The sequence below is a fragment of the Phaethon aethereus genome (assembly GCF_964289735.1).
Source record: "Phaethon aethereus genome assembly, chromosome: 9".
Classification (NCBI taxonomy): domain Eukaryota; kingdom Metazoa; phylum Chordata; class Aves; order Phaethontiformes; family Phaethontidae; genus Phaethon; species Phaethon aethereus.
The window spans coordinates 29,319,177-29,463,355 of record NC_138585.1 but is presented as its reverse complement, the minus strand read 5'-3'; the positions used below and the strand labels follow the sequence as shown (position 1 = coordinate 29,463,355).

The 144,179-nt window shown below is 41.0% G+C and overlaps 7 protein-coding genes across 7 annotated transcripts; 3 read left to right on the top strand and 4 right to left on the bottom strand.

Annotated features, from left to right (window-relative positions):
* Positions 1-16,680: 16,680 nt before the first annotated feature.
* GYG1 (glycogenin 1) lies at positions 16,681-31,309 on the top strand (the record flags this gene model as incomplete). The annotated part of the gene is given in 12 exon segments (XM_082003423.1): positions 16,681-16,701; positions 16,705-16,732; positions 16,735-16,814; positions 16,818-16,887; positions 20,264-20,399; positions 22,293-22,467; positions 22,837-22,999; positions 26,767-26,893; positions 30,045-30,264; positions 30,924-30,974; positions 31,057-31,149; positions 31,152-31,309. Coding segments are annotated over 12 exon segments (1,209 nt in total). The 3' UTR covers positions 31,197-31,309.
* Positions 31,310-36,122: 4,813 nt separating this feature from the next.
* On the bottom strand, positions 36,123-61,159 carry HLTF (helicase like transcription factor; the record flags this gene model as incomplete). The annotated part of the gene is made up of 25 exons (XM_082003760.1): positions 36,123-36,275; positions 36,950-37,030; positions 39,859-40,039; positions 40,334-40,446; positions 41,812-41,940; positions 44,816-44,994; positions 46,264-46,388; positions 46,851-47,030; positions 47,331-47,466; positions 48,242-48,380; positions 49,189-49,332; positions 50,593-50,690; positions 50,908-50,997; positions 51,857-51,936; positions 52,570-52,657; positions 54,406-54,454; positions 55,471-55,566; positions 55,687-55,878; positions 56,089-56,163; positions 56,888-56,985; positions 57,952-58,085; positions 58,533-58,699; positions 59,289-59,499; positions 59,621-59,643; positions 60,683-61,159. 25 exons carry the CDS (start codon positions 61,157-61,159, stop codon positions 36,123-36,125), a joined length of 3,438 nt encoding a protein of 1,145 aa, XP_081859886.1.
* Positions 61,160-68,923: 7,764 nt separating this feature from the next.
* Positions 68,924-71,931, top strand: LOC309407723 (tubulin alpha-3 chain; the record flags this gene model as incomplete). Its single annotated transcript, XM_082003341.1, has 4 exons — positions 68,924-69,146; positions 69,668-69,816; positions 70,711-71,391; positions 71,626-71,931. Exons 1-4 carry the CDS (start codon positions 69,026-69,028, stop codon positions 71,929-71,931), a joined length of 1,257 nt encoding a protein of 418 aa, XP_081859467.1. The 5' UTR covers positions 68,924-69,025.
* A 1,412-nt stretch (positions 71,932-73,343) lies between these two features.
* On the top strand, positions 73,344-94,395 carry HPS3 (HPS3 biogenesis of lysosomal organelles complex 2 subunit 1; the record flags this gene model as incomplete). The annotated part of the gene is made up of 17 exons (XM_082003925.1): positions 73,344-73,566; positions 74,458-74,952; positions 75,658-75,844; positions 78,598-78,683; positions 79,868-80,060; positions 80,349-80,430; positions 83,175-83,329; positions 84,621-84,729; positions 84,940-85,121; positions 85,498-85,675; positions 86,924-87,154; positions 88,893-89,078; positions 90,287-90,475; positions 91,016-91,123; positions 91,496-91,702; positions 93,008-93,098; positions 94,268-94,395. The coding sequence occupies 17 exons, from the start codon at positions 73,344-73,346 to the stop codon at positions 94,393-94,395; spliced, it is 3,030 nt and encodes a 1,009-aa protein (XP_081860051.1).
* A 2,282-nt stretch (positions 94,396-96,677) lies between these two features.
* On the bottom strand, positions 96,678-116,089 carry CP (ceruloplasmin; the record flags this gene model as incomplete). The annotated part of the gene is made up of 19 exons (XM_082003759.1): positions 115,932-116,089; positions 112,796-113,040; positions 111,355-111,567; positions 110,645-110,818; positions 109,802-110,056; positions 108,415-108,580; positions 107,289-107,428; positions 106,561-106,701; positions 106,224-106,435; positions 105,519-105,669; positions 103,442-103,654; positions 102,882-103,089; positions 101,529-101,668; positions 100,911-101,039; positions 100,227-100,333; positions 99,240-99,456; positions 98,469-98,608; positions 97,817-97,979; positions 96,678-96,748 (listed from the first exon to the last, which is right to left on the bottom strand). The coding sequence occupies exons 1-19, from the start codon at positions 116,084-116,086 to the stop codon at positions 96,678-96,680; spliced, it is 3,240 nt and encodes a 1,079-aa protein (XP_081859885.1). The 5' UTR covers positions 116,087-116,089.
* A 332-nt stretch (positions 116,090-116,421) lies between these two features.
* TM4SF18 (transmembrane 4 L six family member 18) lies at positions 116,422-128,265 on the bottom strand (the record flags this gene model as incomplete). Its single annotated transcript, XM_082003758.1, has 5 exons — positions 116,422-116,946; positions 123,285-123,465; positions 125,587-125,729; positions 126,397-126,486; positions 128,089-128,265. 5 exons carry the CDS (start codon positions 128,263-128,265, stop codon positions 116,422-116,424), a joined length of 1,116 nt encoding a protein of 371 aa, XP_081859884.1.
* Positions 128,266-128,560: 295 nt separating this feature from the next.
* LOC309408047 (transmembrane 4 L6 family member 1-like) lies at positions 128,561-137,185 on the bottom strand (the record flags this gene model as incomplete). Its single annotated transcript, XM_082003756.1, has 5 exons — positions 136,925-137,185; positions 135,225-135,314; positions 134,987-135,135; positions 133,399-133,579; positions 128,561-128,617 (listed from the first exon to the last, which is right to left on the bottom strand). Exons 1-5 carry the CDS (start codon positions 137,099-137,101, stop codon positions 128,561-128,563), a joined length of 654 nt encoding a protein of 217 aa, XP_081859882.1. The 5' UTR covers positions 137,102-137,185.
* Positions 137,186-144,179: the final 6,994 nt, after the last annotated feature.

Here is a 144,179-nt window from a genome sequence, read left to right as displayed (position 1 = left end):
TATCCAGAGCCAGTGACACCTGTAACCACCAACCAGCCTCTCCTTAAGGGAAGGGGTACCTGCTGAGAGAACGAGTGTTTGTGACAACTGGTAACACCATTCCTGCAGTCACTAATGTCACCCCTAAAGCATTTTTCTCTGTCCACTAAATCCCACTCAAAAGACTGACCAGAAGATGCCTCACAGAATTGCCAGAACAAGGGTAAAACACTGCAGCTGGGCAAATACTTTTTATTATGTAAGGCAAACTGCTTTTTTTAGCCTATTACTCACATGATGAACATTTGTAGTCCAAGGTACCTAACCACTTGGCACATCAAGCAAATTCCCATTGCTGGGCCTGCACATCACTCACCAAATGCCCAAACTTGAGTCTCCTGAACACAACTTCCAGTTCCCTCCACCCAGCAGTACCCAGACTGCCACACAGTCCGTCTCATCCCCAACCAGGGCACAACCACTTTCCATCCACTTAGCCTTCCTCATCTACGATACAGCCCCAGGAACTGTCTGTGCCCACACTGAGGGTCAGAGTTTGTCCTTTGTGTCTGGCCACAGATCCCGCAGAGCTCCAATCTGTGATGCTCCTTCAACCACCAGATGATGCTTCAGCACCTGCAGAAGACCACAACAGTTGTTACCATGGGCCAAGCAACTGCACAGCCCTTCCAGAACTATCCCAAATCCAAGACCCGTAATTGCTCCCACAATTACAACTGACCCGCTGTGCTGCTTCAGCCATGTCCTCTGGCTCTGCTTCATCACCAAGATGACACAGCAGTCCTCAGAGATGGTCAGGCTTACTCAGGCACTCAGTTAACTCCAGCCTATGGCAGATGGTACTCCTCGGGGCAACTGCAGCACAGACACTGCAATGTTGGAAGTGTCTGTCTTAGTTGCCATGAAAATGTACACAGGTCAAACACAAAGGAGAAATAAGAAGTCCCTGCTGACCTAACCACCCTCTCATTCACCACAGGCAGAAGAAAGCAAGCAAAGATTTCAGACTCCAAAGTGTCTACCCACTGCTGTGCCCGACAGTGCTACACATTCAGTGAGTTGTCACCAGGAAGACTCCTCTCATCTACCCGGAGAGCTAGGGAGCTAGCCAGTGCTGTGCCACTTCTCCAGACCTCCATCTTCCACATACAACCTATGCTTCTTCACCTAGTACAGTCCTAGCCCTTCTCCCACAGAAAACACAGGCATACAACACTGAAAGCAGCCAACTTTTTAGGTCATGTTCAGACTGCTCAGAAAGCAGCATTCAGCAAAGATAGGGAAAAAAACCCATGGCCTTTAAAAACTTTAAACACTGGAGAGACCCAGCTAGCATGAAACAGTCTCCAACCAAGAAAGTGACAGAAGCAGGGTTTTGCTTGACTCACACTGGTTAAGAGACACAAGTGGCCCACGTCAAGCATACCTTGCTAGAAAGTCCTAGTCACAGAACGATGTGCCAGAAAGCCAAGCCAGGTCCAGGTTTCTGCTGCACACAGGCAGAAGAGGAGCAGAAAGAGGCTGCAAGACACCGGTTTGCATAAAGACGGATTCATCAGGAAACAGGGCTTGATGCCAGTGTCATGTGCCATGACTCAAGCCACACTGGGAGACAACCCTGCCTGGGCACTGGAAACAATGCTGTAATGGCAGACTGCACTGACATGGAGTACAGACAATGATGGCAGCTCCAGGCCGCCCTACCACAGGCACCTGTGCTAACAGGCAATCAGGCTGCACATCAGAGTGGGGCTTCTTCCCAGAGGGGTGCTGAGTGTATATGGGTGCTGCATATGGCTGGCTTGTTGCTTTTGTGTGCCTGGGGAGACAGCAGAAGCAATGTGTAACCCACTGGCACACACAGGACTAGGGAGTCCCATGGCTTTGGGGCAACTGTATGGGGCAAGCAGGGCTCAGGAAGGCTCAATGGAAATTTTCATTAGTTGGGTAGGCACCCACAGTCTGTGCCTAGGGGTGGGGAGGCCTCAAGGTGCCTGGGGATGTCTTTCTTTCAGCCTGTCTTCCTGCTTCCCCCAATTCTCAGGTTACTAACTTGAGCATGCACCTATGTACCTAATGGGTAGGACTGCCACAGCAGGACCACCCTGCCCCCCCTGCAGCGAGCGGCTGCTTCACCGTCCTGCTCCAGGGTCTGCCTGCCTCCCCACAGCTCCCGTCTGTCAGCATCCACAGGACAGGGGACATGCATCAGCTGCTGTGGGGGACAAACAGGGCCCCTGAAAGGAAGGGAAAGTTTTCCCCACACTCCCAGCAGGCTCTGCCTCACGCACCCAGGGCCAAGTGTGGCTGGGCCAAGACCCTCGATGCGCTGCCTCCAGGAAGCAATAGCCCCAGCAGGCAGGAAGCGTCCCCAAGCCCATGGCCACTGAAGGGTCTCACTCACCTCAGTCTTGTTGCCGGGCTCTCAGCACCATGAAGTCCCAACCCTCGAGGTCTGCAAACCACTGTCTGCTGGTTGCAGGCACCACACATGCACTGGCTGTTAACATTGCGGACGGGTGGAGGCAAGGTAGAGGCAGCAAGAAGTGCTCACAGCACGGTACTGCACCACTCTTGTTCTTTGTCCCCCGCCCGCGGCGCTCACGGTGCAGTACCCAACGTGTCCCGCTCTATCGTGTCGCCCCTCCCGGTGCTTTCAGTGCGGCTGGCTCACACATGCACGCTACAGCCCACCATGCATACCGCTGCACCGCGGTAGTGCATCAGCAAGCAGAGGGTGTTGCTGAGCAGCTCCGAGACTGCCTGCCAGTCCCCACAACAACGGCGAGCACCAAGAAGCCAAAACAGTCTGCTGCCTCGCGGAATGGCAGGAAGGAGCGGCGAACATAGCTGGTGCTCCTGCTACTTACTTGCGGAACGTGGCGGGTACTGCGCATGCGGCGAACATGCGTGTGCCCCCATGCCGCATTACTGGGCTGTGCTCGAGGGAGGGCAGCGGTGACTACGATGGGAGCTGTAGTACCGGCTTGTGGTCGCTGTGGTGGAGACGGTGGCACTGCGCATGCGTGAGAAGCAGGCTGCAGTACTCTGCTGGGATCAGCCGAAGACAAGCGCGAGCGGGCTGCCGGCAATGCGCATGCGTGTCCTGTCCCCCCCGCAGTACTCGATATTGATCAACTGGTGGCAACAGCGAGCAGGACGGCGGCGCTGGGCGTGCGTGCCGCCAGCCGCAGCACCGGGGGGTGCCGAGCGAACGGCCGGTGGGGGTGCGGCGGCAGCGCTGCGCATGGGGGAGGTGCAAAGCTGGCAGGACGGCGCAAAAAATATCAACAGGGGCTGGAGAGGGTGATAAGAGAGACAATGAGCAGGACAGAGCGACCGGGACAGCCAAAGAAGGGCAGCGAGCAAGCTGGACAGACGGCTGGAGTTGGTGGGAAGGATGGTCAGGCAAGAGGGATAGAACAGAGGGACAGGGAGCTGGACAGAGGGAGGGAGAAAGAACTTCTGCAGCTGCAGAAAACCTCTCCTAGTCCAGCCAAGTGGGCCATATGCACGAATGTCTATTGCTGAAGGCTAGCAGGCACTGTACAGCATATATCAACTCCACTGCCTCGGTATCCATTGTGACAGTAATTTGTGATCTGCTGCTTACTGACATAGTAGAAGGCATCATCCTATAAAAGCATAAAGGAATGCAAAAACTGAAAGCCCTGCAGAAAAGCACAAGAAACTAAATTTAATATGCAAACATAAACACTAATCTAATACACACAAACAAGGTAAAGGAGAACACTCGAGCCACAAACACTGCCCCTCCATCCCCATAATGAAGACTATGACAACATTTGGTTTTGCTGCATGAAAGCAATCAGACCAAGTAGTCACGGCAGGTTGACCCTTCAGGAACTTCCTGTGTCCACATTTTTGGCATAACCACGCCATGCCCCTCTTTCAATTCTGTGCCACTCCGAGGCACCACAGAGGCACTGGCCGCAATCAAGGAGGAGAGCGTGTTCCCAGGCACCATGAGGTAAACCGAGACCTCAGTCGTCTTTTTTTCTGTGTCATACGAGATTCCTCGAGAATTCAGGCAGCCTCCTCTGTCTTCTACCTGCTAGTCTGAATATAGCACATGCAACTTAAACAACGGCGTTAACCATGAAGAGAAGGCTGAGGAATACGTTACTTTAAGTTATACTTTTTCCCCAAATCTGTATAGCAGGCAGAGAAGTCAAGACTGAAAATACACAACAGCATGTGGTTTTAGCACAGTTCCTCTTCTGTGCAGTACTTTGCAAATCTAACATCCGTAATTAGTATCAGATATTTTAACCAAATCTTGCACAATAGACAATGTACAATGGTCAGTATTAAAGAAAAGCAAGAACAACTGAATGCTCTTCAAGGCAAAATAAAAAAAAAAAGGACAAAAACTTCGCACAGCAACATAGAAAGAAGGACTCCAAAGATAATTCATCTTCATTAACAGTGCTTTCCCCATCCATTCTTAAATATAGTTGAACTGAAATCTTTGCTCGTGAAATACGAAGTATTTATGAGGAGAGACTGACTGTACAGGCCCAGTATCAAAATCATAAATGGGCTTCAATACGAATGGAGCTTTGACAACACATATCATCTGAACCCAGCCAATTAAATCTGTCAACATTATACACCAAATCCAAGACAGGTGGATTACAGTGGAAGAGAAGAGTCAAATACTAAATCTCTTAAAGCAAATGTTTCAGTTCCTACAAGGAGAAATGGCTGAGGAATTTCTGGAGTGGTTAAATGTGTTGTCCAGATTTGGATCTCTTCCTCCACACTGATGGACAGGAATTCCCCTTCCCTATGGGGTACATTCTATATTGCATATGTAAATACAACGTGGCTTGAAAGCACTTCTTTCCTGAAGTCTTAGTGTTCCGCAGGCAGCACTGTTTTTTATACAGGATGGAGTCTCCACCAAAATGAAAAAGGAAAGATTCAGTCCTCAGTAAAAGCACAATTTCAAAAGTGATCATGTCTGTGCATGTCAGTTTTCAGACCCATAGCCTGGCTGGGAAAACGAACATTTATAAAAATTTAAGCTGAATTTTCGGATTTTTAAGAATTTATTTACAGCCAGATAAGATGCATACTTATTTCTTGCTATTTCAGCCATTAGTAAAAAGAAGGATAATGTAATCTAAGTATTGAGGGTTTTATCATCATACTGAATGCAAGTACAATATAAGACAATGAAGCATATGGTGCATATAGACCCACTAAGGATTGTTCCAGCTAATTCCATTCCTTTATTGGAAAGTGAACAGAGTAGTAGCTCTGTTAAGGAAAGATGGGACAGAAAAGATCCAACTGAAGCAAAGTGGGATGCAAAGTATCCTGCAGCATTAGTAGCTGTATGCCCCAGTGAAACTGCTGACTGTATCTCACTTTTACATATCACAATCCACCGGTTTCCTAGGGAGGTCTTGCTATAAAGAAGTTTGGCTAGTGCCCCACTTATTTTTCACAAGTCTTTCCGGGCAATGGTTTCAAGAGATACTGCCAAATGTCCCTACCTAACAAAGCACTCCAGCCTGTCTTCAGACTTCTCTCCCATACAATTCTTTAGCTTCCCGATTCTCTTAGCCTCAGCACTGAAGCCTTTTTAAAATTCATCTTAATGTCCCAGCCGGAGTCCCTGATTTTGTCTCTCCCATTTTTACTACATCATTGTCATCTCATCTCCAAGAACCCCCAAAAGAAACACTATTTTTATTCTCACAGGTCTCTTCTTTTTCCAATTCTGAAAACTCCTTAGAGCTTAAATTCTTTCCAGCCTTTCTTCTCTCTCAATTTCACTTATTTTCATTTATGCTATCCCCTCTCCATCCTCTCTTCAGTTTCCATAAATCTTCTCCTTTTCCCAGGCCTACCTCATGTTTTCCTTTTTCTCAACCATTTCCCTTTCCTTTACAGCTTTTTCTGCACTCCTGCTCACTACATAGATGCAGAGAAATTGGTTTTTTACTGCACGGCAAGCCCAGTAACCAAGTGAGTCCCAGGCCCATTCAGTTCAGCTGAGCTCCACCATTGTTTGGCCTGGCTACTCTCTCCTATTCCATAATAAAATAAGTCAGGGAGCTAGGCCACAGCCTACAGAAACCACTATCTGCTGTATGTTCTCTGTCTTTGCTGAAAAGGAACTCTGAGAAATCTAAATAGACACTTTCAGCTGTCACTGTGAGGGCAAAAGGTAGAGCAAGATTTATGTCTCTCTATAATTACAACTGGGGCAAACTTGAAACCAAGAACAAAAATATTCTTGTTGCAATGTCCTAACATCCTAGGTCATTCAAAGACTGCAACGTAGCAACATAACAGATGCTGAGAAGGCACAAAACATTCAAACACTTCTGTTTTGATGTTATAAAGGACACATTCATTATTAAGTGTTTGTCGCTGAATGCATTTGTAGCAAACTCGGCCATGTGAAGCATATTGTCAAAGAACTAGAAGTCCTGCAGTGGAGTGCCAACAGAAAGTTGGGAACAGTAGATAGAGGAAAAACAACAATGGAAATGTGCATGACATGCCCTTTAAGATTCACCCCAGGAGGACAGAAGGTATCCTTTTACTGGTTTGACCTGATACTAAGGGTCTGGCAACAAAGAAGGGCTGGGAACAACCACAGTGGTGGCCCTCACATGAGCATGTGTGTTTGCTTGTCCAGGTCCATTCTGGACTTTACTTGAGAACTGAACTAGGGTCACCTAGTGGTACCAGATGATCTATACAAATACTGAGAGCCTGCCTGGTTGGATGGGATAACAGTATGTTGTTTTACAGGAGGTTTACTCCGATAAATGGTGTGACTGAATGAACAGGACTTAGCTTTGGAAAAGCTGGGTTGGTCAGTAATCTTGTTGTTGCAAAGGAGAGAAAGCAAAGCTGTAGAAGTTGCACTAATTACTCCTGCTATATCCCAGCACATTTCAGAAGACTGCATGCTGGAAGGCAACAAATACAAGTTTCTGCCCCACTAAGCTCATCAAAGTACAGTCTTAAGTATCAATTAATATGCCTAAGGAGACAAGAAAAGGGTGAAAAATGCACTTAAACCAGAAACTGCTATCAAGATCTGTCACAAATGTTACATGACTCTGGAAACGCTTTTGCCGTCACAATGTTCAGAGTAAGACATACCTATACCAGGGATTTTGAAGATCAGCATTTCTGGACTGCTTCCTTATATGGTAACCAGTACAATTGCAAGGCTTGAAGAAAAAGGTAAAATATAATAGTTCTTAAATGACTAAAACTTCCGTCACTGCTGTTTTCAGTCTGGTAGGTCCAGTATGCGTTAAAGCTTTTCTTCATTCATTTTCTCATCCCTCAAAAAGTAATCATTATATTTGCAGATAGAGGTATTATGCTGCATTAAACCCGTCGCTATAGCTATAAAAAAACAGACAAGCTTTTGAACACTCAGAGTCCTTCATCAGGTCCAAAACAGATGTGGCAGACCTAAATAAAATGAGCTGAGATAAATACAACTAGAAAGCAATTGCTCAGACTTTAGCTAGGTGCCTATCAGTTAGATTGTCTCTGAAAGATGAGACAGCTGACAGCTTTGAAGTAAAAGACAAGTTATTAAGGGGATAAGAGAGGAGACAGTGTTAGGGAAGAGAACCAGGCAGTTTGTTGCCCTACAGAACAGAGAGGTTAATGAGGAGCTATGTTATGATATGCCATAAAACCAGCAAGGCTATTGAGTCCATGATTTTATTTGAGACTAAAGAAGGGTTCATGTGTCCAAAAGCTTGTCTACTTTCTTCTACTAAACCAGCTGATCTAGTAAAAGACCTCTACCTACAAATTCTGCTTCTTATGTCCTGCTCTATTGTCCATGGTCATGTTTGACTATCACAGATGTCATATTTAAGTAAGTGGAATTCCACAGCTCACTCCTTGTTACACTGCAACCAGCACTAAGACTCTCTTCATACCAACCGTGATTAGCTCTGAAGGTGTATTTGAACACAGAGGTCTTTGAAAGATGTGATGAGCAGTTACAAGACAAGTATTACACAGATTTCCCTGTCAGAGTTGCTTAATATGAGCAGCTTTCAAAAAGCTAGATTAAAAATTTAAAGAAGCCTACTGCAGTCTATAACTTCTTGTCCTTCTATCTCTGTTTATCATCTTTATAGTTTAATGACTACATTCTCCAGCATGACTCTGCAGTGCATAAGAGCTCTCCTAGCAATTATCTGACGTCTCCCAACCCTTTCTCCTATCACAGGTGCTCCAATTTGCTGCTGTCTCACTTCTTGATCTTTTTCCACTTATCTGGACCAATGCACAGCTTCAAGCTGTCTTAACTCTCCAAGTTGAGTTAAGAAGCAATAAAAAACTGAACAGAAAAAGAGTGTATAAATAGTAATCATTAGGAAAATGCAGTACACTCTCCTTCATTTCTATTACTCCAGAACAAAACTCTGTCCTCTGTAATAAAAGCAATCACAAAAGGGTCTCATTAAAGATTTCCATATAATATTTGAAGCCTACCAGTGGCTCTAAATATACCTAAAATGCTAGAAGGAAAAAGCACATTAATTTAAGTGAAGCTATGGACATTAAATGTGCCAGGGCTGAAGGAGTCGCTGGAACCAAAATATTTTCTACTACACTTTTCATAATTGTTACTGGCTTCATAAAGAGAAATTTTCTCTTTGCTCTACCTTTTCCTAAACGAAATGCATTTCCTCAACATATGTTCACATAAGTGATACTGTGCTTTATCCAAATGGGCCTCCTGATCATAAGCCATATCAATGTTAAGTGCTTAATAACTACAGGCTAAATCCTATGATGTCTCAGCTGGACCATTATACCCATTAAATGTTTAAATGAAACAATTTTCAACTTAGGTACAAGTGGGGTGGTTTGGGTTTTTTTTAAAGCAAGAATCACATCACAAATAATTCTGTACTATAGCTTTTATAAAAGCTATAAAATATATATTTAGATGAAAAGTAATGGCTGGGAATTCCTACCTACAAAACTTTCATGCCTCTTGTAGCAGAGAACACAGCAATAAAATCCAGTAACTTCAGAGCAGTCATCCCTATGTGATGTAGATGCCCTGTGGTCTAAAATATTCAGAACATCCCTTGTAAATAATCATTATTAGAAGAACATATAGGACCCCTCAAATAACAAAAAACATGCCTTAAACCTTTCCAAAAACACTAAAACCATCACTTTAAGCAGGGCTTCTCCAGAATATACTGGGGAGCACAGAATGGGAAGGATCTGTAGCCTATACATAGCACTGACAAAATGCTAAAGTTAACCGGTGCAGTTCACTTCATAAGATGTTATAGTCAGAAGCATTGCAGGGCTTCTAAATGTTGTACATATTTATGGAAAATAAAAATATGGCCACAAAAATAGTACTGAAAAACTCTAAAGTTCAAAACCCACTCAAACCCACCTGCTTCAGACCTTAAGTGCCAGCCACAATAACTGTATCAGTGTAAACTGCTATAACTGACCTTCATAGGCAATAGGCTGCATCAAAATATAAACAGCCACTAGCAAAAGCATCAGAAAGAAGCAAATGGAGCTTAGGCCTTCTTATTATGTCAATCGTGGCTTTTAAAGCAACCAGCCAAGTGTCTGTCTGTCCCCAGTCAGTACTAGCTATAATTAAATTTGTCTTCCTATGAGCAACTAATGTAAAGAATGCAGGGCATGGGTAACGTGATTGCTGTTGCCCAGCCCAGTGAACAGAACTGCTGCATCTGCATTGTGAACAATCTGGAAGCTGTGGGGAAACATTGATGAAAATCCTGATAAAAGACAATGAAAAAATAACCAGACTGTACAGTGAGAAAAGCATGAGATGTTGTTTCAATGTTTGCACAGGATAAATAATGCTATGGTCTGTGTGAACTATGCAGCTAGAAAATCATCATTGAGCCATGCCTGATAATACGGGGACCAATTCATAAAAGAAAGCATTGTCAAACTAATTATGCCCAGCTTCCTAATATAGCCCCAAAACATTTTTAAGAAATCCACTTCATATGGCATATACTGCAAGGTTGCTAGATTTGACAGCTATTGTAACTGTGATGGAGAGTAAACTTAAGGATCAACCTTTTAACATGGGGATATTTACTTAGAATGATACACCTGAGATATGCAAACGTAGCCAGCACAGCCAACCTGGATGCTGTAAATATGACACAGCAAGAACTTGCTTTCTGCAGACTTTCAACAGAAAAACAATCACCTATCACTTAAGTGGAATTTACAGCACTACAGCACATAATCAGTGTGAATGAGGAATTTGTAAGGCTGACTCAGTTAGCACTTCTTTAACTCTTCACCAGATACATTTCTGTTTATGCCTAGCCTAAGTCTTTTTCAGCACTGTGACAAGACCTCCGTCCTTCAGCATGTATGACACCGATTTTAGCAGAGAGATGGGGTTTAACACCCACAGACATTGCGCTGCAATGGTTTTGAGAACAAGGCCTTCTGATCAACATCTTGTAACCTTGACTACTTACCTTTTTCTTGCACAAACATCTTGAACATCCTAAGATAAAACTCCACCTAAATACCTTGCTAATCAGCCCTCGAGCACACTGGCACATGTAAGTCAAGAACCCAGGAATGTGTACCTCTAGGCTCACATCATTCTGCTCTGATGAGTACAAGACCTTGTCAACGAGGTTCGGTGTGGAAGCCATTACATCACAGATATTGGTGTACTGGGCAGTCCTGAGGAAGTCATGTAAGAAAGACCAGCGTTGCCTGAACGGATGGTGTCATGCTGAAACAATTCCTGTGAGGTTAATTAAAATGACCTCCCAAGCAACGCTGCTGTGGCTTTATGCTAGCATAAACTGCAAACTTCACATTTAGCCCTAGAATCTTCTCCAGTAAAAATGGATGTGGTAATAGTTAACTGCTCAGAGATGTGGGATTAACGCTTACATAGGTTTTGACAACTATAATTGCTGAGCATTATTGTTAGTGTAGCACTTCTCTAGTAACATTGTAGTCCTAGACAAGGACTCTGGCTTTGGCTAGTTGGGAGAAAAGGAGGCTGGAGGGCAACCTCATTGCTCTCTATGGCTTCCTGAGGAGGGGACGTGGAGTTGGAGGTGCTGATCTCTTCTCCCTGGGATCCAGGGACAGGACACGTCGGAATGGTTCAAAGCTGCATCCATCAGGGGAGGTTTAGACTGGACATTAGGAATCATTTCTTTACCAAGAGGGTGGTCAAACACTAGAACAGGCTTCCTGGAAGGGTGGTCAATGCCCCACACCCAGTGTCAGTCCCTTCCAACTGAAATTATTCTATTCTATTCTATTCTATTCTATTCTATTCTATTCTATTCTATTCTATTCTATTCTATTCTATTCTATTCTATTCTATTCTATTCTATTCCATTCCATTCCATTCCATTCCATTCCATTCTAATATTGATGCTTTTATATTTCCTTTAGCTATGAAAGGGGTTGAAGCAGCTGAACTTAATGATAGTAAGGTTTTCCAAAAGGGAGTAATTGAATTCACTTAATATTAATCAGAAATGTCATTCCCAGTATATAATCCTGAATTTTTTTTGTTCTCACATGAGGCTAAAGTTAATTATATGGCCTAACCCAGAGGAAGTACTAGCTTGAAATTCAGCACAACTCTAGCATGGAACTAGAACATTGTTGTAAGTCTGAGTAACTTGGTGGAAGTATTACCGCTGCTTCTTCCCAAATCCCTGCTAGAATCTCTACATCTCGAGAACTTTGCATCTCCAGGAATTTTATCATCTGCTACTTTGTTTGTTTCAAGTATTAAGAGTTTTAGCACCTCCTGTAGTAAGGAATAAAATGCATGTTAAGATGAGGTACTAAAAGTCTTCAGCACATCTGTGCAAGTATGAAACTGTAAGATTGGTTGTTACCTACTGAGGCAGTAGCACCTACAGGTGGGATACATGACTGGGACTCCCCTGTACAAATACAGAGCAAGAGACGAACTTACTGTTTTTAGTCAAGTGGTAAAGAGAGAAAAAAAGGTCTTGTGGCCCCTCCATCCCAGAAGAATCACTAGCAAAGCGGAGCAGACAGGGATGGAGTGGATGGCAGGTTAGGAGAAAAACACATGTACACTTGCCTTCTTTAGCCTATTTGCCACAGGAGAAGAGGCTTGTGAAATCATTTGTACATGGTTCTGTGCTCTCCAATAACACTTAAATCTTTTCAGTAAGTTTGAGAAAGTGAAGAGAGGTCTCAGCATTACTACTTTTTAACAGTTTTGTAAAAACTGATGAGAGGTAACTATTTCTCCAATGAGAAAAAAGGCTCAGCATCAGTTTACTTCTTAATAGATGCCACGTTATTCATGCAACCAGAAGAAAAGCTTCTATTGTAGCTTGCATTATAGACCACTGAGAATCAAGTCAGAAGATTATATAAATCAAAAGAAATTGAGACCTGCTTGCTTCAGTGTTTGATTTATCATGGTAGCTAGAAGAAATCATAAGAATTCCTTAATCCGCTAAACATGTGCTTGCTGCCATATGTTAAGTAACACACACCAAGCAAATGGAAGATTTACAAGATAGAGCCTAGCTTTTCAGAAGACTATTGCATTTATCTAACAGGTGGAGTTTTTGAAGGAAATGAGGACAAAACTATAACTGGCTCTGGGACAGGCAAAGAGAATGCCCATTAGGAAAGGAGAATGTGAAAGGTTGAAATAAGTTGGAGAGACAGCATAATATTTTGATTATTCTAATAGAAACACCAAAGCCTTTCCAGTCCTATTGGAGTAAGTTACATTATATTGAAATCCTAGCGCTAGCAAAAATTTGTGCCAAATTTTAAAATTCTATGCAGACTATTCTAAGTTCTCAAATAATAAATGTCCAGTCTAGCTTCATAGCAAGGTTAAGATGAGAAAGGCTTCAAAAAGCAGAGAAGATCACCCAGAACAGGTTTTGTCACTGGGGAAATTTATGACAGGGCAAGACAGAGATGGCAAGACAAACATGGAACAAAATCTCTCAGTACAGTCTTGAATCAGGCTATATTCTTTTTATATATCCAACTATACACTTCACACCATGGAATTCTCTTTCCTAACCAGACAGATTACCATTTCAGTTGCAGTGTTATAAAAACTGAATTCCAGTACTTTAAAGTTGGACTGAATGCATGGAGTCAACTGTTCTTTTTTTCTCCAGATTTTGCAGAGGCAGAAATAACATTTTATTCTGAAACTTTCTCGACAATGTTTTACTAATTTAATGGTCGGACTCACTTATGTGCATTTGCAAAATTATTATATAGCTTAAGTGTAAATGGCTAATTAAGTGCTTTAGAAATTTGCACTTAACACAGTCCAGTTACAGGGGTAGCAGTTTCTGTTACTGCTATGTAAATCCTAACTATATTTCAAAGCTACTTCTTAGTATTTGGTATTCAAAGGACATTTGAAATATCTTTTTGCTTAAGTTATAGATAAGCTCCTACTAAAATAACTGTATCAGTCATTAAAAGTAGTAAGTTCTATAATGTGCAATGGTAATTTGACTTCTGTGACATGCATTGTGATGTAATTTTTTAATTGCATGACCGCAGGCTCATTTTCCATAGGACTTGCACCTTGTTCAGTGTGCCAGTATTCACCTAATGCCATTCTTTCTGAATGCTGTCTGTCTATTTATCCAGCAAAATCTATCCTTCTTCCTCCTCACCAGATTTTTATCAAGATCTATCGTGTGCTGACAAGTAACACAGTTTCCCTGGCTAGTTCGCATCCTCATATACCTTCCACCTACTCTTAAAATTATCCTCTTCCATCAAAATTGAGGCCAAGCTTTCTTTTTTGTTCAGCTTGTCCTAGGCTTAGATGCTTTGCCATCATAGCCCTCATCTCCTGAGAGCCTGTCCCAAGCATTCCTCTCTTTTTTTTCTGTCTTTTTTCCTTCTATCCTTATGTCGCATGATCTTTTCTTGCATTTGATCTGGAAGTCGATGGGACGCCTCATTATCTCTCAGGTTCTTCCTGTGACTTTTCCCCTCCAGCTTGTAGGGAAAGGAGTGTAACCAGTCAGTACAGGAGCACGGATGTATGTGCAATCCAGTCACACAAGGGAACCATAGAATTTACAGCCTGTTCAACCACCACCATCTGAAAAATCTCAAACAAGCATGTGCAAACAGGTGTGTGCATAGGGGTGGGTGAAGCATTTCCCTGTCACACTTTCAAGCTTAACACCGACAAACCTAGGTTTTTTGTTTTGAATGTTTGTTTGTTTTTAACAGGGAAACCAGAAGGAATGATGCTCTTTTGCTCCACCCTAAAATAATACAAAGGAGCTGGGGGCGGGGGGGGGGGGGCGGGGAGAGCGAGGGGGAGGAGGGCAATCACCAACAGTGGCTGTTCTATTGTTTCCTCTCAAAAACTTGGCAAAGCAACAAGCTAGACACAGCTGAAATGTGCTGGCTAAAAATTTCTCAAAACTTTCATCTGAGACAGACACAAACCATGCCCAACACCGTCACGGAGAAAGTTTGTCAAAGCCATGGATACCTGAAAAAGGGCTGCATACCGGAAAATATTAGTAATCACTACTCACATCCAGCATTGCCTATAATTAGGATTCATGCATTTTTATGCACATGATGTTTTATAAATTACCAGTATGCTCTAAAAGCTTTTGTTGCTGTTGTTGGTCAAGGAGCACTTCCCTGATTTTGGTACTTTTTAAAGTAAGCAGTTTGATTTTAAAACAGGTCTACAAAAACTGTCCTGGCTCAAACATAATTTCCCATACTGGGGAAATTTGGAGGTGGAATGTTCTCTCTTCATCAGTTTGCATTTGAGGGTTTGTTTAGTTTTTAAATCCTTTAATGACAAAACCTATTTGCCATTTCAGGTTAGAAAGGAATCCCCTTCCTAACAGACTTCCTCAGTTTATTCTGGTGAAAAAGCAGGTATAGGTCATTGTCTTGAAGAAGATAATGGATTGCAGAAAAGGAGCTAGGGGTCCTGGTAAACACCAAGCTGAACATGAGCCAGCAATGTGCCCTTGCTGAAAAGAAGGTGAATGGTATCCTGGGCTGTGTTAGGCCAGGTATGGCCAGCAGGTCAAGGGAGGTGATCCTTCCCTTCTACTCAGCACTGGTGAGGCCACACCTGGAGGACTGTGTCCAGTGCTGGGCTCCCCAGTACAAGGGAGACATGGACATGCTGGAGAGAGTCCAACAAAGGGCCACAAGGATGATGAAGGGACAAGGAAGCATCTCTCCTACGAGGAAAGGCTGAGAGCGCTGGGACTGTTCAGCCTGCAGATGAGAAGGCTCAGGGGTCCTCATCAATGTATATAAATACCTGCAAGGAGGGTACACAGAGGAAGGAGCCAGGCTCTCTTCAGTGGTGTCCAGCAACAGTACCAGAGGTGATGGGCACAAACTGACACACAGGAGGACCCCTCTGAACATCAGGAAACACTTTTTCACTGTGAGGGTGACTGAGCACCGGCACAGGGCACCCAGGGAGGTGGTGGAGTCTCCATCCTTGGAGGTATCAGAGGCTGCCTGGACACGGTCCTGAGCAACTGGCTGTGGGTGACTCTGCTTGAACAGCGGTGTTGGACCAGACGACCTCCAGAGGTCCCTGCCAACCTCAACCAGTCTGTGATTCTGTGATTCTTTGGACTACCTCATCTCTTCAGTTAGGGTTTCTTGCATACCTATACCCTTCACTATTTGTCATCATCTTTAATTGTTCAGTTTGGGCTAGTAGGTATAGAGTCATGTGAATAATAAAGGCCCTGTACTACAGTCTTGATATTCATAATGCTTGCAAGGATGATAAAGAAGAGCAGAAGAAACTTATTAGGACCCTTCCTGTATTCCTGAAAAGGTACAACTTGAATTTCTTCAAGGGCTGAAATCGAGACAGAAGAGAAGTATCTAAGTATGGGCATATCTCCTCATCTCACCTGCTTACACACACTCCCCAGAGGTGCCAAGCATTGCCAAAAGTACCAGTTATGCTATCTTACCAGAGGCCTGATGGTGTAAGCCTTCAAATAAAAGTACTTGCCTCACACCTTTTCTAGGACCCCTCCTGCCACCCTGCAGCCCCCTGCAGTGACACCACCAAACCACCTGCAATGCTGCGTGTGCCAAGAGCTGCATGTCAAAGCCCAACTGTGATCCCAGCTGTGCACGCAGCTGCCTGCATCCGGCCCAAGGCGTTCCTCATGGGACCACCAGCCTCAGCTGCCATTTTGCAGCAGCATCAAGGGTGGCTAACCAGCAGCCACGCTACCCTAATACAGCTGCAGGACTTGTGGTGTCTGGCCTGTGCGTATACCATAAAGGTGCTCCCTGCAGCTGCAGGTGGCTGTGGGCCAGGCGTGGTTTTACTCGTTCTTCCTGCAGGGCTTCACAACCACAGGAGCCCTGTGGCTCCTGTGCCACCTGCGCTGCCAGCCCGACCCACAGCATCCTGGACAAGAGCTCCAACCCTCCATCCGCACAGCGGAGTATTTTCAAGCTCCGCTTGGCCTAGGAAGCACCGGGAGCTAAGAGGCCCTCGCGGCGCTGTTCCACATCCCGTCCCCGCGCTCTGGCCAGGCGGCCGTCACCGCCGAGCCCCGCGCCCCCTGCGCGGGCCCACCCGTGGCCGAAGAAGGGATGACGTGCCACCGCCGCGGCTGACCATGGCGGAGACCCCGCCCCGCAGCGACGCGGGATTCCTTAGGGCGGGGCCTCCGCCTCCGGCCAAAGACGTGTCGCGTGTGGCCCCGCCCCTATATAAGGGGAGGCCTTAGCACGCACCCCCCCCCGGAGCGCGGCCGCCGCCTCTGCTTCAGCAGTTCTGCGGAGCTGGCACCATGGCAGGTCAGTGAGCGCGGCCACACCTCCCCGCGGGCGCCCAACGCACGCGCCGCGATTCGCGAGGGCTGCTGCCGGCGCGGGCCGCACTCGCGGAGCCGCCACGCGCTCCCCGGTCGCGTTCTGGCCGCGGCGCGGGAGCAGGGCGGGCCGCGGAGGCACCTATTTTTAGGCGGCGGTCCCTGCCAGCCGCGAGCTCCCGGGGCGGGCTGCCGCCGCGAGGACGCGGCGAGCCGGTGCCGCAGCCGGTGGGGGCTGGGGCTGCCCGCGGCGGGGTTGGAGGCGTCCGGCCGGGCACCTCCGTGCAGTTCAAGAGGATGCTGACGGTTCAGCCTTGCTCCGCGCCGCCTGCCTCGGTACCCGGCCCAGGGCTCTGTCCCTGACGGGAGGGATGTGGCCAGCGTAGCGGAGAGCAGGAGGGGCCGGAGAGGCCACTATAGGGTCGCGGCAGCTCACAGGAGAAAGCCCAGCCCTCCCCTGAAACGTTAAAGAGAGTGTGTAACTTGTCCGCATTTTGATACTTTGTAATGAGCGGTTCCTTACCACCTCTCCAAGAATGCCTGGCTTTTTTTTTTCCGGATTTTTTTTTCCCCCGATTTTTGTCTTACCTGAAGCTGTCAGTGGAGTCGGTTTCACTTTCAGATCGGGAAAGTTGCAGGAAGTCTGGTGCTCTGCCTACCGATGCATGTCGTGGTTAGATACTCCTGTCTCTTTAGGGATCCTGTACTCAAAAAAAAAAAAAAAAAAAATCAGCTATACTGGTACCTAACTCAAAGAACAGGGGAATAGGCAAACGCCTGTGAACTCTGGCTATGCCTGTGAAAATGCTTCTGGGGAAGGTTTTGAAATGCCTGGGCCAAGCACTCTAGTCCCCTCCTGCACGCTGTAGGATGAAGGGCTGCTCCTAGCTCAGACCTGCAGGATGCTCTCGGGTGTGTAAGGGCTAATGCAAAGATTCTTGCTTACAGATACTGTAGCCTATGAACTAGGCAGCCCAAGGCGTCTCTGAAATAGCTAGGTTTTGCCTGGATAAATCAATTATGAAACTGTGCAACTGTCTCCCATTCTCTGCATTTTTGCAGCCACGCTGTTACTAATAGCTCGGTATGTTTCAGTCGCAATGGTGACTGCTGTGTGAACATACGCCCCTACAGAGGAAGTGCTTACAGAGAATGGGCAAGGGGGAGGGCGTGGGGAGACCCACACAACTGAAACACTTCTGCGCTAGGTAAAATGGACTAGTCTCTTGCAGATGTAACTTCCATATTAAACAGTAACTGGTCTTGCCCAAATTGTAGTACGGACCCATAGATAACCTGTCTGAATGTACTTGTGAACATACTTTAGAGAAGGTATGAAATAGAACATGGCTTATTCAAAACTTTGGCAAGCTGTACTGACTTGGTTGCTCTACAAGTCGCCAGCATCTTCCCCCTGTCAAGCAGTCATAAAGTTTCCTACTGCAACTGGGATGCAGTAGGAGGCTTCTTAGCCTTTACGCCATCACTAAATTGATTTTATGTCTCTTAAGACCTTTGTGTGTGAATACTCAGTTTCAGTAAGATGAGAAGACGTGGTAGAAGTACACCTGCTAACAGTTCAATGAGAAAGACTAGTTTTTCAGTGGCAAGGTCACTTTAATAGTCTTATACTGCTGTAAAAAAACCAACAACCCAACATTCAGATGAATGTTGGACCCAATCCCATTTTGTCTACACTGGATATTTAGTGACCTGTCTGTCGCATAGAGTGGCAGACTTCTATTTATTGAGTAGTTAAAGTGTACATGCAAATTAGGTAATGAAAAATGTTGCCCTATTAGGAGGATGTTCACACCACTTAAAATGCTACATGCTTGCCATTTGTAAAGCTTCAAAGGAACACAAAATTATTCTGTAGACTTGCTGAATTTTATGAGCTATTATGAATTGGTAGCTAAACTGAATTGGAAAAAAAAAAAAAAAAACTTTATTCCTGGCATTGTAGAAGCTTTTTTGAACTTTGTAATTGACCACTATAATCTAAATCCCTTGGGACTAGTTGGTTTTGCTGCTAAGCAAAATAGAAGGTTTTGTAGCTGGTCTGTAGAGCTTGCAAACCAGGTTTGCAGAGCTTATAGACAATTATGGTACATGACTTTCTGTTGTCAATGTTAAGATGGTATTAAGTTAAAAAGATACTGATGATGACTGTCTCATGGTCTGAGGAGTTGTGCCAAACAACAATCTCTCTGAAAGTAGAGCAGTCAGTATTTTAATCTGCTGGACTTGATAGTAAGCCCAGAACCCTCACTCTCAATCCTGATCTAACCTAGTTAACAACTTCTGTGCAGAAAAGAAATAACAGCTGCTAAAATAAATTTGAGTATGCAAATCTACTCTTGAAATTCTTAGAAAGAAACTATGTCATTGATGGTGTCAAAAATGGTTTGTTAGAAAAGAGCACGCTTCCTTATAAAGCGCTGTAGCTTAGAAAAGAGTACTACATGATGATAGTTAACAATGAACAGAATAACTTTAGAAGTTACTTGTTTGCTTTTCTAAGTCCCACTCTGGCAGTTTAAAACAACATGACAACTGAAAGAATGCAAATTTTGTATTATATGGCCTCAATAAGCAGTATAAGGCAAAGTGATCCATCCTGATCTATTTTTAAGATACAGCTGGAGCAGAAGATTATACTTTATAGTAGCAATCCAACCTTACCTCTTTTTGTTCGAAGAGCAAAAACTGTTGCTGCAAGTCTGAAATTGCTTATCATATTACTGGTTACTTCCCATTTAAATCTTGCATTCTTGTGATAGAGCTGCAACCATGGGTTGCAGAACAACTCATCTGCAAAATCCTGAGCTAGCAAAACTTAATACTGTTGTCCACAATCTAATTCAATGCTTGGTTTCATTTGAAAATGAAATGTAAGTTTTACACCGCCCTAAGTTCAGGGTTGAGAGCTGAACCTAGACTAACTCTACAAAACTCTACTGATACTAACTTCAGACCAAATGCAAGCTCACTAACTTAAAATTAGTATATTAATGGCCAAAATAAGGCTCTCTAGACCTTTTGGACTGTCTCTAACATTTGGCATGGCTTATTTAACCTGTGGGCAAACTGGAATTGGTTTTCTCTTGCAACAGTCTTCGTTTTGTGGGGGTTTTTTTGTGGTGTTTTTTAATGCATTTTTGCCACGTGTAAATTTACTGATAGCCTATGCAAGTATAATCTGCTTCATTCAGCCATGTAGGTAGGCCCAATACATAGAGTTAAACGGCACATCTTAGAGGTCTCACAGCATGACTACCTAACAATACTAGGTTTCGAGTATATCTGTCTCAGAATAAAGTAGTGGATCATGCTAACTTGACCAAGTTCATTTCTTCCAGACCAGTCTTTTGTGACTCTAGCCACAAATGACTCCTATGTGAAAGGAGCACTGGTACTTGGTTCATCCTTGCAACAGTACAGAACAACAAGGAAGCTGACTGCACTCATAACTCCTCAGGTCTCAGATCTCATGAGGTAAGGTCACTTACATACTTCAAACTGCCACAGTTCCTGCTGATGTGAAGGTTGAAAAATGGAAGTTAAATTCCTTAATAATAACCTTCCAAAACTCTGGAAGCTTAACAGCTAAGCTTAGCAGAATTCAACTTAGACTATCTGGAATTCTGTAAGTTCTTCAAACATGAAGCTGGCTTTTTTTCTTCCATATGATGAGTTAACAACTACTGTGTAGTTAGAACATTAAACTGTGACTTGACACTGATATTTGAACTGGATCTTTGCTCTTTCATAGTCCTCCTTAGAACTGTCCAACCATACAATATTGCCTGTGCATTCATTAGTGCTGTGTGTATGTATGTGGAGGTGGGAGTAAGGGCTTGGAATTTGTCTTGCAGAAGCATTCCGGATTGAGATAATGTAACACAAGCTCTCTTGAAATCTAGCAGACACTTCAAATCAAATTTTATCATGAGAGAAGAAAACGAGCAGAACTAAAGTAGCACCAAGTACGTCAAATCAGCAGATCAACAGAGGCATCTAATGAGGTCACCACAGTACAACAAGTTAACTGCTTCCTACAGCCTCTCTAGAATAGTCTCAGTATGGAGCGGACTGAGTGCTCTTTCTATATGTAAGAGGAGAATAAAAAAACCCAATTAACTTAATAGCTACATGAGCTACAGATGATAGCTCAAGACTCTCTACATGGGGAAGTTCTTCTGAAAAGATCTCTCAATTTATAGAGACAGTAGAGAAGTAATAGTGGGCTCAATAGGCTCAATAATAGGCTCAATAGTAAATGGAGTGACTCTCCCTGGAGTCTCTTGGCAGCTAAATGGCTGTGTCAATATAAAGATGTTAGATATAGGAACATGCATTCTAGCCTATTAGGTGAGTGTGCTTTTTTAAGATGAATCATGAACGTGCTTATGCGCTAGTGCAAGCCAACTCCTACTATGCCCTTAGGCCAGCTATACCTGCCTGTGTAGTGGTGTAACTGGAACTTGCATTTCTCACTCTGTATCCACTGACAAGGTATGCCTTAAGTTCAGAAGCAACTGCCCATACCCAACTGTCAGTATAAAGACAGCCTTGCAAGGCAGAGTCCTAAAATTCATTTACAAGCTGTGGCTTAAACTGTACTGATAATTGCTGAGCATTCAAGATACACTGTAGAACAGCAAGACTTTAAAGATGCTTCATATTTTAAGCAGCATGAACTCCTCGACCTCTCTTGAACTAATGGTAATGCTTTACTGATGGTGAAGCAAAGGTTGGATATCTGCCACAAAATTTCACTATACTGTCTGAAGGTGTCACCCCTAGGTGAACATGGTGCCGGGTCAAAACACTGTTGTACCCACAGCCATGATTAAGTGAGTCTTTAGAACTTTGTGGGATAAAGAAAGTTTTAGCAACTGGGTCTACACATGTCCCTAACAGTCACAAATCCAGAACAGTGTTGTTATTAGTATTGCATAACTTCTGTTTCAGCTGTTTAGGATTCAGCTACTGTCCTGCTCAAGCTACTCTAACAGCTTCCCATTTCTTAATTGCCTGCTCAAAGTACACTGTTAACTTGCCGAAAATCAGAGTCTGGCTGAAAAAAAGCTGTGTGGAAAATTTGTAATACCTAGCCACGACGTACTGGACTTGGTAGCAACACCAACTAAAGCCCTGTTTGTGGAAGAAGAAAAACCTCCAAACTTACAATGTCCATTACAAACTAGAAACCTTGAGGGAGACAGGTGTTCTTGTGCATTCCAACACATACAGTCAACTCTTACTGATGGTGTAAGAAATACTGCCAAGTTCCCTGTTATTCCACTTCTCTTTATGGAATCTGTTGTGTGGTCTGGTGCTGGAATAACAATAGAACTAAATCTTGGCAATTGGCTCTTTCCCCAGAAAAGTGCTGGAAAAAGTCTTTGATGAAGTCATATTGGTAAATGTCTTGGATAGTGGGGATTCAGCACACTTGGCATTAATGAAAAGACCTGAGCTGGGTGTCACACTAACAAAGCTTCACTGCTGGGAACTGACGCAGTTTTCAAAATGTGTTTTCATGGACGCAGACACAATGGTAAGTGGTGATGTCTCATGGTACCTCTTAATGACCTGGCTTGGGGGGGGTTGAATTTTTTCTTCTGTGGGTTGTTTCTGGTTTTGTTGGGTTGGGGGGGATAGGTTTTCTTTTTTTTAAGAGGAGGGATAGTAGAGGTGGTCTTGCTATTTGGACTAGTAACTCTAAAAATGTATGAGCCTTTTTAATCTAAATTAATTGTAACGTAGTCTGTGGGTGCTGTCTCTATAAAATATTTTTCCATAAGATAAGAGCATCGATATGAGAACTTCCATGTCTTAAGGTAGATGTCAAAATCCATTAAAACATAATACCCCAATTCCTAATGTAAAAACCAGAAAACAATTTTTTTACCCCCTTTACAACTAGGTTTTGTCAAATATCGATGAGCTTTTTGAGAGAGAAGAGCTGTCTGCAGCACCAGATCCAGGCTGGCCTGACTGTTTTAATTCTGGAGTTTTTGTTTACCGACCTTCCATTGAAACATACAATCAGCTGTTACAGTTTGCCACAGAGAAAGGCAGCTTTGATGGTATGTATTAATTTGTATTTCAATATAAGTTAGATCAAAATGGTAATAGCAGTTTGGATAGATCAGTAACTACATACGTGTCATGGAAACTCTGTATGATAGAATTCTGAACTCAATGTAACTACACAAAAATTAGATCCTTCTCACAGTAGAGGCTATCATTACAGTATGTAGTAAAAATACTTTTTTCAGACTTCATGAAATAAAAAGAGTTTGGCCTCCAAACTAGCAGCTGTAAGCATTAGCAATGTAGAATCCTGTAACAAGAAATCATAAGATGTACCAAGCACAGTGCACACACTAGCAAATGAAACTGCAGTACTATGCTTCATGCATTCCTAACACTCAAGGCTTGAATGTTCTATGCTAACTCAAGTGGAAAAAAATAGTACTGATCAACTCGAGTGCAGCTTCAGAGAAACAAGTATTTGAAGATGCAACTATCTCTTCATATGCTGTGTGATAGCTTCCTGTCATTATAGGGTGGTCACTCTCTCTTTCCCAATATCAAGTGCATGTAGCCTTGGCTGCTTCCCACTATAGATCACTTGGTATCGGCCACTGTGCCATATTTAAGCTTGAGAAGCCAAGTTCTGCTGTCCTGTAAGTCTCCTAAATCTATTACCATTGCAGTAGATGCACACGTTGCTTGAAGACTGCTACAGTTAAAGGCTTCTGAATATCACTGGCTCATGTCATTAAATTTCATTATGTAACTACTGGGGTACAAAACAAAGTCTAACTGAAAAAGCTACAGAAAACTACATAAATAAGGCTGTAAAATGGAACTCTTAATAGAAGGTAATTAGCCAGCCTGCTGACTTACCTTTCAGTACCTTGTAAAAAGTAAAACTTCTAGATGTCACTCCCTGTCTGCAGAATAATCCCTGTTAGCTGTGTGGAGTCCTATGTGTGGCCTCCTAACGAACATTAGTTGCAGCTGGATGCTACAGCTGGTCTGTCTGTACCTTGCTACTGACAAGGTAGCAGTTGGTAGCTCTGGGAGTGCTCTCAAATGTTGAGTGTAAATTGATCACTGCCATAGCAAAAGCTGTAGCATGGTACTGAATTGTTGCATTTAAAAAAAAAACAAACAAACAAAAGCCAAACCAGCCAACACCTTTGTGCAAACTGACTGAGTAGTGCCAGGAACACCCAAGACCTGGTGGTTGTCTCCTCTGAGCTTTGTGTTTGACTGATAGCAGACCCCATCTTCAAAGTCTAAGGCCCCTGTCCTTTGAAAGAATAGAACTGCTTCCACAAGATACTTTCTGACTTGAAAGCTAAAGCCACACAATGGTGAAATTTCCTTTATGTCCTAAACATCAAGCAATTGTTTAACAGCAAAAATGGTGGGTTAATGGTTTAGGTACCAAATTTCTAGAACTGTAATTTGTACTTCAGCTTTAAAATTTATTCAGTTTTTATTAAATGGTAGCACTGATCTGAGTAATGAGACCACAGAGTCTTATGCTATCTGCATAAGCTGCTGCTGAACTCGTGAACTTGGTGGGGAGAAAGGGAGTTTAAACTTAAATTGATCCAGACAGTAATGAAAGTTCCTAGGAAACCTTTTATAAGAGAAACACCTGTGAAGGGTCACTGCCCTTAACAGGACACAGGGATACAATCTCAGCAAGCTACCAAGCTATGCATAAATGAACTCTAGCTCTCAGCATTCCATCTGCAGTTGTTGTAACTAGGGAATGCAAGACTTCCCAGAGTATTTCATGTTTATAACAGCAGACACATGCCTCCTATGTAATGCTGTTGTCCAGAAATAGTAGAGTGATGGAGATAAGAGTCTACTTATATAGACAACTACTTTGTCTATTTGAACTTCACCTTTCTAGAAAAAGAGGAATATGTCATGCGATAATTCTAGATATCATCTAGAAGTAGTGGATGGGAAAAAAAAGTTTGGTTTTAGAAGAAATCTGGTAGTACTGATGCCTTAAGAACACTGCTATTGCTTTGATCCTCTGGATCTTTAGCCTGGGATTTAAAATGGTTGCTTTTACATATAAAGATATAATGCAGCAAGACTGTATCTGTAGATACATAGCTAATGTAACCTGCTGGATTCTTTTGCCTTATGTCTAAGGTCCAGTTTATACAACAAGACTACTGTTGGAAGTCTGAGCTACAGCAGCTAAATGCTGCTTTGGCACAAATGCATGCAATCTGAAAAAAAGCTGCATATGTAAAACAATCTGAGTGAGAGAAAGTTCTGTAGAATAAGTTAAATACATTGTTGCTGCCCCTTCAGTGATGAGCTATCTGTTCTAAGGCGGCATATCAGACTTTCTTATCTTTTAGATGATCTTACTGTTAACACGTGCATTCTTAACACAGCATTAAGTTAGAAGTTAAAAGGAAACATATCTGGGTAAAGACCAGGGGATTTGTCTAGTTTGTTTGACTCTCTTCTCTTGTGATGGGCACAACTTCTTCAAAAATGCTTTCTTTCCTTTATGGGTTGAGAGGCAAGTCAGAGGTTTGAAATTGCTGGACTGAGTCTCTAGGCAATTTCTCACTCTGCAATCTGCATGTAAGCCGACAGCTGTAACAGGATACTTGGAATTTATATTTGTCAGTGTACTGTCTGTAGATCCAAGTTTATGCCCAATGTCTAGATACTTCCGTTGCAAAAAGAAAATTCTGCTCAAACATCAGGGAGGATTTAAACATTAGTACTGCCCTAAATCTAATCATAGGCCAATAAAAAACCTTTCCTCAGTCAGCAGAGACTGAGTGCTTTAGAAAATTAAAGATTAAAATAAAACATTGTCTCTTTTCTAAGCTATCAATTTACTGACTTTTTAGCAATGCTACCTGTGAATGCAGTTACAGGTGAAGGGCTGACAGCAAATGAAAGTTGAGAGACTCCTTTCAATCACCTTCGTAAGAGGAACTATTAGCACTTAAAGGCTAAGTATATTCACTGCAATAAAGAATGAATGGATAGAAATAATTCGTTTTTACTTCTCAGTAGCTGCTTATCAACTAGTGTGCTTTGGGCCAGAGGTATTTTTTTTTAGCTACTCTACTACTGACATACCAAACAACTTCAGACCCATTTGACCTCATTACAACCTCTACTTGTAAACTAAGAGGTGACCCCTCCCAACACAGCAGGCTGTAACTTAAGTTGTTATCCACACTTAGGAGTTAGCCAGCAGCTTTTTAGTACAGAACTAGGAATGCCTATTGCCTGTTAAGGTATTTGATGAAGTTTTACTAGAGTTGTCGCCAAGACCCAATGTGCTTTCCTTATCATATCACAGTGTAGGCAGATGCATGTAGGGCTGCAGCTCTAACAGACCACCAATATCCTAACTCTGGCATTGGGATGTTGGTCATGCATCTGTAAGCATAAGTAATAAAACTAATTGTTGGTACTTGATCTTCCAAGCTACACCTTTCCTGAAGCTCAACAGGACTCAACTGTCAAGTCCTTTTTTTTGCTGCCTTATACAGCTTGGAGTTGAGCTGTAAAAGTAACTGAATGGCAGGGTTTGTGAGCAGCTTGCTATCTTTTAGAAGAAGTAAGCCCACATGTACTACCTTTTTCATTCTCTGCATGTTTTTTATTTTCAAAGGCTGCAAGGTTTACAGCGTTATTCACAAACAGAACTCCAGTGCTCTGTGCCAAACATCTACTGGACAAGGCAACTGCATTACCAACTCTTAATTAGTGAAGTGACTGAAAAAGATCCTGAAACAGTTATCTGATGCTTGTAGCCTATTACTGCTTTCTCTTTCAGGTGCAGATCAGGGGTTGTTAAACACCTTCTTCAGCAGCTGGGCAACAACAGACATGAGCAAACATCTACCATTTATTTATAATTTGAGCAGCACTTCTGTATATTCCTACCTTCCAGCATTTAAAGCGTAAGTTCAAAATTATAAGACAACTTTCAGAGCTTACATAAACTAACTTCTTGTAACAGAAAGAACAGGCGCGATGTAAACTTACAGTTTTTCTAAAGCAAGACCATTATTGTCACTAAAAGAAGGTCTAATAGTTTCCTCTAAAAAAAAAAAAAGTTGAATTAATACTAGTTAAACGAATCATCTCATGATAAATGCATAGAGAAAGCTGTATCTGTAGCTTAAACCACTCATTCCTGGTGGTAACACTGAAGTTGATTTAGAGTAAGCACATTTGTCAGGACACTTGCAAAAGGAAGAACCACCACTCCAATATGGGATACTGTCTAGTACAGCTCTAACCAAAGGCAGTAGCTCTTGATTCAGCTTGAGCTGAACTTCAGCATGTCACTAGTGGTATTGTTCCCACCTAGATAACTTGCCCTTTCCTCACTCAAATTACTTAGGGTATTTAACAACCAGTAGTTACAGTTCATCTAATCAACCTATACCATTCAAATAAACATGGTGAACAGAGACTTGTATAAAGCCAGGATTCTCTCCCAACAATCTTTCCAGATACCAGGTAGTTCATTAAGTAATAGCAAGAGGGAGCAAAAACTACAGCCAGCCAGCCACCATATCATTGCATGTTTCCCGTGTAAGGAAAACAACTGTACCCTCCCTAGCTAGCAGTACTAGATTTGGCACGTGAGTGAACTGTAGGGCAGTGGCAGGGTCACTCAAAGTGTAATAAGCACAGGAGGAAACCGAAATGTTACGCAGAAGCTCTTATTCATTAAGAGCTGTAAAAGTTGCGGGGGTGGGGAAGGGAAAGTACCAATTGCATAAAAGCAATCTGATCTCCGAATGACATCAGGTTACCAGTGTCTAAAGCAGCAGCCAGCACAAGCCGGACTGCTGCTGGCTGAAGATCAAGCTATGTCTTGTGATCAGAATTCCACTCGAAATCCTGTCATGCTAAAAGTGGAACACTTATTTAAAGAAATATATGCCAGTCTAAGAGTGACTAAGTAGTTGGGTAGCATTTGATAAGCTCACATCTACTGTGAAGTATGGCTCTTTCCATGGCTGGCTGGTGGTTGGTCACGTGACCTTAAATTTACAAATGACCTTGTTGCCACAAAAGACTAATTTGATCTGGGGACTCCTGACAAAAATTCCACTTGACTGACTGAATCAATTGCCTAACTGAATTCAGCAGACCTTCAAAAGTCGAATGCTGGAAGTGCAGCCCTTTTAAGCAGAATGGCCTGCTCAATAGGTGGAACAATTTCCTTTGGTTAGATCAGCAGCTACACTCCTGATAATCAGCAGTTGGAATAAAGTGAAATGTAAACCTACTGACATCAATAGCTAAGTTTTTCGCAGCTTTGTACAGCGAGACTAGATTTCACAGCAGTCTCGGTAATCCTTTTTCCAAAGGAAAATGCCAATTCATGACAAATGCTCTCTAACTTCAAAACATTGATGAAGGACTTTTCTGGGAGATGGGGAAAGACAGATTAGTTACTGAGGCCAGTGTGGACATAAAGCTTCCTAACAGTTGAGCTTAAATGTCAAAAGAAAGTATTGCAGATCTAGAAAGCAGATACTTAAAACATCATAGAAGCTTGGCATCTGTCAACTGTTGTACAGGTCTTAAGTGGACAGAATACTAAGAATATTCTACCTTATTTGCAAGAAGTGTAACGTAACACTTCTTAGACATTCTCTAGCTTAAATAGCCTTGATTTTTAAACAATGACAAGTTTCCTCATAACGGCAATAGCCTATGATGAAGAAAACTCAGGATGTTAAGTAGTGCTGTGACGGTTACTAAAATTAAGATAGTCCTCTTATGCCCAATCTTGACATATGAGTTTAAAGTTAAAGCCCAGGAACTGACCTCTTGAAGACAGATATTTTTTCTTGCAATTAGTACAAATATTTGACCTTGTTTCATACATGCTTAGGTTTTAATTTTGCAATAAGATCAGTTGTGTTCAAAACATTGAACATCAATATTGAAATACAGTCAAGGATCTCACAATAGTACACACACACACCCCCCCCCCCATACTGCCTTGTCTGAAGTTTTTGAAAAACACTTGCATAGTCTCCATATGTAAAACTCCTTAAAAGTCTGAGTCCTGGTCAAAATGACGAGGGTGTGCTTAACAAAAATGTTACACAAACTAGTTTGGCATTATTACTCATTTTAGTCCTATTTTGTTGAGAAGAAATCCTAACGTGATGCAAACTGAACTAGGAGAGACAGTCGCTAGAGAGACTGCTATTGCTTGTTCACAAAACTGACTCAAGCTGAACTCTAGTTCTGGAACCATAGAACAATGGAATGAATGCTGTCTCTTTTAGTGTTAAGGTCTTTGCTTTAAAAGGCGTGCATCTCATTTACAGTCAATGCAAAAAAAATACTGGTACAATTTCGGACAAAGCGAGTAGTCTGTATTGAAAATGGAGTTAAAAGTACTTCTAAAAAGAAACCCACTACCACCACAAAACCCACCCCTGGCTAAACTAAGGTTATTTAGAAAATAATGGATTGGTTGTCTGGCACGACCCTACTGCACCAAGATCAGAACTCCTCTGAAATGCCTAGGTTATACAGAGCTATTATTTTGCAGGGCCACAATCTTACTGCAGCAGGGCCTTCCAATGATCCTTTTCTATAGGGCTGTAAACTGAAAGGGTAACTCTTAACGCTGACCCTTCTCTACATAATGCTTGTAATGCCTAACTGTCTGGATCACTGACTTTGGAGTAGAATCTTTTTCACTTTTAAAACCAGTTCCGATTGCAACGGCTGCTTGAGACTGCTCTCTCCTGAGCTATGGACATCACACTACCTAAAGACTTGAGTTGGCTGTAAGTACTTAAATAGCCCAGACCATTAGGTTTTGGCTGTATTCTGACTAGTGTAATGTAGAATTCCATTTGCATTTTTTGTTGTATAGCGATGCTTTCAGTCCCAGTAGGCATTGACAGTTTGATCATTTAGTATTTAGCCTCCTAAATATATACATATTTCTGTCTTCTGGACACCTACAGAAACTGCAGGTTAAAAAAACCAATTTATGTCTGCCAGTTAAAACTCTTGTTTTCTAGACACCTGCACAAACTGTGGGTTCTAACTTTTTCTGTCCAACAGGTTTGGTGCAAATACTAAAGTGGTGCATTTCCTGGGAAGCACGAAGCCATGGAACTATACATATGACTCCAGAACAAAAAGCATAAAAGGCAACATGGATGACTCTAAAATAGTTCACCCAGAATTCCTCAACATGTGGTGGGATACCTATGCAGCTAATGTTTTACCATTACTAGAACAGCATGGAATTGTTAAAGACATTAATACAGGTGTAAACATGGTACGTGCTTTAATATTCTTGTAGAAACTATCTAAGTTATGGATGACAGGTTCTTTACCGTTCCACTGATTTCCCTTCCCTCTGTCCAACTGAAAGCATGGGTGTGGTTTAGTTTGTGGGATGCAGGGTTTTTTGGTTTTGTTCTTTTAAGCTTGGCATAAATAATACTTCAGAAGAGAAGCATGCTGTAGCTTGAATGTAGCTGTCTGCTTGCCTAAAACAAACTATGTAAGTAGCTAATGGTGCACCAGAAATTATACTGTCGTAGCTTCTTTAAGAGTTAGGGCCCTTCTCTGTCTATATTAACGTGTTGCAGCTCCTAAGGTTCTCAAGCAGAAGAACCCAGTTCAGCATGCATTATAGACATACAGATCTTGCATGATGAAACAAATCTAGGTAAGCGTAGGATAACTCAAGAATGAGTACTTACGTAGACTGGCAGTGATGAATCCCAATACATACTAAAGCCAAAGCAATGCTTCTAACTCTAGTTCTCATTCACAGAGTTTAGTAGCTTGCATCTGACTGCAGACGTTATAGTCTTAACTTAGTGCACGGGCCTGTTTAAGTTCTCAACCTTTCTGAGACCAAAGTTAACTGATCTCTTAAGATATGCTTTCTCTTGTTAATCTTACATCTTTCTAACGAACTATTTGCAGCTATCGGGCTTGGTCTATACTCTGGCTTTCTCTTGTGGCTTCTGTAGAGAGGTATGAAGAACTTAAACTTTTCTCTTTTTTTTTTTTTTCCTTCCTTGCTAACTTTCGTAACACTGCTTTGTTATTTTGCTAGGAAAGCTGCACAATCCCTGCACATTGGCTATGCTTGCTGCTGCGCATGAGACCATCTACTTTGTTGTCCCATTCTATGGCCTGTTGCTCACTGTAGCTATGCAAAGTATTTCTGTATTTTCACTCTGCCTTTCCTTTTAGGCAGAGGTTACAGAGGCGGTGTCCCACATATCAATATCAGCACCATCACCAGTATTACCAACTGTATCTTCAGAGGAACGCAAGGAACGGTGGGAACAGGGCCAAGCTGACTATATGGGAGTGGATTCTTTTGACAACATCAAGAAGAAACTTGATACCTACCTTCAGTAGAAATGCCTGTCTCAAACAGTGGTGATGCAAGGACTTGTTCCAGAACTAACAGCTAGAAAGGTATAGATGGTGGTCAGTTACACTTGCTAGTAGCTTGTTGAAAAACTTCTTGGCTGAAGGCCTCTGCAGTGCTACAGACGAAGACTGAGCAAAAGCTAGGAAGCAGAATTCCTTGGGCCACCTATAAATGCCCAATTTCCAATTCTCCCTACTAGATAAAACAAGGTATTTTCAGCTTAAATTTTCTCCTGTTGTGATCAATTGGCTCAACATATTCCTTGAAACTGGGTTTGTTACCTCACCTCATTAAGGTGATTAGCATTGATTCCTTTGCTTGCTGTTTTAGATGTAAAATCTAATTCATGGGATTGCTCATACACTAGAGTGGTAGCCATTCTGCTTTACCATAAATATATTAATGACACTGGGATACATACAGATGTAACAGTAATAGCACTGCTTTGCTCTTCCAGTCACAATTGCACTGAAGTTTTGACCAGGTTCTTACGCACAGTGCCTACAGCATGGCAGAATGCATTTTTCAGTTCTGTATACTATGGGACTAGTAAACTGAGTTTTATCTGTTACTTGCAATGTTGCACTTGATACAAAAATAAAAAGTTGTCATGCATTTCTGGCTTCCCTAAACTCTTGAGCAATTAAAAAAGAGGGAGCTCTGAAGCAGTTTAACTAAAATATTCAACAGGTATAACCCTTAAGCTTTGCTAATGCTACTCCAGCTATCATTAGCAAATGTCCAGCTTTAGTTTCTGTCATTATTTACAGAGTTTATAGTCATTTGCCAGGGAGCTGTTTAGTGCCAAGTCCCCTTATTAGCTTGCCCTAAGTATAAGACAGGGCAATGGAGGAAGTACCTGCTGAAGCTGCTCACATAAGCAACATGGAGCTTGGGAAGAGGGAATCTTTCTTTCAGTGACTAAAGAAACATCATCCCTAACATAAGCCCTGCACACTGTGAACTTTTTTTAAACACAAGGGTGATGCTATTTGGCAAAGAAAGACTAAATAGCTGCTCAAGTAACTTTACTTACCCTGATTAGGGAAACTGCTTTTTCCCTGTGTGCAGAGAGTAAAACAAAGTGGTTTTCCCACACTCGGGCTACACATTGTATTCTAAGACACATGGAAAAGCAGTAAAAATAATCACAATAACAAAAGTATGCTGAAGACAGAGATTGGCTGTTATGTGTACTAAGTTTCAGATCCATCCTTTAGCCAAAAGTCTAAACAGAACCAAATTATTTATGGTTCGGTCTGACAGCTATACTCTGTACTAGTCCAGAAACACTAAGAAAACATTGTTTCATTATTTCCTAATAAAGGAAGATTTTGGCAGGAAGCTAGTGAGGGTGCTAAACTTTTACCCTAGAGATAAAAAACAATCCACAAGCTCTCACCATTTGCTGGTAAAGCAGAAGATGTAATCTGGGTATGAGAGTTAGTTTGTTTTAACTTGTTTTCACTACTTAATTGCTCTAAGATTCCTTGGTCACCATTTAGCAGAAATGCTAAAGATGAGGTCTGAACCAAAGTAGCTTGTATCTATTTAAAAGTACATAGCATCTGAACTTCCAGTTGTAACTAGCCCTTTCCTGTGTGGGTTTTTCTTTTGCTGTGTTGGGTTTTTTTTAACAGATAAATTTGAAGTTGTGTGAAAGCAGGAGGGATTACTAGTTACAATCTGTAGCGACAAAAATATACTTTATCCAACAAGTACAAATATTGGAATTCTGCATGCTCACAAAATACTCTATGGAAAATGGTAAAATACTCTTTTGAAGACAGCTAAACAGTCTTAGTTTTGCTCCCCTTGTCTGTATTTGTACTAGAGAATAGGCACGTTACTTTTTAAGTTTAATAATTGGAGAGAACTGAAAGTGTAAAAGCATGAGACTATACCAACCTGAAAATTTGGTTTAGCGTGTAAGTTTTGTTACGTTAATACAAGAAGATAAGGAGAGATGGTGAATTAAGATGAAAACCTGCATGTTTTGGGTTAACAAATATAGTTAGTAAAGAAAAAAAAACTATAAAACCATTCTGTCCTAGCTTCTGTGACTCATACTATGGTCAAGTGTTTACCCACAGCCTCAGGAAAGCAAAAGGTATGATACTATACCAAACTATGCAGCTTATTTTCAATAAAATTACCTTTGTCATTATCTGCCACTATTTCCTTCATAATTACCGCAGGTAGCGTTTGCAGAAAGAGAGAGATCCCTTTTTATCCCTTGTAATGCTATCACTTGATGCAAACAATTTTCTGCTTTAAACTGTAGGTACTCAAAGCAGTAACTGAATTAAAGCACTATATGCAAAACGTCATTATTCAAAAGAATCATAGCCCTGGTTAGATCATGACTCAAGTGTCAGAACTCCATTTGCCTTTAAAAAGCATATAATCTAAGGTGTTCCTTAGATGGTGACAACTCAGAGCAATTCTTAAGCGTTTAGAAGCTTTCTTTTTTTCATTCACATCTTTATTTTATGTAGGGGGTAAAAAAAAAAACAACCAAATTATAGACTACTAACTTGGTCTTTGAAATTAAAAATGTTAAGTTCATAATTCCAAAAGACCATTTCTAGAACATGCCACAGAACATACTGTTAGAACTCCAAGAAAGATAATACCAATAGCCAAAGACTACTTAGATATCATGAAAAGCAAAAAGAAACCCCAAACCACCAGAACACTGGTTTTTAGCCACCCAAGTAACTGAACAGTTCCATCAAATGAGACAGGACTTCTCTGCTCTCAGCTTTGACCCCAAACTGTCCTCTCAGATACATTAATGGCTTTCTTGGGAGAGACCTTAACTAGCCATACAGCATAGTACTAACTCCAGTAAGTTTTAGTTGGCTTGGGAACACTAAACCCATCATCTAGTACAGGAAAATGATACTAGTAATTGTAACTCAGCAACTCTGCAAAACATCAGCATATTTTAACACAAGTAATGATGTAGCTAGACTAGCCATTGAAATGGGTCTCTTTCTCTCATAGAATTTTAACTTGGAAAATGGAAAGAATGACACAAAGCCAAATCTCTCATTCATTAGCAGGAATTATTTCTCCAGCTTATCTTTAAACATCAGAATTTGAACCCCAAAACCCCAAAGAAAGTTTAACTTGCATAAGCTATGCAAAAAAAAGTCAATTGGGTGCAGCTCTGTTTTCTTGTTCTTTTGTCACCTTTCCAGTGACAACCAGTTACTGGGGTTCATGCTGACTTCTGTCATTCCTGTCATCTTAATTCTTTCTCTAACAGACTTAAAATACTTTTCTCCATAGCTAAGATGCTGGGTCCCCAAAAACTGCATCAGCTTGTTAGGTTACATATCTTTAATTCCTTTCTCACTCCTTCCCTTGGCTCACTGTCTCTCATTCAAATCCCAAACCTCTTCCCTTTATTTTTCAATCCTTTTCTATTTCCTGTGTTTGCAATGCATCTTATAATCAGCTGGCTGGTACTCTAAGACATAAGGAAAGGTGAAAGGCATTAGAAGCAAATCGGATTCTGTTTCTCTGCTGCCAAATAGACTTCCTGAATCTAAATCAACCTAAACATAACAATCTCTGCCTCCAATACCAAGTCTGAGTGTTACAAGTGTGCAGCATAGTGTCAGGAAAACACCCAAACAGAAGACCAAAATCAAATGGAGAGAGATAGAAGGAACAGACAAGAATATTCAAGTGAGATTCTTAATGCTATTTATTACTTTGAAGGTAATGAGGAGTTTACCAAATTCTTCCTCTATAAATCAAGACACATGCAGATCAGCATTCCTTTAAGACGTATGCATGGGATTGGAAAAGCACTTAGCAGTGCAAGAAAACTGTCAGAAAGATGGCAACTATTAAGATAATTTGTTTTGTTTAGTTTATTTTGCAAGAGTTAACTGATTCACTGACAAATGAGTGGGTCATATTCTACTTTGCATACAGCATAGTCATACTGTTCAAAGTGTGTACAGAAATTATTAGAAAGCGTGTTATCAATACAAAGCTATGATTTTAGCCTTTTATCCAAATCAGAAAACCTTTACTTTTACAAAAATCAGCAGAATTCTGTTTAAGGGAAGTAAAATATTAAAAGAAATTCATAAAACACTTTAAGTACTTAATTTTTACTAGCTCCTGGGAAGTAATTAACAGAGAAACTCCCTGCTGCACCTGTGTAGTATTCAGAAACAGTAAACAAAAAAATTAAAATTTTGAATTAAATGCCATCTTTGAACATAGTCTGCAAAAGTAAGAATTCCTTATGAAGTGATCACTGACCACCAATTCTGAAACAAATAATCTAGATGATCTGTTTGGTTATCAGGAAACACGGAAATTGAAACATGAAGCTAATTCATTTCTTAAGGCTTTTGTCTGAAGGACAAAGCATACATTATTTACCTTTTGTTACCTTTTCACCTCTAAAAAGATACTAAATTCTTGCAAGTTAGAATGCATGAATAGGCATTTCTGTTTTGAGGGAGTTTTATGTATTCTAAGCGTTGTACATAATAAGCAACATTTCAAAGTTTCACTGGAAAGATTTTAGGAGTGCAAAACCAAGTTCCTGCTTCTCTAAATTAATATTTAGGAGCAAATTAGTTTTTATAATTTATTTGAAGCATTTATGTTTTGACCACAAAGACAGCAAAACTAAAAGTTAGCATGAGACATGTAACTTGAAATGCAATATTAAATATATTATTTACTCAAAATATCACAGTTTCAAGCTATATATCAATTAGAGCCTTAATTTCATTAATTTTGGTTTGTTTTACTTCACTTGCTGAAGGCTTTTTGGTGGCAAAGGCTCCTGATGCAAGTTCCCTCTTCTTGTTCTGAATTTTCAGCATATTTTCTTCCACTGAATCCTTCACAATGAACTGAAACACAAAAAAAAGCCCCACTGAGTTGAAGAGTTGTGGGTTTTTTTAATTAGAAGTTTAGGATGAGAAATCTAGGTACTCTGGGGGACAAAAGTTAAAAAGCTGAGTACCCTAAAGCACAGTTACATTATTACTTTGTAAAGAAAACACAAGAGAGAAGGGTTATAAAGCAGTTGGAGGAAAAGGTTTGTAATTTTCATTTCCCCCCCCCCTTTTTTTTTCTTTTCCTCAACACATAGTGGAAGAGTCTGTCGTCTTTGCTAATTATAACAGAAGAGAACCTCTCTTCAATTTCCCAAGTAATATTTTTGTAACTGGGTATTAGTGACACAGACAAGCTGCTATGACAAAAGCAAAAGCATTCTACATACCTTCAAGGCAATAAATTGTAATAGCCAGGCTAGGCAACAGCAATACTACACCATCTTAGTCACTCCAAATAGCTCAACAGGGACATTTAATTTCTAAAATTATCATTTCATGGGAAATAGGTTACATGTAATAAAATCTTACAATCGAGAACTCACACTTCAAAAATCACACCACTATTTAAGTTAACTAGTGAGACATATGTTGTCACAATTCTTTTAAAAGTACAGTAAAGCTTTTTGGAAAATTATTTATTTATTCATAACCAGAAAACTGTTCAAACAGATCATGTCTCAACTCACCTTAGTAATAACAACATTATGCTTCTGACCCAGCCTGTGACACCTGTCAAAACACTGGTCTTCGGCAGCAGGATTCCAAGCCTATCAGTAACAGCAAAAAACAAGTTAAATAACCTCCCTTCAAAATATATAATAAGATGCACATGGAATCACAAGGAAGCTATTGTACCATCAGCTTTTGAACAAATATTGCTTGCAGATTAATTACTCCCAACCCAATGTCTCACTCCCTATGTATCCCGCTATAAAGAAAGCTTTGAGAACTTCTGGTTATATATTGGTAACAAGCAGGAACTTCAGGTAAATGCTTTAAAATCTAAGTTTGTCAGGAGTCTAGCAGACATCAAAACAATCTTGTTATCATTTTAATTATGAAATAAATACTCCAAATACTAACTGCCTCAGTATTCTTTTCCCAATAGCAAAATCTAAACCAGCTGAACACAGGCAGTTATTTATCAGCAGACTAAGTCCCCTGACTGTTAAGAAAGGCTATGTATACTTCCATTAGTATATGCAATAATCATCAAGTTAGGTAAACAAGAAACTTGCTGAACATAAAATGGTAGTGTGGCTGTTCCTACTTATGCTTAGGATATAACACTAAATATAAGGATTTGTGAAACGCCAAGCCTGTGCTCCGCGTTTTTCCAGAATGTCTTTTCTGTCTAAAGGTATAGTACCACTTGTTCTCACAGAATGGATACTTAAATTACCTAAAATATAATTGTTCTGTCTGTGATAAGCAAGTCTCGTGCAGTGGGCTCCCCTTGCCATATCACCCACATACTGAAAGTCAGCTAGGAACGCTTCTTAACGACTCCTTTCTATAGAAGGAGGGAGGGAAACAGCACGAGGCTAGCACAAAAAATTCATTTTCGATTCTAAGAACCTTTGACGCCTAAACACACTTAAGACATTAAGCTGCAAGATAAAAGCCAAGCAAGTCTTGTTTCTCGAATCTGAGGGAGTGAGCAGAAGTGCAACAAATGATGTATCTGTCACTGCAAGATGAACATTCCTGGCAAGCTGTGTACGACAAACCATTCTAATACTAATCTGACTGTACAAACGAGATGACTTCTTGAGGAAAGACCTAGCCCAAACATACACAAATATGTTCCATTCTATCTTTGCTGTAGTCCAGGAAGACCAAAGACTGTCACTCTTCTTCTCTCATCAGTCCAGCAAAGGAAAACTGAATTGCAATACCTCTGTGCCCTTCTGCAATCTCTCATACAAAGGATACTATATTTTACATGGGAAAATATGAAGAAACTTGATCCTCAGAAAAACATCTGTATACTTGTGATACTCTCACATTAAAGGTTCGTATTTCTTCCTAAAGGTGAGAATTCAGCAGATAGGATTGTATTTAAACAAACAAACAAATTTAGAAAAAAATAAGGCATGGGAAGAAAGTAGTCTATAGTTGGATAAATGTTCTTCCCTTGCACTGTGGTATAAAACCTCTTGGAAAGAATGCAGATCTCTAAGCTACACTTCTACGACAAATCCACAGAATCCGAGTAGAAAAACTGGTTACTCTACTGGCTCCAGAGGTATTTCTGCTTCTTAAATCCTATTATTGCTGCTAATTCACTTCAAGGACTGCTAATGCATGACCGAATCTCATTTGGTACTAAAGGATCACCTGGTCCCATTGCCCCTTCATCAAATACAAGTAGTCAACCACTGTCACGTTGGGTGGTTACCATCAAAGGATGGTTACCAGCAGAATGAGGAGTTATTCAATGGTGTATAAAGGCTGCAATTATACCTCGCAAACCATAGCCAAGCATAACTATATACTGTAGATGACCCAATGTTAACAACGTTTAGCTTATTTTCTTACAACTGCTTGCCACAGGACAGTGTATGCATTGTACCTCATTAATTATCTTCACAGAAAATGAAAATTCTCTTGGACTTACCACAAGTTTTCTTACTCAGAGATTTTTTATTTTTTTTTTAAAAAAAAGGTAGTTGTACTAGATGGTGTTGTAGGTCCCTTCCAACTGAACTATTCAATGCAACACGTGCAGAAACAATACTTGTGAAGATGTATTGCAATTCATGAAAAACCTTTTTCCAAGGCAACTTCTCTATACTCTTACTCATATTTAATTCCTTTTGTTTATGAAGTAAATAGCTTTTGTCTTCATGGTGTTGTTATCACTAACTTGATGTCCAAGCTAGTACTTTTTCTTTACTATCGGAGTTACTAGACGCCCAAGTCCAAAGCTACACTATTATTTTAATTTACTTTAGTTTTGTTTTCAAGTGCACAAACTGCAGAATTTGTCTCCGTTTCCAACTGCCAAAAAACTAGGACATCAGAGCAGAGGAGTAAATAGCGGGGATGGGAAGAAGTGAACAGAAAAACTTCAGTTTTGTACAATGACACAACAAGCCATGAACCAATTCTGTTAAGAATACCATTTTGCTATCAGTAAATGTAATTTACATTTTTATTCCTTACAAATAATCTTGCATTCCTGAGTGCTTTAATGAAAGGAAAAAACTTCCCAAATTTAGATATCACCATATTTCTCAGTAAGTAACCTCAGACTAGTGACTATTTATAAATTCACAAAAATAACAGAAGAGACTAGAACAGAGAAGCACTGCGTTATAACACAGAAAAAAAACCCCACACTGTTCCTGAAATTCCACTTTATGGCTTTTGCAGTTATTAAATAGAACAAACAAAAAACCACATGGAAAAGTATCAGAGAGAAAGAAATAAAGAACAGAAATCAAATGCTACACTGTAAAACCCTATTTGCCCTTTAACAGATACTCATCAGCGTCCATTCTCAGAGGGACTTTCCTTCTACCTCTTAGGAGAACACCAAAGGAGCTTCACCTAGATTAAGCCAGGTCCTTATGAACAACCCATTACTCACAGGATCCATTAAAAACACTCGGGAAGCTGCTGTCAGATTTAATCCAACTCCACCTGCTTTCAGAGACAACAGCATTACAGTTGGGGATCCTGCTTGGCCACTTTGGAAACACTGAATTGCTTCCACTCTTTTCTTCTGTGCCATTGACCCGTCCAAGCGAGTAAAGGCAAACCCCGATTCTCTAAAAAGAAAGTAAAAATGTTCAATTTAACAATCCAGTTTCTGTGACAACATGAAATAAATACATTAAAATCCTGACCTCTACTTTGAAATGTGTATTTAAAATTCTGCATTGAACAGGTGATACATGAAAAGTAACAAGACTTCATAGCTTTATTCCACTAAACAAAGTATTTAAGTAATTTGTTCCTCTTCCAAAGTTCTGAAAATCAAAAGGATACTATATTCTTTGAGAGATCTTTCTAAAACACCGTAAAAGCAGATGTTTATTAAAAATGACAGAAGTTCTACTTACTTCAAGGGATTTTCTATCAGTGACAGGAAAGTTGTGAACTGAGAAACAACCAGACATTTAGCCGTTGGATTATCCCTCCGTAGTTCTATCAAAGCATGCATGAGAGCGTTTATCTGAAATTAAATGAAGACTTACGCAGCTTATTCTGACTTGGTTAGATTCCACTCCTACAGGTGCTCTGATAAAGTTTACTTCAATTGAGAAATCACTGTTCAGCAATACCTTTTAAATGAACTAGTCTTAAACTCTGTAGGAAGGGTTTCTTTTAGTTTCCAAAGGAAACTAAGGGTTTGAGCACTTTAATGGTCACAAACTACTACTTTAATGGTGCTTTGGGGAAGTGGATTCACAAACCCGTTTTCTAGACCGCTTCCCACTGCCAGGAGTCAACAAGTCCCCTACCTCCAGGGCATATGGAAAAAAGGAACAGTGTACTGGAACTCTGAAACCACAAGGTAAGTGCTCTATTGTAGCAATACTCAAGAAGTAAGAAAGGCTTCCCCCAGGAATATTCAGGCAAATAAGCTATGTAAGAGCCTTGGCTAGGTATGACAGGTGACAAGGAGGAACCACCAGCACTCTTGGGACCAACATGAGAACAAAAGGAGCAAGGAACTAGATCTGAGGCAGAACAACAGTGCCAGTTGTCTCACGCAAGGTTTGGCTATGATGAGGTAAAGAACAACTAACTAGAGAAAACAAGTAACTGCACCAGGTAAAAAAGAAAAAAAATATTTAAAAATCCTAATTTATTCTAGAGTACAATATCCTAAATCAGTTCTTAGTTCTCCACAGAAGGACTTTTAGGGAATAAATTTATAAACAGCTTTAGAAAGACCAATAACATAATTGCTTTTCTGAAACATTAAATTTTTAATTTTAATTTGCAATCTCAGAACAAAAAGGTCAAAGTACTAGCAGGAAGATTTAATTTCTCGCATGGAATGCACAATGAAGGTGAGGCAAAAAACGATGTGGCAGACCTTGAGAAACAGGTCTGCACAGTAAAATAAAAATATTTCACTAGCTTATCTGACAAGTGTTATACTGAACATATGATGCCCCATTAGTTTTCCCCTCTAGAGCAGAATATATATCCTTTAGACAAGTTTTAAGAAGGATTTATTGAGATTTTTAGTTTGCAAAAGTAAATTAAGAGCTGAATAGTTTCAGTGGTTATGGAATTATTCTATCTTCAGAAACAAAAGGCAAAGCAACAGCTTTTACTGGATATTTTATTTGATTGAGACACATCTATGTACAGCACAACGACCAGCATCACCTTACAACTGGTGCTCCTTTTGTCTTGTTTCCCTGCTGCAAAATTTGTTTGTGATGAGATTTTATTACGCTGGCTAAACACGCTGTGCAGACTTTTAAATCATAATTTAAAGTGTGTTCACCATACTTACATGGACATTCTAGAGAGCGCTCTACAAAACCATAACCAAAGTCAAGTAAAACACAATGGAATGTACCTTTGAACTGGATATCCATTCCTGTTCAGACTTCTTTCCATTACTAGAATCTATTTCCTCTTCCAGGGGACATTCCACCAAGTGCTCTACTCGAAGCTCCTTCCTACAGAGAGGGCATTTGGCATTTGGCTACGAAAAAACCCAAATAACATTAGAACATACATATTAAAGCAAATTATTTATAATGAGTACTAAAGATCACCTATACAAAGCACCTTTTATGAAATTATTTTGGTGTTCATACAAAAAAACCTCAAGGAGTACATTCATTCTTGTAACACACTGCTTTGTCATTTCTTTGTCATTATTTCGAAATAATTTATTTGTGAGAACATTAAGGTGGTATAAATGCTACATGTTTTAAAAATACTCAGCCTTCCTTAACAGTGGTCTTCTTTCTGAGTATATTTATACTTGAAATAAGCAAGATTTAAAAGCAAACAAATACCTATGGGGAGAAGACTATTTTAAATATCAGAAAAATAAACCATCTTTCAAAGACAAGATCTTTCTTAGTTACAAACAAAGAATGACCTTTTACCCTTTTTCTTCAAAGCCTGCACAGGAATAATAGCAGTCTGATGAAATATGCTTTGTCAGGGCCAGACACATGGTATCTTCTCTTTTTCCCCCCCACAGACATGAGAAATGAGACATAACACCAAAAGGTTTTTTTCCTCTGAGGCAAACTTCAGATAAGGCAAAGTTCAGAATTTATACAATACCATTTCCATAGGACTACTCACAAAATTTAACAAACGACTGTGTGCACTATACAAATACACGACTTTGTGAAGCAAAAATGTAATGAAAAACTTTTGCCTATCAAAGCAACCCTGTAAAATTAGCTAACTCAGTTTATATAACAATATGCACAAAGACTTTTTTTTTTAATAAAAGGCTCACACCTTTCTGCATCCCTTTTCCAATTTAGTACTGTAATTAAAAACAACAGAAAACCCAAAACATAGCTGAACAATGCCAACACAGATACTGAAGACTTGCAGTGAAAGCCTATGAAAGTGACAAAAAGTGTCTCGCAATCAACAACTAGAAGAAAAAAAAAAAGAATGTTTTAATTTGTATCTGGCAAGCTTTTACAAGAATGCAGTTAATACACAAAGACATTACATTGCTGTAGAGATTTTATAGCTTTATTGGGACTTCTGTGTAGGATGTTTACTTACTTGCACAACTCTGAAGCTAGCCTCAATGAAAGACTGAAATGAAGGTGTTAACTCAAGCTGTTAACTACTAAAATGTTTTTCCAATTTCAGTAAATACTTTTGGGTTAGCATTAAAATGATAAAATGGTCACCAAGTCTGTAATACAATGAAAGGCCAAACTTTTCACTCAGCAGATTTGTCAGCAGCTTCACATCCCATTCCTCACTGATAGCTTAATGTTCTCATTTGTATTAATAAGGGAAACCACAGCCATCTCGCCTGGAAGAATCCTGTTTGAACCCAAGCTGTTTTGGGGGAAAGGGTATGTGTTTGTTGGTTTGCTTTGTTTTTAAGGTTAAAGTGCTTTCCCGAGCTATTTACTAGGAGACAGCTGCATTGTAACCATTCAGGCACAGGAACTACCCAACTGAGATGCAGCACTAGGACAAGTGCCTATCATGTGGAAACTGAAATTTAGACAACAGTGCCTTGGCTGGAAGTGGCAAAAACTTCCTTGGGTATTGATTTAAATCAGGAATCATTCTGAATGTAAGAAAGGCTTACTCACTCACTGCTTTATAAACTCACAATAGTTCAACTTCAAAAGAGCAGAGTGTACACCCACCTCTGTTCAGACCTCACTACTATGAAGGCAATCTATGGAACAATGTGGGACTGGAAAAAAGCCCTAGTTCTGCATATTCCAAGGGCCTTTCTCAGTAAAGCATAGTAAATAACTTGGACTGTATGGTCAAGTAATACAGGTTCTATCACATCATAACCCAATTTATTTCTCTGCATGACAAAATACACCTGAAGGTTGAGTAGGAGCACCAACTCTTCTACAGACACATCAAGAACCTCTGCAGTGGAAAAAGGCCTCTGCAAGTGCTCTTTCCTTAGAGAATAATTTTACATCACTAGTTTCCCTCAAAATTCTCAGAAACTCTTGATTGGGATATCTGCATCAGAACCTTGCCTGTCTGGTAATGAAACAAAGTCAATCTACATGCCAGACAGGCAACACTTCCTACCTTTGTCTTGTTGACTAATTATGCACAAGTGGGAACTAATTTGTCCCCTGCTGCCTCCTATAAAGAACACTACCTAGGTCTAGCCTGGCACTTGCAGCTCTACTATGGCTGAGTAGGAGGCAGGACAATTCCAGAGAGGAAGTGCAGCAGCACTAGATACAGATGGTGACATTACCACACTATCAGATTGCCCTAGACAGGAAAAGGCAAACAAGAAGGAAAAGTATAGCTTAGAAGCACGCAAGAAAAATAAACACTGGGCTTTTCAAAAAAGTAATCAAAAACCCCTCATCCACAAGCTTATTCTGGAGAGAGTCCAGAGAAAGGCCGTAAAGATAGCCCTCTAGCAAGGCAGCTATTTCACCATAGAAGGTTATCAGTGTGGAATACGGAGAGCAGACATGATTTTAGTTCAACAGTCAACTTCCAATACACAGCTTTGGTCTCTTAAGCACAATATATACATGCATCACATCACATGCAAGCAGTGGAGAGGCATGCAACCATATGGAGGTATATGATGCTGCACTGGATGCCATCACTTTTACCCTAAGGACAAAGTAAGGTGAGAACCAGGGAAAAGGTCTTTGAAAATACTGATGGACCTTAACACTGTTCACTGACAGCTACTCTCTCCATCCTTCCACTTCAGGCCAAGAGTTTTTATAAGCCAGCTGATAACTAGGGTTTACACTGTTCACCATTTCTGATTTAAAGGAACAGTAGCTAGATGGCCTTCTGGTGATACCAGTTCATTGATTTGAATAGCTATTACAATTAACTGTAAGTATAGAACAACCAACCTGTTCACTTCTGATGACTTCAAAAATACATGGCTTACAAAACACATGTGCACAGCGTGTTATCACAGGAACAGTCAGTGATTCCAAGCAAACTGCACATTCTTCATCTGAACCAGAACTCAGAACCAACTTCATTTTACTCACTAATGTCTCATGCAATTCCTCAGGAGTTTTATTATCTGCAAATATAGAAATATACTTAAAAACAGAGATGTCCATACAGGAAACACTGAGCTGTGATCAACACAGTTCCACTGATGAAAATGCAATTAGGACAGTTTCTACACAATGAGGATATAGCCTACAATGTATGAAAACACAAGCTGCCAAATACTACAGAAAATTCTGACCTACTCCTTCAAAATACATTAAGAGTAATGTGATTTGGAAAAATGGTAGTTAGAATTCAAAGAACCTTGACTGCATGCTCAGTGATAAGTACACGTGACAATGCCTAGTGGGAACAAGCAATTTTCATATGGCAGCTGTTCAAGTAGTAACAATACTGCAGAGATGACACTATTTATAGTTAAGATCACTTTATTTTTTAAGTAAAGAAATTCAAATCATACTTACTAGTTACTAATTAATTTCTAAACATTTTTAAAAAAATTATCCAATCATTTCTCCATCCTGTATTTTTCAGAAAGATAAATGACAACCTTCTAAAAAAAGTTCTGACCACATCTCATTGGCCTTTCAGTTTCCGGAAAAAACATCACACCTATACCAATGGCATATCAAAACAGAACTTTTCAAAATATAAATTTGAGAATTCTGAAGTTTAGGAATATTTCAAACAGACTGTACTTTATTCTGAAAGAAATGCATATAATTTTTAACACTATGCAGCTGTACAGTTCTGGCTTGTCAAAAATAGAATTTCACTCTCCTTTCAGTCATCTGCGTTCACCCTTCCCCACAGCCGTAACAAAGTCAACAGTTTCCTATTCTGCTGAAGAGGCAATGGTTCTGCTGACACGGCTACCAATCTACAAGCCATTCCCCAAAGCTCCCCTACATCTTTTCTCCAGAGGCAAAGGAAAAAATCTGCTGACAAATCACCTCTGTAAATTATTACAACAACAGATACACTGCTTTTTAACAAGCCTTCTGCATTTGGCACTGCAGAGATCCTCTTCAGTGATTTCTGTACGCGCTGTCAAAGCTTATTAACTCCTGCTTCTAGCCTTTGTAACTACTCATACTTCATTGCTTTTGTTCATATTTGAGTATGTGCTTGAGCACCCACTTCTCAAACACATTCAAACATATTATGATACCAAAAAAAAAAAAAAAAGTAACAAAGCTAAAAGTTCAGTAATCCAAGCTGAAAAGAGGAAGGCTGAAGCTAGAAGGCTTGGAAAACACAAAAACGTGTTTCTGTTCTTGAATACAAAGGGCAAGTCCTGTTTTTAGAAACACAAGAAACAAAAGCATTCACTCACCAGCTGAAAAACTAGAAGAAGATGTATTTATACAAAGATGAGGATGACAACAAAGCTGCCTTAATCTGAGCAGGACACCAAGGATGTCAGCATAGTGAGCTAGTACAGTCCCTTCACTGAAAAATCTGAACAAGAGTTTTATCATTAGTGTTAAATGCTACAGCCTGAAGTAACAGATGACATCAAGTGATCAAGTTTAGCTGTTAGAATGATGTTCTGATTTTTCACTTTCCTGTTTGAATATATTTTCTCAAATCCTCTCTGAAACACGGTACAAAATACTACCAGTAGCATGTTCTACTAGAAGCAGTGCTAACACATGGTGACAGAAATTTTAAAGCCATTCTTTACCTATCTGGTATCCCTTTCTGTTTCTCACAAGACAGAACTTCTGCTATATATAGTTCTGCAACAGTCTCTACTTCACCATTCATAACTGAAGAGATGCTGTATTTACTTGCAGTTATTAGTTTACAGCACACGAACTGTCACACTTGGCTGCTATAGCTAACACAATCAAAACTTCCAAAACACAAGTTTGTGATACCAAGCTTCAACCTTCAAGATTAAGAAAGCCTTCTACTTACCTGCTAATAGCAACTTTGCCCTCCTCCTTCACAGACTGATAGATTTGTCTCTCTCCCTTTGTAAGCGTAACATGCTGAATAAGTACTTTACGTTCTGGTAACTCCAAAATGGGTTTTCCTTTAACTTTACTTGTTTTAGTTCTTCTAAGGGTAATACTCCTAATCAGAGACTGTAAACGCCTAAAAATACATAGAGAGATGATATATTACACAGCTGGGGTTGGTTTGTTGGTTGTCAGGGTTTTTTTCATTTTATTGCATAAATACATGTTCTGTACAAAATCCAATCCCAGTAGTACAATATAATTCATTAATCTGAATTATTAAATAATTATTTAATATTTATTAATTTGAACTAAAAAACTGAAGTAAGAACTGATGACACATGCATTTCAACTTTAAATGTGAACACTAATTTGTCACATTGCCCAAGCACTGCCAGTCATAATCATTCACAAACCCTTTGGGAACACTTCCTACCCAAGTCCTCCTGGAGCTCCCATTGTGACTGGACGTTGAATTGTTCTGTGCCACCACTCTAGATCAGTAAAAGGTTTCAGTTTTAAGAAGGAAATAAGAGACCACAAATCCTTTACGGAATTCTGAATAGGAGTGCCTAAACAGAAAACAAACAGAAGATTTTAAAACCTCAAAGAAACGAAAAAATACAGATTTTTAATCAAAGTGAAAGTTTTATGCTTTCTCCAAACCATACGACATGGACAAGGTATCTCATAACTAGGCTGACATGTTATTAAGTATAATACGTATTATTTTTTTAATTAAAATACTACAAAACAATTAAATATATGAGAGTAAGAAAACTGCAGCTCTCAGTGCTAGGAAGAGTTGGATGCTAGTCTTTCCATTTCAGCTTCATGAGCAGTGGTTACTTCATGATCTTCTTTAAATTACTTTTAAGGATCATATGCTTGCATGGTCCCTGGCAATTTTTAGGATGACTATTACATGTCAAAAAGCTACTGAGGTTCAGACAAGTATGTAAGAGTGTGAGCTTCTAACCAGATGTAACATGCCAGTTCATAAATAGGTCTCTTTTTACTTGCACTTCCACCAAACCTGTGTATCAAAAGTTATTTTAAAATTTGTGTCTACAAACTGAACAAAAAACAAACAAAAAACCCCATAAAAACCCAAACAACAAAACGGAAACCACAAAACCAAGCGAACAAAATAAAAAACAACTAAAAGAAGACACATCTAAACCACTGCTCAAAGACAAGTTAAAAAACATTCCAAATGAACATGACACAGACAGACATTAACCACCTCCCAGAAAAAGCCAAAGGGGAAACACCAAGTGGGAAACACAAGATGGCATTACACTAAGATGATTTGCATTGCTTTTCCTCTGGTGTCAAATATTTTACCTGTAAGTACCCATCTTCTGTGCCCCTCCAGATTTAAGGCAGCTTTAGTTTGCTGAGCATTTGGATTTCGTATAGTGTGCCCCTCATCCAACACAATTCTCAGCCACTTGATTTTGTGTAAAGGGCTGTCACCTCTGATCTGAAACACAGTATTTTTTAAATCTTTTACTCAAATTAAAATACTTTTTTACAATTTGGATTAAGCAACCTATTAATATAACAATATCACAATTAATAATGGATAGTATTTATTTGCATCTTGTTTATTTAGCAGCACATAAGAGCAAAACTAAGTACGAGGCATTCCTTCTCAGGTTTAATGATTCCTGGAAAATGTTACCAGTCTTTTCATACTTGAACACGAGGAATGAGCTACAGCAAGAATAAGCTAAGCCTGAAAAGAAGAAAGGCTTCAAAGACAGAGATATGGAAAATGGATTAGAGAGCAAATTAATAGTTTATATTATATTTAAATATGTAATCTTCAGGTTTTTAAAATGGCTGGAATTTCTATGAAAACATCACTTTACAAATACATCTCATGGAATGCGCTACTTGGTTGCAGCCTATGTGCAACAAGAACTATGGAATTATGTTTTTGTATGCTCCATATTCTTTGAATTTGATAGGGGAAGGCAGAAATGAGAGCCTCATGCCACTGAGATTTGGGGAGATTTACATACTTGCCATCCTTTTCCATCCTTAAAAAGTCTCTTCTTAAACTGTCATAATTGCAGTCAAACCATTTTCTCTACAGGAGCAATCAATAAAAAACTCCCTTGGTTACCACAGCAAACCCGTAAGAAAGTATGTAAAGCAAAACTATAGCTATAACCTTTTGATTGCCTACCAGAATAGCACTTGAATATACTGCCATCATTAGCCCAAACACCAGCAGTCTTGAACAGTAAAGCATCTTCAAAGAACATTTTTTCTCATTTACTTACTCCGTAATCAGTAGCTACGATGTTGTATGTTGTCAGTACGATGTCTTGTTCTGAAAGAAACGATGGGTCTTTGCTACGATCAGAACCATAATAAACATAAATATTTACATGAAAATCTTGGTGGATATGTTGTTCAAACTGGTCCTGAAAGAAAAGTTGTCAAAAAGTCACCCAAAAGATACTGTGTTACTATATGATTCTTAGAATAAAATTCTTCTAAGTTGCCTTAACTAAAAACCACTTCCTCAAGCTCTGTGACATTCTACATCCACTTATATAACAAAAGCAATTTGAATTTAAGTTTCTTTTTTCTACCTCTCCATCCAGGTGAGAAGAGGGACCAGAAGTAGTCACCTCAGTCAATAGTAATAGACACAGTATCACATTCTGATAACTCTAGCTCTACTTCTTGCACACTATTAATTCACATCCTGATGGTAAATGCACTTCAAAATCCACTGTTCCTCCTGAACTGTAGCAGAGGAGCTTTTATGTTCTTTTTCACTTTCTACCTTCACCTTCTCTCTGTTTATTCTTTCACTGTTCATTTATAGCTTCTTCCCCTTACTGGGTTAACCACCTAGGTTTTAACATAAAATTAATACTTTGACAATTTTGCTGTCAGTGTTTATATGCCCGACATTTGTTCTGTGAAGCAGTCGGAATACAGTAACCTCAACAGCCAATAAAACTCAACAGTTTGATTTTTGAAGCACCAGACTCACAGGTTTTCATTTTAAATACTTAATTCAGTTTTGAATTGATGAAAAAAGTACTTTTTTTTTTCCACACTAACCGATGTTTCCCAGTTAGATGACTTTAATGTTTTACCTACAGCCTAAGATTAAATTGTTTCCTTTTGTTATTAATGTTCTAACCACAGCTAGCATGAAAACAAAAAAATTTAACTAATGCAGAGACAGAGAAGGGCCCTTCAGCCTGTTCACCCTCGCAGACCTACTCCCACAAACCACCAACAGGATCGTCAAACTACTGAACACCTCCAGTAAATGAAATGTCACACGCATTATCAATAAAGTACAGTAATATTTTTTTCCCAGCAAGCAAAAAGAAGGACCTGTCTCCTCCACCTTCCTCATCTGGTTTAAGGAGTTAAATCACATGAGTTCCAGAAGTGCCGAAGTGAATCTTCCTAGTCAAAAGCAAGGAATGGAAAGCGAGCTCACTCCTTCTGACAGTGTTGAGCTTGCTACTCATGGAACGGCACTCTCATTATACTACTACTCCAGTTTTTAAATTTCTATCAAATAAACCTCCCTCGTGAAAGCAGCTCTGTTTCAAAAAAAAAGGAAAACTATGATCTTTTACTAGCATGAGAGACTACAGGGCATACTATTTATCAACATATATCACATTTACACACTAAAACAGCTTAGCACTTACTATCCAGTTGCTTAGGACAGACAGTGGACATACAATCAGTGTTGCTCTGGGGCTATAACCAGAATATTTCTTCTCAACTGACTGAGTGCTCACAGTACCTGAGAAAACAGAAGTCATATTTAGTGGCTTAACAGTTCACTTTAAAGCAAAGTAGAAGTTCAAAAAACTTATGGTTCGCTGAAGTCCTATCTAAATTTCTTCACCTGAACAGCATCAAAGCAATTTACAAAGACATAAGCTTCATTTACTAAGTCAAATACATATAATACTTCAGCTTCAAAAAACTCAAATATTATCTTTTTATCCCTTCATTACCTTTTCTCTTTCTTTGTCTTTTTAAACAAGTAGATGAAGGTAGAAGAACAGATGCAAAGCCTGTATCTTCTTGGATAACACAGGAAGCTGCTGCAAAAAGCCAGACAGATTTTTCACACCATGCAGAGCACATAAGTGCATTTATTTTTATGACACATTTCATAAAAGGCAAACCTGTTAGCCAAATTACTTCTCCTCTCCAATACAATAATGTAAAATATCTCGAGTTGGAAGGGACCCATAAGGACCACCGAGTCAAACTCCCTGCTCCTTGCAGGACTACCTAAAACTAAACTATACAGCCAACAGCATCGTCCAGATGCTTCTTGAACTCTGACAGGCATGTGTGCAGTAATATAGTATCTTATACATGTACTTCAGGTTATGAATCTTCAGAGGAATGCAGTTTAGCAGTCATTGAAAAAATATAGTTTAGGACAGGTTTCACTCCAAGTAGTTTAAACCTAAACTTAACTGCTTAATCCAGAGTACCTGTAGCCCTTCTTTTTTGGTTTTTTCCCCACGCAAGATACTTAGTTCAACAAATGACATGTTCGTGCCTCTTCATGATCACATTTCAGGTATTTACCACTAAAGATGGACTTATTTTTTTTAATTTGTTTTTTCAACCCTAGTGTCCCGACAACAAGCCTATGTCAAATTCTAAAAATATTAGTAATTCCGTTTTTCACCATCCTTTTTGACCCTGCTAATAGCTAGTTACATCACCACTCGTTCAGCTAAGGAAACAAACTACAACACCTATGACTAAAACATCGCTTTCCCATTCAGCAATTTCTAGAATTTTCTGCTTAAAGTTTTGGTTGAATAAAATAAAAAGCCCAGTAGTTTATTCCAGTTAATTAGAAATCCTTTTCAGTTTGGCTTCAGAAAGACAGACACCAGGTGTCACAGTAACCAATTAAAAAAAAAATTCCTTGCAACTTACTTTCCGCTTGTTGCGGTAGCCATTCTTCAGACTCTCCCAAGTCACGGCTTCCTGAATATCTGGGTTTCTTTGCTTTATCTCTAAGATAGCATCATTAAGAAAGGAAAAACCCCACCCAAACCAAAAAAACCTCCACAACTCTACTACTCCTTCAATTTACATATTAAATCTCAAGAACATAAAGCAAATTAACTTGATATTGCAAACAAGATATCACTGTGATTTGAAATTTTTCTCTTTAGGAGGGTTAGACAAAGGGAAAGCACAGAACACAGAATTGCAGGGTGAATGATGCTCATAAAACTTGGTACAGATTATCACTGAAGTTCACAGCAATTATAAGAAGAGGCTAATGTGGTGGGAAGGTTCAAACACAACTTCATCAGCTCAAAGTTGTCTCTGTCAGAAACATGTCTGCAAAGTATTTCTTAACCACTTAAACCCAACTAAAGAAAGATTACTCCACAGCCAGTTTTTTAGATGCCACACATGCAGTCTCGCAAGCCACGTAGCGTTAGTGCTTTTTTTAATATATTCCAAAGTGCAACACAGATACAGAACACTTAGGATAAACATAAGCACAAATATAGCATACTGAAAGGTGAGGAGAGAGAAGGAACATGTTTTTGGCTACAGTTAATCATAACAAAGTACCACTTCATTCTTACACCACATCTATGTAGCAAACCAACAAAAAGATTATTCCTATCTACCTTTTTGGAAGACAACTTGAGTGTTTCATCGGAGTAGTTTCAAACTTTTTTATGTTAGAAACACCAGGCTCCACCACACTGCTAGAGTCTTCAGAAAGAAGAAATTAGGATTTATGAAAAATATACATAGTCTTCAGCTTGGTCATCAAACCAACTTTAGCGTAACTTGGTTGAGAACAAGTACAAAATTCCTTTAAAACAACCTTAGTTCTGCATGGGACAAGTACTACTGACATTGTGATCACACATGAAAAATAAAAATACTCTTAAAACAGTATTAAATATTTACAAAGTCATAAAATGTGTACTGAGTTTGCAGGTGGTCAAAAACAAATTGTCAAGAAAAGAGGAAAAACCAAATGTAGGCATTGTACTACTAACAGTAAGGGTGAAGTTCTATAAAGAAATTTTAAATATGCTAAATAGTGAAGTTTTTTTATGGGTCAAACCTTACTAATTAATGAGTTATACATTGCCTAAAACTAAATGAGTAACAGCAACATTAAAAGAAAAAATGTGGTAACATCCCAGATGTGCGGGGAGGTTGCAGTGGGCCTGTTTTGTTTTGTTGATTTTTTTGCTGGATAGAAGAAAGTCTTCTATCAGGTAGTGAACAAAACATCACCTCTGCACTCTGTGAATAATAGCATATCAGAAGAAACTGCAAAAGTAAAAACACGTCAGGACAGAGTTGATACCAAACCTGAAAGCAGCAGCACCTACAGAAGGAGTTTTGCTATAACTCAGGTAAGTAAATTCATGCTTGAATTCCAGATTTAAACTTCAGTAAAGATTTTTTTTTAATATTAAAAAAAGTTTAATACAATCCTGAAGATGGCAAAACTTGCAAAGACTCAAGAAATAGGTATCAATTTAATGTACAATAGAATGAGAAATGGTGTTGGGGATATAAATGTTTGAAAGACTTTATCATCACTTTTTCAGATAAAATAGTAGTAGAAACAAGCTCTCCACTCACTGCTGTAAATAGTATCTTGTTAAAATGCCTGATGCTCTGGGAAAAAAATAAATCTCTGTCTTGGATGCTGCTAGGCATTTCAGCTTTGGTAAAGATTCTGATTTTCTAGTGACACTCATATTGACCTCCACGAAAGTTTGCATCTTCTCCCTTCAAGAGTACCGATAAAAATAATTTTCATCAGAGGCAGTGCATACTAATGTGCTCTCTCCTTATCAGTCCATTTCTCTTTTGCTATCAGTTAGGCCCTCCATATTAAAATTCCTTGCATGGGAGGACAGCGAGGGAAAAGTTACTGCAAGAAAACTTCAAGGCCATACATTTCTTCAGTCATCTTCAAGAGCATGAGGAGTTACAAAACATACTAATAGCAAGTATAATTTTTCACATACATCTATAAATTCCCCCAGTACAACCTGAAAACTACAGGTGTTATAAAATCCTTCTGAATACTTGTCATGTGCTCATGACTTAAAAATATTAAAAAAAAAAGGAACTTAATACAGAACCTAATTACAATTTCACTAACGTTCACAGTTTAAACAAACCAGATTCTAACAGAGGCATAAATGCTCCTGTTTTATCTACAAGGAAGAAAAAAGGAAAGCAAAAGAAACCTAGAATCCATTTCCTGGATGTGGTAACTTTCCCGGCAGGGTACAAATTTCTCACAAGGCATTTAATCCTCCCATATGTCAACTGAAACACCTCTAAAGGTATGTTTTGAATACTTCTCTCAGATACTTAGTTTGTCAGGAGTTTGTGCAGACTAGCACTGACCACAGACTAAGAGTGCCCCACGTAATTACTTTAATTATCATGCAAAGATAACTGGACTTTTCATAGTTTGCTGTCACCTTTACACGGTCTGCGTCCAACGTTGTTCATGCTGTCAGTACCAGATTCCTATTGAGGAAAGGAAACTTTTATTCTTCAATGTAGCAAATGGAAAAAATGCCAATAACATTATTACACTAATCTGACCAGTGATTAATTACTGCTCTGAAACATGAAAGACTTGCTCAGTGGCAAGTCAGACAGTCACTTAGAGGTGCTGAAAAAGCTATATTTTTTTTTTTTTCAGTAGCCACATGCAGAATTCAAATGAAACTGTAGAGGCAAGGAGAGAAACTCACTCTACACAGCTTGCCCTAGAAAGAAAACACACTGATAACACTTTCCAGTAAACATTCTGAGGACAAACACAAAGCATTATTTTGTTAAATTTAGACAAGCGTGCCAAAACGAAACAAAATCCCCACCCTTAATACTGTCAGGGTATATTGAATAATAAATCACCTAATCTTAGCATTTAGTTTATTTCATCATCTTGAATATTGTATCATAACAAAAGCAAAAGCACTTAACTACACTACTTAAGATGAGTTTGCACATTGGTATTACTTCACCGACTATAGTTTCATCTCCTCTCTTCATTTCAAGTATTCGACAAAAATATAAACCCGGATTTATTTATTTATTTATGTACTATATAGCAAGACCCTCCGTTTGCTGTTTCGATTGTTTCAGGCACTTCCTCCAAACCACACAGGGACTATGCATGCACACCCCACTTCTATTTGTGGAGTCACTACTTGCCTATAGGAGAAATTTGTAAGAAACTTAAAAATTTATAAAACTTAACATTGAAAATGTTTATGCCTTCACAAAATCTTCCCTGGAATATACTTAAGCATACACTCCTAAGATAACACAGTCTACCGCTCAATTATACACTCTGAAGTAACATAGTCCACCTACCTTCAACTAACCCACCCTATTCTTCCTCTTATTTGATATACTTGAGTAACTTTTTCTACAAAATGCGTACAAAGTTCACCATACAGAAAGTTACTAGGCACAGGTTTTTTTATTAACTGCTATACTAACTCTGTTAAAACAATCTTTTTCTTTCATCTCACCTCATAAAACTTCTCACTTGTGACCTTTTCAACAGGGAGAGGCTTGCCATCTTGAAAATTTGTGAGAATCAATGCAATAGTAGTAAGCGTTTTACCCTGCAAAACAGAAAAGAATGTCCTATTTTCCACAGATTAAAACGAACCAAATGACCAACCAATCAAGAAACACACACACGTTCTGTATAAAAAAAATTCAAGCTTGGTAAGTATTATTACCAGTCCCATATCATCAGCCAGTATTCCTCCAAGAACGTTTTTAGGTCGCTGCTTTTCTGCAAAATTTGTAAGTATATTGTAATAGAAGTTACTTCTCTCTTCCCAGAATGGTGGCAAATCATTACTGTTCTCACGTGAAACCATCCAAGCTAAAGCCTGCTTCTGATGGGGAAGCAAGTCTGTGCCAACAGCCTGCAAATTAGAGAGATACGTTATGCACTATTCACATATTAAATATGACATTCTGTTTTTATACAAAAAAAATTTTCTTCCAAAGTCCTTTGTATCTACGAAATTTTTTTCTGATTCAAGCATCTCCTGTGTCCAGACAAAGCCAAATATGTACCTAGATGTTTAAGTATTTATATTTTTATTGAAAATGGTTTCTAGCTTAAGAAATACCTCCGCTCCTTCCATTTCACAAGTTTTATCATCTTCCTTCAGATCCTCAAACAATTTGTCAAATTCACTTTTAAGCTGCATAAATGAACACAAAAATTGCAATTAAAATTATTACAATTAAAAATAACCTCACTAAATAATCAACGACTCTATTAAATTACAATTACCTGTCATAGAGTAATCAGTATAGACAGGTCTACCACTTTAGACCTGATTTGCTACAATGTGTTCACTAGCTACTACTATATAAAAACTCAGTTCAGTTTTTCCAAGACAAACACATGCCAATACAAGCTAGAGCTTGAGAAGGGATGGCTAAAGATATTCATATCCTTGTACAACACTCACTAAAGTAAGTACTTCACTGTAATTTGAAAGAGCAAACAAAAAGCAACACCAAAACCAAACCACCACCCAACCCTTCATGTATTACCCTGGGACGAATCTGAAGACAAAGTCTGCAAGTCTGATTTTTTCTTTTAAGAACCTAACATACTTGTTATCTGGTAAAGCAGTAGGATAGAGAAAAGAAAACACACCACCACAACAATGTAAAAAAAATTACTGAACAACCAAAACCTCCCAAAATTACATGGAACTCAAGGCTGTCATAGCTAAAACATCTGCTTACAGAATAAAAATGGAAAAGTTCAAAAGATGACTTCAAAGCAAATCTGTGGTTCAGAAAAGAAAAAAAAAAGCAGCAACAGACTTCCACTTCACAAGCACTGTTTTATTAGTGAAAAAGTTAAAGGCCCCCACTGTTAAAATTCCACGTGTTTAAGCACAAAATGCAAACCTGCTCAGTTGTCAACTGCACAGGAGCATGAACTGGAGCGCTATAACTTGGACCAGCTCTCTCAGAAATCCACTTTGATCCAAAACCACATTCTGAACCTACATGCCATTAAAAAGATAGTATTTTGAAACACAACAATATGACAACTTCCCAGCCTCAACCTTCACTGGCTCATGAGTAACAACGCTGATCAGACTGTGGGCTATAAGACAGTATTCTTCACCATTTGTCTTTTAGCCTCAATTTATCCATTACTTTTAATGGGCTACAAAGGCTTTCCACAAAGCTTTGTAAGATTCGGGCAATGAGCTGTGAGTTGGCATTCTTGGAGATGGCAACTGTGTTTCTCAAAAATTGTTGTGTTACATGAAATTTGACTTAGTAACAGTATCATGACTGATAATGCAAAATGCTTTTTTACTCCAACCTGTTTTTCTGTTAACTATGCGCAACAGAACCTGTAAGATAAAAGCTGAAATCTTGCTATATGTAAAACAGATCTACCCCTCACCCAAGTGTTTATTTCTGTACGCATCCTTACTCCAGACTACTGCCGCTTCCACAAAGCTTAGTTCCAGGAGCACAGGTGCTTTTTGTGCGAGGCTGGCGCTGCAAAGCATCAGGTCTGCTAAGCTTATTTGTTCAGAGACATCTCATCTCTATTTCCTCACACCTCACTAGTGGGATACATGTCCTAGCACCCTGCTAAAAAGCAGCACTGTCCCTGAAACCCTCACCCTATGAAAGGGTCTAACCTGTTCCTTATTAAAAAATTTTTGCAAGCCTGGAGAAATGCAGAGAATCATTACGGATTTTTAAGGAACTTATGGAGTCGAGTATATTTTCCACGGTTGCTCAAATGCCTCTCCACAAAAGCATATTTACCATGAAGTTTAAAATTAATAGCTGTGGTCTCTGTATTATTCCCCAACTAAATTAGAAAAAAATGTGGGGATTGACAAGACTATGATGAGGATTAAGCCCTTAAACATTTCTTCCAACCAGTGGCAAGTTCAATCTGAATATTTTAAAACAGGAAAAAATGCCACAACTTCAAGACTTACCTTTCAGAGGAGGAGCCAATTTAAATCCATGCCTCTTTAGCTGATCTAGCACTGTTTCCTTGTTTTCTTCTCTTCCCCAAAAGCTCATTTGTACAGGCATGGTAAAGGCATTTTTTGCTCCATAAGGGACAACCCTGATAAAAAGCAGGAAAAAAACCCCAGTAATCTTTTAATTGTTTAATTTTTTTATAATAAACCTTTTTATAATAAACCTCAGGTACTCCAAAGTGCTTATTGTCATCAAAACATAGAATGTTCCAGACAGGTGTTAGTACTCATACTGCGTAAACTTTTTATACAAACCACCACATGCAGTTAATTTAAGAGTTCCACAACAATCTTTAAGGAATTTGCTCGCAATAGTGTCTCTACATTTCAGCACATATGGGAAAGAATGAACTGTATGCAAGTAGTTCAGCAGAAGATTAAAGAGTCTGAAATATTAAGCCTTAATCATATTACCAAGAGCTGTCATTTCTGTCAAAAGAGAACTTCTAGTTTTCAGAATTTGCTAGTGTAGCAACAAAAATGGCTTCCACTATTTATATTGATGGAACCAAAAGCATAATCTTCACACTTACCCTTCAATTAATGCTAGTTTGTTGTCCATAATGCCTGCCAATGCTGCTGCTAGTTCTTTTTTTATATGGCCTACCTGGTCTCCATTCACGTTATTTACTTTCACTGCATTTTTATCATAAGGATTATTAGGCTCCCTCTGAAGTGCAACCATTTCATTGTTATTAACCTAACAAAGCAAAACAAACAAATGCCAGAACACACTCATTTAGTCGCAAATTATTTGCAGAAGTATCTAACATACATTTACTTAAATATTGTGAAGCTTAAAGCTTCATTTGGTATAGCATTCTGTTCAGTCACTCTAATAACCTACTACTTATTCAAAATACCAAAAGCATTACAGAATAGCTACCTGACAGATGTCAGCAATTTCAAAAGTATTCCTGACAGCAAGAACTACCTTCCACAGCTAACACATTTTACAAGGGAATAAACATCCATTTTTGTCCGTGTAAACAGTTCAACAACCTACCTAATTTCTTGTCTTCAGTCACTTTCATTTGCCTTATGTGGGTGAGCAGAGCTACCAAGTAACTAAACCAGATTTGAAAGCTTGCTACCTTAATTAAATTTTTAATTGAAGTTTTAGATTGAGTGCTTCCTATGAAGAATGTTGACTACAGCAAGTTAGGAAAAAAAATATTAAAATTATACTTGTTCAAATGCTCTCGGAATTTTTGAAATTTAAACAAACTTTTTTTTTCTGAAGCTGTTAAAAACTTTTTCTTCTGCTTTGTAATTTATCATGCACTTACAATCCCTGTGTAGTATCGTAATCCAACAACACTTCCTCGCAAAGTTCCATATAAGATAGCTGAGTCTGTATTCTCCTCTGTTCCAGAAGTGTCACCCACAGAGAGAAAGTCTTCCAACCCAAGACTGGAGTAAAAGTCAGAAGAGGAAAAACAGGAATAGTTTCTCTCTCCTGTGCAGATGTTATATTGAGAGCATCCTCTTGCAGAATCTCTGCAGACAGAAAAAGTGCGAAATATTTGACAATTTTTTAAAAATGATAACAATAGCATTATTATTTCCTTGTCAACTAGTTTATCCCTTTATATAGGCTACCTATAAAGCCCAGTTTTACAGCTTCATCCAGGTAAGATTTACCTGGAAACATTCAAAAAAAGTTCTATATTAGGAGAAAACTCTGTCTGCCATTTTTTAACCCCCAATAAATTAGTTTAAGCCAATTACAATAAAGAGCTGACAACTTAACTGACTAAACTACAGTATTTGTGCATTTCACCCTACCTTCCCTCACAGGATTATCTTTGCCAACGACTTTAAGAATTCTCCAGATTTAGTTACATCTCTAATTATACCTGGCACAGCAAACGGTCTATGTATTCTCCCAACACAAATTTTTCTAACCTAAGGAAAAGGTTAGATAGGATACTTTCGTATCCACACAAGTTGGAATGCTAAAACAAATGCTCCCTACATATATTAAGCTTACTTTCACACCTATTATTGCTTTATAATAAACTTCAGAGATAATCAGCTACTCCAACCTAACCCAGGCAATTACACTATGTGTCCCTAATACAAACTTTGCTCAGCCAAGTTCCCCTTCTGTTGAAGAGATACACCTGGTAACTCATGTTATTGCACACTATGAGATGAAAACATCTTTGGCCATGCATTTAACGCATGTTTGAGTGAAGATCGACATACTAACAATTGCTTTAATTGAGTCATATGTAACAATAAAATCTCAATAGAAGTTTCAACGGATACATAATAATCATGACCTTTGATATGTCCCCAAACTACCCTGCTGTGTTGCTGGATTAATTTAACAGTACTGCCAATTAAAATAACTAGTTTCCATTTACTAGTTATTTAGAGCTCGGAATAGTAAACTTTGGTTTCTTTTGCAAATAATATCTAAAGTTACTGTAAAATCGGCACTCCATGTACTCTGACAGAAAAAAGAAACCGTTTAAGAGGCTTTGCTCCGAGGTAATTGCAGATCAGCCAGCAACGGGTTAACCGGAAGCCATTTTGCCACTGCCCTGCTGAAGACCTCTCCGGAAGCCCTGCCGGAATGCAAAAGCCACACCAACGGCCTTGGCGCGCAGCACCGACAAGGACAGGAATAAGGCGGCGGAGGCTCGGAGTTTCTACGCTAGCCGCCTCAGCTCGCCGTGGCACCCTCCGCCCCGGCCGCCGCTCGCTGGACACGGTGCGAAGCGGCCGAACGCAGGCGGGACCCTCCGCGACGCGGATCAGCAGAGGCGCGTCCCGCGCACGGCGCGGCGCCCGCCGCCGCCGCCACCACCCCCGTCTCACTTGGGAAGCCTCCACGACATGGCAGCAGCAGGGCTCCCGCGGCCCGCAGAGCCCAGCGAGAGCTACGCCAGCCACCGCTCCCCGGCGTGAACCCGCGCTCCAGGCCCGGCAACAGCAACCACCAATCCGTGCCAAGGACTTCATCGAGGCTGGCCCATGAAGACACTACACGCGGGAGGAGGCCGCAGCTTTCCCACCCGCCTCCCCCTGCCCCTGCCCCGCCCGCCAGCAGCCTTCCGGCGGCGCGAGCGCCTGCGGCGTACCGAGCTCGGGACGGCCCGGCAGCGGCGTCAGGCCGCGCTCTGTCCGGCGTAGCCGGCCCTACCAGCATACCGTGTAAACATCATCAGACAAGTGGTAGTGATAAAATAATCTGCTTACAGCGGTAGCGAACATGTGCAATTATCCGTAAGTCATAGACAAGAAAATGAGCTTGCAAAGATGCTAAGAAAATTAAAGGATGCAAAGGGCAAAGCATGAGGTTGTCAGAATGTGATTTCCTGAAACTTCAATCTGATTTAGAAAGTAGTATATCTAGTACACTCAAGATAAAAGCATATGCTACGCTACCTTATGCAGAAACAGTATATTGCTGAGAATCGTTGAACTATCTATGTGTGACCTCGTCAATGGTTGCCATGGTCAGTGATCGTCAAAAGCATTTATATCCTTGCAGGATAGAGCCTTTTGAAAAATACTTTCATGTCACTTAAGTGGAACCACTCTGAAGTTTCCTGCAGCTTCTCCCAAAAATTGCAACCAAATGAGCTGTCATTTTAGTCAGATTGATACTTGCTGTAACCAACAACAGATGAGGAAAGGAGTATTTTTCTTCTTCATTAGCCTACTGTTTAAAAAAAAAAAAAAAAAAGGACATGTCTTAACAGCTTCCTTTGCCAAAAACTGAATACATTCAGCCACCATTCTGGTGCTGTTCCATTACTTTCATGAAGGCACTGAGGCAGCCGCTGCTATCCATTGAAAGAAATGTTTTGACAAAAGGGATTTATGCAACAGTTGTCTTGGATAAGCCTGGATGCTCTATAAACTAGATCTCCTTCAGCTTAATATTCCATAGCAGTCTTAATCCTATAAAACTAACAAATTTAAAATAGTAACAATGTGATTGTTAGATTCTTGAGTACAAGTGGGAAAAAATCCGTTTAGTAAGAATATGGCCATCTTTGCACCAGTTCCTGGGTATAAACTGCGTTTCTAAAACGATTGTTAAAAAAAAAAAAATCCAAAACACTAGCAGGAACTGGGCATTAATCTGTCTTAAATTGCTCCTTCAGAGGTAGCTTTAAATGCAATTGGTTGTAAATTACAGAAAAAAAGTTGCATAAAAGTTGCATTGGAACAACTGAAATCTCATAGAAAAATACTCTAGCTTCAACCTTAAAAAAAACAAACAACAAAACACTACTGAATTTTGTAGTTTCCTTTGAAAGGTTTTGTTTTCTTCTAGAACCAGAGATACATAGCTTGTATTTTGCAGAGAAACAGAATCACAGAATCACAGAATCACTAGGTTGGAAAGGACCTTTAAGATCATCAAGTCCAACCATTAATCCAGAACCACCATGTCCCTTAAACCATGTCCTGAAGCGCCACATCCACACGTTTTTTGAACACTTCCAGGGATGGCGACTCCACCACCTCCCTGGGCAGCCTGTTCCAATGCCTGACCACCCTCTCAGTGAAGAAATTTTTCCTAATATCCAATCTAAACCTCCCCTGGCACAACTTGAGGCCATTTCCTCTTGTCCTATCACTAGTTACTTGGGAGAAGAGACCAACACCCTCATCGCCACAACCCCCTTTCAGGTAGTTGTAGAGAGCGATAAGGTCTCCCCTCAGCCTCCTCTTCTCCAGACTAAACAACCCCAGTTCCCTCAGCCGCTCCTCATAAGACATGTGCTCCAGATCCCTCACCAGCTTCGTTGCCCTTCTCTGGACACGCTCCAGCACCTCAACATCCTTCTTGTAGTGAGGGGCCCAAAACTGAACACAGTATTCAAGCTGCGGCCTCACCAGTGCCGAGTACAGGGGCACAATCACTTCCCTACTCCTGCTGGCCACACTATTCCTGATACAGACCAGGACGCTGTTGGCCTTCTTGGCCACCTGGGCACACTGCCGGCTCATATTCAGCCGGCTGTCAACCAGCACCCCCAGGTCCCTTTCCGCCGGGCTGCTCTCCAGCCACTCCTCCCCAAGCCTGTAGCATTGCATGGGGTTGTTGTGGCCAAAGTGCAGGACCCTGCACTTGGCCTTATTAAACCTCATACAGTTGGCCTCTGCCCATCGATCCAGCCTGTCCAGATCCCTCTGCAGAGCCCTCCTACCCTCCAGCAGATCAACACTCCCACTCAGCTTGGTGTCATCTGCAAACTTACTGAGGGAGCACTCAATTCCCTCATCCAGATCATCTATAAAGATATTGAACAAGACTGGTCCCAGAACCGAGCCCTGGGGAACACCACTCGTGACCGGCCGCCAGCCGGATTTAACGCCATTCACCACAACTCTCTGGGCTCGGCCATCCAGCCAGATCCTCACCCAGCGAAGAGTAAACCTGTCTAAGCCACGAGCCGCCAGTTTCTCCAGGAGAATGCTGTGGGAGACGCTGTCAAAGGCTTTACTGAAGTCCAGGTAGACAACGTCCACTGCCTTTCCCTCATCCACTAGGCGGGTCACCTGGTCATAGAAGGAGATCAGGTTGGTCAAGCAGGACCTGCCTTTCATGAACCCATGCTGGCTGGGCCTGATCCTTTGGCTGTTCTGCAGATGCCCTGTGAGCACTCTCAAAACCAACCGCTCCATAATCTTCCCTGGAACAGAGGTCAGGCTGACAGGCCTGTAGTTCCCAGGATCCTCCTTCCGGCCTTTCTTGTAGACGGGCGTCACATTGGCAAGCCTCCAGTCTTCTGGGACCTCCCCTGTTAACCAGGACTGCTGATAAACGATGGAGAGTGGCTTGGCAAGCTCCTCTGCCAGCTCTCTCAGTACTCTTGGGTGGATCCCATCAGGCCCCATAGACTTGTGGGTGTCCAGGTGGCTTAGCATGTCCTTGACTGCTTCCTCCTGGATTATGAGGAGTACATTGTGCTCTCCATCCCGGTCTTCCAGCTCAGGGGGCTGAATATCCTGTGGATACCTGGAGTGGCTATTAAAGACTGAGGCGAAGAAGGCATTAAGTACCTCAGCCTTGTCCTCGTCCTTGGAGACAATGTTCCCCGCCATATCCAGTAGGGGATGGAGATTCTCCTTGCCTCTCTTTTTGTTGTTAATATATTTGTAAAAACATTTTTTATTATCCTTTACGACTGTGGCCAGACTGAGCTCTAGCTGGGCTTTTGCCTTTCTAATTTTGTCCCTGCTTGACCTAACGAGATCTTTGTACTCTTTGTGAGTTGCCTGGCCCTTCTTCCAGAGATGATAAACTCTCCTCTTTTCCCTGAGTCCCAGCAAAATCTCCCTGTTCAGCCAGGCCGGTCGCCTTCCCCGCCAGCTCTTCTTACAGCACATGGGGACCGCCTGCTCCTGCGCCTTTAAGATTTCCTTCTTGAAGACTGTCCAGCCTTCCTGGACCCCTTTGTCCTTCAGGACTGTCTCCCAAGGGACTCTCTCAACCAGTGACCTGAACAGGCCAAAGTCTGCCCTCCGGAAGTCCATGATAGCAGTTTTGCTGACCTCTCTCCTTACTTCACTCACAACTGAGAATTCTATCATGTCATGGTTGCTAAGCCCAAGACGGCCTCCGACCACCACATCTCTCACCAGTCCTTCTCTGTTTGTAAACAGCAGGTCCAGCAAGGCACCTCCCCTGGTGGGCTCACTCACCAACTGCATCAGGAAGTTATCCTCCACACACTCCAGGAACCTCCTAGACTGTTTCCTCTCTGCCGTGTTATACTTCCAGCAGATGTCCGGTAGGTTGAAGTCCCCCACAAGAACAAGGGCCAGCGAATGCGAGACCTCCGCCAGTCACTTATAGAATGTCTCATCCGTCTCTTCATCCTGGTTGGGTGGCCTGTAACAGACTCCCAGCAGGATGTCTGCCTCATTGGCCTTCCCCCTCATCCTTACCCACAAGCACTCTACTTGGTCTTCACAATCTTCGATTTCTATGCAATCAAAACACTCCCTAACATACAGAGCCACCCCACCGCCTCTCCTTCCCATTCTATCCCTTCGGAAGAGCTTATAGCCATCCATTGCAGCGCTCCAGTCATGAGAAGCATCCCACCATGTTTCTGTGATGGCAACTACGTCATAGCTGTCGCGCTGCACAATGGCTTCCAGCTCCTCCTGTTTGGTGCCCATGCTGCGTGCATTGGTGTAGATGCACCTGAGCCGGGCTATAGATTTCAACTCTGGCACGTTGAACCTACCCCTAGGTTCAACTCTAGTGAGCCCGCTTTTATCCCCTCCCCCCTCCAAATCTAGTTTAAAGCCCTCTCAATGAGGCCTGCCAGCTCATGAGCAAGAATCCTTTTGCCCCTCGGCGTCAGTTGCACTCCATCATTTGCGAGGAGACCTGGTGCCATGTAAACCGCCCCGTGGTCAAAAAACCCAAAATTCTGACGATGGCACCAGCCCCTGAGCCATGTGTTGATCAGGTGTGCAAGAACTTAACTACCCCCAATAACCTGAAATCAAGCCTTGTGGGCAGACCCCTGAAACAGAGAATGTCTTCTGCTCAGCACAGCATTTTTTAAATACAGAACAAGGATACAATTTACAGGAATAGAATGTGAATAGGCTGACGTTTATAACCACACATAAAATTTCTTTTCCCATTTCAACTTTCAGGCGTCTCTCTCAATGAAGTAAGTTTTTTCTTCAACTTTCATTCACTCTGTCATGAAGATAATAATCTAGACTCGGTACTTCTATTTTACAAGGTTGTTAATAAGCCATGGCCAGGTTCGGGGGAAAAAAAAAAAAGAGAGACTGTTTGATTGTAATGCTTTCCTGTCCAATCTTGACTAGAAGTACATTAAAATAAGTTTTCTACCTAGATTTCTTTCTGTGAAATTTCTTTTGGTCTGTTAGGCAGAACTAATCTTACAGAAAAATAATCTTTGCTGCTAGCCAAAATATTTATAGTGAGAGGAGGGGTTAAGGGAATCTTAGCAGTTAATTAGTAGATGAAGCTTGAAATCTTGTTAGCTATTGTGTGAAGTAGTTAAAGCAGGAGAACTGTAGTTCCTCCCAAAGACAGGTCCTGATAAACTGAAAGGAGCAAGAAGATTTGTGGCTCCTCACAAGGGCGGTCCCTGATAAGAATTAAGAATTTACCTCAAGAAACTAGCTCTGCAGTTTGGATAGAAGCCAAAAAACAACGGAGCCTGCGCAAAGTCAAAAGGTTACTAGCGGTGATGAAGAGGAACCACCGGCCTTCATCCCCACGACCCCCGACGACCACCACCAGGAGGCAACACGCAAGCGCAGATGGGAGGAGAACTCATTTTAATACGAAGCGGGGATAGATCATGCATATGTATAGGTATATTGCTAAACTTCATGTATATGCAACACTTTGCTGTATATATTTGAAGTAAGTGCCTCGTTGGGCGCGCACGGTTTTTGGTGGGACTACCCCCCCGTGCTGCCCAGCGCTGAATAAACATACCTACTTTACAATCTTACAGATTGTGGAGTCTGTTTTCCGCACGTCAATAGAGCATTTGCTGCATTTCATAGACAAATCTTATCTCCTACTCCAGCCTCATGTATTCACCAGAAAAAATCTCTATGCAGGAATGCTACACAGGGAGCATTACAGGGGATATGTTGATATGTTGACCACTGGAAAGGAAATAAGTTTTGACCGAACAGAAAGAGAGAAAGAGGAAAGAAGGGAGGAGAGGAACCACTCGTGTCATGGCTGCTACTCCAGGAAGCGACCGAATATGCTCACTTCAACTCTGGACATCCAGCTTCACCTATCCAGCTACCGGTCTTTTTCTGCTAAGAGGCATTTCTAGGCTGTCAGAAGTCTCCTCTCCCCGTCTGGAGCTGCGCACAACCACTCGTGCCATTCCCCTGACAAACAACGGCCTTGCTGCAGCCTCAGAAACAGTCGTCACAGAGGCGCGCCCCAGTCAAGCCAGTGCTTCGTAGCCGTCCCCAGGTCCAGCCACTGGCCCCGAGCAGCCCCCAGAGCCGGTGTGAGCGCAGCCGCCCCTAGCGAGCCCGCGCTGGACCTTCACCACAGCCCTCACGGCAGACGGTCGCCCAAGGTCAGCGCGAGGCGCCTCCCGACACCCCAGTTTCCCGCCTCGAGCTGATGCCCCCACGCCCAGAGTAGTTCAAGCCCCGCCCTCTGGAGACAGCCCAGCTCGCGCTCTTTCAGGAAAGCCTGTGGCAATCATTGCCCCACGTGAGAAGAAGAGCGCCCTCGGCTAATCAGCGGTCTCTGTTCGTCCTTAGACCGCCCAGGTAACAGCCAATGGGGAGCCAGCACGCGGGGGGCGAGGGTCTCGAGGCCGTTAGCTGTCGACAGTTGGTGCTGTTGTAGCGGACGTGGTGCGGCGCAGCCGGAGCTCCTCAGCTTAGCAAGGCATCATGGTGGGGAACGGGATTCTTCGCGGCTGGGGAGAGGAGGGGTGTTTGTGACTGCATGTGCTGCGGCAATCTGGGGAGTTTGTGACTGCATGTGCTGCGGCAGGACTTGCACGCAGTCTCTGCGTGAAGTCCCCGCGGTAGCAGTAAGGCAAGGATTGGGGAGAAGGAGAGAAATTAGTGTTAATAGAATATTAACTATTAAGAGTTAATAAGTTAATTAAAGAGTTATTTAGTTAATAGTTAAAGGGAGGCGAAGCATAGAAACTAGCCGGCGGCTGGTAAGACGAGACCTGTAGAAAAGCAACGGAAGTCTGTTCGTAGTGGGCGCCTGCCGCGCGGAGAGGTAAGGAGCGGACTGAAACCTGACCCAGGCGGCAGAGAGACGGCGGGAAAGAGCATGGCCACAAGCCAACCGGATACTTTCGCCGTTTCTGGGTTGTCTTGGCGTGCGAAGCCGTAGAGGCTTGGGTGCAGCCAATCGGAGGAGAGAAGTAAGACCGGCAGCCAACGGCGTGACACCGCGTGTCTTGAGCGGGCGGTAGTGAAGGGGCGGGATTGGCGGTTGGTGCTTGCGCCGGCTGTGAGAGCAGCATGGCAGTAACACACCAGGGAACGGGAAACAGTGAGACGGCGTGAAGGCTTTAGAAACCTGGTGCCAAGTGATTGGAAGTGGAAACAAGCACAGAGTTAGTCTCGCTGACAGAATACTTCTGACAGAACCACAGGCATACGAATTAAAACATGGAACCAAGGATGCAAGTTGTGATGAAGCTATCGGGAAAATGGGAAGAGGCAGCCCTGACGCACTGCTTTTTCTTTTCCGACTCTGTTTTTTTCGTAGATATACTGTAATAGTCAGCTAGAAAAACAGCTTGCTTCTGTCTCAGGTGTAAGACAAAATTGAGGCATTGAGAGATTAAGCATACATGGCACAGTTGCTTAGGATCAAAGGAGATGGCTAAAAGTGGACAGATGACGGTTGATTTGGGCTCTTAAAATGATTTCACAGAGGATCTCAACTATGTCTGAATTGCCAGGGGCTAGATACCTCTATGCTGATTATAAATGAAAATATACTAAGTGGTCCTGTGCAGGAAAGATTCTTGCAACAGTTACCCAGTACATGATTTGGCAACAAATGAAGGAAATTTGGGGGTATTATATAAAGAAGCCTTATAAAACTAAAGGAAGGTGAAAAAAGAGACTAGGCAGACTATTGAAGTTATAATACATGTGCAGCATGAATCTGTCTTCGTCCTATGTGTTCATTGAGACTATGTTGTTTTTAAGATCTTCCAATATTCTCAAAGTCAGCCCATGTCAAATAAAGTGGGTAGAGCCTTGCCAGCGGCAGACAATTTAATCAATTAAATTGTCACTTAAGAGCAACCAGGGAATACTGCAGCAGTGAAAGATCATGGAAAGCTACAACCCACAGAGAGCTAGTTATTATGAGAATGAAATCTAGAAGACAGGTAACTCCATATCTCATTATCATTGTTCTGTTTTTAATTTGCAGCGTGAATGCATATCCATCCATGTTGGTCAGGCTGGTGTTCAGATTGGCAATGCATGTTGGGAATTATATTGTCTTGAACATGGGATCCAGCCTGACGGTCAAATGCCTAGTGATAAAACTATCGGAGGTGGAGATGATTCATTTAACACTTTCTTCAGTGAGACAGGAGCTGGTAAACATGTTCCCAGAGCAGTGTTTGTGGACCTAGAGCCAACTGTCGTTGGTATGTACCCAACATTAAAGATCTTCAGTGTAAAAGTGAAAATCCCCTACAGATTCCCTATGATCTTTTTTGATCAGAATACTATAGATTTTAAAAGATGTGTATCTGGATGCTGTTTTGACATTTGAGGTTATTGTTATTGAAAGAAATAATGGTCTACAGGTAACAACATTTGGAAAACAATAGAACTTTTTTACAGTCTGGATAATCTTTCTAGACTGCTGCACTGAATTCAGGGTTTTGTTTAACTGCTATCTGGAATTTTGTCTGTACCTGTAATGTAGTTTTCTGAGTGACCTCTGTGTTCTCAGGTACAAATACGGCTTTGTGAGTGCCTGATGTTTTTCCCCAAACATAGGGGCTGAAGTTGTGCCAACTTTTTAGGCTAGTCAGACAAGCTGCGTATAGTCAGGGATGTTGTCTACACTCTTCTGACACATGCACTTAGTTTGTAGTCAGTATACAGCACACACACAACTGAAGAGATCAAATTTGTGTTCTGGTATTTTGTTTCTTTCTAGATGAAGTACGTACAGGCACATACAGGCAGTTATTCCATCCTGAGCAGCTCATTACTGGGAAAGAAGATGCAGCCAATAATTACGCTAGAGGCCATTATACCATTGGAAAAGAGATTGTTGATCTAGTGCTAGACCGCATTCGCAAACTGGTAAGAATTCCTGCTGCAAGTCAGTATTTAAAATAATCGATGCAGCTCTATAGCTATCTATAATGATGGTTTGCTATGTTTTTCCCTAAGAATCTTGTGCATAGTTGATTGTTTAAAACAAAACAAACCAAAACTTTTATCTCCTTGCTTCCTCCCAGTTAAATAAAAAATCAGTCAGTAAAACTTAAAATTTTTTAGGCTCTAAAATACCATTATTTGAAAGTATTTTAAGGATACCTCAGAAACATTATAAAAGCCTTAAATAAGTGTAACAACGTTGTTATACTTGTTTGTTATTTTCAGTTTGAATCATGCAGTTATGTGTCATGAAAAATATTTCTAGTACCCTGAACCTCAGGGTTTGCTTGAATGCTTAGAAATTTTAATTACTTATCTATTTTTTTAAATCTTGACATTGCATTGTGAGAAACTCGGGTAGGATGACATGATTCAAAGTGGATTAGCAATTGTCTATTTAAAATTACAAAAATAAAAACCAGCTTGTTTTCAACATCTAATTGATACTTGCTGAAAGCTAGAATAGGAACATAAACAGATTGTAAAGCTGTAACTCGGCTGTAATTTATAGTAACTTGTCACAGTACTGCACAGCTGCTCTTGCTTACAGTAGTATTAAAAAGGCATCAAAGACAATAAAGCAACTTTTAGATATTAAAATACTCCTATTCAGAAGAATTTATGCAAAGGCACTAGTACTTTTGTGTAAAAGACATGCAAGAAAAGAGGAAGACCACCTTTCAGCAATGCTGGGGTTTTTATAATAACAATCTAAAATTAACAAACTTAAGAAAAAAATGCTTTTGATTATTTTAATGCTTTCTCCAAAATAATCAATAACTTCTTTTTCTCCCACTTTTTTCCACCCCATTATAGGCTGATCTGTGCACAGGGCTGCAAGGTTTCCTTATCTTTCATAGTTTTGGAGGAGGCACTGGTTCAGGGTTTGCATCTCTGCTCATGGAAAGGCTCTCTGTTGACTATGGCAAAAAATCTAAACTAGAGTTTGCAATTTATCCAGCACCACAAGTTTCCACGGCTGTAGTAGAACCTTACAACTCGATTCTAACCACCCACACAACATTAGAGCATTCAGATTGTGCCTTCATGGTAGATAATGAAGCCATTTACGATATATGTCGTCGTAACCTTGACATTGAACGTCCTACTTATACAAATTTAAACCGATTAATTGGGCAAATTGTTTCATCCATCACAGCTTCACTGCGTTTTGATGGAGCCCTCAATGTAGATCTGACAGAATTTCAAACTAACCTTGTTCCATACCCACGAATCCATTTCCCCCTAGTAACGTATGCCCCTGTCATCTCTGCTGAAAAAGCGTATCATGAGCAGTTATCTGTGGCTGAAATTACCAATGCTTGTTTTGAACCAGCCAACCAGATGGTAAAATGCGACCCTCGCCATGGCAAATACATGGCCTGCTGTATGTTATATAGAGGTGACGTTGTTCCCAAAGATGTCAATGCAGCTATTGCTACCATCAAGACTAAACGTACCATTCAATTTGTGGATTGGTGCCCAACTGGATTCAAGGTACTTTATATAGCTTTTTAAGTGCTTGATGTTTGAATTATTAGGAATTGTATAGTATTCAGAGATAACAGTCATTCTATAATGTTGTAATGTCCCTGTTAAATATTTTGATGAAGTGCAAAATAACTGTAAGCTATTTTATTTGTTGGTAACCAAGGTGATTTTTAATTTTGACAGAACTAAGTCTTTAAGCCTTGGCACTCATACAGAAAGTTTTCGTTTGTTTTCTTGAAGGTGGGCATTAACTACCAGCCTCCAACTGTGGTGCCCGGTGGTGACCTTGCAAAGGTGCAGCGTGCTGTGTGTATGCTGAGTAATACAACTGCTATTGCTGAAGCATGGGCTCGCCTCGACCACAAATTTGATCTCATGTATGCTAAGCGTGCCTTTGTACACTGGTATGTTGGGGAAGGAATGGAGGAAGGAGAATTTTCTGAAGCCCGGGAAGATCTGGCTGCCCTTGAGAAAGATTATGAAGAAGTCGGTGTAGACTCGGTAGAAGCAGAGGCTGAAGAAGGAGATGAATATTTAGAAAATTGAAGTCTGGAAAAATTTATTTAAAAAAAAAAAATTTGCAGAAACCTGTTCACTCATTTGATTGTTTTCAAATAAAGTTTTAAAGGCTCTACCTTCTATTTTTTTCTTCTTTACTATTTATGTGTATACTTGCTAAGTAACGACCATTTGAGATTGCAGGCTTCGGTAGCATCTAGTCATGTGCAAATTATAGAAGAAAGTGGGAAATTGTGTACACTTTACTGTGATCCCAACATCTTCTGAGACATACTCTCTTTGATTTTTGTTTTTTTACAAGCAGGAAACTGCTTCTACTACACTGTTGTTATTCCAAGGCTGTACATACAATACAAAGGAATCCAATCTTTCCTAAAGACATTTTCCCAGTAAGGCTGGCTTCACAGAAGACTTAGTTAAAATCTCCAAAGTTATTTAACTGAGTAATAGTATACTCAAGTAATTTACCTGACTAATTATGGCAGGTGCCATTACACTTTTGAACAGAACTAGCACTTATTACCAGATCACTTGCTAAGAAAAAATTTGCTACTTTAAAAAAAAAAGGGGGGAGGGGTAGCATTATGCAAAGGAAAAAGTAAATTTTTCCAACCAGCAAACCTGCCTGCATTTGGTTCCGATGAAAAGAAAAGAGCAGTTGTTACCTGCTTTAAAAGAGCATTGTCATTTTTTACATTCCTACATTGGCCTAGGAAAAAAAAAAATCTAATGTCCTTTAACAGGATGTTCAAATTAATATAGCTTTAGAGACACTTGGAGAAAGTTAAATTGTAGGACACTGAGCTCAGGTAAAAACCTACCGTCTTAACTTTTTTTAGTCCTGAATCCTGAAAAGGAGAAAACACTTTGGAGTTTTGTAGGTTGGTTTGGTTTTTTTTCCCTTTCTACGTGTTCGATCAAACCAGGAGGGAGAAAAAGGGTCTATACGAGCTCAAGATGCCCAGAGGTGAGCTATTTTCGGACGCACCTCCGGCCCACAAGACTCGGCGGCAAGTTCTTCACTTTCTAAGCAACCAGTCCCGCCTCATACATTCCAGAGGTCGCCTCCGGCTTACCCACCCTCCCACTCAGCAACTCGCCCACTGTGCGGAGCTGCTAGCCGAGGACGGCGCCAGACACCGCGATCGCAGAGGATGCCTGAAGGTGCCAAGACGGCAATGAAGTCACGCTACCACTAACCAATTCGTACGAAGCCACCTGCGATCATCCTGATGGTGAGGACAACCCCAGCGGCACCGCCCCGGGAGCCGTCCGACCTCCCTTGGCCGCGCACCCGCGCCGCGGGCGGGAGGCGGCTCTGGGCGGGCGCCGCGCGCTGCGGAAGTGCAAGTCGCCGTGGCGGCCTGTGTCGTGGAGCGCAGCGCCAGGAGGCTTCCGGGTGCTCTGTCCGCTGCTGCTAGCGGAGGTTTTCGGGGACCATGGTGCAGCTTTACAACTTGCATCCGTTCGGGTCGCAGCGGGTAGTGCCCTGCAAGCAAGAGCCGGCGCAGTTCTGCTGCGGCCGCGATGTGCTGTTCGTGGCCAGCACGGCGGCCAGCTGCAGGGTAGAGGTGTTCGCGCTGCGCGACCAGGGCCGCTGCGACCCCCTGGGTTCCTTCGCCACGCTGGGTCCCGTGCTGCGCATGGCGCACAGCCAGGCAGGTGAGTGTCGTTCGCCGCTGGGCCCGGGAGCGTTCGGCTGGGGAAGCTGGGACATGTCCGGCTCGACTGGGGAAGAGGCCTACGGCCTCCTACGGGGGGCGGACGAGCGGAGGCGCTTGGGCTCCGGCGGCGGCGGGTGGAGGGCGAGCGGCGGTGCGGCGTGTGCGCGGGGCCGGGCCGGGGAGCAACGGCGAGCGGAGGCGCCCGCGCTCCGCCGGGGCACGTCGCGGGGTCGCGGCGCCGCGTGGAGGAGGGCCTCGCGCTCCCTGCCCGCACCCCCCCCCCCGGGCGGCTGCCGCGGCGCTGAGGACGGGTCGGGCGCGGCTCGCTGCAGCGGGCCGGGACGCGGAGCGCGGCGCCGGCGGTTGGACGTGCTCGCGCTGGTAGGGAGTGCGTCGCCAGCACGGTGCTTTTCTTTTTTTGCCGTCTTCCTGCGGCCTGGTTGAGTCGGTGCTCCTGCCCTTGGTGGATTTTTTATTTCAGAGCACGGGACGGGAACTCTGAAATAAAAGCCCATGCCAGAGCTCTTCACGAGGCTATGACTTTCCCTGGTCTTTGGGGAACAAAACATTTTCTCGTTGCTGGATATGCGGGGCGGGGGGAACACCTTGTCTGCAACCACCACTCATAGAGAGGATTCACTCAGGAGATGGTCTGGGCCTAGAGCTGTAAGTCCTTTTTTTTAAGCGGTATGTGAAGTGTGTTCCACCCAGCAATGAAAGTTGCACTTTGGATTTCATTAGAGAAAAATAGGTAAAAACTGGTTTTGGAATTTTATGTAAGAGTTGAGAATTTAAGATGTTCTTTGTAATGTACTACAGCAGGTAAAGAGCTCAAAAACTGCCTCATCTATTCTTTAACGGTATATCGCTACCACTGCTTTCTTTTAAGGAGACTATCTGGTGACAATTGAGGAAAAAAGCAAAGCAACTTTCCTAAGAGCATATATGAACTGGAGATGCATGTCTGCAGGGAGTTCACGTGTTTGCGTTCGGATGGTTGGTCACAAGATGGAAGAGTCATACGGTGAAACCTTAAAAGAACAGATGTCCATTGTGGAAATGCCACTTTCAGATCCTCCTCTGTGCATTTCATGTTGTCCTGTAAATGGAGATCTTCTTGTGGGCTGCAAAAATAAACTAGTAATGTTCCGTTTGAAATATCTGGTCATAAACCAGGATTTGACTGTGTTAGACTTTGAACGCTCCTTAATTTTACACATTGACAACTTAATTCCTGCTGAAGTTGCATTTTGTGACAGACATATAGCCATAACAACAGAACTGGATGTTCTGATCCTGAAACTGGAACTGGTCCAACAAAGTGCAGACAGAACAGAGCGATGTGCACATGGAGTTAGTACACTAGAAGAGCCTGTGGATGGAGGTAAGCACAGAAATTTATTTTTTTTTATTTCCAAGAATCTGCTAACTGATTGCTGTTACTCTCAAATTAGGCTCAAACAAGGTCATTACCCTTCAGAAAATATTTCCAATCATCTTAGGACTGTCAGCTGAATATTCTAGTGCATGAAAAGGTGTACCACCTGCAGTTGGAGGTAACATATAAAGTAAATATGCCATCATTCTGCAGACACTTTCGGGATAGTGCAGCCTCTACAGATATAGAATTAGGTCCCTGTTTTGGGGTGCCACCATGGGCCAAATCAAAGCAGTGGTAGTTCAGTGAGCTATGTTCAGAAAAATTATTCCATCAGTGTCACTGCCCAAATAACCGTGTCTCTTCTCACACAGCTTTCTATCATAGCTGCCTTTTCCTTCTTAAAACTTCTCCAGCCAGATGACATTTTTTGACAGCAGGCCATTTGCAGCACATGTTGCCTTGGACTTGCCTTATAATGATCAGTTCACTTGTTCTTTCAGAAATCTTGACTCAGGTATTCAGACTGTTGAGGCTTAATTGAAAGATTGTTCTCATCATTCATAGTAGTTTTCAAAATCTCATGGTTTGAGGAAACCAGTGCTAGCTAGGTAGCTGTAACTTGAGTATTTAATTGATGTTGTGTCATATAATTTTCTTACCGCTAAATGGAATGGTTTGAACAATTAATGTATCATTTTCTTTGTTAAGGTGTAAAAGATGAAGGCCCTTCAGCACATACTTTGCAGCCTGAATTAGATGAGTTCATCATCTGTCAGAAGCCGGTGGAACTGCTTGGGGAAGAAAGTAAGCTATGCGAGATACCCATCACGCTGGAATCCACGGAGTTACCTACAGAAGACACAAAGCGCTTCCAAGTGCGGTATCTGCTTTTCAGGTATTACAAATGCGTTTTCCCCTTCATGGGTTAATTTACTGCAGGAAACCAAAATGAGCTGTGGCTCATGTCTTGTTGAAAGAAGAATCCTGGTATTTTGACTTCTGGGGTTTTTATAAGGGTTTGGTGTGGGGTTTTTTTCACTGAGGAAATAATATGATATCAAAGAAAGTCCTTTTTTGAATAGAACAGAATAGTTCAGTTGGAGGTGACCTACAGTGATCATTTAATCCAACTGCCTGACCACTTCAGGGCTGACCAAAAGTTAAAGCATGTTATTGAGGGCATTGTCCAAGTCCCTCTTAAACACTGACAGGCTTAGGGCATTGGTCACCTCTCTAAGGAAGCCTGTTCCAGTGGTTGACTACTCAGTCAGTAAAGAGAAGTTTCCTAATGTCAAATCTGAACCTCTCCTGATGGATGTAGCTTTGAACCATTCCCAGGCATCCTGTCTCTGAATCCCAGGGAGAAAAGATCAGCACCTCCTGCTCCACGTCCCCTCCTCAGGAAGCTGCAGAGGACAATGACATTGCCCCTCAGCCTCTGTTTCTCCAAACTAGACAAACCCAGAGTCATCAGCCATTCCTCATAGGACATGCCCTCCAGCCCTGCCACCACCTTTGTTGCCCTTCTCTGGACACATTCAAGAACCTTCACATCCTTCTTAAATGGTGGGGCCAGAACTGCACACAGTACTCAAAGTGAGGCCACAGCAATGCTGAATACAGCAGGATAATCCCCTCTCTTGGCGGTCCGGTTACACTGTGTTTGATGCACCCCAGGGTGCAGTTTGCCCTCTTGGTGCCAGGGCACGCTGCTGGCTCCTATTGAGTCTGTTGCCGACCAGCACCCTTGGATCCCTTTCTGCAGGGCTGCTCTCCAGCCACTTCTCTCCCAGTTTATACTTGTGCCTGGCATTACTCAGCCCGAGGTGCAGACTCTGGCACTTGGGCTTGTTCCATTTCATGCTGTTGATGATTGTCCAATACTCCAATCTATCTAGATACCTCTGCAATGCCTCTTGTCCCTCAAGAGAGTCAACAGCACCGGCTAGTTTGGTGTCATCAGCAAACTTGCTAATGATGCATTCAACTCCTGCATCCAGATGATCGATCAAAATACTGAACAGCACTGGCCCTAGGATTGAGCCCTGAGGAACATTGCTGGTAACCAGTTGCCAGCCAGATGCAGCCCCATTCACTACAACCATTTGAACTCTGCCGTCCAGCCCATTCTTCACTCAGCACACTCATCAGCAGAACCTGCTCATCTCACAGCTGGACAACTGTTGGCCTTGAAAATCCTAAGTTTCATTTTATTTGAGGAATGAGACTAGTTGTTAGAATGAAAATAGAATAAAACTTTGGTGGCTTTGCAGATCTAGTGATGTTTAATGTTTGCTTTCATCATACATCCTTGCATGCTGTGGAGACCATATGTGGCATGTGATGTATCAGAAGAGTTGGTCTTTTCTCAGCATGCAGAATGACAGAATCATTTAGGTTGGAAGGGCCCTCCTGAGACTATCTAGTCCAATACCCTACCCCCTCCATTCTCAAGCAGGGTTAGCTAGAACAGGTTTTCCAGGACCTGGTCTAGTCAGGTTTTTAATACCTCCACAGATGGACACTCCACAACCTCTCTGGGCAACCTGTTCCAGTGCCTGACCACCCAGTTTTTATACTTCCATGCTGAACTGGCAAAACCAAGTTTTACACACCTTACTCTGAAGCAGCTTGTGTCAAATTCTGTTATTGTTTAGAGAAGCCTACTTTAAAGGATTACACACAGACTGATCAGCAGTCCTGCCTGTGTGACCTTAATCAAGGTCCTGCCTCCTGTTTGTGTATTCTGCAGCTTTCATCAGCTCCAGCTAAAGTGATACTTATTTGCGTATTTCTCTCTCAAAAAAAAAAAAATTTGCCTTTCTCTAACTCACCAAGTATCTTAAGCACTAAGAAACTATACTTTTTATTTTGTTAGTGATGAAAGCCATTAAACTTTTATCCAAAACTGAGGAAGAATTGATGTCACAGTCCAATAGTGAATTCCAAAGCAAAGCAGGAAAAAGGACGACACATAATAGGAAAGAAAAGTGGGATTGGAGGGGGCACTATGTTAGATACAGAATCATAGAATCTTTGGGTTGAAAGGGACCGTTTAAGGTCATCTAGTCCAACCCCCCTGCAAGGAGCAGGGACATCTTCAATGAGATCAGGGTGCTCGGAGCCCCGTCCAACCTGACCTGGGATGTTCGCAGGGATGGGGCAACTACCACCTCTCTGGGCAACCTGGGCCAGGGTTTCACCACCCTCATGGTGAAAAATTTCCTCCTTATGTCTAGTATAAATCTATTCTCTTAGTTTAAAACTATTACCCCTTGTCCTGTTGCAACAGGCCCTGCTAAAAAGTCTGTCCCATAGCTCAGTTGAATAACAAAAGAGAGGTAAAAAAGGTTTAATTGAGGTTCAAATCAATTGCAACATGTCTTCCAGTGATCCCAGACTTTGACACGTCTTGTAAACAAGCAAAGACAGAGGATTTTTGGTGGCAAGAACTCAAGACAGTTGTCTCTAGCAGTGCCACATTCTGCTTGGCATTGCCATGCTAATTACATTAGTAGTAGGAGTGCACATTGTTGAGTATTAAAACATCAGCTATGCTTATCACAGATACTGCTGTTTACGTGTCCAAAGTAGCTCATCATAATTTCTCACTGAGGTCCCATGTTGTTTTGGATTTTTTTTCTCTAGACGCTTTACACCCGACCAGTCGCCTTTTGGGTTTTGTGAAGAGACAAAGTTGCACTCTGTTCAGCTGCTTCCTGTATACCAGACAGGTATATGGACATGCATGGATGCATTACGGCCTGTGTCACAGGAGACCTGGGAAAGGAAGGGGCTGCTTTGTATGCTCTGTTTTGTACACTGTTTCTGTATGATTTGTTTTTAAATAAGGTTTTTCCTCCCTTTTCAATGATTTAGAATGAGCTTCTATTAGCAAAAAAGTCTTTAAGTTTCTCCAAGGTCTGCATAAACCTTGAACTAAAATATCAATTCACCACACCAGAAGACAAAATCAGCTTTTACCAATTCTATACTGATTAATTTTACATCACTAAACAATCACTCTTTACGCTGCGTTAATAAAATTATCCTCAGTATTGTGAGATACTAGGCTGCCTCTCATTAGTCATCAGGGGAAATCAGAGTAGTAAACCTTAATAATCATTAAGATACAGGTTACCTTTCTGCCAGGCTTTAATTAAAACTGCAAGTGATAAATGCAGATTTTAGGGGTTCACCTACACACTAGCTCAAGCCGCAACAGACCCGTGGAAAAATTTATGCTGTATTTTATCAATCAGCTTTACAGACTGCTCACCCAGTTTGTGGTGGTTGTCTGTCTGATAAGTAGCAAAGCCTCATTTAAGTTGCATCTGACTCAAGAGAATGAGCTACTTGCCATTTAACTCCAGCTATCTTATGTTCTCTTGTGACTTCCAGTCTTTGACAAAAGGGTCTGTAGAATCTGAATGCAGGCTTTACCTGCCAAATTTGCTTTATAAATAAATTCTGCCCTTTCCAGTGTTTCTTTCCCTTAGGTGAGGACCTGTATATTGGTGTACTGCAGCTGCAGCTCTGGGTGGGCTTTCATCCCAGCTCACAAGTAGTTGTCTAGATCAGGCTGATCATTCAATCCATGGTTGCTTAGTTGTGGTGAATCTGCCAGGACTCTCAGATGCTGTTACATCTATAGAATTTCTTTACTCGGTGGTATATCCACACTTCTGTTTAAAATGCTTCAAATGAGATAATATGACATACAAATTTTTGACCTGTGCAGTGATCTGAGCTCTACACAGATCTTCATATAGTTCTTTTTCTCTTCACTAGCTACTAACAAAACCAGTCTGCAACCTGGTCAGGTTTGGTAGTATCTTTCAGGCATCAGGCTTGCAAAGGAATTGCCAGGTTTTGATTTATGAACTATATAAAATGCCTTTCTTATTGTTACATCTAGGAAGTTCTGTGACAGCCCATGAGGAAACTGAGAACAAGAGAGAACTACTGAGTCTCTTTTGCTTTTTCTCTTTACCTCATGTTGGATATCTCTACTCTGTTGGGAAGTTAGTAGAACCGATTTCTACTTACCAATATTCAGAGAAGTCAGAGCAGGCAGTTCTCAGTCCACAGTTCCTGCACGTCATTACAAGGTACTACGTTTATGATTCTGCTGATAGTATTACTACGTTTCTCTATGCTGCAGCCTTTTTCCTTTTTTTTTTTTTTTTTTCCCTCCTCTCTCCACTCTGATATGTCCTTCATAGCCTCCTGGAACTCTCTGCGTAGGCTTATGTGATAGTGCAGCATGCCCTCCTGCTTAGGCTTCAAGGTCCATTTGTATGAAGGAAAAAGACCTGATTCTCTGTAGTTTTGGCTGCTTGATTTTTGCAAGTCTTCATTTTTTTCCTTCATTGCTGTGGTTTCTTCTTTCCCTCTAGTGACAACTTGCAGTGTTTCACAGTGCGGTGCAGTGCAGCAGCAGCTCGTGATGAGGATCCATATATTGATACAACCGTGAAGGTGCACCTCTCATTATCTCGCTAAAAGAATAGGGGGCATAGTATGGCACTGAGTTTCCTTATGTTTCCTTCTGAAATGCTGTTACATTCTATTGGCTGAACGAGTAAAATAACATACAAAATTAATATTTTGCTTCAATCTATGGCATACTGTATTTTAATGGTCTACAAATGTCTCAGTGAAACAATCTATCATTGCCATTTGAGATTCTAGACCTTCAGTAGAATGCTTTCAAAAACATTAAAAGCTATAAAATTACTTACATTCTAAACTAAATTCCATGCTTTCCTGTATAAATCTGAATGAAGAGTGCAGGGTTTTCTCTTATTGCAGCTGATGATGTTTCTCTCTCTCAGGTGTCCTTGAAAAAACAGTTTTTGTAAGAGGAATGTAGACACTTGAGCAAGTCTGCTACCAGATACCTAGTGCATGTTATTTAGGAGGAGGGCTTTTGATCCCTGGAGGTCTAGACTGTTCCTCTTTGTTAAATTGCTTATTAATAAAAATCTATTGAATTATAAGCGTTAGGATATATATTAATAAAAATACCAGGAAAGATAGGATGAAGTGTATTTTAAATCAGCATTTAAGTATTTCTTTTGAGTATGTAGACAGCAGACATAAAGAAACCATAGGACAGTAGAAATACAGAATTTTCAAGAGTGAAAACACATATTCTCTGCTCTCCATAGAAGTACTGAGATAAAGAATACAATCATGTGACACAATCTTGTCACTTTTCCTGTCTCAGCTTTCAGTGTTTTCACTATGGGTTACTTTCAGTCCATCATAATTCTGCCAGTCAGGCACGAGGCTGCCTCCTGCCTCAACAGGAGGTTTGAGGAGGTGGGCATTTAATGGTAGGCTGCAAGCTGCAGTCCCTCATAGAATCATGGAATAGTTTGGGTGGGAAGGGACCTTTAACGGTCATCTAGCCCAGCCCCCCTGCACTGAGCAGGGACATCTCCAACCAGAGCAGGTTGCTCAGAGCTCCGTCCAGCCTGACCTGGAGTGTTCCCAGGGATGGGGCATCCACCACCTCTCTGGGCAACCTGGGACAGGGGTTCATCACTCTGTGAAAAATTTCTTCCTTTTATCAAGTCCAAACCTACACTCTGCTAGGTTAAAACCATCACCCCTCGTCCTATTGGAACAGGCCCTGCTAAAAAATCTGTCCCCACCTTTCTCCTCAGCCCCTCTCAGCCCTGGCAGCTGCAGGAAGGTCTCCCCGGAGCCTTCTCTGCTCCACGCTGAGCCCCCCCAGCTCTCCCAGCCTGTCCTCCCAGCAGAGCTGTTCCAGCCCTCGGAGCGTTGCTGGGGCCTCCTCTGGCCCCGCTCCAGCAGGTCCATGTCTCTGCTGTGCCGAGGGCTCCAGAGCTGGACGCAGCACTGCGGGGGGGTCTCCCCAGAGCGGGGCAGAGGGGCAGAATCCCCTCCCTCGCCTTGCTGGCCACACGGCTTTGGGGGCAGCCCAGGACACAGTTGGCTTCTGTGCTGCGAGTGCACATTGCTGGCTCATGTCCAGCTTTTCAGCCACCAGTACCCCCAAGTCCTTCTCCATGGGGCTGCTCTCCATCCCTTCATGCCCCAGCCTGTGCTGGTATGGGGATTGCCCTGACCCAGGTGTGGGACCCTGCACTTGGCCTTGTTGAACCTCATGAGATTCACATGGGCCCATTCCTCATGGATGTCCATACTGCAGCTTGCCTTCCACAGGCTGCAGACCCGATCTGGCATGGGTCCTCCATGGGCTGCAGTCCCTCAGGGGTATCCCTGCCCTGATGTGGGTCCTCCATGGGCCACATTCCTTCAGGGGTGTCCTTGCCCTGGTATGGGTTGTCCATGGACTGCAGTCCCTCCGGGGAACCCCTGCTCTAGTGTGGGTTGCGCACAGGCTACATTCCCTCGGGGATGTTCCTGCCTCAGTATGGAGTTTGAAGTATGATGATGGTGGTGATGGTTGTTACTAATATTTGTTATTTTTCCTGCTGGTTTTTACATGAGTTTCAGAGCAGGCTGGTTCTGGTTCTGAATAGCCCAGGACAGTTTAGAGCCTCCTGGTCACCACTACAGCCTTCTGCCTCTTTACAAGAAATTTTGAGCTTACTTCAGAAAGCATGGTACACATACGATGCTGTGTTGCCTTGCTTCACTGTGTATGTTAATTTGTAAATACGGTATTTTATCTTCTTAAAGCTGTAAATTTAGAATATTTCTGGGCAAATGAGGTTGCATTTTTCCATTTTAGTCCAGTATAGGCGATATGGTAAGTTTTACCTGAAAGGTGTGTATCAGGTATTAATACTGGCTATGTAATGTAACAATAGGCAAACAAATATAATACTTCTGTCTATAGTTGCTTTTTATAAGCAGCTGAAATCAAGACTTTTATAACCATGTCAGGCAAACTTTTACAACTTGGCTAAATTCAAACTATTTGGGATTAAGTTTTCCATGGTAGGCATCTCCCTCAGGCTCAGTCATTTTGAGACACACAGCTAAAACTGCTTAGCTGCTTTGAAGAGTGGAATGATTTTTTTTAATCCATTATTAAATGATTTATGCCATAGTTTTATGATTATTTTTATCCTTGCTTAAGTGAAGCACTCAAAGTTAGGAAAGAGAGTGAATGTTTTTAATGCCAGACCATTGGACAAAGGTTACATTTTTTTGTATTTTTTTTAAATTTAAAGACTTGAAGTACATACTAACTGAAATTACAGAACAATCACTTTCCTTCATAGGCTTGCCCACCTGTCGCACTGGATGTCTGCACCTTAAGAATGCAGCTTTTTATAGGACCAAGAGCTATCTGTCATTTCAAAAACCATATAATTCTTTTGACTAAGGCAGACACAGAAGATATTACTGAAAGAAGAAAGCCTACGAGAAGGATGCTGTAAGCATTTGTGTCTTTTGGGGAGATGGCATTTATAGCTCTGTGTACAGTGCTGAATTTGTGGGTGTTGGAGTTGAGGAGAGGTTCCGCTGTGGAAAAACTCTTTGGAAATAATTCCCTAGGTAGTGCATGAGAACAGAAATCCAGCATTTATTTTTTCCAATTCTACTATATTAACTGACATAGAAGAAATGAGGGTAGGGTCACAAATGCTTGAAATCAACAAAATAAATTACTCAAGATTGTAAAAAACTTAACTTTCTTAAGTAATGTTAAAATAGCATTACTAAGAATGTTTCTGCTACTGCGAAGAAAAAAAACCCTATCTTGAGAAACAAAAATATGTAGAAGTACCAAAGCTACAGGCTAACAAAAGGTCTTGTAGCACAAATGAAAATGTCTTATATTTTGCTAAGGGTTCTTTCCAAGGAAAGTTATGAACATCGCTATAGTAATCCATGACAAAAGAAGAATTGGACTTTGTTCATTAACAAAAGTGGGGCAACTATAGTTGATTGAAGAGTTATTTCAACCAGTGTTTCTTAAAGCCAAGAACAGAACAGATGTTATTCAGGAGGAGGAGAAGACTATCAAGGAGAATGGTAATTCAAATTACTGGAGTTTTCTGTGTATAAAGCACAGTTTCTTCTGTCAGTTGTGTTGTTTCAAAGATTATAGTTGGCATTTGAGGAAGATACGCTTTTTGCGTTCTGTAAAGAACTTAAGTTGAACAAATGCTAGTCTGCTTAACACCAAAGTTTGAAAATAAAGATGTAAATATCCCAGAACAGCTAAAACAGAACCAAACCAAACCAAAACAAAACAAAACAAAAAAAAACAGAACAAAAAGAGTCTGTGTTTTCCTATAGTGTTTTAACCTTAGGGCATTACAGACCTAGCCAACATGTTAGAGTAAAAGCATTCAAATTTTTTTTTAACGCATTGTCTTGGCAGACACTTTAATAGACTGCAGGGGCAAATGTGCAGTAAGTCCTTGCAGAAAGTAAGTAAAGATCTTAGCTAATTTGAATTACTTAATTTCATGTAAGTATCTGATACTACCTGTTGTTAAGCCCGGGAGAAGATGTAGTAGATAGTTTTGATGATGTTCCTGGTGTATGAGCATGCCTGTCCCCATTTTGCTATTAGCTATTATGACTTAAATTCACAACTTAACCATTTACTAGCCTGCAAACAGTTTATGCATTTAAATTATCAAGTAAGTGGGGTTATTTTGGCTGCATAGTGTTTATTTGGACGCTGATAACTCAACTCTTTTCCTTCTCTCTAGTTCCAGAAAGGCTGACAGCATCAAATCCAGAAAAAATTCTGAGTCAGAGCCTGGCTGGAATTTATATATTATAAACACTGTTTCAACCATTCAGCTTTACAGAGAAATGGTATTGCCCAACTCCTGCTTTTGTTGTTTGGTGACTAAAAATAAGTACTGTTAATTAATCTCTGATGCATGTCACTACTGAATATAACATAATGTATTTCTCATGAATAGCCCATAATTCTATTTTGAATGGCTGATGCTCTCATTAGAATTGTTCCTGTGTATTCTTAATTTTTTCCAGCAGCCTAAGTATATCCTGTGTCTGTTCTAGGTAGATTATAGCAGAACTTATGAAAATGTAAAAACTGAGAGTTGCATCCATCTTCTAAGTGAAGCTCATTTACTGGTCAGAGCAGCTATAATGGACCCTAGTTTCCTTAAATCCGATGAGAAAGAAGAACTTTTAAGAGCATTCAGAGATAGTTGTGCCTTCTTAGGAGACTGCTACAGCAGGTATGTTTTAGAATTTGTTTGCAATAATGCAACCTTAAAATGAAAACCCATTATTCTTTGCTGGTTTACACTAGTAGTCCATATATAATAAAAATAATATATAAATATTATATATATTAAATAAGTATAATAATTAAATCTTTACCTTCTACAAAAACATCAAGTTAATCAAATCACCTCTTCAGTATCTAGTTGTCTGTATTGTCATTGAACGCAGAATACAACATTACGTTGAATATGAGCAATATATTTGCAGATACTGGTGTGTCTGCAACTTTGTTTGATGTATTATTTTAGTTCTTAGTGAAAGAGTGATAGTGAAAGTGTTGCCCTTTGTTGTTTTGTTCTTTTTTTCCTTCCTCTCTGTTGCCTTCAGGTTTGACACAAAGGATTACCACCTTGCTTTGCCATACTACAGAATGTCAGGTTTATCCATGACTGAAGTTTTAAAGAGACTAGTTTCAGAAGGTGATGAAATACAGACATATGAGAGAGGATTTATATTTTATTTAACTCACTCTCTTAATGAAGACTTAAATGAAGAATTAAGTAAGGTATAAACAAGTTTTTTTCTTCATAACCTATTGATTTAGTTCTGATTTTAAGAATCGTATATAAATTTTTAATTAAATTTCCTCTGAAAATGCTGAGCTGCTTATTTAGTTTTACAGTTGTTCTTTTTCACATGGTTTTTATTTTCCCATTTTTGTTGACAAAGTAGCAAGCAGCACCTGTGATGCTTTGGGCTGCTTTCAAGCAACATATTATGGGTTTGGCTGTCATGATTGATGTTGCTAATGATGTGGTTCCCACTTGCAGACAGAGACACTTCTGTTTTAGGAAAGCTCTGCCTCAGATTTCTTTCATCTCCCATTTCTGTAACAAAACAAACTGTTTCCTTGAACATTGCCCAATTGTACAAGTTGGTGTCGTGGTTTAGCCCCAGCTGGCAGCTAAGCCCCATGCAGCCGCTCGCTCACTCCCCCACGGTGGGACAGGGGAGAGAATCGGAAGAGTAAAAGTGAGGAAACCCATGGTCTGAGATAAAGACAGTTTAATGGGTAAAGCAAAAGCCGCACACGCAAGCAAAGCAAAACAAGGAATTTGTTCACTACTCCCCATGGCCAGGCAGGTGTTCAGCCATCTCCAGGGAAGCAGGGCTCTGTCACGCGTAATGGTTTCTTGGGAAGACAGACGCCATCACTCCGAACGTCCCTCCACCCCTTCCTTCTTCTTTGTCCCAGCTTTATATACTGAGCATGACGTTATATGGTATGGAATATCTCTTTGGCCAGTCTGGGTCAGCTGTCCCAGCTGTGTCCCCTCCCAGCTCCCCGTGCACCCCCAGCCTGCTCGCTGCAGGCCAGCATGAGAAGCTGGGCTGTCCTTGACTACTTAGCAACAACTCAAAACATCAGCACCTTATCAACATTTTCTCATCCCAAATCCAAAACATAGCCTCACGCTAGCTTCTATGAAGAAAATTAACTCTACCCTGGCTGAAACCAGGACAGTTGGTAAAACTAATTCACTGTGGTGGTAGATGTTCTCCTAGCATCCCAGAATATGGGTTGAATCACTGCTGGTTAGAGATCCTTTACTTCTACCAGTAGGGAGGAAGGAGGCAGGAAGGGCACTGTGATTTGATAGCTAAGCTGTACTTGCCTGTTTTATTAAAAAAAACCCACAACTAAAAAAAAAGCAACCAAAACCCCCCCCCAAAATCCACAGTACTTTCATATGCCATAGAAGACCATGTATCTGGAAAGGTCTAATCTGTCAAATGGCTTCTATTTTAATAGGAATCAGCAAATAAAGTTCTCCAGATATTCTGTCTTGCCGACCCTGTGCAGCTGCCTCATATCCTCTGCAGCCCCTGCATGAGAAATGTATGTCCTTTGACAGCTGTGAAGTATCTTCAGAAAGTAGAAAAGATTATGCCATCAGTGGTCCTGACGCTTACTAAGGCTTTCATGGCTCTGAAAATGGGAGACTTGACGATGTATGAACATGAGATGGACTCCTATAAGGAGGTAAAGTATGCTGGAAGCATGAGCTATTCACACTTTGCAAAGCTGAAGTCAGTAGGTTTGGCTTGTAGTTGTATTTTACAATAAAATAAACGTTCAGTCACTCCTTTTCCTCCTGATACGCTCTACAGGCTCCACTGAATGTCTGCAATAACAGTAGAATCGAGGGCTGGCATACACTGGGACTGTATTGTTTACTCTGCAGGTAGGGTAGTCTTATCTTGGCAAAGCCTTACCAAATAAACAAAAGTTTTGAAGCTGTTAGATGCTGTTTACTGGGGTGTAATAAGCTCTGCAGAGACCGTGCTCTTCAGCAGGATGGCAGGGTTGTATAATAGCATTTTTACACCCCTCCACCTGTAATTAATACGTGATATGCCCATGAAAATACTATCTGTATGCAGACAGCCCTTATGAAATTGCTCTTGAAGCAGAATGTCCATGGTGCACACAAACTAAAGTTTCTGTATATAATTTCCCATCTTTCTTATGTGGAATCAAAGCACATGCCCTTATTAAGATCAGATCAGAAGCTACTTCAGTGCTATCAAGGTAAGAATTCCACATCAAAGGGGGGAAAAATGTTAGCTGCCGTAGATGTTCAGATGTGGTTTTGGACTGAGACCAGTGTGTAAATTGGTTCTTGTTAAGGTAGATCAGGACTGTTGAATATTCAGAGATGACAGAGCTTGAAATACAGTCTCTTTCTGAGAGTGAGATATTGGAGGTCTAAAAACTTTTAAAATAAACTGATAGCTGCTCCAAAGTTAGATATAATGCTTTGGTAGGAAGAATCCTGGAGAACTTTCAAAATGAGCAGTGTTTGCAAGGTGGGAACTGTGGAGAGCTGTTTCAACAATGATATTCAGCACCACTTGCTTTCTAACCATTTGCAGCATGATGAGATGAAATTGCCCTTTTGTGAGCAAACATACACATTCCACTGCATGGATGTTGTTGAGAGAATAAGGTGGCTGGGGTTTGCTTGTTGGGTCTTTTGCTTTGTCTTGTTTTTCTTCTTAATCTGACCTATTAAAAAAATGTTCTGTTGCACCTCACTTTTAAAAAGCATTTTGTTGCAAAGTCGAAAAAAATAACACTTTCAGAAAGATAAAGAATGAAAGATAGTTTGTATACATAGCATAGAATTTTCCTCCTAGGTCTGCTTTATATTTCCTGTGTAGTTAATTTAATCTGTTTAGGCATCATTTCCTCACTGTCTTTAAAATGGAAGTAGTATCTCGTCATGCTTTCCTTCAAAAGCACTCACATATCCAGAAACAACTTACCGTTGCACATAGTGCAGAACATTTTGATCATTGTTTCAGGGGTGTTTTCAAAATAAAAATCATACTTTAGCAAAGTAGTCCACTGAAATTTAGCAAAGTAATCTATTGAAATTTCAGCCAGTGATTTTTGAGAACACTGTGTGTACTGAATGTCTTGGATTTCATCATGAAATCTTTCTTATGTGCGCAGTAACTCCAGATTTCAACAGCGTCTTACTTCCAGTGTTCAGGCAAACGGCGTGTTGCTCAGGAATCACTGCTCTGGCACACGGTTTGGCGCTGGGTCTATGGAGAGCTATTCTGTAAATTGTAGAAAGGATTTATTTCCTCCCCCTGACTTCTCTTCATTTCGTCTGTTTAAACTTCACTGCCTAAGGAAATACGGAGTTTGCTGAGTTGAATCATATGTGGATTGAATTCTTTACCTGATTTATATCTGACTATGTTTGTAGACAATGCTGGCTTGTGGCTTCGTTGGGCAACCAAAACTTCTGAGACAGCGTAAAGAAGGAATTGTTATTCCAACTGAGTTTGCTGTTCACTTGAAGGAGATGCAGCCTGGTTTACTGGTGGCTGCCACTGTGGCTTTACATGAGAACAATAAAATTGACCTGGAAGAAGCAGATACCTTTTTCAAGGTTGGCCTGTGATCATTTTTTGCTTCTCTTTTTCTCATAGTGATGTTGTGAGGGGTAAGCAAAGCGACCTTGGTTGCTCCTTCACTCACATTTCAGCATTTCTTCAGAAAGAGGGAGCTGAGGGTTGGATATATTCCAGTCATGATAGATGACTACAGAGTCAGAAGCTGTATCTTCTGGAGAAATACTGGTTAAATCAAGCAAAAAAAAAAAAAAATCCATTAAGTTCTTTGCTTTGACTCTGTCATTTGAATAGAGAATACCCTGATCTTGGAGATCTTTCAATGGCTTGCTAGTAACTGGGCTTCCTAAGGCTACCGAAACGTGACAGAATTTAGATAAATTCCTTCCATAAGCTCCTTTTGAAGAAATCATTAGGATTGATACACACTTCTAAAGAATGAGACTTAAATATGAAGGTATATGTTCTGATATTCTGTATAAATTTCTGAACGAAGAGTGGGTCTCTGCTGTTTATGAGAAGAAAGATAAATAGAATAGTTTTTCTGGTGTCACTGAAGTTTTCTTTATTTAGATTGGGACTAGACAAACCCTTTTTCGTTTCTCTACTATGAATAACATTGTTTGGATTAAAACCAGGTATTCTTCAATGCAGGTGTAGTGCAGTCTTAGATCTGTTACTGTATCAGACTTGTATCAGAAACACCAAGTCATGAAACTCAAATTAGGAGAAGTGGTGGTATTTAAAGCCAGTTGGAAACAAAGTAAAACTCCTTTTTGCTGACACACCAGAACTTGAAGATTAAAAAAGGTCTTAAAAAAGACCCTTGTGGGTCATACCGTTGTAACCAACTGAGCTACACAGCATCTCTTACCATGGCCTTTAGATTCTTCATTCGAAGACACCTGCTTGGCTATTGGCATATATAAAATCCTCCAAATAAGCAGTCTGTAAATACTTGCTGACAGTGTGCTGACATTTCTGGCAGTGGAGTAAATCCTGAAGAAGAAATCAAATCTGTTGTTCAGAATGGGTTACCTTAAAATCATTCCATGAACATTTTACTTTGCCTAGCACTGTATTATGTAGAATCACATCCATGAGAAATACATCGAGACAAAAGAGGAACCAAAATTCTGCTTCTAGTGAAAGTGAAGAACTGTTCCTTCTGTCTCATCTAACTTCTGCTACTAATAATTACCATAGTTTGTGCTAACTTGCTGTCTTCTAACGTTTTTGTTCTTAGATGTTGTGTAGTAATGGTGAAAACACTATTCCTCAGCTCTTGGTGGATTTCTGGGAAGCTCTTCTTGTCGTGTGCTCTCAGGAAGAAATAGTGCAGGAGCTTTTATTGAGGGTCACTTCTCAGTATGTTTGCAGAATATCAAAGCAGCAACTTCCTGAGACCAAGCCACTGAAAACAACAGAGGATCTGGTAAGGATACCACTCAGAGGAAGTTTTATGACTGCATTGTCCCTCCAAAATCTATCCAAATACTATCCTTAGTATTTTAATTCTGGACAGTTTATCTCTTAAAATAAGCAAGACTGAAAGCAAATAAGTTAGTGTGCAGTTACCAAACAGGTATTGCTGGCTCTGGGGAGTCCTGCTCTTTGGGGACATGTGCGAATACACTTCCAACAGGAGTGTCTGCTCTGGACAGAAATAAGGGCTAAAATGAAACAGTGAGAGTTTGTCAGGTGGAGTGTTTGCAATTTTACAAAGATGACTAAATGAGAAGAATGTGTGAATGATGAATTTTAAAGGATTCTGAATGGGAAATCTGAAATACAGGATTAAATAGAAGTTTCCCGTTTGTTTGTTACTGAATTGTATGAACCAGAAGAAAGAGTAGCTGCTATTCTAAATTATGCTACTTGAGAGTAAAATTTTCTTCACTTGCGGTGGGTTTCACATGGAACTGTCACTAACAGAAATATTTCTTTTATTGCAACTTGATTCTTTTTTGTATAGATAAACTCCTGTAATCATTTTGGGTTGATTTTCCCATGGGTAACTTCTATAATGTCAGTGGGATCTCCATCTGATAAAGATTACTGTGAAGATATCTCAAAACTACAGGTATGAAACCCTTAAATCTCACCGTTTACCGCTTAGATCCATTCTGCAAATGTTCGTGTATGTATGAACAACTTTCTCTAGTGGACTCCCCTTTTCCTCCTTTCCCCCAGGTTATCCAAGTTGAACTAAAAAGCCCATTGAAGAAGAAGAAAAAAGAAGAAAAAAAATACTAGAGAGAGATGTCAATAACAATGTTATTTACATTTGCAGTCCACTCTAAACTTGCTTTCTCAGTTTTCAGTAAGATTTATTAAAGGAAGTATTATTTAAAAATTACTCTGAGAAATAAGGGCTTCTGTTCTAAGGTTATGGTTACCATTTTTTGCAAAGTTTGTCTTAAATCCAAACAATACTTTTTCTTCTTGTCTTCAGTCTCTTTTATGTAGTGAGTCAATCAATATAGCTTCAGCTTTGCCTGTCTTGGAGCCTCTGACAGAGGCTGGCAATGTCGGCCTTACCATCCATGTTCTCTGCAATACCCGTCTAGGCAAGTATGAGGAAGCCATTGACCAGCTTCTCAAAAGGTGTCCTGATGCAGCTGTATTATACGCTCAGCACGAGCTGAAAGATGACAGTCGGGTGAGTTACTTTCATTAAAGGTGTTCTGTAATTTTTGTTGGGTTTCTTTTCTAACTAAAGTGCTATTGTGTGTAAGATGGGCTCTGTATGGATCAGATAGCTCAGCTTTCAGGTAAAGTAAATTGCTTAACTTGCTTTGAACTTCTTGCTTGGCATTTAAATTCCATAACTCAGTCCCCACTGATTTTAATGTAATTTTTTTCCCCAGTTTCTTCTGTGACTTCTTGTATTCATTCCAGTAAATTTAATGCATAGCCTTTTCAGATGGCAGAGTGCCTCAGGAAAGGGAGAGTAGTATGTTCTTTTTCCACTGTTAATGGAAACAGCTAGTTTCTCACTAATCAGTGTTCTAAACTGTTGACAGTGTTGTATAATGTGAAATTTTAGTTATAAGCTAACTGATCAGAGAACATGGTCCTTCAAATAAAATCACACTTAAATATGTTTTTCCTGTGTTCTAGTGACATCTTCTGACTTTGTAACATCAGAATGGTACTGATGCACTAGTGGAAAGATTATGTTCTTCATGTCCCATTTTCCCCTTAGGCCTCTATACAGTTTTAGTTTCGGAACTGATTTTATTCCAGTGTTCCACGAGTACAGGAGTTTACTTCCATTGCCCATCACAGCTACTCAATCAATTGTACACAGTTTTGCTGGCCAGAGTCAGCAAAGGTGGTCCTCTACCAGATGAATGTACCAGAACTCTGTTCAAAACCAGATTTGTGCTTTTTATTCAGATCTGAAAATGGTTTCTTTGATGGTTTCCTTGTTAGTTATAGAGTTGAATGTGAGGTTGCAGTACTGAATCTGAACACAGGTGGAAGAAAAAAGTTACCACATTTAAAAAAGAAGGAAAGAAATCCCTCCCCTCTCTCCTTTCTTACCAACAAAGTTATACAAAAAAGCTAATTCACTACTACAGCTGTCGGAAGTAGGCAAGAGTAGGTCAGGAGACAGAGCAGTGTTCTTATAGCAATGCTATTCACCATGTTGCATGGAGCTGTTTGGAGGAAAAAACTTTCATCTTCTGACTGCTCAGTCTTGCTAATTATGTGACTTTTTTTCTCTTAGAAACTTGTATCTATAGAGGCACTAGAGGGCACTGTGTAAAAATGTTCGTGAAAATACATGTGCAAAACCACTGCATTTCAAAGCATTAGATAAATTACTGAGTTTGTCGTAACCTACCTGTATTTGTACACATCTGAGCTTAGTTCAGTGTATTTTTAGCAGGTCTTTCATAGTCTTAATTGCAGTCCTTGTTAATTTAACCCACTTTTGCCATGGGTTTTTGTGGATTAGGCTGTGTGGTGGAACAAGCTGCTTCCTGAACTTTGTAAGAGAACCAGACTTACTGGAAACGACTGCCCTGTTCTTATTTCATCACTGAAAGGTAAATCAATTGATTGCAACTCAAGTCCAGAAGCCCTTGCACATCATCTGACATTGTAAATACTGTTCAGGCTAAGGACTACTGATATGATAATTTGGAAAAAAAGGGGACCTTTTTCTGTGGTTAGAGCTAATACAGCTCAGCACGCTTTCTGGTGATTAGCACAGGATTCTGCAACACAGAGCGTGTTGCCTTATAAAAATCATGGCATTAATTTTGTATGGAAAACAGTTTAATTATGAGTATCATATTGTTTCTATATAGGTCAAGAATAAACACCATTAAAAAAAATTTACTAGATAGAATGAATAGACAGTAATTGTTTTGTTTTTCTAGGCTAAGCAACTATATGGTTCTAAGCAATGACAGCTAACAGGCTACTGTTGATAAGCCAGCGAGCGTCTAAGTGCGTATGGATGATGAGGTCACAGACTGAAAAAAACACAATGTGTTACTACTAGAAGTAGAGAAACCAACCCTGGTAGTTGATGTAATCCTGTTGTTACGTGTTTGTAGGAAGTCAGTAATATTGTGTATAGCTCAGGCGCCACTGCGTTTGTTTTGACAGAATAAGAAGATTGAATAAAGCATGTATATTTTAAAAAAAAAAGCCAATGTAATGCCTGAGGGCAGAAAACCAGCATCACGGGGTTGCGTTGTGCAGCACAGGTTGCCGCGCTCTATTGTAAAGTTCTAGTTTCTAGTGCTAGCAGTTTGTCTTTTGAAATGGTGTTTTCACGCAGTAACTGTGCTGTAGTCGCTTAAGAATGTAAGGTTAAAGAGTGCGGCCTGAGGAGCTGCTTGCAGGACATCCCATTGTACAGGCAGTGCCCAGTTAGGGTACTGGTACACATTTCTAGGGCTTCCTTTGCGTTTGATACAAAACATAGGATGTACCAGGTCAGACCTCCATAAGAATTAGTGCCACATGTGGACCTGATGAGTAAAGATAGAGGTATGGTTTTAATCTAAGACATAACTTCAGTTTACTTTTGAGATTTCTTATAGTTGTATTTGCTTCCAAATGGGTGTGTCCCAAATTTCATTCCAGTTGCAATATTTAGATAATTTGGTGACTTCAATTAGTAATTCTGTCGTTAATGTTTTTTTTGTTTCTTTGTTCTAAACCCAAAATACCTAAACAAGATTTTCTCCCTTGCTCTGAGCAGAAACTTTATCAGTTGTTGCAATGGAACTGGAACTAAGGGATTTCCTCAGTCTTCTACCGGAGGATGGAACTGCAGCATTTTTCCTGCCACATCTTCTTCACTGTAGCCAGAGGAAGCTGCTGACCTAAAACAATGAAAGTCTACTATGCATTCAAATGCAAAGAATGTGCTGGACTAAAAAAGTAAATGAAACAAACAGTAGAACTACATATAAAGTACTGTGGGACTCCCCTCACATAGATCATCTTATTTCTCAGTTGAAACCTTATGACGACTGTTGAATGACAGCTATTGCCTGAGGGAAGGCATCTGTTTTGAAGCTAATACTATTACACTCTGACAAAGGTCAGCAAACCGTAATTCCTGACAGGTAGAACTGAATGGTGGTTGGACTGGTGAAAACATAGCTATTAAACAGTTAGGTAGGATCACTCGTCCTCTTGTGAACTTATGGCTACAGCAGCTAGATAATACAAAATGTACAGTACAATTGGACATACAGTGTTCACTGAAAGTAAAGCAGAGAGTCAGTCGTAATTCTGCTGATCCACCTAGATCACTGACCGAGCAAGGAGTTTAAGCTCAGGCATGTGTCTAACTGTAAAAGTAACTGCCTTACTCTTCCACGTGGAACTGAGCCCCACTTACTTCATTTTGCAACATAGATGTTCCCTTGAATTCTAGATGGCAAAACCAGTGAGCTGCTCTGTTGTCTTAATTATGTACCCATGCAAGTGTTAGACTGAAAATGTTTTCATTTTGCAATTCACAGAGGAGGGCCATAAATCAAAGAGAAATGTAGGTATTCCCAAGGGGAGTGGAAGATACAGGCTACCACTTGCTTGCTGTTTTTGTTTTCTTTCTTCTCCTGTTGTAGTCAGTCAGTGGACAAGTATTTGAAGTACCACTAGGTCACAAATCCAGCTGAAGACTCGTTATTTCTTCTAGGTTTTTTGCTAAGCGTCTCAGATACTTGCGCCTGTATGTACTGACGTTTGTCTGTCAGAAAGGGGCAGAAAACATCCTTCTGTTCCTTTGGATGGAATTCAGTCAGAATAAACTGTCACAATGTTTATGACCTTCTTATGAATGCAGTTCATTTTTTTGAGAGTCTACCATAAATAAAATGGTGACTCCATGATCCCATAACTATCTAAAGGCTTAATTATCTAATATCACTTTGTCAAATCCATTTTCACTGAAGCTGTAATGTTACTTGAACCTGTAGAAGGCAGAAGAGATCGATCATCTACATCGCAAATAAAATATATTAAAAAAAAGGAGAAATAAAAAAATAGTTTAACTTCTCTGTGGAGCATTCCTGCTACAGGCAAAATCAATGATCTAATTTACTAGTAGGGATTATGGTGGTTTCAGTAGAATCTTTGTACCTTAAAAAAGGCCAAAGCGATTTAGACTTGTTACAGAGAAGCAACTTCCTTTGTTCTGGTAGCTGAAAAGCCCAAATGTTTTGCTTTGCCTGCCTGTCCCATACATCCTTACCTCTTGTTTGACACAGGTCTGACATATGTGGACTTGTGCGATTAAAACAACTGGGTGGCATGGCAATACCTGCTCTCACTGCTTTCATTTTTGACCAGCATTAGTCATGCACTAATACTGCTGCATCCCTCCGTCAAGAAATGCTTAATTTGCCTAGGTCTGCACTACATAACTAACAGCAAAATGATTTCACTGCAGGAGTTGTTTAAGATTCATCAGAGCAAAGAACTTAGGTAAGTGAGTCACCAAATTTTACCCTTCACTTTCTAAATTTCATCAGGCTTATTTCAGCATAGCTTTGTCATAATTATTTTCATAACAGAAAAACAAAAACATATTGTGAAACCACGATTCCTCAGCCATTGCATCTTTTAAATTCACTACCTTGAAAGATGTTACTGGATAAAGTTATAAAATAATTCAACAGAAATAATAGAACTGTTTTGTTAGCTGTTCAACTATACAACAGTATATATATTTTAAGTGTGAACCTATGGATAAAGGGATAACCAAGTTCTTATTTTCCAAGCAATAACTACTAACATATCTGACTAGTAAAATGTGACAGCAGATACCTAACACAAATTTTGTTGTTACACAGTTATTTACAAACCTAAAAAAAAAAAGAAAAAAAAGGAAAGTATATTTCATTTGGCTCTTCCATAGAATCATAGATTCTCATGTTCCTCAGCAGTTAAATAACACGTATACTATTTTTATTTAGAGTAAAAGATATTTATAAGCTGTTACATCCAGCTGTATTAGTCTATGGCCCTTTTGTTAGTTGTGGGCCACCAAATGAAATCTTCCAAAGCACACGTGGAAATGAGTTGTCCAGGATGTAGTATTTCTCAAGAAATGCTTCTGAAGGTAGACCCTGGAGAATCACTGTGGTAGAATGTCTTCATCATTCTGTTGTGTCTGCCGTACCTTTATACTTGAACTGATTGAATAATCTCGGGAACAAAGATAGTTTGTCTGTAAGGGGAGAAATACTCTTTGTTACACACATTTCATCGAAAGAATAGTCTATGCATATGGACAAGAGAGTCCAAAATGAGAGCAATGGATCCCAACACCTTCTAGACATTATGAGTTAGATTTAAAAACAGCTTTAAAAAAAATGCACTGAATGGTACATTTTCATGCACTTCAGATGTCCGATTATGAAAAAATACAACATCCTGTTTCTACAAGTTAAAAGTCAGTTTCTACATCTTTCTGTGTACTCTTGAGTCAATTTTTTAATTATTTGTGCAAGTTTGGCACAATGTGTTCTGCAAGCCAGAATGGTTTATAAAATAGAACTTGATTGTGTTTAACATTACAGTCTGTGTTTTTAGTATAGATGCACATGTACATTATATAGTTGTATATCTGCATATACATACACACATTTGGAAATGTTCCTACTGTTCTCTTTCTGTCAGTTAACTATAATGCACACTTGTTATGCTCTGTCTTTTCAGTACGGCGAAGTGTTGCTTTTAAAATTGTGTTAACTTTGTAGAAACAAGAACTTTCAAAATTTTTCAAGATTCAGTTTTTTTCACAGGTAATATTGCTAAAGCAAGGTAATAGTGTCTGTAAAGCTAAAACATGTCCTTTAGAAAGAAAACAACTTTTAATTTTTCAGGACTTTAACTGTTAGGAATGATAACTTCAGCTTTATTTACCAAGCGTTCTTTTTGTTTTAAATGAAGATTGAGAGGGAGTCTGACACTACTGGCACTTCTTGGGTACAGAAATACTCTTGTCTCGTGAAGAATTCTTTTTAAATAAAAATCTATCATTTTACTTTCATTGATGGGAAGCTGAAGCAATAGTCAGTTAAGATCCTGTCCTTTAGCTACTTCTGTTTTCTGAGCAGCAGTGCTGAGGCAAGCATGATAGGGTGGCTTGCAACATTCTGGCCTCCAGACATTGATACTAAACCATGAAATATTGCTGGATGCCTGAACTGGTTCCGAGTATGCTGGCCAGTCTGTGAGCCCCATTCTGCATCTTTGAATGTCATGAACATTATTGAGATAGAGAAACTCCTACCTTCCTTTGGTAGCACTGTGTATGTTGCTTCCATGCCGGCGTGGATGTGGTCAGTAACATGACAGTGTAATAGCCAGGTTCCGGGGTTCTGTGGGGTCATTTCCACAGTTTGAAATGTCCCAGGGAACAGATCAAAGACATCTGCCCGGTAAACCCCTGATTGCTTCAGGACAAAAAAACCCAATGGTTAAACAGTGTGGCATTACCAGATGGCAGTAATTTAAGCTACCTTTTATGCATATTCCACCCAAATTTTTAATCACAGTTGAGTGAAAAGTTTTTTACTGTATGACATTTCTACAGAAGCATCACTTTGTACATCCACGTCATGCTTAAAAGATTAATAAGCTATCAACTAAATGGAAATGAAGGAAAACTACAGCTGCTGTCTTACCACAGCTATGAAAATTCACAGCTGCCTTGTCAAAGCAACTTGTGAGGTTGCCGGTCAGCAACTGCTACTGGCAGATGCTTTCTGTCTCTTGTGTGTTGATCAAATACAGGCTTGCGACATAAAAACTTTTCGGTCAGATTACAAGTCCTGCTTAATATTGTATCATCATCTGACTTTTCACCAGGGATTACAGTCCTTGGAATTTGATCTACCTCTCATTCTTAACACAGCAAGAAATGAGTGGAAGGGACCTGTTACCTTATACTCGAAGCTGTGGCCATGGAAGTGTGCTGTGTGAATGTCTACTTCATTGCCCATTCCCATCAAATACCAGCTCACTTTATCTCCAACATGCATCGTCAGACCATGTAGATTTCCAAACACCTTTCCATTAATGGCTAAAAAGAGGGAAAGAGCAAGACAGAGAAAACAAGTAAAATTTTGTGTATTGTTATTCTCTAAACTTTAATAGAATACAATATTTGAAAGCGAATGCCAGGCAAAAGTAACAGCTTTGACTGGGCTATAAACCCAAAACAACTGGACAGCATATTATGAACATGTCTGATTAGATTCCAGAGTTAACTAGAAAGTAAGACATCATAGTTAAAAGAAAAGTTCTTTACAGCATTGCTAATACTGCAGTTTCTTAAAGATCTGCATTTCCTGCAGCTCCTTGTAAAGCATAAGCTTTAGCAGGACATGCCTTCAGGATGCACATTGCCTTTCCAACTTATCCAGAACAGTGGTTTGCTGACATCAAATCAAAATTTCAAATTTCATTTTTACTCTTTCTCTCCTCAAGATCTCAAAGTGGGACCATTTTTTCATAGGGTTAAAAAAAAAAAAATAGTCGTCATTCAGTGGCATTAACAGTGTTCTCAAATAGTTTGAGTGAAATTTTTCAGGCCTTCTGCCCTGGAACTGCAAATTCAGTGGGGATGAGAAAGTAAAATTTATATGCACTACTTTCAAATAGGTAATTTTATAGAGTTACCAGAGTTACACTGACTAAATTGGGAAACATACCATGCATTTTATTACTTTCAAGGAATTCCTCATCCTCTTTGTCAATGAGGTGCGGGTTGGTAGAATAGGTTTTAATGTTTTCATCCAAGTACCATGACACATTTTCATCAAAAACCATAAAAAGAAGAGAAAATTGAACTTTCTTTTTCATATGAAACGATGGCAAATAATGTCTATGACACACAACAAGTGTGCCTATTAATCCACTGTAAGTGTCCTGAAATTACAGATGAAAAAAATCATATAATTACAAGATGTGACTAAGCAGAAGCACTTTTAATGCCAGCCATGAATCCTTTTACTATTTTTCCAGCTGTCAGTATCTGTGAATAAATGTAGCCAGTGCCAGAGAAACAAGGTCATTTCTTCATTGTTACATGCTACCCATGGATCAAGTTCAATGGACTATGAAGAGTAATTGCCTCTTTTTCATCTCTTGGTAGCAATAAACATTTATTCCATTTTAATTTCTTCCTCATCTTTTTTTTCCAAATTCTTTTTAAGTTTTAGGATTTTGAGCTTGGTTTCCATTCAAAATACACTTCTTGGCACTTTCTCACTTACATTTGCGGAGACATGAAGGAAAGAATACATTAACTTCCTTAAAAAATTATTAGTCATGTTAAGTTAATGGGTGCTTGTACAAAAATGGCAGATTTATGTTCCACGGTTGCATGTTATTTTTCCCACACATGACGGACTAGATACTGAGCAAGCTATAAAATGTTAGCTTTAAGAATGAAACCTGAGTGAGGTGATCTATACCAACAGCAGAAGAACCAGGGAGCAAGAACATGAAGGGCTGTCACTCTCAAATTCTGCTCCGACTTTCTTGCATTATTCAAGAGACATTTAAATTCAAAGGTATGCTAATGGGGGGAACGACTCGACAGAAAAAGCAGAAAGAGTTTCATCGCCCTTTTGCTGCTACGTATATCTGTGTTGAAGTCATGAACAAAACCCTTTCAATTGATATTAATAATATACCTTAATGATGTCCACTGTTGAATGGTATGCCCATGCAATACAATGTGGATCTCCTCTCTCAGAACTAGATCTCTCTGGGATTTTCCAGACATACATGTTTGTTTCTCCTGAATGAAATAAACATCAATGTATTTTAGAAATTTTCTGTGTGCTGACCTATATAAGAGGTCATCCTGAAACAGATGTTACCTCCATTCACATTTGACTTGAACTTCCTCTTACCAGCTACCACACTGGCTGCTTACTGTTTTTTCCCTTCTGCAGACCCCTGACTCTTCTTGCCAATGTTTTTTTGTATGTGGCTGCACTGTCCAGTTTACCATACTTCATAAAAACAATTGTATCTTTTGTAAAGATCACAGAGGAACTTCTGAAATAATGGCTAGCACAAGCTATGTTCTCCCTATGTAGCCAAACCTGTTTGCTTTCATGAAAGGTGTGGCCACACTGCATCAAAAAATTACTGATCTGTCCAAGGGCTAAGATATATAGCAATAGTTATCAGGGCTGTTTTAAGTGTAGAAATATTTGTCATAATCAGCATGAAAAATTTAAGAACCTGAGGTAAAAACATACGAACAAACAAAATCGAAGTCTTTGCTGCTGTCCTAAAATGAAAGCTTGCTAAACCTCCCTACAGGGCTTGACGTTACCTGCTAGAAATAAACAGGGATGCTTTGATACCTGGGTTAGTCACAGCAACAACAGAACTGTCTGTTTTCACTCCATGGGCATGTATAGAGTAAGGTCTTGATGCCAAGTTCTTAAAAACTATTCTGATTTTATCTCCAATATTTGACATAAGCAGTGGCCCTGTTGGGTTGAAAAGAAAGATTAACTTGGTTTTACAAAAGATCAAAGCAGAGAGAGAGAGAGAGAGTTTGTTGTCTTCAAATACACAGTAACATCGGCTTGTAATTCAACAAGGAACTATACATGGATTACGTCGTTCACTATGATACGTCAATTCGAGCAGCTGAAGTCAGGCATCTAAGTAGAGGCCTACACTTCAAAAGCTCCGAGCACCTTCTGTGTATTTGAAGTCAGTTTGGATGTTGCTGCCCAGTTTTATGCTGACTTTGAAAATACTGACCTGTGATCAGGCAGCAAGCCAGAAGTTTTTCTTGTCAAGCAAGCCATGTAATCTTGCAAGGAAAGCACCATAATAAAAGTAGCAATTCCAGGTAAGTTTAGGAACTTTGAGTGGGAAGAACTATACTCACTATTATTCAAAGAGTATCTTCTTGTTTTGTTTCACTGCATTTTTCCTGGTTTAAAAACTGAACTTCATGATGACTATACCTTGAATTCCCAGGTGCTGCTGCTCCTCTGCTCTGTTTTTGGGAGTACTGAATGTCTGGTCAGTGTACTCGCGATATACTACCTTTTTGTACTTTGAGCCAATGAATTTGTCTTCTTTATTTAAAAATGGATTGCCCGGGCTGAAAAAGAGAAAAAAAAAAAGAAAACAGAGATAAGTATATGTCATACATTTCTTCATGTATTTTAAAACTTCTTTCGCAGGTATGTTAATTAACCATCAAACAAAAGTCCAGCTCAGTGAAACATTAATCTCACAGATCACTGTTATTTTCAACATGAAAACATTCTTGTTAAGATGGGAGGTTTCTCTTAATGTGGAAGGTTAAAAACACACTATAAATAGGCCAAGCCTACATAGTATTTGAGAGATATTTCGAATTGCAAGAAGTAATCCAGCAACTTGCATACTGAAAAATAGAGCCCTCAGTGACTTCTGTAGATCTGAAATGAAGCCTAAAAGCTGTAAAGCTTAAGTGCCTTGCTGAAATTAAATGGGAGGGACTAATTCTCTACTGAGAACATGGGGGGTGGAGCCAGTGGGGAAAAAAAAAGTCTGATAACAGCATAGTCTGTATTACTTGTGCTTAGAACTATGACAGAGTCCACTGTGGTGTGCGGGGAAAGACACTGTGCTATCAAGCTGAGGAAAAAGAAGAAAATACAATCAAGTCAATAAAAAAGTATAGGCAGTTACAATCTACTACTTTAACCTCAAATGAAGTTATACAGGTGGAACACATAGAAATTCATCAGTTCATGGTTTAGCCTCATCTGCTAATTGGCATGAATTATTTGATCCAATCGCTTCCTTCTCACTGAGATTCAAATACTGTGAATAAAACACCAAGGTGACAAGCTTCATAGTGAATGGATTTGGTCATGGACTTATCTTGTATAAGCTAATGAAATTGAGAGGAGTAAAAAAGAACCTTACTCAGAGTACAGATAAACATGAGACAAAGACATGTTGCAAGACATGTAAGTAATCAAATATCAGGAGGAAGTAGTCATCGTATCTACAATTTAATGAAAATTTTAAGCATACCACATCAAGGACTGTACCAGCATCAGTAAATAATAGATGCAGATGCACTATTCAGGATTCATGAAAATCTGCAGCTACTGCACAGACGATTTATGCTGAACTGTTTCATGAACATCTGCCTCAGTTACGTGGCAACATTACTGGACAAGGACCACAAAATCAAGTGAGCCCTAAAAATACATATGCAAAGAAAGTGTGTCTAGAAATGCCTGGAGGGGGAAAACGTTCAGAGGAGAAGTTGCTCCTTTGTTTTTCTGCATTTTTTCCCTGTTTATACTCCAAAGTACCTTTCCTCATGGTATTGATGTCGCTCAGATTCCCATGTCCTGTTAGGAGAATAGTCCCATTCAACTTCCACTGCAGCAATATAGTAAGTCTTTTGATGCAAATACATAGATAGATCCACATTCCACCAGTGGCATTGTTTCACTTTGTAATTCTGTTTCATGCCCCCTGCGTAGTGATCTGTTGTCAAGCACGACACTTCAAAAACTCCTAGAGATCATACAGGAAACAAAGACTTGAGTACAAAAATCTGTTACTAGTAGATCTTGAGATTGTATTACTTATGTTAATGTCATATTTAAAGACTGAGGCAGAGGCTATTGATCATGTAAGGTCCAAATTCTCTGTGTAGTATGGCTATTTCTAGTAATAAAATTCAGCACACATAGAAGCTAGAAAAGTCCTATGAACACAAGTTTGCTGCCCTTCAAACACAGCTGTACATAGTTTTAGCACCCAAAGGATCAAAATATCAGCTATTTAAGGCCCTTCTCTAAGCATAAAATGTTCATAGGTAAACAGTTTCTAAACTAGTAACAAGATTTTTAAACAAGACATTTACCTTCAGAATCGGGCTTCATAATAGCTGTGATAAATGTATGTGGAAACAGATTTGCTGTATCCCTTCTTGTTCCTTTAGTTATGAATGTGTTTTCTGAAAAGTATATCCCATGGACATCGACTTCTGACCCCAAGCCCATCAAATGCCAGGAAACTACACTTCCTTTGCACATCTCAAGACCAGGTTGATTTCCATACATATAACCATTAATGGCTGTAGAAAATTTGAGGAAGCAAAACCCACCTTGATTAACATATTACTTAAATCTGCAATACAGATTAAATAAAACACACTTCAGATGTAATGTGCTGCCTTAGACTGACAGAAATATCAATAATAAAATACTTTGTCACATTAGCAAAACTAGAGAATCAATTCAGGCAAGTGTTTAAAAACAACTTCTAACTGTTCTTTTAAATGTCTAAAGCACAGGTAGCTGACGTGACCAGCTGGAACTTTCCACTGCTTTATACCCATCAAGTATGCAGGATGCATAAAGCATCCTGGTTTATACCCTGCAAGACCCTCCTGCCACACAGTGGGCACAAGCTGAAGTATCTTCTTAGTTTGAGTTCCTAATCCTTTCTAGCCACTCCTGGGCAAATTGTTCAAAGCCTGGGCCTCCCAGGTGCCACTGCACGCGCAGTGTCAAGGTTCTGTAAATAGTAGGAATGTCCCTGAGGGCAAAATTTAAGAAAGAGTACAAGCAAATATGTTTAAAGATTAGGACTTATTTGCAGGACTACATACTGAAGATTAAAATCTTCTTTCACATGAAACTTGAAAGATGTCTGTACCAAAATGTGATCAGTGTGAAACTCAGCTCTGTCCTATTACAGAAGCAAATATTTTAATTCTAAGGGGAGCACAGTGCTGAAAAAGCAATCCAGACTCAGCCATGGAGACAGAATGGGCCAGCAATGCGCCCTTGCCACAAAGGTGGCTAACAGTATCTTGGGCTGCGTTAGCAGGAGTGTTGCCAGCAGGTCCGATCATGAAGGTCAGGTTGCAGCTGCTGTTGTTGAAATGCTTCAGACAAATCAAGCTGGAAAGCAGCTTGGCAGAAAAGGACCTGGCGGTCCTGGTGGATGACGAGTTGTGCATGAGCCAGCAATGTGTCCTTGCTGAAAAGAAGGTGAATGCTGGGCTGTGTTAGGCCAAGTATGGCCAGCGGGTCAAGGGAGGTGATCCTTCCCTTCTACTCAGCACTGGTGAGGCCACACCTGGAGGACTGTGTCCAGTGCTGGGCTCCCCAGTACAAGGGAGACATGGACATGCTGGAGAGAGTCCAACAAAGGGCCACAAGGATGATGAAGGGACAAGGAAGCATCTCTCCTACGAGGAAAGGCTGAGAGCGCTGGGACTGTTCAGCCTGCAGATGAGAAGGCTCAGGGGTCCTTATCAATGTATATAAATACCTGCAAGGAGGGTGCATAGAGGAAGGAGCCAGGCTCTCTTCAGTGGTGTCCAGCGACAGCACCAGAGGCGATGGGCACAAACTGACACACAGGAGGACCCCTCTGAACATCAGGAAACACTTTTTCACTGTGAGGGTGACCGAGCACCGGCACAGGGCACCCGAGGAGGTGGTGGAGTCTCCATCCTTGGAGGTATTCAGAAGCTGCCTGGACATGGTCCTGGGCAACCGGCTGTGGGTGACCCTGCTTGAACAGCGGTGTTGGACCAGATGACCTCCAGAGGTCCCTGCCAACCTCAACCAGCCTGTGCTTCTATGAAAATCCTCCTTTCAGCTACATCATCTGTAGGGTGGAGGTGTTTTCTCTTGCTGTCCAGTTGCATTCATAGGGGTTGTACATGGGCTACAGACCTAATTCCTCCTTGTCTCTGCTCCAAGCGGTACGTAACAGTGCTAAATGCTCAACTGCCATGCAAGGCACTGAACAGCTGGCATTACATTTTGAACTATCACATTTAGCTGAAATTGAATTGCATTCAAACACGGAAAGGAATGAAATCTTTCTGCCACTATACAGTTTCCCATTCTCCGAACATGAGATCACAAAAGTAAAAATCTTATTGTAGAAATTAATGTTTGGCTAACAAATAATTTTCTTACAGTGCATTTTATTAGACTCTTGGAAGTCGTCATCATCTTTGTCAATTTTATCAGGATTTAGTGTAAACATCAAAATATTGTCATCCAAGTACCAGCTCAGATTCTCATCAAATACAGTGGCAAGCAGAAAAAACTCCACATTCACATTTTTCTGTTGAGAAGAAATAGCACAAAGGAAAATAGAAATCAGTGAACAGAAAATGTCAGGAAAAAAGTTATATGCATGTAATAAATTACGAGTATAATTCACAAAATAGCACAGATTCATATGTTGGTGTTTCATTCTGATAATCTCAAAGCTCTCTGCTGTATCTGGTGACTATGTATGTGCTGATAACACTCCTTCTACCAGCAGGAACCACCTCTGGAAACGAGCCTTAAATGGCCTTTAAAGTCTCTGCATTTTTCTGACCATTCTCATCCTAGCTGAGACTCGAATGCCTGTGGTTGCTCACTGCCATGGTGGTTCCACAATACAGCATCTGTCTATCTGGAGCCAGACTGATTTTGCTTTTTAAAAAAAAAAAAAACCAAGAAATAAACCCACTTTCTTCATTTTCTGTATTCCCATCGGCACATGGGTGAGACTCATGTGGAGAGGCCATGGTGCTATTAATGTGGCAGGCCCTGAGGGCACAATTCAGGAAGAGGAAGCAGATCCAGCTACAAAGAGGCAAATGCTTCCATTTTTCTTCTTTGACTGACCTGTCTCCCAGAAGGAAGCAGAGCTCCTTTCCTGCACACCAAGAGAGGACCCACAAGGCCAGAACTGGTGTCTCTGACTGCATCCACAGCTGAGTAATAAAGCCAGGTTAAACAGTCTGGATCTTCATCTGTTGGGCCCACATCTTCTGGCACATTCCACTCATATGTAAACGTAGCACCAGGACTCACGTGAGAGGCTGGAGATTCAGTACCTATTATAGAAAGCATCGTTAGGAATTATGTCTAATGAACGTTGTTTATTTTATTGCCTTTAACACATCAGCGTGTACAACAGCTTGTTCGCGGGAGCTTGCAGGAGCCCCGTCGACAGGCGCACCTCCAGAGGCAGCACCGTACAACGCCCCCTCGTCACTCTTGCGGTAGCTCACACCGTGGGGCTGAATGCTAAATGGGCGGCTGGCATTGTTCCGGAAGGTCACCCTGATGCTTTCACCCACTTCAGCCTTGATAACAGGTCCTAGAAAAGAGCACATGGTCTAATTACGAGATGTTTCTAGCAAGTCATGTATGGATTACCAGGAGCTTATACCAATCGATGGCTGGCTGCTTTTCCCATTGCACGGTGAGCTGCCCCTGGGCCTGTGTGGCCGTGGACAAGGTCATTGGCACACAGCCCGAATCAGACGGGCTCCACTCCTGCTTCCTCATGGCGGCCCAGTGACATGCAGGACAGTTTCTCCCTTTGGAAAGGGACCTACAGACATCAGCACCAACCTCAAACTCAGTCCAGAGCCATGCCAGAAGCGGGCAAGTTATAAAGAGGGCTAGGCCTGCCTAGCCTGGCCTTGTAATTCAGAGCCTGATCTTCAGAGACCATGGCATATTCCCACGGGCAAGCTGGGGATCACCTCAGCATTGCCTTCAAGAGCTTTCTTATATCCTGGGGTGTCTCTTGGAAGAAGCCACAGGCACCAGCATCTGCAGGAGGCAGGGACAGCCGAGGGTCCCTCCCTCAGAGGTGGAGGGGCACTGTAGGCTAGCCAGTGGAAGTGATAGTTTACTCTCATAAAAATCTTTGACATGAAATAATTTTAGATATCTTACCTAAGAGTCCAAGATGTGCTTCCTCTGTGAGTCTTTTTTTATGTTCAGTGAAAGAACCATCTGTGTATTCTTTGTAAATGGCTTTTTTATAAGAGCCACCAATTCTTGTCTCACTTTGTTCAAAAAACGTGTGAGATTCACTGTGAAAAAAGAAATTGCAACACATGCAAACAGTTCAAGCCACAATGCTTAGCTTTACAAAGGCAGTCAGGACCTCAAACCTATTTTCTAAAGTATGACGTGCTGACTTTGTCTCGTGGGTCTCCTTTCAGTGATCTGGCCAGATGCTTATGGGCAGTCCCACACAAGGATGTGCAGGAATCCATTATCCTCCACTAACTTCTCTTTAAGAAAAAGACACTGGCTGTATTGCCCTTATAAAGCCAATGTGCTTAGAGACTCATCAACAATGATTTCTAGTCAACATTTTGTAACCTGATGTTTACTCTTCTTTTTATTGAAAGTTACAGGTAATTCAACAACAGTAGATACAAACACCAGGAATATGTAACACCCAAATAGAAAGTGAGAAGATTTAATTTACACTTTTTAGTCTACACTTTTACTCTTCAAAAAAGGACCTTTCAGTGTTTTACAAGCACTATTCAATGCACTGTGCCTCACCCCTTGTGGGGCAGGTAAGTATTCTTTAACTCACAGATGAAAAATCTGAGGATGCAATGTAGTCAGTGAATTAATCCACATCTTAAATTGTGTAAACACAGAGCAAAGGGCAAAGCTACCTCATGCAAATAGTTTGCTAGCTGAGATGCCATTAGCATTATTTTCATCAGCTGAGGAAACATTCATTAATTCCTAGCTTTGTTCTCTAACTCGGAACAATCAACCATCTTGAACCATCAGAGGTTACTGCCTACATATAACATGACAATTCATCTTTATCCCAGTGAAATTACTAATGTAACAGCAAACTTCATAGTAAGATTGCAAGGAAAACAATAGACCTAATTTGGTCTGATATTTATCCTGGCATTAATATTTAAGCAGAGTTGAGGACAACAGAAATGTTGCTTAAAAGTCAGTTCTATCAGATGGCTCTCCTTATTCGGCATGCTTATATCAATTCTGCTTGGAAAGTAAAACTTCTTTAATTAGAAGCATTTACCTGTCAGCAATTAATTCTTGTCCTGTAAAATGGTTCATTGCAGATGGGCCATAATTCCAGATGATCTCTTCAGCAGCAATGAAGTACTGTCTTATCTTTGTACTCTCATTGTGAATTATTGTGGATTTCCTACAGTCTTTTACTTTAAAAAGGGCCTGCATACCACCTGGAAAAAAATGAGGAGATAGAGAAAGGTAGGGAGGAGGAACCACACCTTTTTTTCCTCTTTCCTTGCTTCCAGTAGCTCTTCTCGACCCTGGAGAATTCCCATAGCATTGATGGATATGCAAATCACAAATGAAAAGGAAGATGAATGATATAAAAGGATGCACGCCAGCTGAGCTAGGATGTAGGAACACAACCATGGTATTTACAGCAGGCAGAAAGGTGTGGCAAAGTGCATTCTGCTTGTAAAGCTGCAGCTGATATGGTAGTTACACGAAGATTAGGGTGGAGTGGGAACAGCACTGTCAGTTAGCACTTCAGTCAAGGCCAGGTGCTACCAGACTGACCATCCTCCCTCTGAATATAATCAACAGCTTGCTTGTGAAACTCCTGAGTCTCTGCACCCTAGCAGAAAGGTCTGTTAGTAAATCTGCTTGCTGGAGATAAAAATAATATAATACAGTCCTTTTACAGCTATAGATTAAGCCAATTTGTAGGATTTAAGTCTTGCTCAGGATGTTTCAAACACATCAGGATGCTGCTTGATGTGATGGTTACTTCAAAACATATAACCTCTGTGTAGCTGAATCTCTAGGTTAAACATACTCCCTTTTATATCAGAATTTTCAAATCTTGGAGAATGGTTTTGAGTTCTGTGTTCCTTCCCACTTTTGTGACAAATTACTTCTCTAACTGACTTACAGGGATATATCATGGAAAAGGGTGGAATTAGCTTCTAAGTACTTCATGTGGTTTAACACTGGAAATACAGGAAGATACAGGGAAGAGAAATGCAGATCATCTCTGCTTATTAGCCAATGCGTTTTGACAAACATGTCTTTGTCAGCAGGCAAGTTAGCTTGTCTGTCCGGTGCCCCTTGCCCAGACATGGAATGAGCCCCAACTTTTTTGTTGGCAAACAGAAAAAGTGATTAGTTACCTTCAGTAAGAGGCAAACATCATGCTATCATTTGTCTAAAGTTGAGGCTTGCAAAAGAGACAACACCTCTTCCATTACAGACAAGAATTTTCTTGATTTCCATGGCTACATGCTCAAGCCCATCTAACGCGCTCCTAGGCATTTCAATTACTGTGAGAGTTTTGTTACCCAAAGGAGAATACTTTCTGGTGTATAAGCAGGTCAGGAGTACTGCTAAAGTGATTCAGTAAACTGCTAGCTCAAGCCAAAAAAAAAATGTGATCACTGGAAATTATTCTGTACCTTCAATATGGTCATTCACTTGGCAGCTGAGTAGCCATTCCCCAGGACGCCTTGGTATCATGATGGCATCAATAAACGTGGCTGGGAAGAGGTTGATGGTGTCAACTCGATGATGCCTTTCTATTAAGGTCTGTCCATGAAAGTAGGCTGAATGGATGTCAGCTTCATTACCCATGCCAAAAAGATGCCATTTTACCTTATCTTCCACACACATTGTGAGGTTTGGGAGGTATCCATACATGTACCCATTGATTGCTAAAAGAAATGTTATTTATTAGTTACCTTCACAGACCTTACGATCTTTTCTTCAAAAGCAGGTGTCATACAACCATTGCTCTATTCTTCAAAATATAAAAGAGGCTCAAAACAAAACTCTGCACTTTTGAAAGTGAGCCAATATCAAAGACACAATTTATCAGCACAACTACCTGCATGACCAGCAGTTCCTGCTGTGATTCTGGAATCCATGTCAGTGACAAAGGTGTCTTCTTTATTGACACTAACAGTAAAAACTATTTTTAAAAACTGTGATATTATACTGCAGAGTTCAGGAGAAACAGAACAAAGTAACACAACTCTGTTTAGAGTGCCTGGGAAATTATACTGGCAAAGAGGTTCTTCGCCCCTAAGAATTTTATATCACAACTCCAAAGGTTTGATTGTACAATACTTGCCATCACTTTTTAATTTTTTTAATTTAAAGGGATCTTTCTTAATCCTCCAAGAAAAAGCCCTGCTTGAAAAAAAAATAAATTATCTACAGTTCATCTTTAAAAGAGACAACCCTTAAAAATATTACTTCACCATATCAATGACAAGCAACATTAAATAACATTCTCTCACAGTGCATTTTATTGCTTTCCTGGAAGTTCTCATCATCTTTGTCAACTTTGGAAGGCTCCGAACAGTATGTCCTGATATTATCCTCTAGATACCAACTGAGATTTTCATCCATCACAGAAAACATAAGGATAAATTCAGCATCAAAGTGTTTATCACTGCTCTTATTCATTGCATCTGAAAAAGAAAGTGGTATATTCAAAGTCTTTTGCAACTGACATTATCTTTTAATCAATTTTAAGTGCAGTATCAGTAGGGCTGGTCACCGTTCACTTCATATTTTGCCACTTTTCTTGAGTGTGAGTGTTCAGATAAACTTACAGACGTGCTCAGGAAACAAGAATCAGTTTTGATAGGCACTATAAAATAAGTTTACTAAGAATAAATATTGCATGTTATAAGATTACGGTAAATCAGTTTCTCATACCAGTATTTACCCATCCTTCTGCATTACTAGCATGAACACATCTCACTCATATGGATTTGTGGACGAAGTATTCTGCAAATTATATTCACTGTCACGCACAAAATCAAACTACTTCCTATGCTATTGAAAGGCAGCTACCTGAGAAGACAAAAAGCTGCTATTTCAAAATTAACTGTAATCTTCTCCTCTTTCAGTAAATTATTTCACTGATATTTACCAATAAACATCATCAATCACCTTGCATATGTATTTATATACTTACTTACTTAATTTATTTTTGGTTTACCTTTCCTGCAAATTATTAAAGGCCCAACAAGCCCTGAGGCAACATCTCTTGGAGCATCTATGTGGGAGTGGTAAACCCTGGTTATGCAGTCTGCATCTCCCTTAGCTGGACCTTGATCTTCTGTCACATCCCATGTATAAGTGTACTGGCCTCCTGGCTCCACAGCATCATCTCTCTTTTGCAAATCTTTGGTGTTGTCAGGATAAAAAGCACCTGAAGAATGCCACGCAGCTGCCATTAACACAACACGTTCACAATACGATGTCAGGAGAGCACCTGCCATGCTTTAAACTTGACTACATGTTGCAGTAACATGGACTAAACATCTGAATACAGGCTAAAAAAAAATCTTTACATTCAGGTGAGTAGATCTTTTCCTTCTCTTTAGGAGTCTCTTAATTTGCCTTTGAATTCCATGGGAGTGCTTTGATTAATGGCACATTAAATTTAGTCCTTAATTTATTAGGAGGGCACTATGTAATTCTGCTAAAAAGATAACAATTCAAATATTAGTAAAACATTTCTTAACTATTAATCTTGGAAACTGTTCTAAAATATTGCATATGTCGTCAAGGAATACAGGTGTTGCTGGAATGAGAGCAACAGAAAAAAAAATGTAAACATTGTTCTAAAGAGTGCATGTACTGCTACATAACACACTGTTCTGCTCCCACAGAATGTGTCTATATCAATAACAGTTGTAATTAAAAACTTCATAAAATATTAGAAATTAGGCTGATACTTCATAAATTCTTCTAATGCAAAATTTTGAAAGATTGCTTTTGAGACAGCTGTATATTCTCAACAATTAACACACTGTTTTTAAGGCCCAGTAATAAAACTTCCAACAGCCATATTCTGGTGCAGAAAATACCCCATCGCCTGAGTGTGGCAAGACCAGCTATCGCAAGGGCAGATCATCACTAATCCCAGTAGCACCCCTGCAACACATCTTAAAGTGTGTCAAACTTTTATCTCATTAATTTATTACTAGGCAGTAACTGTTTCTCCATTTTAAGAAATTCTTGTGTATCTTATATACAATACCTAGAAATTTAGTCTTAAGAATTTGGAACTGTAAATTATCCCTGTCAACAATATCTTCTTCAGAACAGCATAAATTTTTCCTTTAGGTATCCTTAATACCTGCATCTCTTATATACCTTTATACACTTTTTTCAGGTGAAATATAAATACTCTTATTGAAAGAGTAATGTTGAAAGTGAAGTGTGGATCTAAAATGCCTTCTTTATGAATTCCACTTTTGGCTTTGTATTTCACTCTTGAAAAAATTATCAAACTTCTTAGCTCCTGTTTTAAATTGGTTGTGTTTGTTTTAAATCATTATTTACTTTAACAGTCTTCTCTTTGATGAGAGAATATCACTTAGAGGGATGATCAACTTTTGATAAATTCCGGCACAGAACAGACTCAAGCTTACCTTCGTTCTCCTTTGTGTATCTTACACCGTGTGGATGCAGTGTGTAGCTTCTGGAAGCAAAGTTTTTCAAGTGAATAATAATGGAATCTCCAACTTCTCCCTTAATGATAGGGCCTAAAAAGCCCAGCCAGGAAGGCTTGTCAACTATCACATCATATAAATGATTGGTGTACTGAGTGTAGACAGCCTTCTTGTAAGTGCTTCCTATCCTATGTGGTCCCCTTTTGAGAAAGACTCCAGCCTGCCTGTAAAGAAAATACACAATACACAAGCACATCTGTAGTGTCAGGTACTCATTTTATATTTGAATGGTGTTAAATAGCAGGGTCTCAAATAAAGACCCGGCCTCCGCACACTGTGCACAACTATGCTTGTGTTTAGGAGCAAATATGTCTCTTATCGTAAAGAGTTAGGCAGCCATATCAAGATTAAATATTATGCACCAGCCTGAATTTTGTTCTACCTATTTGTAGACTGGAGATAAGGGTATTTGATACAACTCTGGGAAAAACTGAGACCATGTGTACAAGGCAAGTAATAGTTCTTATTACTCGAAACTTTTGTACTTGCACGCTTAGATTTCTGTATGATTTTCCATAGCCTGTTAAAAATAATAATTTCCATCGTCATGCTACTATGCTGACTGCATAGTCCTTGCTCCATTGCAATAAGGAACAGACTTTTCAGCTGTAAAATATATTTAAGATGTCAGGACATGAGCAAAACTACAAGATGCTGCTAACGTTCAGTGCGTGCATGGGGGGATGACGACATGCAGAGTGCAGAAATGAGATCAAGCCCTCAGCTTGCTCACCAGTCACAGATGAAGAAGAATCACAGCCTCAGAGCCTGATACGGATTTACCCTAATAAAGTCTCATTTTTACAGATTCAGCCCAAGAATATACAAACAGATTACATGACAGCAAGGAATTAGCAATGCCCTCCTCAATCACCAAGTGCCTTAACTATTAGACCATTGCTCCTCTCAATTAATTATTAATTATACTAAAATTAATTATATTAAAATGAGAGCTTGGTTAGTGAGGAAACAGCCTAAGCCATCAGCCAAAATGGGACTGATGGAGATGGTATTTCCTACACGTGGTACCAATATCTCTGAACCGTGCAGGTATCTACCGTGGATACGCTGCCAAAGCACACCAGCCGCAGGTGAGGGGTCACCACGTGTCTCTGACAGCGATCAACTGGGAACAGCTTTGGAGCCAACCTTTGCCTGTGTTGAGGGTCGGGTACCTTTCATTACATATTTTAGTCTCTGAGAAGGGTTCTCTTTGTGGAAAACATACTTATATGCACGAAGTACAATGGGGAAATAAACTGCCAGCACTGGCTGTTCAGACCAGCAGTGCGACTATGGGCTGGTGCTGTTCGCCCAGACTTCAGAGTCTCGTTAGTAACAAATCCTCCTGCACTTTTCCCTGCCCATTTCAGGACTAGGTGTGGAATTAAACCTACTCCAGGAGGAGACGATCCTGGGAGATGGCAACACCGCCTGAAGTTCAGCAGCCTCCTGATTTCTCATCTTACTTGATGAGAAATCAAGCCAATTTGGTTTCATATTCGTATTCATATTTATCATCCATGTCGTGAAGCAAGTTAATACCGCCTGAAAATGCACAGTATGTCCCATGAAGCTGAGCAGTGTTTGAGCCTGTGGGGAAGGGATTGTTTGTACCCTTGACAAGCACAGATCTGAAGTGTCATTTAAATGCCAGTTCAGAGCTCCATGAAACTCCGAGAGCATAAACTTAGCTGCAAAGGCTCAGTTATTAGAAGTCTGAGTGCATGAAGATTTTAGCCACAAACTAAATCAAACAAATATGTTATGGCTCTTCTTGGGCTGTTTAAACAGCTACCATTTAATTGCAGAGTATTTTTCTAGCAGGTACACTGCACTCTTCCCTCTTCCTGCTGTTCCCTTCTATAAATATCATTCTCCACACAAGCACAGCCTCATAGTTGAAGGGTTCAGGAGGAGAGGAAGAATCAGAGAGGTTAAAAATGAAAAGTACAATAAAAGGGACCAGCTCCATTGCAGGTATACAACCACTGAAAAAACGGAATTAATTTAGCATGCTGCAGATGGTCACAGAGCAGAAAAAAGCAACAGAAGTGCAGCAAATGGTGGTGGCTTGTTGGATGACACCACTCTGTGATTTTCAGACAAGATGCCCTGCTTCCACCATTTATCAGATTTACAATCCTGCTGAATCACTGGCAGTCTTACATATCAGCCAGATTATGAGTGTAAAAAAAAGCTGACTGCTTCACCTCATGCCTGATGAAGTGGCAGATTACAGCTGAGATATTGTTGGCTCTCACTAGAGAAAACAAACCACAGGAAATCTTCTAATCCCTCATCTACACACTAAATGAGAACTGTATTTCTGAGATTTTTCTCATTTCTGGTTTCTGTCTTCATTGTTTTTATTTTAGTATAGTCTCACGTCGTTTTAAAGGCACTGAAAAAATAGAAGAAAGGAACATTTTTTCTCTCTCAAATATTTCTCTGATGCCTTTTATATCTGGTTTTTCTTTATTGATGGTTCGTATCTTCAGGGTGCTCCCTTTGTCCTCACCCTGCTTATCATTCTCACTCTGCACAGGACCCTCCTTGCCTTGTCACCAGCCACCCAGCTCCTTCACTGTGGGTGGAAGGACCCAGCTGTGCTGCTGCACCTCCAGCAAGTGAAGATGACCGCTGCCAACAATGAGTATCTGAAAAGGAAACCTGTGCCCAATGGCAAAGTTTTAAATTTGTCAAACTTCTGCATTTAAAAACATAACAGCAAAAGTTTTCTTTTCAGTGCTGGCACCTTAGCCATTCAAAATTAAACATCATTAGACATTCAGGGTTTTTTTCTAGTCACTACTTAGTAAAGATTTCATTCCAACAAATTCACAAAACCCTGCATATTCCAATGCCTTTAATTAGCAGAGCGTTGGAATTCAGTTCACAAGCAAGCCAGGGAAAAAAATCAAAATTCCCTTATATGTCTGACAGAAAATCCACTGACACCAACATGATTCATCTCACTGCCTTCACCAGGTGAAGGTCCTAGAGTCGAAAGCAGCCAATGCTGCAAAATCAGAGTCAGCCAGTTTTTACTTACTCTTCTTCTGCAAAAAGCTGTCCAGATACGATATTTGTCTCGCCAGGTGCGTAGTTCCACACCGTCTCTGTAATGCCGATGTAGTACTCCCTGTTCACTGCCCCAACCTGGCAGCAGCAGGAACACAGCAAGCAACTTAGGAAAAACAGCTTCATTTTGCACTCGTGAGCCTTGTAGACAACGTGCAGTAACACCACCGACAGCCACCAGCCATTTGCCTTTATATGTTCCCGTCTCTCCCACCTCCCGTCCTTGCCTCCCCCCTCCGCGCTCCTGTTTGCTTTGGTGAACACAATAAAATGTTGCACAATGTCTCTGTGTGTCAAGAGCAAACAAAAGATTCTGGTAACCTCATCAGCTCAGATAATCTTCAAAGACATTTTTTCATTTCCTGCCAACCTTCCATCACACGAATCACCATTTAGAGCGTATCGGACTGTAAATTTTGTAGCTGAATTGAAAGAACTGTAGATTTAAACGATTTACAGACTTAAGCTCGATTACGGTCCCCACTGTCTTTACAGCACTCTGTAGCTCGCGCGCTGCCGGGGAAGTCACGGCCGTGAAGGGCCGCGCACGAACACAGCCGGTCAGGCGCGCTGCGCACAGTTCCGCCGCACACACGGTCCTGCTCCTGCGCTGCCGCAACCCGTCGCCGCCGCGGCCCTGAGCCCGCGGCTCTCCGCGGCTCCCCTCGGCACCGCCGTCTCCACCGCGGCGCGGCACCGGCGGCCGAGGCGGGGCGCGAGGCCGCCGGCGGCGGGGCGGGTGTGCGCGGCTGAGGCAGCGCCGCGGAACCGCCGCCGGCCGCCGGGAGACGCGGTTCTGGCACAAGCGCGGCGCGCGCCGGCGGAGGTGAGACGCGCTGGCCGGCCGGGGCCGGCCGGGGCCGGTCAGGGAGCGGCGGCCGCCCTCGCCTCGCGTTTCCAGCAGGTTCAGCACTGCCCGAATGGGAATCCCACAAAATGAAGTCCCGCTGTCTTCTCGCTCTTAGTCCGTCGCCAGACGGGATACGCTACATTCCTCAGCACAATGGATGTGTAAAGCTCAAGATAAGCTTAACTGATCTTAACAAGATAAATCTTAATCTTAACAAGATAAACTTAACATTAGCCAAACGCACTACCCAGTGCAGAAGGCTATACTTTTGCTTTACTCAAGTTTTACAAACACTTTGTTCTGCCAGTCTCGTTGAAAAATAAGATCAAATTTGGATCTTAAACACGGGATGTTTAAAAAGTGCCTAACTAAACTTTGCAATTACACGGGTTTTTTCAGTCACACATCCTTTACATCATGGTTGTGCCTGAAGTTCTAGATATACAAAGCCACCTGTAAAATTGCAGATTGTAAAAACTTCTATTAAAAAAATACCTATCTTCAGTCACTTGAGAATTCTTAAAAAATCTTTTCTGCACTCTGAGCACTGACACAGTCACACGCATTCTAAATGACATTTTTCGTTGTATGGCAGCTTAAAATATCTGTAATCACCACCACCTGCTTGAAGCGATCTTTTTAATGATCAGGAAAATTATGATTAGTTTAGATGGAAGGCTAATATTCAGAACATAAGTAAGTCCAACAGGCTTCCCTTAATGGCATACAAATCTAAACCTTATTTCCAGCATTGTGATATACAGATAAATTACCAATTTTAATCATCATTCATATAAAAATTTTCAGGCACTGTCAGAATACTGAAGTTCACGATCTCACCTGTTAGAACCTTCTACACATCTACATTAAATGGAGGATTCTGCTTCTGTCTAAATGACTGTGGCCAAAGCCAAGTTTTCGAAATCTGACCAAATCTATGATGAAATTCTGGAGTTTCCCAGATTGGCGTCACATGCTCAAAATGATTTTCTGATTTTTTTTTTTTTTTTTTGCTTTGCCATGGATGAAGGTCAGTGGTTCAGTGGAAAGATCAGCTTGTACAGGTTGCATATGCCCCTTTTGTAAAATGACTGAGGTAAAAATAATAAAACGTTTATCTCCTCTTATACTACGTAAATTCAAAGTCATTCCTTAATACTCAGCTAACAGAACTGTTGATGTATATGTGGGCTATTTAGTTTATTTTTGTTCAAATTTCCATCAGACTGAAGGAGAGAAAAAAACACACAAGCAGTATCCTTGAAATCTCCACATTTATTTGAGGGTAAAAATGAGCATTTCTTTGCCTTACTCCCTTGACTCCCCTAAATTATGTTTTCTTGATTTGCAGAAGAACTGCATGTTGGTTTTATTTAAAGATAAAAGAAAAACTTCTCACAGGCAAGATCTTTCCCTTACAGCTGTTAATCGTGCCTCACCCAAACTCCAAGATATTCATGTGCTTGAGCACACTCCTATTATCTTTCTCTTAAGGAACTCAGAAACCTGACAGAGATGACTGAGCTTCCCAGGCCTATATTACTTTATTCAGGGCATGTCTGAAGAGCAGGAACATCTCTCTCCTGGTAAACAGGGCCTAAGAATACTGAGCATCTAATTTAGTTGTTTAAATCATGAGTCTGCAGTTTGGTGTCATGAATATCCCCTTATTGTTTTAAACCACAATACCTCCTTTCTTATACTGAGGATGCTGAAATGCTGACTGTTCTGAATGTCCTCAAAAATGCATTGAAAATATAAAGTTGATCTTTTACTTCAAAATTTCCTTGAGGGGGAAAAAAAAAAAAATGGAATATTCTGAACAAAAAAGTCTCGGCAAAAGCTCCCAGTGAGATTGAATTGCAACCCCACAATTTCATAATTCCCTAATCTGAGTTATGCATTTATAGTCTGCTGCCCATGCTGCTGTTCTGACCTTTTGCAAACCTTTGCAGGCAAATAACCTCTAAAGTTCTGGGGAGCTTCATTATTCCTCTGCCATCCTATTCTTCTTCAATGGGGGAAACAACCTCCATCCAACATGTGAAGAATTAGCAATCAATAAATTGCACTTCAGTGTGGCTCACTTTTATCTACACGAGGAGTAATATGCCCCAGAACGCAAAGGTGGATGGGGGTCCACAGTATTTTACCACAAATCTCTGCCCAAAATTATTTGTGGTCAAAAGTGAGTCTCTGCAGCTATTTCCAGTTGCAGTGTTTTAGATGAGTGGCATTCCTGTTCCAGATGCAGCACCATAATACTCTGGCAAAATGCATTGGCTGGGAGGAACAAAGAATGCTGGAAGTCTTACTTCCAGGTTTCGGCATTAACTCCTCACGTACAGGGGTTTATAAACTGAAATCTGCAGCTTTCCTCCAGGTATGCTCAGGGTACTTTATGTGTGGATTTCAGCAGGCAACTTGTGCACTTCAGGTTCAGGAACCTTCAAAAAAAGCGTTTCCTGTGTGCAGGCATGGTGTGAGCTTTGTCCTGGCTCTGTGGCCCACTTCTCTCTGCATTCTGCAGCCAGAGAGCCAAGATGGTCGTGTTTGACCACAACCACCACCACCAGAGTCACCAGTTATGTCTGGATTTCAAGTCAGTTAATATTTCTTACAGGAGTCTTGGTTTTGTTACCAGCCACAGTTCCTATTGCCTCTTGTTAGAGGCACTGTATTTAGGATTGAATCAGAACTTTAATTGATTAGATCGAGTTTAACTTTGCCTTGCATCCAAAAGCCCCGTGTGAAACAAGTTGTTAAATTTGTAAATGTAACCCACTGTTAGTCTTTAGTATTCTTACCACCAATTTCAAATTAATAAACTGCCCATTTAAAGGCTGAGCTGTCAAGTCACAGTTGAGTCTGGCTATGGCAATGAAGGTGCCAATGTCTAGATTATGGATACAGAGGGTTGCAGAATCAATACATCCAACAAGAGCTAAATTACACATCTCTCTCTTTGATTTAAGCCACTGAAATAGGAGATACCAGCCTGTGGTAGAGTGGAAATGTAAATTCACATGACACAATCACAGAAAAAAGGATGTCTCAAAGACAGCCAAGCCTTGCTGGTGGTCAGGTACAGCCACTAATACTACTACTATGGAAAATGCTGTCAAAGTAGAGGCTGTTCTTTGTGTCTTCTGCCTGCCAAGCTCAGAACTTTCCATGGTCAGAGACAGAAGTTACTGAAAAGTGGAAAGGACGCACCCAGGAGCAAGACAAAGGGTTAAGAGTTTCCAGGTGTAACTTTAAGGTATTTCGTTGCTCTCATCCTGCATAGCAAAATGTGTCTCAATAGACCCTGTTTGCCTAAAGATAAGCCTGTATTTTCCCCATGGCTGAGCTGGAGTCTGAATAGAACACCCTGATTGTCTGCTTTCCTCAGTGAAATGGTGCCATTCACTTTAGGAATATTTAGCAATTCTAGGGGGTGTCTGCTTTGAATGTCTACCCCACACATACTATTTTTCATCCAAATAACCAAAACCTTTTTTCAAATATTTCTAACATTTTCAAAACAAACAACTCCATGGTTGGCAGGCATGAAATCAGCAAGATTCTCCAAGATGTTTGGCAGGAGTATGGGTTGACTAAGTTTTCTTTCCTTTCCCTCTGTCTGCAAACAACATGCATAAATCCATAAGAATGTGGGATTATCATTTAAGTAAATACATGATATGGTGTATATTTAAGCCTAGGGAAAAAAAAGTGTGCAGTTGCAAACAGTCCCCATTTTGTAATCGTGCCTTTTTAGCATGCATCTCTCAACATCCATGCCACGTTGAACCATCTCCCAAAAGACTAGCCCCATTCTTAAACATAATTAATTTCTTTTTTACTTCTTGAAACTTAGTAGAAATGAAGCAATTAAAACTTTAGATGCATTCTTCAAATTCTACAGGAAGAAATCAGCTTTTCAAAACAATCTGATAAAGGAGTATCTAGGCAAAACCTCGATATGGTCTCGAAACAGAATGAAATCACTGATACACTCTATTTTTCCTAAGAAGTACCTTACCCACAGCTGCCACTTACTGTATGGTTTGCAGTTCTAACAGTGTTTAATATTAGATGTTGATATAGCTGAATTCCACTAGTCCCAATGTAATAGGGATACATGCATTACTGCACATCTGAAGTACATACTTCACTTTCCTCTGGGTGTTCATTCTCTCAAAACCAAAGTCCAGAATACAGCCAAATGTTGCCCATGCAGCTGCAAATGAGCCATATTTATTTCACTTTATTGTGAATCCCTGAATTTGCACTGGGAATTAAATAATAATTCTTTGAGGAATTAAGAACAGTTTTCAGCTGCTCATTTTAAACAGATCATTATTTGTTTTCATCTGATTATTATTGTCAAGAACATTAGCCTTCCATTGCAGCAAGGTCAGCGTATTTAGAAGAGTATTAACAAGCTAGCACTGGGTGCTCACAAGGTTCTCTCACATATTCCCCCAAGTCACATAATACTTGATTAAAAAAAAACCCAAAACAAAAGTTTGCCTTTGAGGATAAAATAAAAAGAAACACAGTGCAGCTATTAACGTGTACTAATTAGCACGGCTGACTTCAGAGCTATGTAATTTTTCAGCCAGGCTTGGATGCCTTTCTAAAAGACTCACATCAGGAAAACTCTATAACAGAGTTTTTTTAGTAACTGCTTTGGGCAGTTGAGAACTTCCTAGATAGAATGAGCAGGATAGGCTGCTGCTTTTCCTGACTGCCATTGTCTGCTTGTGACTAAAATTTATTCATTTAGAAATCATGGCTTCGTCCAGTGCACTAATTCTCAAGGCAACAACCCCTCCTGACGTACAGGGTTTTGAACCAGGCCCTTTTGGAAGAACAAATTGTGTTCTAAACAAAGAGAGGGCAGTATGAAAGCAGTTCTACAGCAGTTCTACAGCGGTTTATTCAAACAAAGGTGATTTTGATACAAAAGCAGTTTCATGGTATTCAAACCTCCCTATTGTCAGAACAAGCTGGAGTGTAAAAAAAAAGAAGAGTCACTGCCAGGGACAACCAGGCAGGTTAGAAAACAACTCGAAAAATGTAGGTGTCAAACAGTTCAAATAACTTCATGCAAAATAGAGAGGCTTGAGAGACAAAGATTTAAGACAAGGGTTTCATTTGCCTTTGCAGCACCCAAATCTACCACCGTAAATGTTGGAGAAGCTGTTTCTCTCTTTTTCTGGAGGTGAGGGAGAAGCTGTGAAGATTTCCTTGCCACTTTCAGAGAATCCCGGCCTGCAAATAAGAAAGGAAAGAATTGCCCTCTTTTTTTTCAGTTCGAGTTCATATGGAAGTTGTTCGACTGTTCAACATCCACATCCAACCTAAATCCAACACAGGCTGGGGGCTGCGGAGGTGACCCCGCTCCGCGCCCATGGACAAGCTGCCAGTATTGCAGATGCCACTGGCAGCCGGGCGGGTCCCAGGCGGATGAGGCTCTTCCACTGACAAGAGGAATGTTTGAGAGACATTGCCTCAGGCCTTGACCTCAGCGTTGCGGTGAGTTCCTACAAGAAGCGCTTCCTTGCCCGCTTGCCCAAGGCCCCTGTGGCCCCTGCAGCTGCCCGGCCCTGGCCGACCGGCTCCGCAGCGCCAGGAGACCTCGTGCTGCAGAGGCCGGCCGGCCTGCTCTGCCCTCCCAGCTCTTCCCACCTACGTGGCAGGACTAGCCCTGCTCCGTGCGCGTGCACAGGCGCGCGGGTGCGGGTGTGCGGGTGCGTGCATGCTTTTGGGGCTTGCTGCTCTTCCTCATTAGGAAATCTTTCTCAAGGTGCTGCCACTGCCGGGATCGTTGGCTACGAAAAAACCCCCAGGGCTCCTTGGTGCCGGTGGACAGGGAGGGGTAAGCCTGTCTAATTTCACTCTCCCTCCCAAGCTGCGGAAGCAGAATGCCGCGCTAAACCACGCCACTTCACCCCAGCAAGCAGCGTAGCAGCAGCAGGCCCTCCAGCTCTGCGTTCCAACGAATTCTGCAGCCCAAAGCGGAGCCCTCTCACTTGTTGTTTCAATAACCTACTGAAAACACAGTAAAAACGGATGCCTCCATCACAGCTCGATATTACCGCTTGTATCTCCTGCTCTTTGCCGTGAAACCCTCACACTGATAAGAATGACTTTCGGTGGAATGCTAGAAGAAAGGTGCTCAGACACCTCTGCTGACAGAGCAGTAATGGACTCGGCAGCAGGGCTGAATTCCCAGGCACATGTTTAAATTCTCAATCCTAGGCGTAAAGGTCGGAGTGAGCCGTCACCAATCCCAGTTTACCACACGGCATTAGTGGATGAATCAAACACAATAGAGTTATTATCAGTGCATATCCTCTGGTAATAAAAATGCAGTAGCATAGAGAATGCATAAATCAAAATGGTAGGCCCTCCGCTGAGAGAAGCTGCTGAAGTTAAACTGACTTGGCGATGCTGAAGAAGTTACCTCAGATATTTTCTTACCTGGACAAAAACAGAATAGGTCCCACAGAGTGTCCGTTTCAACTCAGCAGCCACTTTGAGAACACAGATGATCAACTGCAGTCCACTAAGAGCTATCAGAACAGAGAGTAAAATGGTATTCCACTCCACTATGTTAGCCGGTTCGGTGCACCGAGACCAAGCAGGGTAATCTGTGAGGTACCTATTAGAAAAAGAGTAATGTGAAGTAAATTAAATGTGGTGGGTGCATTTCAATTTAAATACACATTATTTTACCTAAAATATATAGAAAAAACATTGGCCTTTAGATGCGTCACGTTTAGGAGCCAGACCCTAGTCTTTCATTACACCAGCATAACTCCTGCATGGGTTTGTCAAACTCAGCAGAGTGAAAAGACTTATTTTCCTCAAATACATCTGCTTCATGAGTTTCCCCGTGTCGTGGTTTAGCCCCAGCTGGCAACTAAGCCCCATGCAGCCGCTCGCTTACTCTCCCACGGTGGGACGGGGGAGAGAATCGGAAGGGTAAAAGTGAGACAACTCATGGTTTGAGATAAAGACAGTTTAATAGGTAAAGCAAAAGCTGCGCACGCAAGCAGAGCAAAACAAGGAATTTATTCACTACTCCCCGTTCAGCCATCTCCAGGGAAGCAGGGCTTCATCACGCGTAATGGTTTCTTGGGAAGACAGACACCATAACTCCGAACGTCCCTCCACCCCTTCCTTCTTCTTCGTCCCAGCTTTATATACTGAGCATGATGTTATATGGTATGGAATATCTCTTTGGCCAGCCTGGGTCAGCTGTCCTGGCTGTGTCCCCTCCCAGCTCCCCGTGCACCCCCAGCCTTCTTGCTGGCCGACCAGCACGAGAAGCTGGACTGTCCTTGACTACTCAGCAACATCCCAAAACATCAGCACGTTATCAACATTTTCTCATCCCAAATCCAAAACATAGCCTCACACTAGCTTCTGTGAAGAAAACCAGCTCTATCCTGGCTGAAACCAGGACACCTTGCTAGACACGCAAGTGTTAGAGAGACACTGCCATTTTTTCAAATAGCAGAAGCCAAGTTTAAAATGGGAATTTTCCTTTTATTGATTTAATTTCAGCTTTAGGTTAAGTCCAGCTGACATCAGTACTGTGCAGAGAGCAGGAACGCCCCAATGCCATCATTCTAACCAGTGCATGCTGCCTGAATGGCAGAGCTGAGCTAAGTGTCACCATGTGCAACTTCCACTTGTTCTAGAGCCATGCTTTGCATCCTTGAGGATCATAATGCGCACAGCTGACGTGCCCTTTTAACTGTGAGACATGCTATAACCTGGAGGTCGATTGCAAGAACCCTTGTTAGACTCACTTGCTCAGGGTCGTTGCTTTTTTTCTAAACATTTATAACTGAAATGCTTTAAGCCAAATCTGGAGTGCATTATTCAGCATGTGGCCCTTTTTGTTGAACTCAAACTCTCGTATTTGTATTCCAAATGGGATGGTAATGCTGGTCATACATAGCAGAGATTGCAGGATGCACTTTGGTGTTTTAAAGTAAAGCTGACAAGTCAGAGAAGGCCATAGTGTAGGAAATATTCCTGTGGGATGCTGAAGGAACTTGTGATCCTCTGACATATGTAATCCTCAGTGCATTCAAATGCAGCTGAAAGAGCTTGGCATTATATGACTTGAAATATTAAAGTCTTATAAAACTTTGATCTTTTAAAAGGAGAATGTAAAATCTTGCAAAAGCAGCCTCTGCTGCTCTTTGATCTGAATCAAACTTTTCATGCCTCTAGGAGGCTGAGACATGGACAACTCTTTGTCTACCTCACTTACCTGTTTTATTGAGATACAGCAGCTGTATGCAAAAAGTACCAGTGATCAAACCACAGACTTCATTGAGATTTAGGAGTTTAAGAGAAACCTACTGAGTTATTAAATATAAAATATTATATAACATTTATATTATATATAATAATTTTTAAATGAGGAATTTGAGAGAATATGCTGAGAAAGTGTCCGTCTACTCTCAGTCTAATCTTACAATCTTTACTACACATATGATTGTGACCACCACCAGAGGAAGGACACTTAGCTAAATGAACCTCCAGGTGTGATCAGTACAAACATTCTTACATTTAATCTTTCCTTACAAGGAGGCAAATACCTGTGATGATTCTGGTGCTCATTCAAGAAGTTGAAAAACCTCATTCACCAATATAGGTCTTGTGTTCAAGAGACTGTGCCATTTTGTGTAGAACTCTGAGAATTTGTCTGACTATTGCTTTGATGAACAGTTTCTTCCAGAAGAGTTACACTGATGTTTCTTACCCTCCAGCAGTGTCTTTGAAGATATAATCCCATCCACCTGATGAATTGCAGAAGGGGCCTTGGATCAACCCCAAGGTAAAAATAATGCAACTGTATCCAGAGAAAGCAACTCCAAGCAGGGCTAGCACAATTGAAATAAAACTCTGAAGAGAGAAAAATATTACTGTGTGGGACAGTGTCCACAGAAAATACAGACATTCAGCCTGCCTAGCTACTTCCTGATGGTTGAATTTCCCATTTGATTGTCCCAATTGTCATTATTCACAAAGAAAAATACCAGGTAAAGAATAGTAAGCATACACATACAAAATAAAGATTAAGACAGAGTTTAAGACAGTTTCACAACTCTCAGTTAAATATTGTTTGGGGGTTTTATTTTATTTTTTTTTAAACTTGCATTTTTGCAAAATTGTTTCCCAAAATGCTAGAGGAACACAACCATACATTAAACATGTTTGCATCCCGGATAGCATATATAGAGTCGTCACTGGAAAAAATAGCTTCCAAATAATGCAAGCAAGGGGACGAAGCTACTCAGTTGTGGCACTTCATCAAAACTCTCAGGCCTTCTACATTCTTATTTTACTTAACAAAGCTTTTTTGTGGTTTGTTTTTCTTTCATTCTGCTTACACATCAGAAGGAGGAAGCTACGCTTTCTGTAACCTCTCAACCCGACTTAGAATACTCCTCCATGAAAGGAAGTGGAAACAGACCCACGGAGAGTGCAGGAGGAAGTGCTGGGAACAGGGCAGCGGGAAGGCATTGGAACAAATCCTGGAGGGATGCACAAAAATAGAACATAGACTCACCCTGTAGGTTTTGTTACAGCTCTCACTCTGGCAGCACCGATAGAACATGCTACACTCCAGCGTTATTAGAATGACTGCCAACAGAAGGATCTATAAGGGGACATTATAAGGTCAGTGAAATGACTGCAAATATTAAGGCGAAGCCTCCTTCTCCCGTGGAAGGTGGGCACTTGCATCTGTTACGCTCGGTTGAAATGGTAAAGCTGCTCAGTAGGAACGCACAGTTACTCAAGGCACACCGTGGAACTGCGCTGTTCTTATTAGGCTGTCGCCATACTTGTTTCTTGCACTTGAAAAGACAAGAGTACAGGGTCTCCTGCCACAGCAAAGCGCTACTGGCATGGACACAGCTACACCACTGAAGCTGAAAGAGTAAAACCAAGCTCACAAGTAAAAGAGTCAATACCAATTAAAGGAAGGGTATTTTATCGCTACAACCACATCAGTTCAACAGCTTCTTGCTGACCGTGGCAGGGAGCAGTGTATCGCCTTCCTCACCAACACAGTTATGCTAGAAAAACTCAGTAGTAAAAGCTTTTTGTAAATTCACCTGGATGTTCATTTGCTTTCTCTGTCAAGTATCCATACTGCTTTTCCCAGACTATTGTATTATTTAAACCTGATACTAGAGTAATTTCAGTAAATGGAGTTTGGACTCCAGAACCACAAACTGCCACAGGAGAGGCACTAGTTTGAAAGGGGAAATATGAAAAGGGAATGTTCCTGAATCACAGTACCATCCTCTCACAGGCTGCTGTCCTGTTTGTAACAGGATAATATATATGTTTTTAATAAATTGGTAATGACCCTAGGGCTAAAAATGCTTCACTGTATGAATGTCACTGTTGCAGTTAACTTTCTCACAAATTTTCAGCTATGCTTTTCTGCTCAAATGATGTGCCTGATATTTTTTCCCTCCACTAGAAAAGATTAGTTTTTTCTTCTGCTTTAGGAAGAATACACCATTTCAAAAGAATGTCGCATGTTTTAATGACTCTTCCAGTTCAGCATCTTCATAAAAACACCTTACTTATGCAGATGAGACCTTCTTAAATATTGATTGCGTGCATACACTTTTATTACGTAACTGCTTTCTGTCTCTGAGGCTACAGCTCTTCATGAACACAGTGAACAGTATGAGCAGTGAGCAATTCTGTGTTAGTTTATTACTGCAGATGAGCATAATACAAATGTAATGGAGGGAATTCTACTATGCCAATCAGGGCGAGACAATATTCTGTATTTAACCTAACAACAGTGGCACTTGACGCATTGTGAACTGTATCCAGTCCTCTAAATACTGGCCTGCATACAGCTCTTAAAAACATCTGAACCGTTCTGAGAAGCTTTTTTAGTTTTTCTTAAATTTTGTTTTGGTGAAAGAGCTCTGACTCAGCCTCCATAGAGGATTAAATCAACGTAGTGCCACAAGTGTAAATTACATGTAAACAAAAAGCCATCAAAAAAAAAAGTCAGCCCTGCAAAATTAATTACATGAAATTAAATAGTACACTTAGCATGTCATTCACTATATTCAAATTTTTTTCAGTTTAATGAAGTTGTTCTGCCTGCAGTGTTTTTGCCAAAGTAATCCGTATTCTCTTTAAAAGTACAATTACATTAGTGCACAGTAACCCAGTATTATTTGCAGTAGAACGCAATTCATTAAAAATCCATAGAATTGACACTTACCATCACACCTGAGAAACAGATCCCTTCAAAATACCACACATAGTTGGGAAGCTGGTAACTGGCAGCCTGCGAAGCTTTCCCGTTTGGAAAGTATAATAGGATGTTAACAACAATACTCCAAAGTGCAAGAGGTATCAGCAGACAACTCAGGCAGCTTCCACATGTCTCTAAAGCCATCTCTCAAGCACTGTCGAAGCTTTGTACTTCTAAGCTAACAAAAGATCACAAGGTTTTAAATATGAAAAGTGTTTTGACCTCCTCAGTTTGATCCAGTCACTTCATGTTCACAGGAACCAGGTGACTGGGGTATGATTCCAGCGACAGAGAAGTGCTTAACAGTTCGCAGAACAATAGATGAATATCGCTGTCTAAACTCGCTGTCCTTTCTAAGCGTATGTCTTTAAGAAGCGGTTTCCCTTCTAAAGGATCCTCCTTTGTGATCTTTCAAGTGAAGTATGTCTAGAAGTCAGACTCAGGAAGGAACTTCAAAAATCCCATTTCCTAGCAGCTGCGTAGAAACGCAGTCCTCCTGAGAACACGGATTAAGATGCAGATATTCGGTGACACAGGGCAGCTTGCTCAGCCTTACTGCAGCTCCAGATTTTTCCTACTTCCCATGGGGAAGGAGGCTGCCGAACACTAAACATGTCCAGTCTCCCTACAGAAGGCCACACATCGCCTCACTCTCACTCCAGAGAACTGGTAATACCAGAGCTTGGCAGACACGGCCGTAAGGGTGAACCAACACTTGCCGCCGACGCGGGGCAGCCTCATAAGAACACCAGGCTGAGTCTCAGCCTCTGCAGAGAGTACGGAAACCCAAATAACACTAGTTAGAAAAGGCCAGGCAGTCACACTTTAATTAATTACTCTTTTCCACAGCATTATGCAGCTGACTGGTTTGATGAATCAAATCCTGCTATTTCTCCAGTTGTTTTACTCTCTGCTTGCAGCTGAGCATGCACAGCTACAAATCTGACCGAAGTACACGTGCCTTCTTGTACAGGACAAAAGGTCTGGCTGTTTTTTGAAATGCCTGCTGTTTTGCACTGTGCAAAGCCAGACAGTTTCCCCGCTTTCATGTGTCATCATTCCCTAAGCCCTAAGCCACTAAACATCCATCCCAGTAACACAGAGCCAGAGGTGTCTGCTCCACCACACAACCCAAGCCTTCTTTCCATGCTCCTGGGAGTCATCAGAAAAGTAACTCAAGAATGAGTTTAGGATTTACACAATAGGAGAGTCGTAGTCAAAAAACAAAAATACTGGGGCTTTATCAAAAGCAAGAAGGCTGATTTTAGAAGCAATGATGTCATGGACATATTTTCCTTCTCTTTCCTCATGAGCTGTTTTAGGGTCTGTACACATGAGCCTTCTCCCATGATATCATAAAAGCTGTTTGGGTTGCATGTTGCAACTAATTCCTTCCTATTGCTTCAAATGAGATCACCCACGGAAATGGGCATGGTGGTACTTATGGAATTACACCATTTTTCTACCCCTTCTCTGCTGTGACTCTCCTCTGTTTCCCTCTCCCCTTCTTTTTCTAGGATGTTTCATTTTGAAACTCTGGGGATCTTTCCACATGTCCTGTTTTACTTCCTAATCACTACAGACACTTTTTTCCAGCCTCTTCCTAATTGAAATTAGCAGCAAACCTCCCTTTGCAGGCTCACAGGCATGGGCAGAACTCATATCATCAACACTGTGCCTTACAGATCAGAGAAAACAGCTGAATTAAAAGCAGGCATATCACATCCCCACAGCTGATTTTTTTTATTACAAAACTCAGAGAACATGTAATAGGCTGAAATCTTTTTTTCTAAAAGCAAAGGCCAAAATTACTAGCAAGCAGCTTAGTTTATAATCAGATTTGCTGCTACTTCCCATAGTAATCCATTCTGATTAGAAGAAACTTACACCTGAAACAGCATTCTCTCTGCAGTACAGCAGTCTGCATCATGATTTATTTTGTATTTAAACTGAGCTCTGCAAATACCAAATCAAGGTGTGTTTTTTTTGCTGGCACACTATACTGCTAGAGCAGGAAGTAACCATTTTATACTAATTATTAAGCAAACCTGGCAACCAGTTTCTCAAATATCTTACCAAGTGTTGCAAGAACTGCTTTCCTGTTGCTGTCGATACTCATGAGTTGATGCCGAGCCCATTACCGAAAAGCCATGTTTACTCTGGATGAGTGACTTCTCTGCTAACTGAAATGGATTTAACCTAAAACAACTGATTCTCCATATTGTAACTGATAAAACTCCCAAAACACTGTCTTATGCATCAGGAAAAGGATTTCAACTGGCTTTTTTTTTTAAAGGACAATATAAACAGTAAGTAGTAAAGCTGTGCATTAGTGCTACATGGATCAGAGCTAAAGTTTTAATATTAAAGTCTAGCCTAATCATTCTGTCCATTGGCTTTTCTAAAATTGTTTCTGTTCTTTAATTAGTTGTACCAGAAAGACAAGTAACAATTATGCAAGCATAAAGGCAAAATTTATAAGTTGTGTGGGAATTCCATCAAGACCCTCTTTTCCTCCCCATCTCACTCCACACTTAAACTTGCAGATCTGTTTTCAAACAGTGCTTCTTCACATACAAAGACACCATACTGCACAGCAGCAAGGAATTTTGTGTGTGTGTATGCACGTGCATGCGCATATTCTCCTCCCTCCCATAGCAGGGCAAGACAGGGATAAGCACAACAAGGAGAAATGGTATTAAAGACTGCCCAACTACTTCTACGTATTTATGCATGAATAAATGGTATTGCAATAAGCCGATATCCTGAGATTCTAAACACAAACTTTTCCTATCTGTGAGTTCTTTTGTTGCTGTGGATATATGTGCAGAATTTCATTTTCACAGTTAATTTCTTTTTTTTCTGATGTGTATTTGTACGGTGCCGACTTGGCTGTGAGGCCAGCCTGAGATACACTTCAAGTTTCTGGCTACCTTTAAAAGCCACCCTCCTAGTTACAAATAGTACTAAGTACACACTGACAACCCCTGGAAAATTCTTTCTCTCCCATAAACAGAAACTTGCCTTTTTTCAAAGACAATGTTAACTGCTAGATTCCAAAACTGAGCAATAATGGTAATCAATCAGCCTTATTTCTTTGAAATAAACGGCATGGCACATTTTTTTTTCACTTGAAAAATGCCATTGCCAGTAGCATACTGACCTTGCCAGCAATGCTGTTGGCAGCATATCGTTCAGTTTTACTTCACCTTGTGACAAAACATTCACTGTAACATGCTACAAGCCACACTTCAGCAGTTCTTGCATGGGATCTTAGAATACTACCTCCAGGCTGCTTAGTGGTGAAGTCAAATATTTCAGATTAATCCATCACTGTTGACCTGAATTTGCACTATATTTTCTGAACACTGCTATGCCTGGGGGTCTGCTGAGCGAGGTAGCACACAGGACCCAGACCCACATTTTGTTTTGTCTCAAGACTCTGCTTAAGCAATCAGGAGGTAAGCCCCCCCTTGGGAGAGCAGCAGAAGGGACACAAAGCTGCAGCTCAGCTGCACAGGAGCCTCCCTCCAATCCTTGGAGTGGCCATCAGCAATGAACTGCTAGCCCAGCCCAGGACCAAGACTCCACACACATGGTTGTATCTGTCACAGAGCTGCCATTGAACTATCACATCCTTGATGTCCAGTTGCCTTGCTCAGCTAAATGATCTAAACCGAACAGTGAGCAGCTCCCACTCTGACAGAGCCTGCTGGAAAGGAAAAGTAGGTTATAACCCGGCTGCTTTATATCCGTGTTCTCACACCACCACTGTCCTTTACTCTAAGGCCAGGAGAGCAGTGGTTCAGTATGGACAGGAGAAGAATCACTGACACCTGCTGGGTATTTTTAATACAAATCTTTATTTGTGAAATACAGGAAAATTTCAGAAAAATCCTGAAAAGGTGAAGTGCATGTATCTGCCCTTGATCATTCACATTTTATTGCTGCTTTGTTTTTGCTCCAGCTGAGTATTCATTTATATCCAGGCCAGACTAGATTGGGTTTGTGTTCATTCCAACATCAGAATGAAAGTGCAACTTTATTGGGAAAGCATAAAAGTACAGAGCTGCTGTGTCAGTGGAAAGAAGAAAAATAATCTTCAGTGACACGTGTTCAGGCAGTTGCCCGTACTAAGATTAAATGACCCAAAGAAATTCAGGATACATTTTGCCTTTAGATACCGGCAGATTCGTAGAAAACCTGCATGTGACTCCATTAAAGGCTGGCCCCAAGTCAGTTAAATTGATGGCAACAGCACAGTTTGACAACAAACAATGTACATTTTAGTATGCATAGAATAATTAAAAAAAAACCCCACAACATAAACCAGAGAATACTCAATACACCACACACATGCACCGACGCCAACGCATTGTCAGGTTTCTAGCAAGCATATGTCTGTGGGTGGAAAAAAGAAAGAAACACATATTAAGGGGAAGAACGCTAATATTGTATCCAACTATAAGAGCTAAAATTAACCTGACCACATTTAGACAACCATAGCACGGCTCTTTTACAGTGCAGTTACAGCGTGGAAGACAGGAGTGAGAAGACACCATAATGTGTGTGTGATACAAATCATATTTTGTTCATACCTTAAGCCATTGCAATTCCAACACTACCACTGTGATACTGATTTTAACAACATGCTCAAACTGATTAACAAGACCCTAAAGAAATTTGCAGGAAATTCCCCTTCCTCACTCAACATCCCCCCCCGCCCCTTCAAAAAACCATTCAGATCTGTCTGCAGGTTTTGTTAGCTGTGTGCGATTTAATTCCTTCTCCTACCCCGCTTTCCCTACGCAACGCCAGGGTGCTGCAGTTTTCATTACACACAGCATGTCCTCAGTAGTCTGTCAGCTGCTGTGAGCAAAATACAGGGCTAAAGCAATATGGTCAGAGCAAGCAGCCTACCACAAAACTGCACCACGCTATGCAGCAATAGCTTAGGCTCTGGCAAAGACCACCACCACCAGGAGATTTGTATTTTAGTTGTATCACCTATTTAGTGCTGATGACCATGTGTGCCATAGGGGGAAAAAGCCTTCCAGCCCCTATGCAGACCAACTTCGCTGTGACAGCTGAGGAACCAGCTGAAAGCATGTGGTCATGGAAATGCTGAAAACAACAGGGCTATAAAAAGAGTTGTACACTGAATTGTTGCTAGGAATACCTAAAAAATAGCTGCTGGGTAAGACTCTAGAGTAACATCAGTAACAATAGTGTTCCATGTTCATCTGAGAAGCACGGTTATAACGACAAATGGCTTACCTCCTCATGACTGCAGCACAACCCACACAGTCCTCCGAGAATGCCATTGATTATCTGTATGAAGCACAGAATGAACTCTATTCCTCCCAAGACAAGGAGGATGGAAAAGAGGGTGATGTTCCACTGCACAATGTTTTGAGGTTCTTGACATTGAGACCACTTGTTATACTCAAACAAGTACCTGTACGCAGCAATTAAAAGCATATTAACATTGTGACAGGGTGGGATGCTTACCATACACTAGAACCAGATTACATCTAGTCTGTAACTGCATCAAGGATAATCATTCTAAGTGGGAACAGAAAATGCAATGGTTTATTCTGTGCAAAGTTTGCTCTGTTTAATAATGTGTTGAACTATCAACCATATATTTTTGTTAAGTCTTAATTTCTTTAAAAAAAAAACCAAAACCCTAAGCTGTAAAGACAGAATCTTCTATTACTGATTAAAGCGAGACACAAGCTCAAGAATGCTGAAAGAGCAAAGCTCTTTCTCCAAACTACCACAGAGCTTTTCAGGGCTGGGCCTTTATTGTAAAGACAGCAATTACTGATCTGAAGCAAATGGGTCACTTCCTCTCTTGTGCCACCATCTCCGGGCCCTCGCATGCCTACTCTGGAAGAGCCAAACACAGAACAACTTTAGAGGGGTAATGCAGTGTTCTGGCTGCTCCTCCTCACCCACATCTCCAGAACATCAGCACTGGTGAGCCTTTAGCAAGGACTTAAATTGGTTCTTCTATACTCAGTCATAGTTGGGGGGGTGGGGAGGAGGAATGCCCCCTCTTGGGAGAGATGCAACTGAAATGCAAAATTCAAACTCTCGGCTGCAAAGGATCTTTATGTGGCTTCTTAGTACTCAAACTGTCTGTAGTCTGGTATCAGCCATAAACTGTTACTAGAAACATCCTCAAGGTTGCCAACCATACAGACACTGTAAAAGCATGTCATGATCCAAACCAAATCCTCTTCCAACCTGCAGGATTTGTGGGGATTAACGGGGAATAGCATACAACTCAGCTATGTAGGCTTGGTTTGCTGGAGAACGCTAATTAGGGATAATTAAGAGCTTCTGTCCCTCCCTGCCCTGCAGTGTGCAAAGATTCTTACAAAACCTTTTCTGATTTCATTTGCAGGTGTTCTGTGCCATTGTCAGTAATGGAGGTATTATGCTAGTTTATACTGACACAAAGCAACTTCAGAAGCAAGCCTCACAAAACAGATTCTTACACAGATAAGACAAATTTCATAACCACTATTCATAGTTTGTAAATCCCTCACAGTTCTAAAACTTTATAGTTTATGACTTTAGATGATAGTTAGAGATGTTCATGGACGTGAGCAGTATGTGGTGTACAGGTATCATTACACACACACATCCTTTTCATAGTGCAGAGGATTTGTATTGCTTTGGTTTTAAACTATAGCAACATGGGTTACTGAAACCATCTGTTTAGTCCTTAGCGAGTGAGAAGTGTAAGTTTACGAAGGAATCTTGGTATATGGTTGCTGGGTATTGCTGAGAGGTACTGGAATAAAGACCAGTGTGTACACGGGGGCAGATACATCTTCCCAAGCAGACAACTTACCCTCCAGACGATTCAGTGAAAGGGTAGATCCAGTTTCTTTCTAGGTGAGTAAAACAATATGGTCCATGAGACAAGCCCAGTGCCGAAATGATGACACAGTATCCAGAACCAAGGATCCCAACAAAGGCTGCCAGCGCTGAGGACAGCATCTGCACAGCAAACGGAGACACAAACTTTCAACACAGCCATCACCTTCTCTTTGGGCTTATCTGGGACTGGAGCGTAAAGGCTCACTTACCGCGCAGCTTTTCCCGCAGCCCTCATGGCCAAAGCACCCACAGCAGTCATGATTGTGGAGCCCAATGAATACTGCAGCTGGAATGAGCACCTAGGTATGGAGAAACAAACCACACTGGTCTATTTTGTTGCACAGACAGCGCAGATAAAACATAGTCCTCACATTGCATTCATGTATATTGCTTCTTGGCAGGGGAGTGGGGTGCAGCCTGTAGAGATTATTCATTTTTACTCCTCTTCAACACAGTAGGCATCTTGCTACTGATACCGGTAGCACTAACACCAGGATAGGTATATTTCTGTATCTGCTTTATTTATACTCAGCACTTAAGTGCATAAAGAACCTGTCAATAAAGAGCCTGCTGTGGTATTGCTGCAATTTAAGGTACTTCAACTTTAAGTTTTTGTTCACATTAAAGGCTGGACCCTGCAAATAAAATACTTTGCCAAAAAATGCATTTACTTTCTGCCAAATGAAGACTACAGGATAAGCCTCTCATAACTGTTTTGTTAAAAAAACAACTACTACCAACATATTAGTTACTGAAGAGTAGTCATCACCACCTCCGTGACAAACCAGTCCGACTGGAGTAGAAAGTCCAGGAATATTTTGCCCAGTTCAGGCAAACATCTCATTACACACATCCAGCTTTTTCCAGGTTTTCACAACCAGTTTCCCGTGACAGAAATGCAAAGTAACAAAGCAGAAGCTATCTGTAAGAAACGTAAATCATCCATACTCCAGAGCTTTTAGCATAAAATCAAGAAGGAGCAGAGCTGATTAAACAGAGTATCCTGCCCACCAGCACTAACAGGCCTTAATAATAGTTTGCACTTACAAAGACTCTACACCTAGGAGTATCTCAGAAAACCATAAAGAGAGAGCAAAGTGTTATCTGCAAATGGCACAGATTTACTTAACCAGACACTAAAACCAAAAACTATCCAGCTGAACAGTCACATACTTGTCAGCACTTACTCAAACCTACTGCCGAGCCCCAGTGCTGCAGGTCCAGAAGAAGTTGTACAAGTGTGTTGCAGGAGCAGTTCCATTGATTTCACTTATATTGTTCTGTGTGTAAAGCCTAGTCCTTGCAAATCCCAGTCTACGTTCCAATGGGGCTGTGACACAGCTGTAAGCGCCCCTCGCAAGACGGAGGGCCTTATCACACAATCATTTTCGACCTGTGATTTGCAGACACCTTGAGATCTGTAGCCTATTTCTAAGATGACTTTTAAAAGCAAGTGCAAAAGGAAGCCTGGAGTCAGGGAACTTAAAATATGCTACAATGTGGTCCACAAAATTGACAGGGTAGAAATAACAGCCTCAGATTAACAATGTCCTACAATGTTCTTCAGGACATTTAAAAAGGAGAATAGCTCAATAATATAAGAAAACTGTAAGATTTAACCCTTTATGCAAACAGTGACCCGCTGTGAGGCTTGGTTCCAGCTTTGCATCTGGATTCTGCGACCTAGAGCCTATGATTTTCTCAGCTCTAAAGTGACACAATGCTACAGATAAGATAACCAATAGTAACTACTAATACCTATGGAGTAATATAGGTATTTCTTCTGATATGACTTCAGAGATTCCTGCTGACAAGATATTTGATCAATAAAAATGTACCTAGTAAAGAAACAGTAATACCAACTATCTCCAAAACAAGCTTGAAAGTAAACCGCGAGCTCATTACTTACCAAAAAGCCTCCACCTAGAATGCCATGAAGGCACTCCACGTATTTGCCAAGATGATGCTCTGAAGCAAATCTTGTTTCTCCATTGGGAAAATAAAGTAAAATGTTGGCCACGATGCTGAGCAAGGCAAGGATGAGCAATTTATAACCAACACATCTAGCACACCTTCCAAAACACATGTCCTCAGCTTTACAAATCCTTCTTCCACTAGTCCAATCCAACCTTTCTCATACCTGTCCACACCTAAAAGAAGGCGAGTCTTTATTTTCACCTCCTTAAATACTCAGTGTTACCTCGCTACCTGGATGACGTTTACACCTCTTCGTAACTACCATTCCCAATTGCAGAGCGAGGGAGCAGGGATGGCAGAATGCCACCACCCTTCTTAAATGCAATGTCAAACCAAATGCAATCAAGGAAATGTTGAATACTAGGTAATTTCACTCTAATATATGATGCTTGGAATGATCACCAGTGAACATGCTTAGAAATGAACAACAGGCTTAAACCACAAAACAAGTTCTGTTAGGAACTGAAGGAAAAAGGTTTTATTTTCCTTGTTAGAAGCAGCTTTGACTTTTAGGTTTATAGACTGATTCAGAACAACCTGAAGCCAGGGAAAGACTCAGCTGACTTCAACAGTATTGAGTCAGAGTTTGGAGTAAGGTTGACAGCAATGAGCAGTATGTAGAGCAACCTCTCGCTTTGCTAGCCTGCTGATGGAATAAGAGCAAACCTCATCAGGAGGTTGGAAAACAAATAAAATGGACAGGTAGCCTTCTAATGAGTGTTCTTGCCATTATAAGAGAAGTTGAATTGAGATTAACAGCCATTTGTTAAAGCTAAACCAAGCAAACACTGCTGAAAAATAGCGCTTCAAAAAGAGGGTTATAACATACATGTTTCATGTGTAGAAACACACACACACACACAAAAAGAGAAATGTCTTATATCAGGGGTTTCCCAGCTGTGTTACATGTACCAGTAACATTAATTTGCATGCTAAATGGACATACAAAGTGACCTGGAAAAATTAAGATCTAGCCTTCTCTTTTTTCCCTCATGCAAATTTTACTAAAATAGCCAAAAGCTTCCTTCACATACGTGCAGCTCAGAGGCACGAGTCACCATGCCCTCTACTATCATGTGACAGAAGATAACGAAAAATGCACAGGCCCAGACTGGATTTGGGAGGTGCTGCTGCTGCCATCATCATAATAGAATTTAATTCTCTTTGCAAAAACAGTAGCTAGACAAACTAAGTTTGGAAATGTACAGGTATCAGAAGACTGTAGTGAGACTTCTAAAATTATTTAGGGGAAAAAAATACTGATTCAGTTTTTTTGGTTTGGGGGTGTGTGCGTGTATTGTTTTAACATCTAAATAACACTGTAAACAGAAGTCCAAATCAAATCCATGGTATTCTTGCAAGTGATGCGAGCAACACTTAAGCTGAGAGCAAGCAAGCAGCAAAAGGAAGCCGGGGGCAGGGGGAAGAGAGCGGTCTTGTGCAGATGTGGCTTTGTGATGTCACTTCTCCGGGTATTGTAGCTGTTGACCTTGGAGACTTCCTTCATTATGAGAAATATCCTCCCATTGTAGAAACACAGGCTTACCATTATTGTGCACTTCACTTCCAATGACTAAAACAAGCATCAACATCATCCTGCAAGTTTCCTCTGCAGGAGGAGATGGCTGCTCAGCTGAAAACTCCCTTTATTGTGTTATGCTAAAAGCCTGAAACCACCCCCCCAACACCCTCCCCGCCAACCACCACACCATAGATAGGGCCACTGGGAAGTAGATTTAAAATCTGTTCTATTTATAACCTGTATAATTGTTTCCTGAACATTTGATTTGAAATAAAATTTCACATAATCAAGAACTTTCTGTATTTAAAATAATTCTATACATTATCAAGCATGTGGGGCATTGCAGTCTGCAGTTACTACCACTCCCCCCCCATACAATAGTAGTTCAGATCGCTCTCCTATATAATCATATATGTTACAAAAATCTTGAGCTTGTTTACTTCCCATGCATCTTTGCTTCACAAATCCTAGTTTTACTGCTTGGCAAAGTAAGAAGTGGTGGATTTTCGGAGTGCATCCTGGGCATGTCGAGTTTTAAATGATGAGAACGACCCAGACACGACCAGTAGTCAAACACGGGCTTCTCATCAGCCGGAGAATGGCAGGGCCCAGACTGCAGCTTGTGACGTTCTCCAGCACCATGAGATGGCAGAGTCTACACTAGCGTAAACAAACCCAGGGTCAGGTTTTGAGTCTTTTATACAAGAACCCCAGTGTTTGCACTTGAAGAGGTAAGACTATTGCTCACTCGTGCCCAGGTGCTTCCCTGCAGCCCGTGGGAAACACCACTATTTCTCTCTCACAGGACTATTCCTGTAGCTCTGATTCTTGTCCTGGACAAAGAACACGTATTAAAAGGCAATCAGTCACCCAGTGTTATCAGAGAGAATAAAAATCTAATTCTAGGCTAAAGCCTAACTTCAGACTGTAGGTGTAGTCCTCAGCTCTGACTGCAAAGCACCGACTGTGGTGTGGTACAGGAAGGACAAGACAGTCAAAGAGCCAGTAAAGCCACTGTGATAGCACACTCTAAGGTCCAGCAGGCAGGACCATTGTGAAAGACCTCCATATCCTCTCCTGGCAGAAGGGGGCTGGTTTATAAACAATTACAGCAACTGGCTTGTATTCACAAATCATCAGTTCTGCAGGATAAAGTCTGTCAGTAGAACAGCGCTATGTGGAGCAGGACACCGAACCTTCACGGCAGAGAAGTGGCTAAAATGAGGTGCCTTGTCCAGTTACTGGTGTCTAATACCAAGCCTAGTTTCACACGGGGCCCAAGGATCCAGCAGCCCCTCCATAAAACAAAACAACCCACCTCAAAAGTCACTGTTGCTTTGGCTCTTCTATTGCAGCAGGAGGACAGAAGCCTGCTTCTTTCACAAAATAAAGATGTTGGAAAGAGGCTAGTGCTTCCTGATGCCAAGAAGTGGGAGATCTCATAAAGAGCAGAAGAGTTCTCCACATTCAAGCTCTGAAAAGCTGAGCATTCTCCAGATTTCTGTACCTGCTCCTCAACCAGCACAACAGGCCTACCAAAAATTACTTTCTCCAGTTCAGCAGTGTATTGGAAGCCCTTGCTATATTTTTGGGCAAGTCCTAAGTTTACCCATTGTAGAGAGCAGCAGTTTACCAAAGGCTGTTGAAGTTACCACAACTTGCAAAGTTACCAAATACTTGCAGAGAAGGAAAAATCCCCCAAAAGCACAAACCTACAGAATTTTATCAATAAAATTGTGAAGTATCACATTTCTCCTACAAAAGCAAATTACTTCAACTACAATCACATCTAGCACCTCTGCTCTAAGCCAGATCCCCAAAGTGATTCATCGTAATCAACTGAAGAAACTGAGTTGCAACAGCGAAGAAAAGTGCCATGCAAAAAAGGAAATCTCTGAACTCCACTAATATATTTTAATGGCCGCAGTAATCCTGGAAACACCCGTATCCCTCCACTAAAGAGGAAATCAAGGGGGAGGAGAGGAAGTATATCTGCAAAGCAAATACAGAAATGGTCAGACCCAGACCCCTCATGTCAGAATCGGCATGCTGGCCAGCACAGGATCCCACAAACCAGGCTGAGTTCTCCCGACGGCACGCTGGGCACGCTACCCTACTTGTCCTTGCTGCACGTGCGTGCTGCAGGGCTGCTGCGCTCTGAGGATGCCGCAGAACCCTCTTCCCTTGGCTCTCTGGCGCACAGTCAGGACAGTCTGGCTGCGAGTTCCTCCGTGAAAAACAGATTTTATAGCTCAGCTATCCCAAATCTCCAGTGTTAATCTTGCTAATCCTCCCTAAACTGAATGTTGCTCTTTTTTCACTATCTTAGCACCTCTCACTCCTTATAACCAGACAAAGGATAAAACATTTGCAACAAACATTTCTGCCATCAGTGTTTTCTGAGCAAATATAAGCAGTCTCCTGATTGAAACTAAAGATGGCAGAAAGATGGAAAGAAAGATATTGTTCTACTGAAAAGCGTAACGTGTTTCTTCCCAATAGCTTCTTCTAGTGCTCCAAACGGTCAGTCCTACTGCTTTACTCTGCCTTATAGCCACCCCTAGACACAGCTTGCTAAAAGACACAAGAGTGATCAGGAGACACAGCTGAAACAGACACATGACAAGCATCTTCCACAGAATCATTAAGGTTGGAAAAGACCTCCAAGATCATCAAGTCCAACCGTCAACTCAACACCACCATGCCCACTAAACCATGTTCTGACATGCCATGTCCACATGTTTTATGAACACTTCCAGTGATGGTGACTCCACCACCTCCCTGGGCAGCCTGTTCCAATGTTTGGCCACTCTCTCAGTAAAGAAATTTTTCCTAATATCCAATCTAAACCTCCCCTGGTGCAACTTGAGGCCATTTCCTCTCGTTATTTCCAATTTCCTTGGTAGTTTCCAATTACCTTGAAAACAGTCTAAAAAAAAAAAAACAAACCCAAAAGGCCTTGAAGCAAATGAAGTTTTTTTACATTATAAAAACTGGTCAGGTGTGGATCAAGAGGACTTTACTAACATCATTGCCATTTGGATACCTTATGCTGCAATTTCCACCTGAGAGTTTCTCATCGTAATTTTTCTTGCAAAACTTCTGCTCCCACCCACCAGTGGTAAAAGGTTAATGGGAGGGAAGTACCTCTTGTGGAAGCACTGCCAGGGTGTGGTAACTGCATGACATCTGTAGATGAGACACAGCCTGGGAAATAATAGCATGAGCTGCACAGAAGCATTTGGAAAGAGTGGGCAACACAACGCATGTGTATGAAACGCATTATGAGCTCACACTTATAAGCTATTCTCATTTGTTATTCTCTTACTGTTTAGTGGGTTACTGCTCACAGAAGCAAGTACTAGCTCAGACAACTGCTGGGAATGTGTGATGAACACGCAGCCACCTGTTAGCTAAACCAAGGGAAGCCTCTTGGCTGGCTGTTCAGACAGAGCTCCTGGTGACCTGAGGAACACCCATGACTTCCCTTTAATCAAATAGAGAAACACCCATCCACGCTACCATCCATTTCTCAACGTCCACGCGATGCATTGCTCATGTTTTCCAGCCACCGTCCACAAAAACACTACGCTGTAGCTGTAATTGTCCTCGGGCATGCCACCTCACAAGTGCGTGTCATGACTGGCAAACTCCACCCGGACGGTCCCAAAAGGAAACTACTCCCTTGAAGCCCTTGGTGTTTATGGTCTCCAGGCCACAGCCAGAAGAGAGTTTCCAGATTACCTTTATTAATTACATGACAGCTGACTGGATGAACTAGTGAGCCACTTCTGCGGAGGAGCAACTTGCTGTTCCCATCAGACAGATCACTGAACACAAGATCAATCACTCCTTACACAGCTACAACCCACACGCATATGCTTGCTATCTCTGCCATCGCTTTGAAACAGAAAACCGAACGGTACAAGTCAGCTTGAAGCGCGCGCTCACACTTTTATGCAATAACACACATTGACACATATAGAGAAGGTCTAATTTATTAGTAATAACACTGACCTAAGGAGGAGTCAGCAACGATGCAACAAAAGTAGTTTTGACTCTTAACCAACCAGCTTGGAGATTCAAAAGCTTACAATCAGGGCAGAGCTACCACTAAATGAGCGTATAGAAATTCCTCTCTCCAAAGAAGAGCCTGTAAACCTCACTTAAGAACAACAATTACTGACCCTAGACCTGCAATGCTACTGTAACATCATTCCACAATCAAAAAAACCACTTCAAAAAACTGTTTTCTGATGACATACAAAAACCATGATGTAGCCTGCATTCATTTATCATAATAACATTGTTGCAAGGAGTAAAGTAGGACATAAGACAAATTTAATTTCTATTTCTGCCACAGCCTGTAGGTGAAACCTTGGCCATGCAAAGTGACCAACAAACGTTTGTTTGCCTTGGACTGCAGTATTTACACACAGGTTTGCATTCTGTACTGCTAGTCTATCCCTAAATTGTGACATTCTTGCAAAAGTTAAGCAAGCATGAAGCATTATCATCACTGTACTTACTATAAGCGTACTCTGTTCTATATCGTGTCTTTGTAGCGTCTGTATGAATTGGAAAATCTGGATTAGCTTACATGGCTTGCATTAGCATATGTACCTCTGCATAGCACAGCATGAGGAACAGACTGTGTTCAGGCTTGAAGTGTACCACTTCTGTGACTCCCCTGCATAAAACAGACATCCATTAAAAGTCATCCAATTCTGACACTTCAGAGAACATGGAACAAAAAGATATCCTGATTTTGTCTTCGGCTCTTGTGCTGCAAAACTCCATCATTAAGCATCTTTGTGTTTCTCATATAGTGAACCTGTGAGCAGTTTTCTACTTGGCTCTAATCCAGCAAAAAGATTACCTCTACCATACCATGTATTTTAGATCTGTAGGCTCAAAAAAAGGAAAAATAAAGAAGAAAAGCAACAAATTTTATTGCTCATTTTGTTTCATTAGCATGTTTCATGCACATGAAACATGCAGTCTTTGTCTCTGGAATTAGCCATTAGTAAGTTCATGCCAGTTAAAAACTTTAAAAATTATTCTTGCTGAATGATCCCACAACTACTGTTTGGCTAAGAACAGTCTATGTTGACTTCATAGCAGTAAAATGTGACATTTAGTGTTCAAAAGTAACATGTATTTCATGACGTCATGACTGATATTGCAGCATGCTGCATTTGCTTACAAATCTTTCAGCATCTGTAGTAACTGGATCACATACATCAATCAGAAGAGCAAATCAGACATGACCACAAGACTCCTGAAAAATGATTTGCTAAACTGTACTCCCGCCCTTCCGTCAACCTTTGCTATCATCATTTAAATTGGAACTCTGAAGTTCATTTAACAATTATACAATTAATTATACACTCAATGCACTGAATTTTTGCTACCAGCTGGTCCTTAAAACAGCTGTCAATCATACAGCAAACTATTTCATGGTCGTGTTCCTTCACCAGTGTCCTGGTTTCAGCCAGGGTAGAGTTAATTTTCTTCACAGAAGCTAGTGTGAGGCTATATTTTGGATCTGGGATGAGAAAATGAGCTGATGTTTTGAGTTGTTGCTAAGTAGTCAAGGACAGTCCAGCTTCTCATGCTGGCCGGCCAGCGAGAAGGCTGGGGGTGCTCGGGAAGTTGGGAGGGG